General features: G+C 37.3%; 3 protein-coding genes and 2 long non-coding RNA genes across 8 annotated transcripts; 3 read left to right on the forward strand and 2 right to left on the reverse strand.

The window, feature by feature from the left end:
* The first annotated feature begins 24,853 nt into the window (after positions 1-24,853).
* Positions 24,854-26,961, forward strand: LOC130714157 (uncharacterized). Its single transcript, XR_009011181.1, has 2 exons — positions 24,854-25,318; positions 26,720-26,961. It is a non-coding gene; the product is annotated as an uncharacterized LOC130714157 (long non-coding RNA).
* A 6,771-nt stretch (positions 26,962-33,732) lies between these two features.
* LOC130711530 (uncharacterized) lies at positions 33,733-57,864 on the reverse strand. Of its 3 annotated transcripts, none has more exons than XM_057561200.1 (18): positions 57,701-57,864; positions 56,734-56,907; positions 56,171-56,352; positions 55,831-55,936; positions 55,038-55,114; positions 54,283-54,370; positions 52,484-52,670; positions 52,173-52,299; positions 51,265-51,345; positions 51,055-51,156; positions 50,790-50,885; positions 50,515-50,589; positions 42,141-42,260; positions 40,701-40,829; positions 34,782-34,859; positions 34,473-34,559; positions 34,239-34,325; positions 33,733-34,115 (listed from the first exon to the last, which is right to left on the reverse strand). In XM_057561200.1, the coding sequence occupies exons 1-18, from the start codon at positions 57,753-57,755 to the stop codon at positions 34,065-34,067; spliced, it is 1,902 nt and encodes a 633-aa protein (XP_057417183.1). In that variant the 5' UTR covers positions 57,756-57,864; the 3' UTR covers positions 33,733-34,064. The 3 variants fall into 3 exon arrangements, 2 of the variants coding, with proteins under 2 accessions (XP_057417183.1, XP_057417182.1); XM_057561199.1 differs by having other exon boundaries at positions 56,171-56,364; positions 57,701-57,858; XR_009010710.1 differs by lacking the exons at positions 33,733-34,115; positions 34,239-34,325; positions 34,473-34,559 and adding an exon at positions 41,805-41,938 and having other exon boundaries at positions 34,839-34,859; positions 56,171-56,364; positions 57,701-57,858.
* LOC130711531 (uncharacterized) lies at positions 48,848-50,179 on the forward strand. The gene is made up of 3 exons (XR_009010711.1): positions 48,848-48,974; positions 49,135-49,204; positions 50,081-50,179. It is a non-coding gene; the product is annotated as an uncharacterized LOC130711531 (long non-coding RNA).
* Positions 57,865-62,732: 4,868 nt separating the features above from the next.
* Positions 62,733-75,231, forward strand: LOC130714280 (autophagy-related protein 2). 2 transcript variants are annotated; one of them, XM_057564184.1, is made up of 15 exons: positions 62,733-63,145; positions 64,340-65,397; positions 66,000-66,148; positions 66,440-66,609; positions 66,762-69,911; positions 70,013-70,125; positions 70,549-70,756; positions 71,328-71,441; positions 71,961-72,068; positions 72,148-72,280; positions 73,251-73,453; positions 74,043-74,239; positions 74,370-74,445; positions 74,533-74,693; positions 74,990-75,231. In XM_057564184.1, exons 1-13 carry the CDS (start codon positions 62,948-62,950, stop codon positions 74,437-74,439), a joined length of 5,871 nt encoding a protein of 1,956 aa, XP_057420167.1. In that variant the 5' UTR covers positions 62,733-62,947; the 3' UTR covers positions 74,440-74,445; positions 74,533-74,693; positions 74,990-75,231. The 2 variants fall into 2 exon arrangements, with proteins under 2 accessions (XP_057420167.1, XP_057420166.1); XM_057564183.1 differs by having other exon boundaries at positions 74,533-74,626.
* Positions 75,232-93,673: 18,442 nt separating this feature from the next.
* On the reverse strand, positions 93,674-97,785 carry LOC130712246 (uncharacterized). The gene is made up of 3 exons (XM_057562079.1): positions 97,537-97,785; positions 96,931-97,467; positions 93,674-96,763 (listed from the first exon to the last, which is right to left on the reverse strand). The coding sequence occupies exons 1-3, from the start codon at positions 97,783-97,785 to the stop codon at positions 93,674-93,676; spliced, it is 3,876 nt and encodes a 1,291-aa protein (XP_057418062.1).
* Positions 97,786-129,814: the final 32,029 nt, after the last annotated feature.

Raw genomic sequence — 129,814 nt, forward strand, 5'->3', positions numbered from 1 at the left:
TATACATCAAGATGCATGGTTAGTATGACACTGTCTTAGATTCATTGTATGTAGATGACACTATACTTCAAGATAACCGACCTTAGCTTGAACAATTACTTCCTCAGTACAGAGGTAAGTCAGAGAAAAGATGAGATATTTATCTCGCAAAAGAAACACACAGAAGGTTCACTCAAGAAATTCAAGATGTATGGCTTCAAGCTTCTAAGTACTTCTATCATGACAAATGAGAAACCAATACTCTTCCTAGGGAACATTCAATATCATCTTGATTTCATTTCCCTCGTTCCTTGTAACATCCGCAGCCAATTCCATCTCTACTTCCATGTCTTTGGCCGTAGAAGAAGTTTCTCCCATATTACTAGGTTCACCTAGTTCCTGCGAGGAAAAAAAACAAATGACAACAACATTAACTCTAGCTACTTCCACATAGCACAAGGTTTACTTTTGAATATAGAGTATATACAATATATACTTCTTCTTTGAATGTTAAGTATAATGTATGGTCATCTTTAGAAACGTTTGCTGGAATATTTGTCCTTGTTTTTCGAGTAGCTCCATAAAGAACAAATTGAGTTACTTCGACCTTCGATCTCAACTTCTTTTTGGATGGCAAGTGTTCAAAGGTCTGCAAAAAAAATTATATATTTTAGTTGGCCACTTATGCCATCAAATTTATTCAACCGGTTGCCTGAATTACCCCATAGGTTTATAACTTCGTTCTATGAAGATAAGTTATTTAAGCAAAAATAGGACTATTTCTAATCCCATTTTTCTTAAACACTATTGGTTCACCTAAGATGAAGTTATTTAGCCTCATGGAATTTTGTAGATAACCTCTTGAATTTTTTGGACAAATAATTTTTTTATAAGAAATAACAAGACATTTCAAAAAAATATATATAAAAATTTCGACATTGATATTTTTTCCAGAAATCATTTAGAGTGATATCTTACAAAGTCTCCAGCTTTAGCTCCAACTTTAGCTCCAACTTTAGCTCCAGCTCCCCTCTTCCTGTATTCAACATTCCAATGTTGCGATCTTTCAATAAATGTAAATCTGTGAGCATAATTTTCCCCGGTAAATTCTTTCTTGATATGTGTTGATAGGGGTCTCTGCAAATTTACCACAATGTATCATATAGATGCTACATTATTAATCAGTAATGATACTTAAACACACAAACAATGTAAACATCCAATATACATTCTAGTTCTCACTCTAGATATATCTCGCTTCTATCATATATCACATGTTAAATGTTAGTTCATTTGTAATAAAGTGTTAGCATGGTTTAGTTAAATTTTGTTTATGTCCATTTATGTATTTCTTAGTGATTACTTAGAATAATGATGCTAGAGTTTAATGTCTTATGTAGATGTTTAACTTGCATATTTTCCTATTCTCTATTCATTACTACAAATAGAGAAGTTTGTAATTTTTGGTTCAAGAAAGATTGTAAAATAAAATGTTTAGGTTTCAAAAATAGTTTATTTCCTATATTTTCTACTACTACACTTCAGATGCTCCAACAAATTTGATACCAGAGCTCAAATTAAGTAACATGGATTCATCAAATTCAATATACTTTCTCATATACAACAAGCCAAATGGAGACCATCTTCCTTTTACAAAGATCTATGGGGTATGTTTGAGGAAGGATATGAAGAGTACCCACTAGTAAAAACCAACATACTAGATTGATGTCAAAGAAAAAGACAGCAAGGAGAATGTGAAGAAAAATGCTACAACATTGAGAATTGTCCATCAAGGAGTAAGCGAAGTCATTTAACCTAGAATCTTTGGCATAAAAAACCAAAGTGGCATGGGAACACTGAAGACAAAATTTCAAGGATCAGCAAATGTGAATACTAACAAGTTGCATTATTTGTGGAGTTAATTTTACAATCTCACAATGAAAGAAGGTGGTTGAAAAATCAATCAAATTAAAAGTCGTGGAGTAAATGTGTGTGAAAAGATTCTATTGAGTAATCCTAAAAAAATTGAACAAGTTGTTGTTATTGAAGAAACCAATTATCTCTCAAAGCTCACTCAATATGAAACCATGGGGTCTTTAGAAGCTCATGAATTTAGGGTGAAAAAATATAACAACCAGCCTTTGGAGTAGATATTTCGAGCAAGGAAAAACTTCAAAATTTTCAAAGCATAACAAGATGGAAGAGGGAGTCCATTTCATTGAAATCGTTCCAATAGAGGTCGGGTGTTAAAAAATTAAAAGCAATGGAAGAGGTAAATGAAGAAAAATATGCATAGCAGCAAAGACCTATCTGATAACTACAATTCTTCCTTCTTTATCTGTTATAAATCTGGTCAATGATCCAAGTTTGTTACTGTAGATGCACTAGGTGCAAAATTCCTAATCATTCTAATAGTGATTTTTAGCATACAGAAAAAGGGGAAGATGATGATAACAACAAAAAAACTCATTAATTATAATGCACAAGATGAAGCAAATAAGTGATTCCTGCCTATGTCTTATGATGTAAAATCTTGTGAGAAATGATATTTAGATAGTGGTTACAACTATCATGTAACTAGGACCATAATGTGTTTAAGATTTGGATGAAAATTTTTCATCTCAGGTTGCATATTGTTTATGTCCAATTATGTATTTCTCAATGGTTACAAGTATAATGATGTTATAGTTTCTTGTATTTTATGTATATGCTTAAATTGAGTCATTTCTTCTTCTCTATTCACTTCTATTACTAGAGATGTTTTAAGTTCTGGTTCAAGAAACATCAGAAAATAAGAAGTTCAGATTACAAAAATAGTGTATTTCCTATATTTTCCACTCTGACACTTTCGTTGCTCCAACATAACATCTGTGAATTCTCTCTAATCTTCTTTTCTCACTCTATATGTTTACACTACATGAATGTCTACAATTCACTGTCCATTATTAATTATTTTCACACTTTCAATCAAACAATGGAATAAGAAAGTAGCATAGAGAAGTGTAATCTCGAGATATGTTTAAGGACTAAATGCTAGCAACTCACCAAGTACATGTCGATGTCAAAGTTATCCTCATAACATATAGCCGGAAGTTCAAAGCATAATGAAAGTTCACCAGCAAACTCAGTGGTATGTGGTTTTCCTCTTTTTGGCGCACCCTGTTAACAGCTCCATTACATGTAACTCATATTGAAATGTTTTTTGGATAATGGTCAAATTAGTCCCTGAATTTATAAGTCAGTTTAATATTAGTCCTTCGGTAGAAAAATGGTGTTTTGTGGCGGCAAAAAACAGCAAGTAATTTTAAAAATGACCGTCACTAAACGTTGTTTTTCCACCGAGGGACTAAAATCAAATTTGCTTAAAAACAGAGACTAATTTCACCATTAACCCTACTTTTTTAAAGTTAAAAGATATATAAAAACATAGATAAAGTTGAGAATAACCCCTCTCAACATAGGTACAATAACCGAGCCAACAAAAAGCTACCAAAAACCTTTAAAATTATAAATATAATTAATTAAATAAGAAAAAAATACACATAATATTTGTCATCACTGATTTATATTCTCTATACAATGCACAATATTAAAATCAAAAGGAAAATAATTTGCAGACATTGGCATGGTGTAGACATATTCCAACAAATACCTAGATTGACAAATGGAAATAAGAGAAAGGTAATTTTCGTGATATATGTAAGAAGAGATAAATAGAAAATTAAGGTATATGCTAGGTGTCTGCATAGTTTGTATGTCCAAGTTTCAACAATGAGATTAAAATTACTCCCACACACCCGAGAATTTTGAGAATAGATATATTTACCTTGTTTTGTGCAGAATCAAGTAAAGCCTCATTGCCCTCATTCCATATCACCATAGCTAATGCATGCTTTGGATCTTTTTTGTCAGCTAATAGTTTGAGTTCTTTCATGGTGTCCTAGTTACAGAGATGAGTGAAATTTTATGAATTTAGACCCAATTCAAAGGTTATAGAATAATCTTAGGAAAATTTCGATTGCTTACCTTCAATTGTTGATTTAGGGCACGATCAATTTCCTGCAGCAAACTCAGATCTACTGCAAAATTCAATGGTTGTACTACTGATAGTGCTAGCCTCTCCATCTTACAGGGCTGGGTTTGATTTTTGAACTTTTGGGTTTGTAGTTTCCTCTACCACACTAACACTGATTCAGGTGCTTTATGTGAATTGGAATTCGCAATTTTATAACTCCTTTAGTTTTTTTAGAATTAATTTTCAATTTTGGAAATATTAAATATATTTCTTAATATTACATTTAATAATATAAAATATTTATTTTCTATATTCTAGTCAAACTTTATTTCCTTCAATTTTGAAAAAAAGAAAATACATCAATGGTAAAGTAAACTACTCATTTAATGTCTAGCTCAGAATTTATCTTTATGCCTATTATATTTTTCAAAAATTTAAAAATATAATTTTCATTTATTACATACATATCCACCTATTCAATCTTAAATTTATTAAATAAACGTTTTTTATTAGTTGTTTAATCAATGAAAATATATATTTTATGTAATATCACCAACTAATATTTTATTAAATAAACATTAGAATTATGAATATTTTTAGAAAATACTGATGAATTTTCGAAGGATTTAATTTATACGTACTAATAGTGTTAAGAGTTTTACACATGCATCTAATCACACTTTTCAAATTTTCTTTGAATATAATTTTAAATTCAAATATCACATGGCATATTGATGGATTCTGGTTGAATGAATTGTAATTAAACTCTACCTTTTAATCACTGGTGGACTAGGATTCAAATTATATGTATTTGATTTCCTTTAATAGAGTAAAGTAAAGATTATAATTGACCCTTCGAGAAAATATTTGTGCTCAAATGAAAAATAGTAATATTTTTCAGTTACCACTAAAACAATATTTTATTAAATAAGGTAATTACTCTTGTATTTTATAAATATTTAATTTCACATTTGGGAAAACTAAATGTTCCTTCATGAACATCGATATGAGGTATAGTACCTAAGGTGCAAGGAACGTGCTGTGAGATTCCTAGAGAGAATGAGAGTGTAACCGCTTAGAGAGGGAGTGTAACTAAATTTCAAGTTTGTTATTTCTCAAATGAGCTAAGAGTCCCTTACACTTAGTATCCCTCCCCTATTTATAGTTGGGGGGAGTTGGGCTTAGCGCCTCTAAATCTTTCTAATGGGCCAGTTGGGCCTCCTGGTGGAAGGTCCAAGTCCACAGCCTGCTCATCGCCCCAGGCCAGCGCTCCTGGGCGAGGGACCCTGGGTCTCGCCCAGTCCACAAGTCCACAAGAAACCGAGCTCGAAGCATGAGAGCTAAGTGTGTCTTTAAACAAGAAGAAACAAGGCGATGGCCATAAGAAGCTAACTAGTGCTAAAAAGTAAGGTACGGAAATTAAGAGCAATTGCCAACATGGCTTGGTAATTTAAAGCTTAAAAATATAAAATGTTGAACGCCTTGTCATGCTCCCTTGGCGGCTCGAGTCCACAAGCAAGCTTGTGGCAATGACGTTGGATCTGCTCGCCCCGCCATAGTTACGCACGTGCCCTGAATGGTGATTTTCTGACATGTGACGGGCCTGCGCCACACGTTGCGCCCTGAGGTGACGCAAAGGTCAGCAAATCCATGGAATCTCAACCACTACCTTTGAAACGTCTCTTCGAATCATAGTAAAGCCTGACAATTTGAATTCAAACCAATAAGCTTCAACCGTTGTAACTTTTCATTTAAAGCGCTACTTTCGTGTCCCGAAATCCGCGCCGCACTCCCTTAAGTGAACATTCCACCTTTGCCATGATGAGGTACGATTCCGCAACTGCTGCTTATCCCAACTTTTAAAATATCCTTCCCTCACTCATTCACCACTTCTGTAATTCCTACAATCTGCTGAAATTGACAAACTAGCACCCTCTTCCTTCTAGCAAAAATGACTCCCCAACGCCGAACCAAAGGAACCTCTCGATCCCGCAGCGCCGCTCCCGCATCTCCTTCTCCAGTTAATCATCCCCCCTCCGGGGGATTTCCCCTTACTGAAGATGAAAAGAACGCTTTCTTGCACCAAATTTTCGCGACCTTACCCTAGTCCATAACTCAAGACCCCACTCAGGAGGCCATCTGCCAACCTTCTGAGCAGTCCACTGACAAGTCTATTGCCGAGACAGTCCGCCAGGCCGGCGGACTTTTCTACGAGAAGTCCCTCGAAGATGTCCTCATCACCGGTCGGGGCTTGGAAATCCGCCGCCCCTGGCAGCACCGCACAAGGCGTGAAGCAACCCCACTTCTTTTATGTTTACGAGTACCTCTTCCTCGACCTGGGGATCAAACTATTCTTCTCCCCTTTCCTCTGCCAGGTTATGAGGGAAATCAATATAACCCCAAGCCAACTTCATTTGAACGCTTGGGCCTTCATTCAGTGCTTTGAGATTCTCTGCGACGCCATTGGTCTTGAAGCAAAAACCTCCCATTTTTTCTACTTCTACGGCGTGGAGCCAAAATCCTTGAAGACCCCGACTCCTGGGTGGGTCTCTCTGAAATCTCGTACGGGCCGGCAGCGCCTCTACCCTTACAAGAGCAACATCAAGAAGGGACCCGGGCGCCGGTACTTCCGCATACTCGTACATCCTACATACCCTGAAGCTTTCACCTGCAGGGTCGGGACCGCTCTGTTCCCTTTCTACTGGACCGAGAGTCCTCGCGATGTCCCGCAACCATCTGATACATCGCTGAGTGCTGAAGATAAAGCCATCCTTGGCTTTTTCGCTGGGCTCCCCATCCTTGAGTGCTCACAGTTGCTTAAAGCCGCTCGCAAAAACACCCTCCGCTCATTTCTAGGAGGAATGAACTTCACAGAAGTCGCGCTCAAGCGCGCCCTAGCTGTTAACTTACCTGAGTTTCCTCACGTTTTTAATACTAACGGGGTTAAGAGGAAACGTGCTGTCGCGGATGCTAATGTCGAGGTCGCTGCTTCCCCTCAAAAGAAACGGGCCAGAAGATCCGGTGCTGCCCCTTCTAAAACTACCGTGGCGGCCTCAAGCGTCGTTGCTTTAGGGTCTGGCGATTCAATACCAGACCCCATCCTTCCGCTGGAGATTGACGAGCCGACTCCGATGTCTACCGGCGATGTTGTCCAACCTTCTCCAACTAGAAAATCCAGAAAATGCAAAAGGGTCGCCCCTGGCACAAATGAAGAATCGAGGGTCGTGACCCCCTCGCCTCAAAAGTCAAAAAAGAAGAAGAAGTAAACCAAGAGACCCAGGGCTGGTGAAACATATGCCCCTCGCCAAGACCTGGTGGGTGGGGAAAAGCCAGACCCCATGGGCGATGCGGGGTCATCGCCCTTTCCTGAGAAAGTCACCGCTGATCAACATGCTTCAGAAGACGCTCCCTCTGGTGCTCCCCGAACGACCTTCTCTCCTGACCGTTCATGTCATCAAGCTGAGGCAAGCCCACCTAGGGTCTCCCCCGTTCCCACCATGAGTGACGACAATGAAGATCAAACTCCTACTGCCTCGCTTCCGCTTCGCCATTCTTCCCTCGTCGCTAGTCATTCGATTGTTTATGAGCATACATGCTTTGTTTCAAATCAGCAGCCCTCCCCTGTTGACTTTATGCTAACTGACCCATTTCTTGGCAGCATGAGAGGAACTGAGACTCCTGACCTTGATGATATGGCGCGAGAAGCCATCTCGTGCCTTTTGCGTTCAGGGTGTCTCTTTTCCAGGTTGTCGCAGGATTCAGCCACAGCCGCTGAAAATGAAGAGCTCCGCCAGAGGGCTGAGGGTTACCGCCACGCCACACTCGAAGCGCATGGCGAGCTTGACAAGTTGCTGACCCAGGTAGCGGTCCAAATGACTAAGCTGAACAATTTGGGTATCGAGATGAGCTGTCGCGAGGAGGGCTTGTCCGCTTGTGAAGAGAGAACGGAGGAGCTGGAGAGCGAGCGGGATGATTTGCAGCAGGAATTGAAGGCCAAGGCTGAGGCGATTGCCGCCGGCAGGGCTGCCTGCCTCGTCAAAGACAAAGAGATCGCATTCCTTCAAAGTGAGTTGGGGTCGACGAACGAATCTCTCGCCGAGTCGTCGAACGAATCTCTCGCCGAGGTGAGATCTGAATTAGAAACAAAGGCCAAAGCTGTTGCGGACGCGGAATACCGTGCGGATTCTGAGGTCAGAACTCTCCTGGCAAGGCTGGCGGCCAGGGCTGCTGCTGAGGCCGTGGAAGAACGTGGTCGCGGTTTCTTCCTCTCCAAAGCTCAAGTTCAATATCTTTATGAGGGAATTGACCTCAGCGGGTGATAAGTGTCAATTTTACGTGTTTTTAAATATAATTTTAAGCACTTATTTGACCTATATGCTTGCATTGTTGATTATTTTATCCCCATAAGTAGTTGATTTAGTAAATACTTAATTTTAGTATAGAAATAGAGTAAATATTATATTTTTCACATTTAATCTTTTGTTTTCAATGATAGGTGAAAATCTATGAAGATCTGTGCCATAAGATGTCAAAAGGCCAAGAAATGAAGAATTTCGCTTAAGCCAAATGTTTACTTGCTTAAGCAAAATTATATGGCAGAGGGTATCAATTCTGGAAGACAATCTCGCTTAAGCCGAATTCTTTCTCGCTTAAGCGTACCATTCAGTGGCATGGAAGGAAAGTGAACCCTCGCTTAAGTGATGACCATATTTTAGTAGTGTTTTTAGGGTCATTTCTTTGAGTGTTTTGAGTCTTTTTCTTTGTCTCATGTAGTGTTTCATGCATTCTCATGCATTTTTGTGTTTATTTGAGTTTGAGTTAAGTTTTGGTAATTTTATGGTTTTATGAGGGTTGTTTTTGCATTTTTATAGAGTTTAGGACTTGCATGAGTTTTGCCATGATTTTGTGGGGACTAAGGTGGTTAAAAGCCCTTTGAATTTCTTGATTTTACTCCTTGTCTTGGTCCTTTAGTGCTGCAGCAGGTAACTTATGGAAAAGGAAGACCAAGATGCAAAGGAATTGAAGAAAGCATTCAAAGGGGGGTTACAAAAAGCCGAAAAGTCACCAAGTTCGTGAAGCTGGCGCTCAAGCGCCCTCACCTGGTGCTCAAGCGCCAGCACTCCAGAAGCTGGAGCCTTGCATCTGCCACATGGGCGCTCAAGCGCCCCAAGGCAGCGCTTGAGCACCCCAGCTCGACTTTTTTGCCTATAAATAAGGCTTTAGGCCATTTTGTTCAGAACTTCTGATTTTTCCTTAGACTTTTACCAAGTATTGAAGCTTAGGAAGTGCTTTTGGGGCTTGTGTGAGGCTTCCACCTTGTATTTTTTAGGTTTTCTTTACATTTCTTTTATGGATTCACTAGCCATGAGTGGCTAGACTCTTCTTTTGCTTTGGGTTCAATGTAATTTCATGAATTTCTAGACTTAATTCCTATCTCTATGCTCTTGTCCTTGAATCTACCTTATATTTCAATTCTTTTATGCATGATAAGCTTGGGTGCACCTTTGCTTAAGGCTAAATTGCAATCATATTGGAAGATTGTTGTAATTTGGGGACTTGGGTTGGAATTGACCTCTCTTTGCTTGCTTCTAGGAATAGAGTGAGGGATTGGTTTTGTTGGCCTGAAAATTGCATGCTTATAAACCTCATATAAATGACTAAGTACACAAGGAATTGGGCTTAGCTTTTAGTATGGGAGAATTGCTCATGTGAGGAATCAATGAGTGAATATCTAGGCTATAACAATAAGGGAATGATTCAAGGTTTCAATTGCATAGGGTAGGTTGTCTAGGAAGGATTGGATGAACATTAACCCAGAGCATTTTCATCAATTGATATTTTCATTTTCTTTGCTATTGCTTATTTTGCAAACTGTTGTCACAAACAAACAAATCCAAGAACTGAATTTTATTTGCTTTCAAACTCATAAGCTTTGAGCTTAAACCACAATTCTCACTCACGGTCCCTGTGGATTCGATATTAAAACCCGGAGATATCTGTGCACTTGCAGATTGAACCAACATTAAGAGAGAATTATTCTCGCTTAAGCGAGAAGAGTACTTCAGTGTTAAGAAAAAGCTCTCGCTTAAGCGAATCTGAAGCTCGCTTAAGCGAGCCAAACCGCCTTGAGCCCTTATATAAGGCCAGAACACGATTTTTCTCGGGATCTCTTCCATTCTTCACCATTTTTCCTCCCTAAAACATTCAGAGGAGACTGGGCTTCATGGAGGAAGGGTCCCTGGGCTAGGAATTGATGGAGTGGAGCTTTGGAGCATGGTGACAACCTCTTAGTGGCTATGGAAAGCTTGAGAAAGTTTCCATCACCGTGGATTCGTCTCCGTTCTTCGGGTTTCATCTCTGAAGGTGTGAAAAACGACTAGAAGGGGGGGGGGGTTGAATAGCGTTTTCAATATAAAAACTTTCCCTTTAAGATTTAAAGTAAATCTTTTCGGTTTCTCTAAGATAGATGGTGCAGCGGATAAAGATAGAGAGAAGAGAAAAGCACACAAGTATTTTATCCTGGTTCACTTGATAAATCCCTCAAGCTAATCCAGTCCACCCGTTAAGGTGATTTCTTCCTTCTTAGAATGAAGGCAATCCACTAATCAGATAATTGTTACAACTGCACTTGAAACCTACAAGTGACTAACAATACACTGACTTAGCTATCACTAAGATTCACTCTCTTAGTCTTCTCTAGGATCCGATCAACCTTGATCTCCTAAAGGAATCACCACTAAGATTCACTCTCTTAGTCTTCTCTAGGATCCGATCAACCTTGATCTCCTAAAGGAATCACCACTAAGATTCACTCTCTTAGTCTTCTTAAGGATACTGACCTACCCGGTCCCTTAAGGAAAATCAAACAACTGTTTGAGGTTGGTGTTTACAAAGGTTTGCTTCTAAATAAGCTGAGTGTAAACCAAATAAGAATAGATGAAGAAAGTAGAGGCTTGAATCTTCTCTTGTATTGCAGCTCTTTGTTTTCTCTCGCTCTTCTCGCTCTCTTAGTCTTTCTTCTTTTCTTCAGCCTTTTATAGTCCAAGGTGCAAAGGATATTTCTGTTGAGAGAATATGACCGTTGGAGGGCATTTCTGGAACTTCCAGAACCTGCTGTGGCTGAACCTTGGTAGGTAGGCATTTCAGAATAGTACACTGCTCTTGTACTTCTCGATAGAGACCTTTGCCTTTAACCATTGACCTCTGATCAGAGTTATGCTTCGTGTTGGAACTTGTGAAGCTTGGTGATCAGAGTCAGAGGGATGCTTGGATCCTCTGACCTTCGTAACTTCTGCTTCTGGACCTTCAGAGCTTCTGAACCTTCAGAGCCTCTGGTCCCTCAGAGCTTCTGGTCTTCAGATCTTCTGATCCTCAGATCTTCTGATCCTCTGATCTTCTGATCCTCTGATCCTCAGATCCTCTGATCTTCAGATCTTCTGATCTTCTGATCTTCAGAACTTCTGACGAATATATCTTCTGGTGTCAGAATCAGAATCTGTTTGTCAAAACACTCAAGACAAACATTAGAGTATCATAGTTGTTCATCCACAAATAAATACTTGTTATCATCAAAACATAGAGTTGTACCACATGACCAAATCTTGATCTTACAATCTCTTCCTTTCTTATCTATTGTATATGTTCTTTTCTATTTTTGTATCTAGAATGTTATAGCTTAGTTCTTTGATTGTTGTAAACTCAATTATTGATGTAAATGGAAATCTTTCATGTATAGTGTTTCTCTTTGTACTTCATGCTTTTAACCAATCAATTGATAATCAAAAGAGCTTCACTAATTTATAAATAGATCGAGAGGTTGATATGAGTTGGTGTATGCTTAGATCAATGAAAGTAGAATGCATATGTGTTGGTAAATCCGCAAGTGTACGAATCCACCCGGTTTTAAATATCGAACCACAGGGATTGTGAGTGAATAGAATCGGTTCAAGCTTTGAGTTTGAAGGTTGGTTTTATTGAATAAGAGATATGTTGAAGTAGTAATAAGGAAAAGGAAAAATAAAAAGACAATTCATAAAATAACATGCTTTGGGTTCTTGTTCAACTAGTCAATTCAAGTACATCATTCTAAGCACATGTTCTCATGGATCTCTCCTTGATGATATAGCCTAGTTACTCACTTATTGATTCCTCACATAAGCAATTCTCTCATACTAAAAGCTAAGCCCAATTCCTTGTGTACTTAGTCATTTATATGAGGTTTTAGATCATGCAAATTCAGGCCATCAAACCCCAACCCTTCCTCTATTCCTAGTAGCAAGCATAGAAGGGGTAATCCCAAATCGGTTCCCTAATCTATAACAAACTTCTGTTCTGATTATAGAAAAGCAAAAAGCAAGCATGCATACAAGCTTAGATTGATGTTCAGAAAATGGGATTCAAGGAAAGAAGAAGAACATGTGGGAAAGAACTTAAGATTATAACTTAAAGATGAAAAGTCTTACATGAAAACCAAAGCATAAGAAGAGAGATTAGCCAAGCATGGCAAGAGAGCCATGCTTGGCTAAAAACCTGAATTACAAGCTTAGAAGCCCTCTCACACTCCCCTAGATGCTCCTCTACCTCTGAGTTTATGTGAAAATGAAAGTAGTATCCAAGATTACAAAACAAAATGACTAAAATCCTATTTGTAGGCAAAAATCACGAGTTTGGGCTGTTCCGGGCGCTCAGGCGCCAATTCAGAGCGCCTGAGCGCCAATTCCATGCTGAAACTGAGCCTCTGGAAGGTAATTGGCGCCTAGGCGCCAATTCAGAGCGCCTGAGCGCCAATTCAGAGCGCCTAGGCGCCAATTCCAATTTCTGGAACAGGGCAATTGGCGCCTAGGCGCCAATGGAGCATGCCTAGGCGCTCAGACTCGCTGGAAAGTCCCTTGATCTTCATTTTAACTCATCTTTATGCCTCTTAAAGCCTCCCTTCACTTCACCAAGCTTCTTGACCTTCCTTCTTCTTCAGTTTCAGACCTGATTACTCTCATCAAAGCTCAAGGAAAAATATCAAGAATACCAACCATTTAATTGCACAAGGGACTCAAAACTAATGACAATTAACAAAAGACTCAAACTATACTAAAATGCAACTAAAGCCCTTATAAAACTACAAAATTACTAAACTAATGCAAATGCACAAATAAAAGTTAAAATGCATGAGAATGCATGAAACACTATATGAGACATAAGAAAAAGACTCAAAACTAACAAAGAAAAACCCTAAAAACATCATATAAACCTGGGTCATCACACCACTATACTCAACGACAGCTCGCCCTCGAGCGTCACTGAGATTAGCTTGCCCTCAAGCACAAAGAATTGCTCCCAACACACATGCCAAAAGAGGGATACTGTTTTAGAAAACCGGGGGATCAAGTGAATGTAGTTAGTTCCAAGAGAAAAATTCAACAATCAACTTCATGCTACTCTTAGATAAAGAAGAATTAGAGTCCACTATGAGAAGCATTTAGAACTAGCATCCTAGCATGAGACAATTGTTAAGTGCACTGAGCACACAAGCAAGTTCATAGGTTCTGAGAATCATTCCCTCAAGAGCAACTAAAGTTGACAATGCATTATTCATTGAGACTTTAAAAGGGTTGTAATGTTGGCTAGGTAAAGCACATGGTAGGTGGTCCCTAAGGAAGACTAAGGTTGCACAAGATTTTGAGTGTGGTCCTTCATGAAAACCGGAGCTTAAAGCAATTGATACTTAGCAAACAAGTCTCTTAACCCCCTTTTGTTTCAAAATTTTTTCTTTTTTTTTGGAACTCCACCCATTCCATGGAGCTCATTTTTTTCTTTTGACTTTTTTCAATTTTTTTCTTTGGGGCAAGAGACAATTGCATTTTTTTTATAAACTAGCTCCATTAAGAGTTAAGAACCACAACTCCCCATTGAATCCAACCAATCATCCAGCCCAATAAACAAGGTAACAATAGAATCTCCATAAGGCTCAAAAGGGTCAACTAGGGACAAAGATGTTATAAAAACAATTTCTGAAGTACAAGAAAACCTACCAGTCTCAAGAATGCAAGTCTCCTAAAGCTACACTCAAGGAGGCATAAAATGAAACACAGAACCAAGAAGTGCAAGTGAGTCAGGATCCTCCAGGGAAATTATATAGTGAAGGGTCAAAGATGGACCCTTGTGGACTCACATCAACTCTATCCTCAAGACAACACTTAGAAGACCGAAGTCTCTCCCTCTTTTTCCCAAACATACAATCACTCCCCAAAAGAAAGCACAAAGTATCCACTTAAAAACATTTTCAAAACCAGCATCATGTGAGTGAGCAAGACTTGGGAACATGTCATTTGAGTATAAGGAATAAAGACCAAGGTATAAAAGACTCTATATAACAATGCATGATAAAATTGGATAAACAAAATCTATAAAAGAAAAATATGCAAAAATGCATGGACTAAAACTGAGAGTAAGAAAAGAATCTCCTTCCAAGTGATTGAGTGCTTCCAAGTGTTCTCCTTTGGTATTTCAAATGCTGGAAAACAAGGTGCTCAAGTGCTAATTGCCACCGCTCGAGCGCCATTGTATCCTTTTTTTTTCCTGAAAAAAAAACAAAAGAAACAAAACGTAAAACAGAAAAAAGAAACATGGGTTGTCTCCCATTCAGCCCTAAGTTATAGTCTTAGGTAGACTAAACTTCAAACTCGTAACTCAAACCAAAAATCACAAACAATCCCCGGCAGCGGCGCCAAAAACTTGTTGGTAAATCCGCAAGTGTACGAATCCACCCGGTTTTAAATATCGGACCACAGGGATTGTGAGTGAATAAAATCGGTTCAAGCTTTGAGTTTGAAGGTTGGTTTTATTGAATAAGAGATATGTTGAAGTAGTAATAAGGAAAAGGAAAAATAAAAAGACAATTCATAAAATAACATGCTTTGGGTTCTTGTTCAACTAGTCAATTCAAGTACATCATTCTAAGCACATGTTCTCATGGATCTCTCCTTGATGATATAGCCTAGTTACTCACTTATTGATTCCTCACATAAGCAATTCTCTCATACTAAAAGCTAAGCCCAATTCCTTGTGTACTTAGTCATTTATATGAGGTTTTAGATCATGCAAATTCAGGCCATCAAACCCCAACCCTTCCTCTATTCCTAGTAGCAAGCATAGAAGGGGTAATCCCAAATCGGTTCCCTAATCTATAACAAACTTCCGTTCTGATTATAGAAAAGCAAAAAGCAAGCATGCATACAAGCTTAGATTGATGTTCAGAAAATGGGATTCAAGGAAAGAAGAAGAACATGTGGGAAAGAACTTAAGATTATAACTTAAAGATGAAAAGTCTTACATGAAAACCAAAGCATAAGAAGAGAGATTAGCCAAGCATGGCAAGAGAGCCATGCTTGGCTAAAAACCTGAATTACAAGCTTAGAAGCCCTCTCACACTCCCCTAGATGCTCCTCTACCTCTGAGTTTATGTGAAAATGAAAGTAGTATCCAAGATTACAAAACAAAATGACTAAAATCCTATTTATAGGCAAAAATCACGAGTTTGGGCTGTTCCGGGCGCTCAGGCGCCAATTCAGAGCGCCTGAGCGCCAATTCCATGCTGAAACTGAGCCTCTGGAAGGTAATTGGCGCCTAGGCGCCAATTCAGAGCGCCTGAGCGCCTGAGCGCCAATTTAGAGCGCCTAGGCGCCAATTCCAATTTCTGGAACAGGGCAATTGGCGCCTAGGCGCCAATGGAGCATGCCTAGGCGCTCAGACTCGCTGGAAAGTCTCTTGATCTTCATTTTAACTCATCTTTATGCCTCTTAAAGCCTCCCTTCACTTCACCAAGCTTCTTGACCTTCCTTCTTCTTCAGTTTCAGACCTGATTACTCTCATCAAAGCTCAAGGAAAAATATCAAGAATACCAACCATTTAATTTCACAAGGGACTCAAAACTAATGACAATTAACAAAAGACTCAAACTATACTAAAATGCAACTAAAGCCCTTATAAAACTACAAAATTACTAAACTAATGCAAATGCACAAATAAAAGTTAAAATGCATGAGAATGCATGAAACACTATATGAGACATAAGAAAAAGACTCAAAACTAACAAAGAAAAACCCTAAAAACATCATATAAACTCGGGTCATCAATATGTCTTAGGTCACGCCGTGTGTTAAAGTTTTGCTTTCTACACTTCAAGTATCGATTGATTTGTGTTAGATTTTTATGGACTAGCATGAGATAGGGAGATAATTGCGGGTCCGGTTCAAGAGAGAAACCACTCAATGAACTAGTTGTCTTATGGTGAGATTATCTTAGGTAGGAACAATAGTGGGCTTCCACGTGACAGGTGGGGTTTTGAGTTCTAACAGGAGTTTCCGGGGTGATAACGAAGATTTGCAAGCCTAAGGTACCTTGTCTTAGGATAAATTTGTTATTGTGAATGTCTTTGAGAGAGAATTTGAGTTTTAATGTTCCTTTTGGTTTTCTAGATGGTAAGGGATTACGTCTAGGAATTCCAACTGATAGATTCACCTAGGCTAGAGATAGTTAGGTGGATAGCTCTCGACATCGTAAGTGAAATGAACCTTTACATAAGTGTTTGTGTTCAAAGCAATCAAAGGATTATGTGAATGCATTTCTTAATACGTGTTCTTTTTTGTTATCTCTGTAAACCTTCTTTTACCGCTTTCCTTATATTGAAAATCACAAAAACAATTTATCAAACATCTTTTTATCCGCTCAAATCAATGTTTAACTGGTGGAACTGATGTTCACACAATCCCTGAGGACGATTAACCCGTATCTGCTTTGCTATGATTGAAGCATAAAGGTTTAGCCAAAAGCAGTACAAACAATGAGGAAAAAACCTTTATCAGCGGGACGGGAGCTTTCAAAAAGGTCACCCCCCAGGGATTGGTCGGCCCGGACGATCCCCCGGGCTTCAATGCTGCATATTTTGCGGATGCTGAAAACGCAGGAGAAGCAGAAAACGTTAATGTAGTGTGAATACTTTGTATTGATTTTTCTTACCTCTTTTTTTTTGTAATTAATATCACCCCACGTTATTTAATGAAAATTTGCTGCGATTTCGTTTGTCCATTTTTCTCCTCGTTCGCGCCCTTGTGCCCTTCGGGCTTTGCATTTTGTGCTCGTGTAGCGATTTTGAATGTGTGCTAGCGAAACTAGGACTTTAGCTCAGTCTTGGACTGAGGCTTTCTCCTTCACACCAATATTCCCCGTAAGAGCAGGTGCGGCCTCGCCGGTTTTATCCCGGCGAGGGCTTACGGTGCTAAGGACCCAATGGCCATATAGGTTTACCCAGACTTATGCCTAGATTTTGTTCTCGCCCATATTTCGGGGAGGTCTCGTTTGCCCATATTTCGGGGAGACTTTTGGGATAAACTGCTTGTCCTCGGACAAGGAGCCTACCCGCACACATCGCCAACGAGAGGTCAACGATTCGCGCCAGACTTTCCGGAGCAATCCCCAGACATCAAGGTTGTGTTGGGATTGCCACCTTCAGGGAATTTTTCCCACCGGGCGAACGTGACATGTTAGTTGAGTTGCTATCTGGGTAGCAGCAGTTCGCGTCGGACTTTCCCGGAGCGATCCCCAGTCATCAAGGTCGTGTTGGGATCGCCACCTTCGGAGAATTTTTCCCACCGAGCGACCGTCGTATGGTAGTCCAGCTAGGAGTATTACTTGAGAATATCCTTTTGTATTTGATTTGTAAAAGTTTTACATGGGAGGGATGCCTCATTAAAAAACTCTCGTGTTGGAGAAAAAAAGTGCATCTTTATTTTTTGTCCTAATTTTTGGTTTTGTTGTTGTGTCCTCGTTCCTGCTTCATTTGCTGCGTCCTCGGCCCTGCTTTCCACACGCTTTCGCTTCCAGCCCCTCGGGTCAAAGTATCATCCCTATCACCACATCTTTCGAGCCCGACGTGCTCGCTATCCACTCATCGTTATTTTTGGGCTGACTTCCTTCCATGCCCGCCTTGTGACAATGAGGAACTTCTCCTATCTTGCCCTTCTTCTTGTCGCGCTTGGACGTCCCTGGCTTGAAAACTGCCGAACCCACAGGCTTCCAATATTTTGACTCTCTTTTTGCTTTACCCGGGCGACGACTCACTGGGCTCCTTTTCCTCGCCTTCCTCATGTCCTTAGACCGCTCGCGCGCCCTGTTATCTCTTTTCTCGCCGCTGCCCTGCTTGACGATTCTCTGACCCATTCCTTGAACCGTGATTCCTTTTCCCTTTTGCTCATCTCGCCCTGAATTCAAGAGATTCGGTTTCCTGAACATTGGCAGCTCCCAGAGTTCTAGGTCCTTTGAGCTCCAGCTGAAGAGGTCAAAGTTGTCCTCTACTAGCTTCTCTAGGCGTCTCTCTTGACTAACCGTGAGTCTGGGCTCGATCGCCAACACCCCCTGCTGAATTTATACGTCTCTAAATCTGCGATCACACTCGCCCAACGTTCCTTTGTGTGAGCATCCGTGAACTGTCCGTCCCTGCCCGTCCTGCCATCTATCCTGACCTGTCCTTGGGATCTCCCTGATCTTGCTATCTTCCTGTCAACCCCCTGCTTCGATCCTCCTTGCCTGCCCTGATTACCTTGGACGACCTTAACCTCATGACACCAGTGTCCCTCGCTAGCTCATTTCTTTCCATACAGGCTGAGATAGTTGTTGTAACATTCTCCCGCCCTCCTTTGATCAACTACAATCTTTCCCACTTTTCCACTCATCAGCGGATATTTCACCGACAGGTATGTCGTCGAAATTACTGCACAGAGGCGATTGAGTGTGTTCCGTCCAATGATGACGTTGTAGGATGCCACAACCTGCAACACAAGATACCTTACGCGGAGTAGCTTGGCGTTATCGTCGATACCAAAGACTGTGTCCAGATCTACATATCCGCGTACCCAGACTTGCTCGCCCGAGAAGCCTACCAACGTTCCTGTATAGGGCATCAAATCTTTGTTCGTCAATCCTAATTGATCAAAAGCATCGTCGTAGATGATATCAGCGGAGCTTCCTTGGTCCAAAAGAACCCGCCGCACATTAAAACTGTTAATCCTTATCATCACAACCACGAGATCGTCTTTGTGTGTCTTGATCCCTTCGAAATCTGCCGACGATATCACAATGTCTGGATGCTGGAAATCGAATGCAGTTTCATACTGTTGCACTGATGTCACTGCTCTCACGTGCCTTCGCCTTGTCGACGTTGTGTCTCCGCCCCCGCCGAAGCCACCCGCGATTGTGTTTATTGTCCAAACTGGCGGCTCAAGGTCTTTATTAAAGGTTTCTTCCGCCCCCTTCTTCCTTTTTGCCAGTGTTTCCTTTTTGTCAGCGGTTGGCGTACGTCGGCGTTTGTCTCGCCTGCGGTCATCCTACTAACGTCCCCCTTTTGTACCGGTTCCCTTGCTGTCGTTCTCCGTTCCACCGATCGCCACGGTCGTTCATCTGCGATCGTCCCGCTCGAATGAGCCTCTCAATCTCTTTCTTCAGGGTAAAGCAATCTCCCGTGTCATGGCCCGCCGAGCGGTGATACTCGCACCACTTTGTTTTATCCAACGTCGTTCGGGGCTGGTCGGCATCTTTCTCGCCTTCCTCAACCGCGTGGGTTTCCTTGACCTCTCAAAGCAACTCCGTCAAATGTGCATTTAGACTCATCCCTGACTTTTCTCGCCGGCGAGGGTCAGCTTGATGCCACGGTCTGCGGCGCTCAAAATTTTCCCTACAAAATAATATATTTTAAAAGGGAATAAATTTGGTTTTTATTTTCTAATCAAAGTTTCTTTTTAAATAAACACACATGCATTAAATGTCTTAGTCCTCAATACATTTTAACTAGAAATTAAACCCCACGGGTAACGCACGGGTTTGTATTAAGTTATGTGTCTATTATTTGTAACAATAATATATGTAATATAAAAAAATTATTCAATAGTAGATAATTAAGAATATGATAAATGTAATGAAATGCACACTAATTTTTTAGTATATTAAAGCACATGTTTTATGTTGTGCTTTAATAGAAATTGTTTTAAGTTTATTTGGTGATAATATGTGTCAATAGTAATGCACTCTCAATAATAAGCAAAAGTATGAAAATATATAATTAGAGTTGAATAATTTATTCTGTGTATGTGTAAAATCTTTTATAAAAGAAAAAGACTTTTATAAAGTGGTATTTATCTTTTTCTTTCATGTTTTGGCCTTGAAAATAGTACTTTCAGTTGAAACTTTATGAACAGTGTGCTAATGGAAGTTTAATGTTGAAATATTTTTGTCTCTTTCTTCCCAAAATTATTTGTTAATAAATATTATTTTCTTATAGAATTTATTTTTAATATTTGTGAAATACAAAACTCAAGTAAATTTTAAGTTTATGGATGTTGTTATTTAATGTAAGTAGTTGAATAGTTTTTAACAATATATATATATATATATTCAATTTTTAAGTTTATTATTGTTTAACATATTTATTACAAAGTTTTTTGTTTGTTTAGATGGTTTTAATACAATGCAACACTTGAGTTTTGCTTTTGTATTTAATGCAAAAACTCAAGTGTGATTTACATGTATATATAGAAGATGTGTTACCAATTTTTATTTTTATTTTCATTTATTGTATGTATCTACCTTTCGAAGTCTTTTATAAGGAGTTTATGACAGTCAATATTTTTAATATCACATAAATTTTTTAATTTAATAATTTATTTTCTAATGTGAAAATTAATAATTGGATATGTGTTTAAAGAAGTTTATGAGTCTCACTTGTGAAACATATTTCATAAACTAAATTTTAAATAGATTAATGTATTTTGGCTTGCTAATTATTTAATTAGAATTTCTATTTTACATAATATCTTTACATAATTTTTCATTTAATCAACAATAGACTATGAAATATTTTTCAAATGTCTGCTAAAACAAAGTTTTCAAAACTTTCAAAAGAGCGAATGCATTTGACGAGGTCGTTCTAAATCACACCACAACAAGGTCTCATCATTTCAAATAAGCCATGAACTTATATTCTTACATGAAACACACAAGGCACAATAATCACATCAACTTATACTTAATAGCATTTATCACGCTTAAACAGATAACATAACTCATTAATTAATCGCATAAAATATCAATGATTTCCATAATTAAATTTTTTTAATTTCTGATTTTCTGTCATTTCTTTCTCCCACATACTTTCTTGAGGAATTTCACGATTATCACTTTATATTCATTAGTAGGCGATTTTGTTTCGGGATTTTGTTTTAAGACTTGTTTTTGGCATGTATTTTGAGACTAAAATATGACCTAAAAGTTAACATACACAAACTAGAAATCATCAAGTGAGTACTTTGGTCTTGATAAACAAGTACCTTTTTTCCCCAAGATAATGCCCACAACTGACAACCATGACACTATCCCTAAGGCCTAGAAATCACATTAAATATCTCTTACAAAAAAACATTCTCTATAAGCACCGCACAAGAATCGAATGTCAATGGCGGTAAAGAGGAGAAAATTGAAATCTCTTGGAGATTTTGGTAAAAATGAGAAGGCATTATTATTTTTATAACTCAAATGGAGGACAAAAATTTATGCATCTCACTGGGCAATAGAGAAAAAATTAATATCTATTATCATAAGAGAAACATCCTAATATGGCTTCACATAAAACTTGAAGAAATGGAACAAAAAATAAGACGAGTCTACTACATTTGATTAAACAATAACAATATAGTACCACTTCATCAGGATTAAAGGCAACTAAAGAGATCCAGCTCAAGTATTACAGGACGGAAGATCAAATTGCAAGTATATTCGCGTTTGTAAAACGATTCACTAAATATCCAACTTTTTCAAATACAAACATTATTTGATAAGTTTTAAGGTGACCTCTAATATGCACCATTTTAGAGTGATGTAATTTTACACCACTTTTTTTAACCTGTTATAACAGGTCAACACATCTTTTTTTAAACAAATTTAATATATAACAAAGTTTTAATAATACTTTTTCAAAAAAAAATAATGTGTAGACCTGCTATAACCGGTCAAAGTAAGTGGTGTAAAATCGCACCACTCTAAAAGTGGTGCATATTAGGGGAACCTAAGTTTTAAAATATGACTTTCTAAATTTTTATCCTTTCTTCTTTATTATTATTTGTGGAATACAATTCATGGAAAATGAGGAGTGCCTAAGATGATATGTTTTAAATATTATCCCACAATAACAATAATAATGTTGTACATGTCTAATCTTAAATAAATTTACAAGTGAAGTATTTTGGTCATTTCTTAATGCTTAATGTGTGTTTTTCTTTTTAGTTTTATTGCTTCAAAGTTAACTAAAATTGGCGACATTTTATTAATGAAAATAGTAGTATAAAACACTTAGCGACAAAACTCACTAGTACATTTAGAAAAACACACAATCTAAAATACGTGTATCTCCTTGTAATGTATCCGACAATAATGGATTGTACTCATAATATATGATTTTTACTTGTAATATAAATTCTTTTTTTAAAGAAAATAAAAGCGACACACGTAAAACTATCACACGATTACATGATAAAGTAATACTTAGGTAAATAAACTAAAGGACTAAGGATTTGGGTTCAAGCATGCAGAAACCTTCATTTTTTTATATATATAAAGGCTTGTTCAACCTGTATTTCTTATGATTTTTTTGCTATACTCTTACCATGGAACATTCAATATCATTTTTATCTCATTTTTCTCTTCTCTTGGAACATTCATGATCATTTTCATCTTTATTTCCATGTCTCTAGCCGAACAAGAAGTTTCACCCATCATACTAGGTTCACCTATGTCTTGCGAGGAAAACAAAAACAAAGAACGACAACATTAACTTTAGCTACATTCCACATAGCACAAGGTTTTCTTTTGAATATAGAGTATAGAAAATATATACTTCTTCTTTGAATGTTAAGTATAATGTATGGTCATCTTTAGAAACGTTTTCTCGAATATTTGTCCTTGTTTTTCAAGTAGTTCCATAAAGAACAAATTGAATTACTTCAACCATCGATCTCAATTTCTTTTTAGATGGAAAGTGCTCAAAGGCATACAAAAAAAGTATATATTTTAGTTGACAACTTATGTTATCAAAGTTATTCAACTGGTTGCCTAAATTACCCCATAGGGTTATCATAACCTCTTTCTACTGGGATAAGTTGTTTAAACGAAAAATAGGTATATTTCTGAATACATTTTTCTTAAACACTATCGGTTGAGCTAAGATGGAGTTATTTAACCTCATGGGTTATTTTAGACAACATCTTGAATTTCTTGAACATATAAATTTTTTATAGGCAATAATAAGACAATTCATACATGATATATAAACAAAATTACATAGATAATTTTTTGGAAATCATTTAGAATTTTATCTTACAAAGTCTCGAGTTATGGTTCCTCTCTTCCTGAATTCAACATTTCAATGTTATGATCTTTCAACCAATGTAAATCTGTGAGCATAATTTGTCCCACTAAATCATTTCTTGATATGTCTGATAAGAGTCTCTGCAAATTCACCACAATTTATCATATAGATGCTAAATTATTAATCAATAATGAAACTTAAACATACAAACAGTGTAAGCATTCATTAGAAACTCCAATTCTCACTCTAGATATCTCCCGCTTCTATCATATATAACATGTTAAATGTTAGTTAATTTGTAATAAAGAGTTATCATGGTTTAGTTACAATTTGTTTATGTCCATTTATGCATTTCTTCGTGTTTACAACTTACAAGAATAATGATGCCAAAGTTTAATATGTAGATGTCTAACTTACATCTTTTCCTCTTCTCTATTCACTTCTATTAATAGCGAAGTTTGTAAGTTCTTGTTCATGAAACATCATAATTATAAAAAGTTCAGATTACAAAATTAGTTTATTTCTTTTATTTTATACTTCTACACTTAAGCTACTCCAAAAAATTTGATACTAGCACTCAAATTAAGTAACATGGATGCATCAAATTCAAATTTTATTTTCTAATATACAACAAGCCAAATTTTGGTTTTTAATGGTGAGCACTATAATTACTGGAATTCACAAATGAAGACCACCTCCTCTTCGCAAGATTTATGGGGCATGGTTGGAGAAGGATATGAAGAGCACCCACAACCAAAAATAACATAGTGGTATGATGTCAAATTCAAAGACAGCAAGGAGATTGTGAAGAAGAATGTTACAACATTGAGAATCGTTCATCAAGGACTAAGCAAAGTAATTTAACCTGGAATATTTGGCATAAAAAGCCAAAGAGGCACGGGAACCTTGAAGACATAATTTCAAGGATCATCAAAGGTGATTGCTAGCCCGTTGCATTATTTGTGGAGTTAATTTAACAATATCATAAGGCAAGAAGGTGGCTAAAAAATCAATCAAATTAAAAGTTGTGGAGAAGATGTATCTGAAAATAAAGTAGTTGAAAAGATACCATGGAGTATTTCTCAAAAATTTGAAAACATTGTCAAAAGATCTCTCAAAGCTCACTCAATATGAAACCATGGGTCCTTAGAAGCTCATTGTAAGGCCCTAAGTTCAATTTGGAACAATTTTATGAAAGTTTGAATAAAATTGAAGTTTTAGCTAATGTTTGATAACTGGCAGATTAGAACTGTCAACTTGTGTGAATTTTTAGAGGGTCTTAACGACTTCATTTGGGAAAACGTCCTTCATGAGAGTTGTAGCCCTTCAAATCTAGAAAATTCTCCAAGTGGTTTCGAGTCAATCCGATATCGGTAGCTTCAGATATCCCCGTTTTAGTGAGAAAAGGTCCAGCTGCCCAGACCTTACGAGCTCTAACTTAAAACTTTGGGCTTAAGCCTTGGTTAATGCGTTATTTGGGTCGGTTAGTGAACTTATGAGGTCATGATCAGGAGATTAAGAAGAGGCTAAGTGGGCCAAGTGACTTGGATGAGAAGGAAGGAGCTAGGGTTATGAAAATCCTAGCCCATTAGTGGTGATGCCGCAGCCTTGCAAAGGGAAAAGGGAGGAAGATTCTGACTTTTTTCTGAAGTAAAGAGTGATTAGTACCAATTAAACCCTTCCCCTTGCTCCTAAGAGGCCTCCACTCGTCACCCTTGCACCACCAGCAACCACCGCCCACCAAGGAGGAGGAGGAGACACGAGAAAGAGAGAAAAACCGCAAGGAAGGAGAGGAAACGCGAGAAGGAGAGGAAGCACGTGGAGGAAGGAGAATTTTGGACAGCAGAGGAAGCTCTTTCTATTCTTCACTTCTCTCCATCAAAATCCTGCTTCTTTTCATCTAAATTCATTCAAAACCCGAGGTAAGGGCTGGTTCTAGGAATGGGTAGGTTCTTTAGGGAATATGCCATGAATTGCCATGAGAAACAACTTGAGTTTTGGACTGTTTTTGCATGATTTCCTGTACATGCTTGCTTGCTGGAATTTTTCTCTTGAAAAGCCATGAATATGATCCTCAAACGTTGTTTATGATCTGAATCTATGATTTTATGCGAGTTGCCATGGTATTTGTTAAGTTTTGTGCTATTTTGCACTTGTTATAACATGATCCTTGCTAAATGTTTGGTTCTGAAATTTTGAGTGGATATTTTGGTTGTTGGGGGCTGTACCAAGATTGCCATGATCAAAGGGGAAGGAAGGAAAATTATTTTTGAAAACCATAGAGGCATGGGAGTTTCGCTGCCAGTTTCCTGTACTGGACAGCGGACTTCAGAGCCCCTTTTTACCTGTTTATGGTCATCAAATGAAAAAGTGATTAAAATGAAAGTTGTAGATTTTCGAAATATCTTTCCAGAAATATAAAAATCATAATTTTTGGTTTAGTAATGTGATCTGGGGGTCGTGTTTAGTAACTGTCACACCTGCTGTTTTTCCTGTTCCGGACAGTTAGCTTTAAGGCCTAATATCACCTAATTCTGGGACTCAAATGAACAAGTGTGTCACTAGAGAGTTGTAGATATTTAAAATATCTTTCTAGAAAGGTATCATACGTGATTTTTGGTTGAAAGATGCATTCTGTGGCTCTATTTTTGTGAAAGTTGTTTCTGCTGTCAATATGTTGAAGTTGCGATGATATATTATGTATGAGTGAATGTTCTTGCGTACCTTTACGTGAATTATATTTATTTTCTCAGTTAATGGTTCAAGGGTCGCTCACCTAGCCGTAATTCCCTTGTAACCCGTGAATGTTGTGTTGTGAAGGTTGTTGTATAAAGAGTATGATAAGACTCTAGGATTGACTTTAGAGACTTAACAAAGAGAAAAGTGTAATAAACTCGCTTGCAAGTAAATGTGAATAATTTGGACATAGGTCAGGTAGACTATGGTCCATGAGAACGATGGTACCTTGCACGCGAGGGAGTTATTTGGGTTGACTGCGGTCTCCCGTGAACCTTGTGGGCCGGTGTGGCTTCACGTGATTTGGTTGACTGCGGTCACCGTGAACTTTTGTGGATCATTGCGGCTCCACGTGATTTGGTTGACTGCGGTCACCGTGATAACCGTGCCTCTGCGGAAGCACGAAGATGGCCATGGAAGTTTTGGTGGGTTGTGTGAAGTGAGATTCCGTTAGTAACTGACTCCTTCCCATAAAAGACATATAATGTACTTATATTATATATGTTGTTGTTGATTTTGTCATTATCATTCTTTTTGTTGGACCTGACCCTGCTGGTTTGCTATGTGTTTATTTGGGGGGGGGGTAGATGGTCGTGAAGATAATGGCGATGACTCCTTCTTGGGAGTTGATGCTACGTGACGTGCAAATACCGGAGGACGACTACACTTCAGAGGAAGAGGCTAAGGAATAGGGTTTGGGTTGAGAGTCTTTTGTTTTCTGTTGGGGTTGAGAGTTTCCGAAGTGTTGGTATCGAACAATTTTATTGCTTAAATTCGAATGAACAAGTTTTGATGTAATCTTTATTTTCATTCAGGCCTTTGATTCGTACTCTTTACAGTTGGTTATTTAAAAAGTTTTACGATGTTGGTTACTTCCGCGTGTTTTTTGAAAGGTTATGTTTCAAGAGTTTTCGTAAAATGAAAGGTTTGTCATTAATTGAAGATTAATAAGTGAATCGACGAAAACTCTTTACGAAAATTGGTTAATTAGTTACTGTGTAACACTCGAGAAATCGGGGCGTTACACTCATAAATTGAGGTGAAAAAAAATATAACAACCCCCTTTGGAGTAGATTTTTCAAGCAAGGAAGATCTTCAAAATTTTCAAATCACAACAAGGAGGAAGAGGGGTTCCATTTTAGAGACATCCTTCCAATAGAGGTCGGGGTGGAAAAAATTTAAAAGCAATGGAAGAGTTAAAGGAAGAAGAATATGCATGGCAGCAAATACCTTATGGTAACAATAATCTTCCTTCTTTATCTATGATAAATCCAACCATGGACCCAAGATTGTCACTATAGATGCACTAGATAAAAAATTGCTAATCATTCTGATAGAGATTGGCATAAACTAGAATCATTTTCTCATCTCTATTCACTACAATTACTATAGAAGTTTTGAGTTCTGGTTCAAGAAACATCATAAAATAAAAAGTTCATATCACAAAAATAGTTTATTTCCTATATTTTCCCCCATGAAACTTTCGCTGCTCCAACATAACATCCGTTAATTCACTCTACTCTTCCTTTCTCATTCTTATGTCTACACTACGCGTATATCTACAATTCATTTTCCATTATTAATTATTTTCACGCTTTCAATCAAACAATGGAACAAGAAAGTAGCATAGAGAAGTGTAAAACCGAGATATGTTTAAGGACTAAAAGCTAGCAACTCACCATGTACATGTCAATGTGAAAGTTATTATCATGACATATAGCTGGAATTTCAGTGTGTGGTTTTCCTCTTTTTGGCGCACCCTGTGAACAACTTCTTTACATGTAAAATCAAGAGTTAATAAACATAAAATTGAAAACTGAGAAAAGAATCATTTCAAATCAAATCTAGTTTATAACATCGTACCTATTTCTAAATCCAAGAAGAGCATAGTACACAGATAGTAGTTATTCATTACAATTTACAAGATTGTATAAACTTATATATTAACTTGATATATATGAAGCATATCAAGTGAGGAAAATTTTTTATATGAAAGTGAGAAAGAACATTTTTAGCTTTTGAATTAATTGTAATGGTCGAGATTAGAAGACTCCTAAAAAAACCACGTGCCCGCTCCCTCATTTAATTTCCAAATCCTTAATTTCTTTGGTGTACCATGGCTTCTATTCACATTACCTTGGTTGCATCAGAGTCACGACTTTCCCTCTATCATGTGTTTTTGGCATCAAATTTTAACAATGTTAACTTTTCAAACTCACCCAAATATGAATTCCGAAATACATCTTCAGTCTTCATATTTTTTTTCTATTGGATGTGTATTTCCAAAGAGATAAATAACATTTAACTAAATTTTGTTTCCCTTTGGACCAAAAAAAAGGTTGAAGTAACTGGAAATACTCATGATCGTATCCCAACGAGAGATAACCTTCCAAAGAGGAATGTTATCACTAATGACGCAGATGCAATGTGTTCTTTCTGTTTGCAGGTTGAGGAATCAAGTTCACACCTGTTCTTTCAGTGCCCAGCTGTTGTCCGAATATGGTATGCGATATATGCTTGGAGACGGATATCTGTTGCTCCTCCGTCTACTGCAAGGGAGCATTTTTCACAATTTCCATTACTTGGCACATCCAGCTCACAGCAAGCAGGGGATTTAACAATCTGGATGGCTACTCTTTGATGCTTATGGCCAGTGGCGGAACCAGAAATTTTATGGAGCCTGAGCAAAGTTTACCCTAAACTTAACGACCCACATCTGACGTCTGATCCATGGTTTAAATTGCGGTTGTCGTCGCGGTTGCGGGCATTACGTTGTTACCGCGTGAATAGCCTGTTGTAGTGGTAAATATGTCTCATTCTCAATTAAACACTCAACCCAAACATATAGTTACAATCCATAGTTACCAGGTTCACCATATGCTCCGGTACATGGTACGCGGTAAGCGATTTGTAAAGATGTTGTACGAAGGGTATACAGAGTCGGTTTTATATATAATTTAACTTAAACTTAAATTTTACTTTAAAAATTTAAAGATGTTGTGCAATAGAGGAATGTTAGTGAGAGCAGTGGCGGATCCAAGACCTCGAGGTCAGGGGGTTCAAATTTTTCAAATGAACATATCGGTAAAAATATAATTAAAAACAACTTTAATATGTTTATACATGAGAAATTATACAAATCATAGTTGTGTAAATAGGTGGGTCTTTGATGCAATTAGGTGTAAAATTTAGTCTACTAGTATAATTTAAAATTTTCAGGGGGTTCAAAAATAAATTATATAGGAAATTAAGTGCAATTTTTTTTTTGTTCAGGGGGTTCAGTTGAACCCTCTCAATCCTACATAGGTCCGCCCCTGAGTGAGAGTTTTATCACATTACAAAATTATATATTATATACTTTTTTTTGAAACTATATATTATATACTTGAGATAAGAATGATGCAGATTTAGTAAAAGGTTAACGAGAGTTTAATCATTTAGTATTTTTATTGCATTTACTCATTTAGGCCTTTAGTATGCTAATCACTAGCTGTCCAAGACTACTTTTAAGGCTTGCACGTGTCTGGAGAGTAAACAATGAAGTAATAAATAATAGAAAAGATGAAAATATCTACTCTAGAATGTTCATCTCACATGCTCACCACACTACTATGTGGGAACATCATATCTAAACTAAGAGAGAAACAAAAAGTAGAGAAAGAAGATGAGGAAGAATGGAGAATGGGGAAGATGACGACGATATCTACAAGTTCTCGGTGGGGGGTTTTCACAGCTGTAGAAAAGAGGGCCTCTGGTCATGCATGAAAGAGGAGCGGGTGTGGGAGAAGTGGAGAATTGAGATTAGTGGGGTTGAGGGGAGGAAGATGAATTTGCTACAAGCAAAGAGGCTCACACAATCCCTTCCACTGCAAAGTGACAATTAGTGTGTCTTTAGCTTTCTTCCCCTACCATTTGGACAATTGAAGATAAAAAAAAAAGAGAAAAAGTTTGATGCACCGATGGTGTAAAGTTTTTTTACACCATCAACCAATCAGATTTCAAGGATGTGATAAAATCTCTCTTTTCATTTAATTTCTTTAATTGACATGTCACATCTTTGAAATCTGATTGGTTGACGGTGTAAAAAAACTTTACACCGTCGGTGCATCAAAATTAAACTAAAAAAAAATCACTGTCTTCATTTATTTTCTGCCCAGGTTGAACCTAGGGGTGAGCAGCGGTCGGTTTCGGGCTCATTTTGGCCCAACCGACCAAAACCGAGATGTCCATAACTTGGACCGCCACCGACCGTTGTTCATAGCGGTTTTGTCGGGTTCGGGCCATGTCGGGTGGCGGGTTTTGCGGGCGGTTTAGGCTGGTTTTAGCTTCACCAACATCAGATCAATGGAAAAAATTGAGAATAATTACTGAACATGAAAATACAAAGAAGGTGAACCAAAAACACAAAAAAGGAGAAGAGTTATTGATAAAATATCACAGAGAAGAAGATCCAAGAAAACAAGAAGAGTCCTTGCTCTCAGTCACCATCGGAGATAAAAAGCTTTCATCTTGCATGCAAAGTTTGTAGATCTCGCAAGTTGCAACAGAGGAAGATCCAAGACAAAGTCTCAGATTTTTGATGAATTGAATGACCTCTGATCTAAGATGAAGAGCAACCAAACCTCTAAATGAGCGGCAAGACTTTGAGAAGATGAAGAACTTCGTGAAGAGTAAAGCAATGGAAGAGAAGAAGGGGGCGGCAACGACGGCGGCACTTTGCTTCCTTCAGCCGCCTGTCTTTTTATTTTTGCTGCTAGGGTGAGTTTGAGAGAAAAGAGAGGGGTTAGAAAGGGGGTGAGTCTGATGTTGTGTGTATAATATAATATTTGTCATTAAAACACTAAAAAAATTATTCTAATATTTTATGTCTTAGGGCTCTGCATCATATTGCTAGTTGCTAGCATAGGGGATAGTAAAATATAATTAAACACTGACAAAGGTTGAATATGAGAGCTAGTTGCAGGAGAGCTAGCTAGCTTTTGAAGTTCAAAAGTAATCACACTGCCCAAAGTGAAGTCTAGTGTGTGAACTGTGAAGTAGCGTGAAGGTCACACCTTCATTTAAATATTATTCGGGTAGCTTCGGGTACCGAGCATAAAAAAACTGAGCCTGCACCCGCCCGGTTTAAGCCGTTACAAACTGTATTTTTTAACCCGTGGACCCGGTAACCCGCCCAAATCCGCCCGTTTCACTTTTGAGCTTACCGGGTAAGTCGGGTCCGGGTCGGTGGCGGGTTGGTGCTCACCCCTAGTTGAACCAACAATAAACCCATTTTTTCCCTCTGCAACCCAAATAAATAAAAAATTATTTTTTGCCACGGAGCCTGGGCAAGTGCCCAGGCAAGCCGGGCGCTAAATCCGCCCATGCTTATGGCTGACAAGGAATAGATACATTTTCAATGGGGTCACTATGGACTTAGAACAAATGGTGGAGAGGATTCAGCTTTTGATGTGGCAGTGGTTGAAGACCAAGATGAAAGACTTTAATTATTCTTGGTTTGAATGGTATTCCAATCCTGGTATGTGTTTACAATCGTTTTAAAGGTCTGGGGTGTTGATTGATGCGCGCGAGATTCTGTTATGGGTTGGTATTGGCACTATCACATGGTGCCATGGTGAAAATTTTGTCCTTTTGGTGGCTCATAATGCAGAGGCCGGTTCTGTAGGACAGTTGAAGGGTGGTCATATTGTGGTTTCCTGCCTTTGAAGAAGCACGTGTTCTGTCAGTTGTGGAATGGGCAAAGTTTGGCTCTCTTAGATGGTGAATACATTCCTGCCTAGTTTGATATTTGGGACCGGGGGTGGCTCTTAAGTTGGGTTTATTTGTCTTTTTGTAAATCTCCTTGGAAATTCTCTCTTGGCTTTATAAGATTGATACTCTTTTCTCTTGTCTAGGTTTTCCTAAGGGGGTTTTATCCTAGAAAAGTTTTAATGAGGCCTCTCTTATAAAGCCCATTTCCTTGGAGGTAAGGGATGGGGTAGATGTTGGCATTAGTAGTATTCTTTGTCTATGTACATTCTTTTCTTTTCTTTTTGGTTCCGATCCTTTATTCATCTTTCTTATTGTATTGGGTTGAAGTACCTCTTGTACTTCTCTTTAATATATTTCTTATTACCTATAAAAAAAAAACTGGAAATACTCAAATAAAACTAGACCAAAGCAACCTAAGCATGTGAAACGTAGCAATAGAAAACGAGGAGAGGAGGCACATGAGTATTTTTTAAGAGTCTTATAATCCTAACTGACAATTTTGATCCGAAGATTAAAAGTGATCTGATCCCTTCATATAATATATATATATATATATAATAATAATAATAATAATAATAATAATAATAATAATAATAATAATAATAATAATAATATTACGCAAGATATCGTCCATTAGGTAATATATTCTATCTTTAATCAAACAACATGTCATTCAATTTAAGCACACATATAATCATATGATTAGCAATCAATATTCAATAGCAAACAACCACGGACAAACCAATCAACAAATAAATCCAGGGTAAGCATTCTGACAAAACTCTTGGTATTTACCATGACGTAACTCATCCCCCTAACATGGTCATCCCGTGCAAACCACTAGAGATCACTTGTACTCGTCGTATTAAGCCTCATTTAAATTTTCTGAGAGTGGCATTGACTTCAAAAGTCTTTCCGAATGTGTCTCTAATTAAGTTTGTAAAGATCATTTGACTGAGTTGCCTATAGCCCCGGTTGGGACGTATGGTCATGTTCCTGCTATTAGAATTGTTGGTAGCTCACTCCCTTTTCGTTATGCACCGAAGCTATGAGTTATAGTAGCTATCAGTGAGGTTTTAGGACTCAGGGTCATATGCATATTTACATCCAAATGGTTGAGTTTAAATAAATTGAAATTTGGAATAAGGATGTGCCTTAATAATACTTTGTAAAATAAACTAGGAACAGTTTTTATTGCCTTTTTCAGTGTTAACTAGGTATCTTTATAGCCAATAGTCGTGAGACTAAACCCCCGCCCCACTGTAGCACACTAAATAGTAGGAGGATGAATGAATTTTTTTATTGCCTTGGTCCCATGACTTTTTGAACTTTAGTCGATTATTTTCAAAAAATTGGTCCATAAAAGTGGTGTTAGACACCAGTTAGCGTTAGAGATTTGTAAAGATTGGTGACTTCATAGCAGTAATACTAGTTGGCATCTAGGTGGGATATCAGAGTTCCTTTGGAAAGATGGTGTTTCAAGTCATGTATGTATGAATATAGAATTTGATGCAATAGAAAAAAACGACAAAAACGTATGAGTATTAAGAACAACAAAGAATGAAAATAAGGAAATGAAAGACGTGTTTTTAACTTTGAATTTTCCTCTTCTAAAGTAAACTTATTTCAAAAAAGTAAGGAATGCCAATTATCGATAAGAAAGTCACTTGCTAATATTACATGCATAAAGCATGAATTTGTTAAATTTACTCTTTAGATTTTATTTTATTAATGATTGATATGCCGCATGTTTTCTTTTAGAAAATGAATTACTCAACCAAATCCATTTTAAAATTAGAACCAAATTAGCAATCATTTAATCAAGTGATTCCAAGTTCCAGCTTCAAAGTTTCAATAAAGTAAACAAATGATAGACTGAAGTTTTCACCAATAGCCAAAAGTAGAGAGTTATCTACTATATAGTTCATGGACATGGAATCTGATCTGAAGTGTAAATACAAACTTGGTACACCTAATTCCATTTTTCTTATTCTTAACACTCACAATAGCACAAATAACCAAAAATGAAGTATTGGAAATATTTTCAGCAATTTTATTGAGTTTGCAGCTATTTTTCAGTAACATTGGACGACAATCTCTAGACAAGAGCTGCAAGGTTAACTTCTCCTTTCTGTATATGAAACTGATGGAATATCATGAGGTAATTTGACATGTATTGACTCATAATTTGGCCACTTGAGGAAGGAAGGCCGGGTCCACGCCGACAACAACCTAGAGAAGTTATATCATTAGATTGTTACAGACAACATCAAAAGCCTTATCCTACTAAGTGAGGTATGTTCCAGATAAGTAACGAAAGCAAAATAGCACCGGGCTTATTTAGAAAGTAAATACCTTCCCAACACTTTTTCCTGAATGGAGATGCTCAACAGCATCTGCAACTGAATGGAGGCCTATAAATTTCTTTGGATCAACAACAACCTGTATGAAGTATGAACAAACAAGAAAAGTTAAGGAATACAAACTTTAAAAGCATCGCAACTGCGAAGGATAACAACTAGCAAACCACAGATGAATATACTGTAAAATTCTTTTGTTGATCCTTAGATATGGAATACATAAAATTACCTTTAGCTTTCCCATGGAGTAAAGATTAAATAGTCTGTCAAGATGTTCTTGCCACAGGTGACCATATTGCACCAGGAAAAAGCCAGCCTGAAAATTTAAAATTTATATGACCATAAGAAAACAAATTTACAGGAAGAAAAAAAAAATCAAACTTTACACAGGAGACTAATCTTCGGATAAAACTAGTTCAGGAAATCAAGCTACCTATGTAACAAGAATAAGTGAAATTCAAGAATGGAATCAGGCATCAGAAACAACAAAAAGCACTGGCTGCCTACAATTGCATAATTCCATCATATTGCTACATACCACAGTTTGGCTCTTCGCCAAGAGCTTCTCGCACAGACCAGGATATTTTAATGGCGTCCAACCATTTTCTCCTTGATACTGATATAAATGAAGACAACAAATATGAAATCAATATTATTCATTAATCAATATATTTCTAATAAGGACAGAAACAGCTAAGCAAAATTTATAATCCAGCTCCATACACTACTCTAGGAGAGGAGTAATACTATTTAGACTTCACAGTATAAATGGGATAGATTCTAACATCAGGGGAATATATACAAATATATTATGGTAATATAAGTCAAATTTTCATCCAAGATGATAGAAACTCAAATATTCAAGGGAACTTGGGCCTTGGTAAGCCCACAATATGGAAAGTCTACACGAGAAAGAAAGGGAAAGCTGCTGAGCTGTCCAAAGGCCAGGAGAGAAGAATGAGTTAGTTAGGGAGTGAGTATAAGGAATGATGAGGTGTGGTTGACAGGGGGCATCGAGGACTGCAATTCTGTTATAGTGAGAGAGAGAGGAATCTCTTTAGAGAGAGAAAGCCATTCGAGCTTCTCTTTGGGTTGTTAGAGTTTTCTAGCAATACACTACTATCCTAATCTGTATTTTCCTTTTCTTCATCAATACAAACTTCGTTTCAGTCTCTTAATTCATCTATAGTTCCTGTTAGTCTCTAATTACCTTCATCAATTGGTCCGACCTGCCGGATCATCAACACCATCTTCTGAACCAGTGTTGGTAGATGCCACCCAAAATGACTGATCGAATGGAAGCTCTGGAAACTCAGATGGGTACAGTGACTGCGACGCTGCAGGAACTAGCACTCCAGATGCAGCAGCAGAGTCTAGTGCTTACTGAGCTCAGTAAGCAAGTGGGGAAAAAGGTGGTCTACGAAGGGGAAGCCTCGACAGGGGACTCCAATCTGGGTGAGTCGCGCCTCGCCGGGAAGAAGGTGAAGCTACCCATGTTCGAAGGAGATGACCCAGTGGCCTGGATTACGCGAGCGGAAATCTATTTCGATGTGCAGGGCACACCAGATGAGTTACGAGTGAAGCTGGCACGTTTGAGCATGGAAGGATCGACGATCCATTGGTTCAATTTGTTGATGGAAACAGAAGATGAGTTATCTTGGGAAAAGCTCAAACGAGCATTGATCGCTCGTTACGGAGGACGTCGGTTGGAAAACCCATTTGAGGAGCTGTCGACGCTTCGACAACGCGGAAGCGTGGAGGAGTTCGTGGAGGCATTCGAGCTTCTCTCATCTCAGGTGGGAAGGTTACCGGAGGACCAATACCTGGGTTACTTCATGAGCGGGTTGAAACCGACGATTCGTCGACGCGTGCGAACTCTAAATCCAAGCACTCGCATGGAGATGATGCGCATCGCAAAGGACGTAGAGGATGAACTCAAGGAAGAAGATGAGGATGAAGGTAAACGGGTTGTAAAACGACTTGGGTACGAGCGTTCGGGTCAGGGAAATTGGGCCGGGTCGTTTGCTAACAAGAGTGGGCTGGGAAGTAAAGATGTGGCCCGCTTTTCTAAACCCGGTGGGTCAAACCAGACCCGATCTTTCAGTTCCGCTGGGTCCAACGCGAGTGTTTCCTCGCCGCCGGGCTTGACAGCGCGCAAGAGCGACGGCGACCACCGCTCAGGGTCGTCGGAGCGATGGAAGGGGGTCAGAAGTTTCCAGGTGGACAAAATCACCGAGAGGCGGGCCAAGGGGTTGTGCTTCAAGTGTGGAGGGAAATATCACCCCACCTTGCATAAGTGCCCAGAACGATCCCTGCGAGTCTTGATTCTTGGTGAGGGAGAAACCATTGATGAAGATGGTGAAATCGTAATGCTTGAGGAGGGTGAACCTGAAGTGTGCGAAGAAGAGGAAACTGTGGAGTGTAAACTCATGGGAGTATTGGGGTGTTTGGGTGAGCATCAAACCATGAAAATATTGGGTCAAGTAGGTAGTGTGGAATTGCTGATCTTAGTGGATAGTGGAGCAAGCCATAATTTCATTTCACCCAAGGTCGTCGCTGCACTGGGTTTGATAATCACTCCTTTGTCAAAGAGCATCAAGCTCGGAGATGGGCATAGGGTGATGTCAATTGGGATCTGCAAGGGAATCAAAGCACGACTGGGAAAGATTGAGATTGTTATTGATGCATTGGTTTTGGAGCTGGGGGGACTGGACATGGTGCTAGGTGTGGCTTGGCTTAGCACTTTGGGAGAGGTGATAATGGATTGGAAGTTCTTGACTATGCAGTTTGTGTATGGGAATGAAGTGGTAAAATTGCAGGGTATGAGGATCAAGGATAGCAAGCAAAGCAACCTTCACGCATTTCTCAGCAACACTCAGGGCAGAATACAATTAGAATATTGGGGACCTCAACTGCAAACCTCAGAGATGGCTAAAGCAGTACTCGAAGTACCTTTGATGATCAAGAATGTGCTGGAGGAATTCCAAGCAGTTTTCTCCAAGAAAATTCAATTGCCTCCTGTCAGAACCAAGGTGCACCAAATCAATTTGATTCCAGGTCATGGAACTATCAATGTTAGGCCCTATAGATACCCACACCATCAAAAGGAGGAAATTGAGAGACAAGTGGCAGAGCTGATGGAAGCTGGAATCATTAGGCCAAGTATGAGTGCCTATTCAAGTCCTGTAATCCTAGTGAAGAAGAAAGATAAAAGCTGGAGAATGTGTGTGGATTATTGAGCTTTGAACAAAGCTACAATCCCAGATAAGTATCCTATTCCCATTGTAGATGAGCTTTTAGATGAATTAAATGGTGCTGCTATTTTTTCCAAGATTGACTTAAAGTCTGGTTACCATCAAATTAGAGTCCATGAAGAGGACATTCCTAAAACTGCTTTTAGGACTCATAATGGTCATTATGAATACTTGGTAATGCCATTTGGGTTGATGAATGCACCAGCAACTTTTCAAGCTATAATGAACGACATTTTTAGGCCCTACTTGAGAAAATTTGTCTTGGTCTTCTTTGATGATATTCTAATCTATAGTAAGACTATGTTAGAGCATCAAGATCACCTTAGAACTGTTTTGACAGTGTTACTGGATAATTGTTTTGTAGCAAACCAGACTAAGTGTAAATTTGGATGTGCACAAATAGACTACTTGGGCCACATCATTTCAGGAGCTGGAGTTGCAGTGGACCCAGAGAAGATCCAGTGTATTGTGGATTGGCCAACACCCAAAAATGTCAAAGGAGTGAGAGGGTTCTTGGGCTTAACTGGCTACTATAGGAAGTTTATCAAAGACTATGGCAAAATGGCAAGACCACTCACTGAGCTGACCAAGAAAGACAATTTTTCTTGGGGACTTGAGGCACAGAAGGCTTTCCAACAATTGAAAGTAGTCATGACAAGCCCTCCTGTGCTAGCTTTGCCCAACTTTGATGAGCCTTTTGAGGTGGAATGTGATGCAGCAGGGAGGGGCATTGGAGCTGTGTTAATGCAAAAGAGACAGCCCATAGCTTTTTTCAGTAAGGCCCTGTCTATGGGGAATTTGGCAAAATCTGTGTATGAAAAGGAGCTGATGGCACTGGTTTTGTGCATCCAACACTGGAGGCACTACTTGTTGGGAAAGGTTTTTGTGGTGTATACTGATCACAGGAGTTTGAAACACTTTTTGCAGCAGAAGATAACTTCTCCAGATCAGCAGTGTTGGTTGGCAAAGCTTCTGGGTTACCAGTTTGAGGTAAAATACAAGCCAGGGCAAGAAAACAAGGCAGCTGATGCTCTTTCAAGGTGCTTTGATGAGGAGGAGCTCAAAACTCTGTTGTCTTTTCCTGTGTGGGAGGATAGGAAGAAACTTTTGGAGGAGATAGCCAATGATCCTTACATTCAGAAGTTCCTTCAAGAAGTTCAGAGTAACCCTCAGTCCAAACCTGGGTTTGTTGTTCAGCAAGGGGTTCTCTTGTATCATGGCAGATTGGTACTCTCCCCCACATCTCCCTCAATTCCTTGGCTGTTGCAAGAATACCATAGTTCTCCTTCTGGGGGACATTCAGGGTTTTTTAGAACCTATAGACGACTGGCAGATTCACTCTATTGGGTAGGCATGCAGAAGACAGTTAGAGACTTTGTGAGATCTTGTGATGTCTGCCAAAGGCAGAAATACAGTTCCACATCTCCTGGGGGTCTACTACAACCTCTTCCGATTCCTAATGCAGTATGGGAGGATCTCTCTCTAGACTTCATTACAGGGCTTCCTAAGTCAAAGGGTTATGAAGCAATTCTGGTAGTGGTGGATAGATTATCCAAATACAGTCACTTCATCTTACTCAAGCATCCTTACACTGCCAAATCTATTGCTGAGGTGTTTACCAGAGAGATTGTAAGGCTACATGGGGTGCCAAGCACTGTCATCAGTGATAGAGATCCCATTTTTGTTAGTCACTTTTGGGCAGAGCTATTCAAACTGCAAGGGACCAAATTGAAAATGAGCTCAGCCTATCATCCTGAGACTGATGGTCAGACTGAGGTCATCAATAGATGTTTGGAGAGTTACCTCAGGTGCTTTGCTTCAGATCATCCTAAGTCATGGTCCTATTGGGTCCCTTGGGCTGAATTTTGGTACAATTCTACCTTCCATAGCTCTACGGGTTTGACTCCATTTGAAGTGGTCTATGGAAGGAAAGCTCCCCCCTTGGTAAGGTTTCTCTCCAATGAAACTAAAGTAGCAGCTGTTGCTTTAGAACTAAGTGAAAGAGATGAAGCTCTAAGGCAACTAAGGGCACACTTGAAGAAAGCTCAGGAACAAATGGCCAGTTAAGCAAACAAGAAGAGAAGGGACTTAAATTTTGGAGTAGGGGAATGGGTGTTTCTTAAGCTCAGACCCCATAGGCAACATTCAGTAGTTAAGAGAATTAACCAGAAGCTGGCTGCTAGGTTCTATGGCCCATTTCAGATTGAAGCTCAAATAGGGGCTGTGGCTTACAAACTCAAATTACCAGAAGACTCCAGAATCCACCCTGTTTTCCATGTGTCCCTCCTGAAACGAGCAGTGGGAAACTATCAGGTGCAAGGAGAATTGCCTAGAGACTTAGGCATTGATGAAGCTGCTGATGTGTATCCTGAGTCAATACTGGGCTCCAGGACTATCAGGCAAGGAGACAGAGAGGTCCATCAAAGTTTAATCAAGTGGAAGCACAAGTCCTTAGATGATGTAACCTGGGAAGATGATGAGGTTCTTGCAGGACAGTTTCCTGAATTCTGCCTTGAGGACAAGGCTGTTCCTAAGGAGGCAGGAGTTGATAGAAACTCAAATATTCAAGGGAACTTGGGCCTTGGTAAGCCCACAATATGGAAAGTCTACACGAGAAAGAAAGGGAAAGCTGCTGAGCTGTCCAAAGGCCAGGAGAGAAGAATGAGTTAGTTAGGGAGTGAGTATAAGGAATGATGAGGTGTGGTTGACAGGGGGCATCGAGGACTGCAATTCTGTTATAGTGAGAGAGAGAGGAATCTCTTTAGAGAGAGAAAGCCATTCGAGCTTCTCTTTGGGTTGTTAGAGTTTTCTAGCAATACACTACTATCCTAATCTGTATTTTCCTTTTCTTCATCAATACAAACTTCGTTTCAGTCTCTTAATTCATCTATAGTTCCTGTTAGTCTCTAATTACCTTCATCACAAGACATCTGAGATGGGTTACAGATCAAGAATACTATGATCCATATAACTTGTGGATTTGATAATGAAGGCCACAATAATTAAAATGCAATTTTCGTTATACTTAAATGAGGAAAATCCAATGTATTACTCGAAATATAGAATCACAAAATGAATCAGCAGCACCACTACCTCTTTAAAAAGGGGTAGTTGTGCAGAACTTTACAGAGGCAGTGAAACTTTCAGAAGTGCAGCCGGGTAAAAAATTGTGGAATGAGATGAAAAATAAAATAAAGGAAAACCTGAGAAATCATGCCAATAACAATGAGTCGTCCATGGACTGCCAAAGCATTCAAGCATAAGTTGAACATGTCACCACCAACGGACTCATAGATGATGTCAACACCTTTGGGGAACTCTTTCCTTAGAACCTGCAAAATTAGTCAGAAATTTAACATGTTGATAGGAAGTAGTTTACATGATTTATTCCAATAAAGTCGAGAACCAAACCAGAAGCGAAACAGAACAATTATTACTTCATCAATCTGGATGAAATCTTGTACATCTTAAAGAAAGATTTTTCCAGGGAAAAGAAATCCATAGGATGCCCTTTTTCACTTAAACTGGAGCCCTGATTTGAGGATTGGTTATGCATTGAAAATGTAAATTATGATGTTTACTTGGTTTTCAGTATGTAAAATATTAGAACAGTGTATCATCTTCTCCTCCACTTTCCTGTCCTTTCAGCTATGAATTATTGTTCTTGGGCATTTAGAACCAGTTAGGCTACGTGGAGTAAGTTTTACTGCTTTTGCCAGCAAATGTAGTAAGTCGAGAATGAAAGCTGTTTGACAAAGCCTATTTGCATAAAACGAGGCAAATTTCTCAACAGAGATGATGTACCACTACTTCATGCAAAGTTTTAAGATGGATTTCTAATTGCCTTCAATTCAGTGAAAGGTTAATATTCTCTGGAATTCGTGGATTGTCGTTTATTTAATTTTTGTTTTTAGGCTCACTGGGATGTTGCTCCTTCCTTTATACAGCTAATGTACAAGAGTTTCACTCCCTTGGTGCCGTTGCTCCATGAAATTTTAGTTGTGTGATGAAAAAAAACAAAGGACAAACAAAAGAAAGAAGCTTTGTTGATGTCTATCAATAGTATCAGTGACATATTCTGGAAACTTCGTCTCAAAATTCATTTGACATAGCACAAGAGATAGTATAAGCAGCTCCTATCATGAATATCATTAGCATTATTTGTAGGAAACACAAGAGCCATTTGTTCAATGTTTCAGCGAGCCATGTAAATCAAGTATCCAAAAACATGTGAATGTCATAATATGCTTGTGTTGATTCAATGAATGTGCTCTTATAGGATCTTAACTATATGCACACATGCATACCTTAATATGCCAAAAAAGTTGTAGACCAGACCACAGATACCATAAAAAGGAGAACTAGAGCCACGACGTATAGGACCAGAGGACTTATTTACATAGATGGACCCATTCATCATCATGTTACAAAGTAGTTCTTTCTGTAAATTGAGAGAACCCACTTATCTATTTTAATAAAACCAAAAATGAAAGCAGTTATGATTAGCAAACAAACAATAATAAAACCAGTTCCCCACCTCGTAAGTCAGCTACAAAGATAAACAGATAACGTAATATGCTATCGTACTCACAGTTATGGTTCACAGAACACTAAAAAAGTTAATAGGATTGAAAATGATATACCGTTTTTACATCTTCACTATGATAGTCTATGACTCTGTCAACTCCCAACTCTTTCAGAAGCTTGGCCTTTGCCGCACCTCCACAAGTTGCAACCACTGTATTACCTGCTAATTTTGCAAGCTGCATAAATAATCCAAATTACTAGACCAGGCAAAGAAACTTCTGCACAAAAATATCAAGTAAATTTTAGACTAGGGAGAAACGGCCACCAAATTATCTATCTATTAATTGATTTGAGCGAACTTCATAATTTTCCTAACTATTTTTCACTTGTTTATTTTGCACAAACTAATACCTTGCTATTACAATCCACCTGTGAAGTCTTAAACTGTTTGAAGTCAACATATAGTCTATCGTAACTACTATTTTTCCTTTCTTTATTTCATATACAGAGGACAGCTTATTAGAGTCCAAGAATCGAAAATGAAATGACAAGAAATTACACACCATGTCTCATATAATAATTACAAAAAGTCAAAAACCCAGCTTGCAAAAGAGCCCCACTATACAGCAAGATAGGCTAATGCATGAACTAGACGAGAGAAGAAATAAAGCAATCAGTGATAGTGGAGAATACATCAAAGGAGAGAAAAACAGCTATCCAGTCTAGCAAAACACCATGTTATTCTTGCTTTTGTTAAAAGATTAGTAGTGCTATGTAGTATTTTCCTTAAAATAGTGGTTAGTTATCTTTGGTCTCAAGGAATCAAGTGAAAATATGCAAGAGTTTTTGTGTCATCTCAAGAAGTAATATCAGTGATAAATGTCTGCCGACATATTAAGAGCATGACAAAAATAGAAAAAATGATAGACACAATAATCTGCCAAATTATGTCAGAAACATTACGTTTAGTTAGCTGTGGCTCTGCCTATAAACGAAGAATATAGAATCCAATTTGTTCAAACATATAATTCCCAGATACATGCATATGCATATGGTTGATATTAGAGAGTATAGGTATATTGTTGATATGAAAATATCGGTTTCAATGTGTAAGTGTGTGCCAGCTGGAATGCCAGCTGGACACAACTGAAATTTCTGTTAGTAACAGCTGTATACAGCTGTCAAGTTTGTTAGAGTCAGTTATCTTTCTGTTAGAGGAAGTTACTGTTCAGTTAGCTTATTCAACAAGCCACTGCATCCTATATAAGGATTCAATCTCTCATTGTACAATTCAGTTTTATCATAGTGAAATATTCAGATGCAAATTCTTTTTCTTTTCTCTGATTCTTCTATCATGGTATCAAGAGCCTAAGATCCATGGCTATGGATTCTTCATCACCTTCTATGCCTTCTTCTTCTTCCTCAAGCTCTCTCTCTCAAGCTTTCTCGCACAAGCTCAGCATCAAACTTGATGATTCCAATTTCTATTCATGGAAACAACAAGTGGAAGGAGTCATCAGATCACACAAACTTCAGAAATTTGTGCAAGATCCACCGATGATTCCTGAGAAATTCTTGACTGAAGAAGACAAAATCACAGAAAATGTGAATCCTCTGTTTGCAGATTGGGAGCAACAGGATTCTCTTCTCTTTACCTGGCTTCTTTCTACTCTTTCGCCTGCAATTCTTCCAAATGTGATTCAATGTGTGCATTCCTATCAAGTTTGGGAAGAAATCCACTCGTTTTTCAATGCCAAATCAAGAGCTCAGTCAACACAGTTGCGGAATGAACTGAAGAACATCACAAAAGGTACAAAAACTGCTTCTGAATTTCTGCAACGAATCAAGACGATTGTGAATACTCTTGCTTCGATTGGAGAACCTGTTACCTTTCGTGATCATCTAGAAGCAATTTTTGATGGACTCTCTGAAGAATACAGTGCTTTGATGACGGTTATCTACAACCAAACAACCTACTTCACGATCTCAGAAGTGGAAGCTATGGTGATTTCGCATGAAGCGCGATTCGACAGGATGAGGAAGAAACAACTCGCAGACACTACTTCTGCGGTGTTTCTTGCACAGGCGCAGAATTCACCTTCTTCTTCCACTGCTCCGGCGCCGCCACCGCCACAAGCTATGTGGACTCAGCCCGCTCCGGCACCATCGTCAACGATGGCGCAACCTCCTGCTACCAGTGTCGCTCCCTCTCAGCCAGTCGATACTGCGGTTGACTCAGGATATGGAAATCGCGATGAACAAAATCGCAATTCTGGTGGTTATGGCAGAGGGCGTGGTCGCGGGAGAGGACGCAATGTCCAATGCACCTACTGCAGTAAATGGGGCCATGACGCTGCATCTTGTTGGTCGCGTCCCTCAGGAGTTAGTTCCAATGCTAATTCCAGTGCTAATTCTGCACAATCTGGGAATTCTGGTTCCAATTTCTCTGTTCCTGGAGTCAATTTAGGGTTTTCCCCAATGCAATTTGGGGGTTTTCCCTCTATGGCCAATTTTGGGTTTCCACCTTATGCTCCATACAATTCAATGCTTCCTCAGTATGGTTCTAGTGTTCTTTCACCGTCTAGCATGCCTCCATGGTCACCTTGGTGTATTCCACCAACTCCTTATTCACATGCTACTGATATGCAAGGTATGCAAGCTGCTGGCATGTCCTTTGTTCGACCTTGGCTTCCTCAGGGGCAGTTTCCAGCACCTACTGCTCAAACTCCTCAGTTTCCTAGACCACCACAGCAGCAGGTCTCTACTGGAATGCATCCTCAAGCTATGTTAGCTACTGTTCCTGCACACCACTCTTCACCTGTGACTTGGTGCCCTGATTCTGGAGCTACACACCATGTGACTAATAATCCAGGCATTTTTGTGGATCATGTTCCATCTTCATCACAAGAACAGCTTTTGGTGGGCAATGGTCAGGGACTGCCAATTCAGTCTATAGGTTCAGCTCTTCTTCCTTCTTCTTTTAATCCTACAGCTAGTTTAATTCTTAAAAAGCTTCTTCTTGTGCCTTCTATAACTAAAAATCTTGTTAGTGTTAGTCGTTTCGCCCGTGATAACAATGTTTTCTTCTCTTTTCATGCCAATCATTGTTCTGTTCATCATCAGGACACTTATGAACTTCTTCTTACTGGTACTGTTGGAGATGATGGTCTATATTACTTTGATGGACCACTCACCAAGGCCAGCTCACAACCACAGTCTTCTTCTCCTTTGTCTTCTATCCAGGCTTGCTTAGCTTCCAAGTCTGCAGCAAATAAAGCATCTCCTGCTATTGATTTGCAATCTGCAACTGTTTCTCCTATAGTTCCTAGTCTAGTTCCATGTAATAATGCTGATTCTGTCAATGTTTCATCTACTGTTTCTGATCTAGTTTCTTGTAATAGTGGTAGTGGTATTTCAGTTTATGATTTGTGGCATTCAAGATTAGGTCATCCTCATCATGATGTACTTAAACAAACCCTTTCCTTGTGTAATATTTCTGTTCCAAGCAATAAAAGTGTGTTTTCATTTTGCAAAGCTTGTTGTTTAAGTAAGCTTCATAGATTACCTTCTTCTTCTTCCAATACAGTTTACAATACTCCCTTTGAGCTTGTTTTTGCTGATTTGTGGGGACCAGCTTCTTTGGAATCCTCTTGTGGTTTTTTATACTTTTTAACATGTGTTGATGCATGTACTAAGTATACTTGGGTTTTTCCCTTGAAGAAAAAGTCAGACACTTGTGCAACTTTTATAAATTTTCAAGCCATGGTTGAGTTGCAGTTTGGACACAAACTTAAAAGTGTCCAAACAGATGGGGGAGGGGAGTTTAAACCCTTGACCTCACACTTTCAGAAGTTAGGCATCATTCATAGACTAACCTGTCCACACACTCACCATCAAAATGGTAGTGTTGAGAGAAAGCATAGGCACATTGTTGAAACTGGCTTAGCCTTGTTATCTCATGCCTCAATGCCTTTGCAATTCTGGGATCATGCTTTTCTTGCTGCCACTTATCTCATAAACAGAATGTCTACTACTACATTGCAAGGTGCTAGTCCTTACTTCAAACTGTATGGTCAATATCCAGATTTTAAGAGTCTCAAGGTCTTTGGTTCAGCTTGCTTTCCTTTTCTAAGACCTTATAATTCCAATAAGTTGTCCTTACATTCAAAAGAGTGTGTGTTTATAGGGTATTCCATTAATCACAAGGGCTATAAGTGCTTGGACCAATCTGGGAGAATTTATATCTCCAAAGATGTCCTTTTTCATGAACATCGTTTTCCATATCCTATTCTTTTTCCTACTGATCATTCTTCTTCTTCCTCAGCTGAATTTTATCCTTTATCTACCATTCCAATAATTTCACACACTGCACCACCTAGTTCTCCTGTTTTGGCAGCTTCTGGTCATTCCTCACCAGGTCCACAAGATTCTCCTCAACAACAGCAGCCTCCAAGTGCTACACTCTCAGCTGATGACCCTTCTACTTCAACTCCAGCAGTTGTTTCACCACCTGTACCTTCATCCTCTGCACAGTCAGCTGATACCTCTGCTTCAGTGGTTGCTGCAGCTCCTCCAGTGATTGTCAACACTCATCCTATGCAAACAAGGGCTAAAAATGGGATAGTTAAACCCAGACTTCAACCCACACTGTTGCTCACTCACCTGGAACCTACTTCTGTCAAGCAAGCAATGAAGGATGCTAAATGGTATAAGGCTATGCAAGAAGAGTACACAGCTCTTATGAACAATGGCACTTGGACCCTTGTTCCTCTTCCAGCTAATAGAACACCAGTTGGTTGCAAATGGATTTACAGAATCAAGGAAAATCCAGATGGTTCCATAAACAAGTATAAGGCTCGGTTGGTGGCCAAAGGATATAGTCAGGTTCAAGGGTTTGACTATTCTGAAACTTTCTCACCAGTGGTGAAGCCTATCACAGTAAGACTCATTCTTTCTCTTGCCATTTCAAGGGGCTGGCCATTACAACAACTAGATGTCAATAATGCCTTTCTTAATGGAGTGTTAGAGGAGGAAGTGTACATGGTACAACCTCCTGGTTTTGAACACAAGGACAAGAATCTGGTTTGCAAGCTGCAAAAGGCCCTCTATGGTCTTAAGCAAGCTCCAAGGGCCTGGTTTCATAGACTAAAAGAGGTTCTCATCAGGTTTGGCTTCCAAGCTAGCAAGTGTGATCCTTCCTTGTTTACTTACTATTCTTCTCAAGGCTGTATCTATATGCTGGTGTATGTAGATGATATCATCATCACTGGGGCTTCTATGTCACTTATTCAACAATTAACAGCACAATTACATTCCATCTTTGCACTCAAACAATTGGGTCAGCTGGACTATTTTTTGGGTGTTCAAGTCACACATCTTTCCAATGGCAACTTGCTTCTCAATCAGACCAAGTATATTTCTGATCTCCTCACTAAGGTCAACATGCTTGATGCAGCTGCCATTTCCACTCCCATGCAATGTGGAGTCAAACTGTCCAAAAATGAAGGTTCTGCTCTCAAGGATCCTACTGAATACAGAAGTGTGGTTGGTGCCCTTCAGTATGCAACTATTACTAGGCCTGAAATCTCTTTTGCAGTAAACAAAGTGTGCCAATTCATGGCACAACCTCATGAGGAACACTGGAAGGCTGTTAAAAGAATTCTGAGGTACCTCAAAGGTACTCTAACTCATGGTATTCTTCTTCAACCTTGTTCCATGACCAGGCCTCTTCCTCTCATTGCCTACTGTGATGCTGATTGGGGATCTGACCCTGATGATAGGAGGTCTACATCAGGGTCCTGTGTTTTTCTAGGCTATAATCTCATTTCCTGGACAGCCAAGAAGCAATCCTTAGTTGCAAGATCAAGCACTGAAGCAGAGTATAGAAGCCTAGCCAATACTACTGCAGAACTGTTATGGGTTCAATCCTTACTGACAGAACTGAAAATTCCATTCACTATTCCTACAGTCTATTGTGATAACATGAGCACAGTGCTTTTGACACACAATCCGATATTGCATACTCGCACAAAGCATATGGAAATGGATATATTTTTTGTAAGGGAAAAGGTCCAAGATAAGAGTCTTCTAGTTCAACATGTACCCTCTGAACATCAAAAGGCAGACATATTCACTAAGGCCCTCTCCCCAACTAGGTTTCTACTGTTAAAGGACAAACTGAATGTAGTTGACAAGCAAGTGCTTTTGTCACCTCCTTCAGTTTGAGGGGGTGTATTAGAGAGTATAGGTATATTGTTGATATGAAAATATCGGTTTCAATGTGTAAGTGTGTGCCAGCTGGAATGCCAGCTGGACACAACTGAAATTTCTGTTAGTAACAGCTGTATACAGCTGTCAAGTTTGTTAGAGTCAGTTATCTTTCTGTTAGAGGAAGTTACTGTTCAGTTAGCTTGTTCAACAAGCCACTGCATCCTATATAAGGATTCAATCTCTCATTGTACAATTCAGTTTTATCATAGTGAAATATTCAGATGCAAATTCTTTTTCTTTTCTCTGATTCTTCTATCAGTTGAGAAAGGTGGCATTGGAGTGAAACGATCCGTACTAAAAATATATATATATATATATATATATATATGTATATATAAGGGGAAATAAAATATAAAAAAAAAAAGAAGAAACTAACCTACCAGGCATTTTAAAGCCAACGCAGCCCCCACCCCATTCTAAAATCAAAACCCACGATCTATATCCTTTTCTCTCCCTCGGTTTCGTCTGCGACAATGCCCCTCACCTATTCTCTTCTTCAATCTTCTTTTCTTCACCAAAAAATTACACCAAATACAACCATAAAAGTACCCATTCATGATGAGGAATTTGGGGTTTTGAGTGAAAGAGCTTCTGAGATAATTTTTTGGAGTCAAAGTTTGCGCTATGAGAAAATGGAGGAGTAACCACCTCTTCTGAATTGCTCTTTGGATGTTATTGAGGTATACCCACACCCTATAGATAATATTATAACACATTTTAGAATTAAGCAGAATTATTTTTAGGGCCTTAGTTACATATATGGGAATTTTATGGTTGCTCATGGGTAGTATGTCAAAAGGGTAATAAATACTGAAGGTTTGAAGTTGATTCTGTGTTCAGATTTGACGGCAAGTGGATCGTTCGGTGGTCGTAGGATTGCTGAAAGCAATCATGGATATTCTTCATAGTTGTGAGTGGTTTTCAATCATTGTGGCATAATTTTATTACTCTATAATTGCTATTTTTTATTACTTTGGATATATTACCTATTCATTTGAAAATTTGGGGAAACATGCATTTAAAGTTCTCCAATTATTCCATACTTGAGTTTTATTATTAAGAGGATTTTGAGTATGTTTTATGAACTGATATGAGAAGAGAATTACATTGGTTTAATTTTGAAACTATGTGAAATTGAGATTGTGAACTTGAAAAGCTTTGATGAGCATTGAAATTTGATGTTGAGATTGTTGATTAGATTTGATATGGTTTGAGAAAATGGTTTTGGGGATCCTTGATAGAACCCCGTAGCCGTTAGCGGAGGTAACAGCCTAGGTGCACCTAGCTAGTTTGATTCCGGGAGGAGAGGGCTATCCGTTAGATGGAGCCGCTAGTGCACGGAGAGGGCTATCAACGAGATGTAGCTTCCCCCGATGATATGATATGATACGACATGTGATATGAGAGAGGAAAGGGTTATCCGTTAGATGGAGCCGCCCCTATCGGAGAGGCCATCCCTTAGGAGGAGAGGGTTATCAACGAGATGGAGCCGCCTCACGGTTCTACATGTGTGACCCTATGATATTAAATTTCTGGTTTTATGTTTCATATCTGGACATGATTTTAACTGTATTTATTTGAAGTGGTTATTACTGAACTTTATGATTTTTTTGTCAAGTTCATGGTTGAAACGATTTAAACTGGTATTATTGATGATATAAACTGTTTGTACTGAGTTGAGAGAGGAAAACTCGTGCCTATTCTGTTTCCTCTTCCTGTTCATGGTGGTTGTTGACTGCTCACTAAGTCTTTGTGACTTACCTCATTCCTTATTTTCCCTCCACAGATTTTCAGGCAACTAAGTAGCAGACTGTTGTCAGTTTCAGATCATTCAGCTTATTTCCTTTGGCAGGTTGTCACATTGGTGTCTTTTATTTAATCTTGGTTATCTGCAGCTATAGGGAGTCCTAGGTGGATTTAAATTTGGGGTTGTTATTTTTTATTTTATTTTTAAGAGTTGGAACTTGAGTGCTCGAGTTGATTTTATATTTTACTTGAAATACTGGCTATGGAAGAGCTTATTGGCAGATGTTATTTGTAACTATTGAAAATATAAAAGAGATTCTGCTGAATTATTATAAAATATAGAGAAACATGTATATTTTTTTGAAAATAGTTTGGAAAATGATTTTGTGAGACTGAGGCTTGCCATACTAGGGTGTTAGACTGTGCGCCGGTTACGACTTAGAATTTTGGGTCGTGACAGAGTTATGAAGGTACCTGAACAGCAAATTGACCAGTTCCTCCTGCCGCAGCAGTAACAAGGACTACTTTTCCAGATTCCATCTGTCCTGCCTTTGCAGCGTAAAACAACTCCTATTAGTGAACTCAATCAAGTAACAATTAACTGAAAGTCTGGAACTAAATTTAAGCTTCGGAATGGTATTAAATCATTAAAAAGCTAGAACTACAATGATTTATGAGATAACTAAAGTTTCCAAAAATAATAAATTAGGATACATCAGAAGCAATGATGCGATCTGATATTAGTCAACCTTTTCTAGCGAAATTGACGCTGTTAATCCTGATGTAAGCATTGCAACAACTTCTGGATCAGGTCTAGGCACTGGAAGGGCATGTTTCGAAGGAACCTAACCCAAGTAACAAGACAACATCAATATTAACAACATAAAATAAGTATCACCTAAGTATCATCACATCAACTTGATAAAAATAACTCAGAAGCAGTAGATGGCAAGAACAGTGATTATGCCATTAATATGAAGGAAATATATTAACAATGTGGGAAGAACAGATCACCATCACAAACTCAGCATAGCTTCCGAAATTCATGAGCGCACAAGGCATGCCAATTTTCAAGTCAGTAACAGAATCCCCAACTGCTGCAATTATTCCTACAGACTAAATGTAACATGAAAATTAGGTACAGGTATAAGTAGAGTTGCTGCATCAAAATAGTAGACGTCATATCATATTGTTATCAAGATACACTAGAGGAAATATATTTACCTCAAATCCTGCATCAAATGGTAGACGAGAAGCAGTATCACTGTTGTTGCCACCAAAATAGCGGCCTGAACTAAAATTTACCTATCATTACAAATTCAAGTTAGAATTAATTGTTGATAAAATTACATGTTCAAGATAAAGTTAATTTTAGAATATCTCCTAGACCTAAGATCCTTCTGTGAACATTCACGTCAGCATTCAAAAAGCGGTGTATGGTAGGACCAAACTTAGTTAAATAAAAACTAAAAAGAGTGAATGGCTCAATTAATAAAACTAGACTTCGAAGTTAGCAGAATCAAATTGAGAATACATTGCTGGAAAATACTAGATTCTGCAGAAAAGCTAAGGTGTAGTAAACCAAGGATCTTAGGTTAGGTGTAAGGCTAACAAAACAAGCTTCTAATTTTCTCTTGTCGTCTTGATTTTCAACTCATAAAACACCTACTTACAAAGAAATGTCACAAAGTTTCAAAGAGTTGTAATAAACTTGAACCATAAATATACAATTCCTTATTTTAAAGGAGCAATTTCAAATTAGTTTAGTGTCTTACTTGTAAGGACTAGTGCTTGGATTGATGGAATAAAACATGTATGATTAATTTAGAAATTTCAGAATTAACTTATAATATAAATGTATACTAGCTTTCTCTCGAAATTATGGTCTTTCTAAATATACAGAAAAGTCATGACTCATGTGTATATACTAGTTTCTATCTAAACCATTTATTAAGGTAATGCATGATTCTTCTAGTCAGTTAATTTAACAACCAAACCAAGGTTTTATCCTTATGCCACAATAGAGACTAGTTTTCTGTCAGGAAGTTGCTTGGACATGTCTCTGAGACAGATAATTCAGAAAATAAATTAATATGCATACACAAGTCATCTAGAAGGATATAGAAACTTACATCACTAGCATTTACACCAGCATAAAGTATCTTCACAAGAATGTGGTTTGGTTTGACAGGTAATCTAAGTGGTGTTCTGACTATGCTGGTAGCGTTCCGAAAGTTGTGAGTCAAGGTCTGAACAACTCTGCAAACAGTAGACAGCTATCTAAAACCACAAAATAACCTATTTTTCAATAAATAAAATCATGAGAAGACAGGTCATTAGATCAGCCAACTTGAATATAGGACTTCACTCTTTCTAACACTATGGAAATAGAAAATAAACATCTTCCAGAGGCATATATAAGAGACAGCTTTCATATACACACATTTTCTCAAAACTCTCCGGGAGTTTAACTGATGGAGCTTTGAATTCAGATCTTCTCCTGAAACGTGCAGAACGTGTCAAATACTTTGCTTCTTCTGATGGGGTTGGCCAGTACTCCATACCTCGACGATTTGTAATCCATAGGCAATGGCCAGCTTTACTTTCATCCGTGATGAGCTCAAAAGCACCTTGAGAGGTTAAAAGACATTCATATCAAATTTATTTGTATACTAGAAAATTGATTAATCACTGATTATTAACTCAGTGACATCAAATATAATATGCTTAGAACATCACACTGGCCTCTTCTAAAAGTAAGGTCATATTGCCTATAAAAGGTCCGACCCGTCTTTTGACCATGCCACGGTGGGTTGCCCTTTATTATGAGAGAAATGCTAACAACAGTCATTTTGACACTTTCTTTTCAACACATTTTCTCTTATTAGTTATTAGTTGAAATCCATAAGGAATCCACTTAATCATATGATTTAGTGATAGGAACAAGTTATATAAAATATGAAACTCAAGAGTGCTTCTCTTCACATGATAATCCTCGATAAATCTGAAGTATTCCTTTGATGGAAATGTTACCAACACACTCTTCCGAACACACTCTTCAATATATTTCCTAGGATTGGTCTATATTTTAAAAAGCCAACACACTTTTCTAAAAATGGTCAATCCATGTTGACTTTTTTAAAAATAGACCAATCTTAGGAGGTGTGTAGAAGAGTGTGTTCAAAAGAGTGTGCTGCTAGCACTCCTCATTCCTTTAAAGCAAAATTCTCCACCAAGTCAAATATAGAAAACTCTTACTGAAGAAAAATGAATACCATATAATAACTAACGAGGAGTGCTAGCAAGGAGCAAAACTCTAAACAAACTCTCTAACGTACTCCAAATTTTTAGTTTATTTTTTAAGAATTCTAACACATTTTATTAAAAAAGAGACAAATGTGGTCACTTTTAAGGAAATCAATCAATCACTTGAAATGTGTGGAAAATGTGTTTAAAATCTTTGTGTTGCTAGTATTTCTCATAACTAGAACGTCTCAATGTTTACACTGAAGGTCCAGAGGCTCAATAAAATCAAACAGCCTAATACATAATTCCTATTATTCTAAGTTGGAATATGATAATCTAAAAATTGAAAAGAAGTGCCTTAAATATAAAATAACAAAAATTATTCCCAATTAAAGATATTAATCAAGGAACTGAAAATCAAATAAAATAATAAAACTAAATGATCCAATTTACGTCAATGGGTCATGAAAGATATTATTGCTTTAATAACGTGTTTTGAAGTTATAGGACTATAGGTAGAGAAGGTGAGAAAGAGGTACCAGAGTTATCAAATAGTATTCTCTTAGGTAAATTGACATGATACAAAATACAAAATACAAAACACTAGCCTCTAATTATATTAGTACTAGACTCATAATTCTAGTCCAACAAGAAAATATTAAGAAATATAATGTAATGTAGAATTTACTCTTAAAAGATCATGTAATATGCTCTAAAATATTCTACTATACATATGCTGATATAGTGAGATATTTACTTGATATTTGAATAGAAGACAATGCACTTCAAAAGATAAAAATTACTTTGGAAGATTGCATGCAATGCAAGAGGTGGTAACAGAAAACTAATCCACCACGCTTCCAAAACTTATGCAATATTCACCATATAAAGCAGAGCTTTAGAAAATGTAATTTACTAAGCTATCAAATACAAGTAGACACCCCCACACTCTATTTACCAAGCCACATGGCAGAACAAGGAACTATACTGACTTACCTTTCACCACCATTTCCATAGGTACGAAGCCCCCCATCAAACCGATGAGTTTAGAATCCACCTTTAAACCCATCTCAGTTTCAACAAACTGCACAAAACTTCCAATAAATTATACTAAATTGTAATGAATAATTATAGTAAATTTTGATATGTAAACCTGAACACAGTTATCAACCAACACATATTAGCCCTAGTTGCACAAAGCTCTATTCTTTGTAAATAAGGTCTCGAGGTTGAGTTTTACGAATGAAACAGAAAAATGCAACCCCCACTTCCAACAAATATGTTCACTTTTTCTTGAGGCTGACAAATAGGTTAACTAACTTGACTGGATGCCTATCAAAAAAAAAACAAAAAAAAAAAAAAAACTAACTTGACTGGAAGAGTTAATACATTTGAACTGACTTTCGCATACCAAGGTCTCGTACCAAAAGAACATTCAACTAATTTAAAACCGACACTAGTTAACTTCACAGCATTGGGGGGAAATTCCTGTAAAGTTCAACTAACTTTGAATCATTCACACTCACTTTCTCTTACGTCTCATTTCCACCCGCATTCTCTTCCTATCTCTCTCTTCTTTTTCTATCACATTAACCATCTATCTCTCACTTCTATCTCTTATATCTCTATCTCTCTCAGGGTGGAACTCAAATTGGAGTGTGAATGGATTATTTTCCAACTTCAAGAGAATTTAATATTTACACAGATTAAAGATTAATAAGATAACTCTGTTATTCTGATACAATCCTTACCTCAGGGCAAAGCACATTGACTCGAATTCCTTGGCGTTTGTACAAACGAAGTGATCTAGAAAACATAACAACACCACCTGCAGGAGTAATGTCTCAGGAAGCAATAGTAAATTAATTTATTCAAATAAAAGAGATGGAGATATAAAAACCAAAGTTAGTTGTTTTAACTTAATTTTCCCTTGGAAACAACTTTTCAGGTAAAATCTCTTCTCCCGGCATTTTGATCATAATTAGAAGTATTTTAACTATAAAATAACTTAATCCACATTGAAGGAGATGCCAACATCTGTGACCTGTTTTCTCTTCTTGTATTTTTTGGGCTAAGCAAGAAATTTATTAGAGAGAAAAGAGAAGAGATGCAACTCAGAGGACCACAAGATATCTCAAGGTTTAATGATTTTGATCACAGCAGCTACCATTCTCAAATTTAAATTTTGAATAGTGCCAGAATTTGCAGAAATTTTGGAAAATAACAATAAATGGAGTGTATACATAAAAACTTGTGGTATTTATCATAATTATATCATAAAAGCAAACACTGTATGGATAGCAGTGGTAAATTTTAGCACAGGGTAACAGCGGGTCTTTTGCTTCATCTACACTTCAAGCACAGTAGTCATCTGCAGAATGCTGTTATTAACAGCTTCAATTTTTTCTTTTTAAAAAAAAAGCTTCAATTTTTAAGTTGATTATTTGTTTAAGCTCTTGTGTGGCATATTTATTTTTAACTTCAACAGAAAGTTCAAGGATACACCTTAATCAAAGTTGAGTTGGTAAATGGTAAATGACAAACCTTTAGAGCCACTATAGATAGGGTCAGCATACATTGGATATAGACCAGAAGCAGAACCCAAATTGATGATCGCACCAGGCCTTTTGGCAGCTTCCATGGTTTTAATCTATTGAAATGAAGATAGCCAATGGTACAAATAATAAATGGTTTAAAACTTTTTTCCAAACAGAAAATGATGAACTAATATATGATTTATAATGTGATTATCATATCTAGGGAAGCAAATTACGATGTTTTCCTCTCTAAGGAAGTGAACCAACTTTCTTATGGCAGCATCAAGTAGAATATTTACTTAAACGATATTCAGAAAAACCAAAACCGTGTTACATTTCTTGCTTACCGCGAGGCGAGTGCAATCAATAACAGCAGTGAAATTCACATCAACAGTGTATCTCCACGAACGAGTTCCATCCGTTTGATCCTTATTGAATGGTATAGGATTACCAATCCCCGCACTGTTAATACAAATGTCTAGTCCTCCATATGTTAACAAGTGCTTTTCAAATGCAGCTGCTAGATCCCCTGTTGGTGACTCTGGATCAATACAATGTACACCAGCGAAAATAAAACTAACAAGCATATTTGCAATATTTATATGCATATATTATGCTTCCTCATGGTAGTTGGAACATGAGGAAGCAAAATACATTTTCTAAATCATGAAACCTTATTGTTTGCCTTCTACCATGTAAATCACTGTAAGCATAACTATCTTCCAGTTATATGGTGTCACTTCACTTCACATAATGGAAACACAATATTTGCAAAGGAAGAACAAAGTAAAGTTTGATTAGGAACATAAACAAGACCAATAAGCAGGCAATTCCAACCTCCAGAACTGTGGATCATGGGGTTTGTCTGCTATATTTCTTGCTAATAGACATTACACAATAACTCACTTACTTGAGTTAGACACATCGCATTTCACAAATATGGCAGACGGATGTTCTAACTTGGAGTGAAACTTGGAATTGATTTTTTCAACAAGGGTTGCGACTTCTCTTCCTCTTTCTTCAGAGAAATCGACAATTGTGATAAACACACCCTTCTCTGCAAGAGCCAGGGCAAGACCTTTGCCTGTACAAAAAAAACAAACAGAACCAGAGAACCAAATTTTAAACTCATTAACAGCATAAAAAATATTTTACGTGTTATAGATTAAATTGCATCAACCATAACTTTACAGATGTCTAAAAAAACAGAAATGGCTAATCAAACCTATCAAAGAACCAATTATCCCAAAAGCTTAAGTTGTTGGGTAAGGGTCACATGGATGGTTTTATATTACTATTTCTAACACGCTCCCTCACGCAAGAACCTGTTTAAGCTTGAAGCATGGATAATGCACAGGTCCACCTAGCATGTGCTGATATTAAACTTTTAATTGCGGCAATGATCGAACTCTAGACTGTTTAGTTATAGAGACTTTGATATCATGTCAAACAACCAATTATCTCAAAAGCTTGTTTCTTTTTGTGAAATTGTGACCAAAACTTCAATTAGCCGAATCCTCAGAACTAATATTTCATACAAATGCAGAGAGAAGAAGAATCAAACATTGGATGAATCTAAAAAAATTATATGTCCTTCTTTTTGTACTTTATGCTATACAGATTGATTATAGAAATGGAGAAAGTGCTTCCGCAAAATAGTGAAAGAATCATAATATGAAAGGTCACTGTGGATCAGAATTGAACTCGTGTTACGTTCAGAATTGAACTCAAATCACTGTATCATCGATTTTTGTATCACTTCCTACAATTCAAGCTTGTTACGATCGATTTTTGAATATCGAAAACAGGGTGTTGAATTGAAGCGTATAACTATAGATATGATCGGTGTTAAAGGAAAAGACGGAGGGGTAGCGTACCGATTCCGGAGGCACCTCCGGTGACTAGCGCTGATAAACCAGCTTTGATTTCCATTATCTCCGACGTTCTTCGTTTTCCGAGATTGGATAAAAGTGGTCAACTGGTCGCACAGTGGAGACACAAGACAATTTGTAGCTACGTATTAGACAGATGCGGACACGGAGTTATGTACACGTGAGAATAGGAAGTTATCATATTAATAAAGAGGTTAAATATGTTTTAGTCCTGTACAATGATGATAAATTGGATTTGGTCCCTCCAAAAAAATGTTCTTACCTTTTTTCCTCAACTTTAATGAAATAGTTAAAATTTGCATTTTATGGTGATTTAATTTGAAAGAAAAAGTTTATTGAATGCGAAAGAAGTCGAGATATAGATCATCTTGACAATGGATTAAATACAAAGCGACGTAAAATGAAAGCAACACAACAAAAGCAACAAACACCAATCTACAAGATACGAACACACAAAAAGACCGCAAAAACAAAATGCAAACCGAATCCACACAAACCAATCAACGCGCACTCCCAGACACTTCATACTTCTTCGGATGAGTAGCTCTGAGATGCACTACACAAGCCTGAAGAGTCTCCTCGTTAGTACCAGAAAAGACAAGTACGCAAAACTTCTCCATCTTCAGCATGCCCTGCACCCTCTCAAAAACTTCCCCATACCGTTGGGAGTCCCAAGTAGCTTCCTGGGCCATCCCATGCTGTCATTTTCAACGGTCCTGCCAAGTCTCTTTTCTAGGTTCACGGGAGAAATTTATTGCAGATGAATCTTGTTTCCCTGTGTTGATTCTTTGGCCAGAGGTCAAAGAATAAGTATTGAGGTTGTGTTAAAGGTGACAATATGGGTCCAATTTGTATGATGGTTCACTCCACTATCGTTTTGAGGCGGGTTGGGCTCGATATGAAACCTATTACACAATATAATGAGTATGTTTTTTGTACATCGGAAAGATAAGTTACAACCTTTAGAGATTGATCCTTGAAGTTCCCCTACCCAACTCATATATTCCCTAACTCTGATCATTCGAAGACATATAATGAGTATTTAATAGAAAGTAACATTTTCTATTTTTTATGTTATGCATTTTTCTAGTTCTTTTTATTTTATATATAATTTACATATTGAATATTGTCCTATAATAAATAATCTCGAATTTAAAATTTTATACAGTACGTTAAAATATTTTTCGTCAATTTTTTATATGAATATCTTCTATGTAGAGTATATATCTTAATATGTACCAAAAAAGAGTATATCTTATATGAAGAGTATCTTCAGTCTAATGAAGAAAAAAAAAACTTACAAGTATTTAATAAATTATTTATCGTTAATATCAGTGCCATTTGGGAAAGTGATATATTTTGGGAAAGTGATTGCTGCCGTCTTTCCATATTGTTTTTGCCGACACAATTTGTAAAGCGTGACTAGTATAAAATTTATACTACTCTGATTTTATTTATTAGGGTAAAGGTTCAAAGTTCGAACCATACGATGACTTATTTACTAATATTACTAACAATTAACATTTCTAATAAAAAAGAGTAAAAAAGCTATCACGCACAAAGAAATTAAAGTCGTTAAATGCAATAAGTTCATTCTAAATTAATGTTAAACTTCCAAAATTATCATTGTCATATTATGTGTAAGTGATATAGGAAAGTGTGATTAGACTTGATGAATGAGATGAGAGACAATGGTAGCGTTTGGTAGACAGGTGAGAAGGGAACGAAACAAGACATATGGGTTACGTTATGTGTTAGTTATGCTTTTAAATTGAAACGGAACAGGACAAAAGGCTACAGGAACAAAACATTTTGGTTCCGTGGAAAAGGGTGGAACAGAAGGGAACGGAACAGAACAGACTCTTAAAAGTTTTACACAGTCAAAAATACCCCTAATTTATATTTGAAATATTTTGTATTTAAACAGTTTAAAATCACTTCTTAAAGTGAAAAACACTTATTATATTTGTAGACAAAGTTAAATAATTTCTACTTAAAAAAAATCATTTAAAATAAAATCAATTATTTTTGTCAAAAGTAAAATTACTTTTTTTAAGCAGCGACAAACGAGCCAATTAGAGTGTGTTTGATTCAACTTATTTTTGAAAAATCACTTTTTAATAAAAAAAATCACTTATTTTAATCAAAAATGACTTTTTAAATCAAAAAATAATATTATGTTTGTTTCGTCTTTTTTTTTAAAGCTGAAAATAGATTATTTGAAAAAGCTACTTTAACTTATCATAAAATTCTATTTTGATAGACGAGAGGAGATTAAAAAAATTGATTTTAATTAGAGTAGTCAAACGCGAATCAACTTATGCTTTTCTCAAAATCTCTAAAAATTAATCTAACAAACACACTTAAAATAGTTTAAAGAAATAATCAAATTTGTATTTTTTTTCAAAAACACAATAAAACAAATTAATATAATATATAAGTGATTATTTTAAAGAAATAAGTGATTATTTTATTAAATACGCAATAACAAACGGTTTCTATGCATGTTCAATTTTTTATCCTCAATCAAATATTAAACATGCAGGGTTATATATGTAATTAAAATTATAGTTATGTTCTAATGACTTGGAGTTACCAAACACAACACACAAAACATTATTGTCCTGTTCCATCCAGTTCTGTCACGTTCCGTTCTGTTCTGTCATGTCCTTTCCGCCACCAAACGCTACCAATATATTAATGAGTTGCATATTTTACTAGTTCAGAATTATTAAGAGCAATAATGTCAAAAAAAAAAAATTAATATGACACAAACTTCAATTTGGTTCTTCTAAAAGGGATCAAGATAAACACCTCGTTTGGTTCTTATAACTAGGATCAGACGTAGTATTTACAGTTCAAATCCTCCCTATCAACATTACAACAGATACAAAATGCAGTCGCACTCAGATGGTTGCGATGTCGTTTAGCGTTCGTAGGCAGCGCTTCCTTTGCAATCGGCCAAGGGTGGAATTAATCTAATCTTCTCAGGAACCTTGCACTTCCAAAATTGCCTCCAATTTCATGTGTGTCGGTGAAGTTCCAAGCTACCATTCCATAAGAAGAGCTAGTAGTGTAACAACCATCATGAGTCTCTTCCAACGAATTTTATGGGGACCTGTTTTTTTTTTTGATAGGCAAATGCTATTTGTTAATAATGTTAGTAAATTAGTTCCTTCATCGGGGTTTAAACCCTGATCCTTCATCCTTCAATACCTTTCATTCCCTTAGCTCATCAAGTGAGCTACCCACTAATACGAATTTCGTGGGGACCTGTGGTATGGGTTGGTTCAGAATTTGTATGGCCCGAATTTCCTGCAAACTAGTTGCAGCAGCAACATGTTTAAGCGAGTCAAGTTCCACTCTTCGTTTTCCCACACATCTGCTACAATAAAGGTTGTATAAAAAATATTAACATAAGACGGTTAATAATATAATTGTCCGAATCTCCAACCAATTATCATAACAAAATGATGATGAACCAGCTCCAAGTTTGGCCCCAAAACCAATCGTGATGCTATTCTTAGCCTGAATGATTCCTTTTCATATGTAAGAGAACTTATATTTATGAGCAACAAACACATAATTTTTTACATTAAAAATATAAAATACTGTCATTTAAAGTATCAATATATATTATAATTATTCTCAACTAATTTTTAGATTTTAGAAATAATAATTTTCGATTTTCAATAGTAAAATATCTCTCTATAATCACTTAACCATTTATCTATTGTACAGTTTCACTTTTGTCTCCCACTTATATCCTTTGTGTAGTTTTGATCCCTAAAATTTAAAAATTGCATTTTTCATCCCACATGTTTACCTTCGTTAGTAATTTTGGAGATCCGTCCAATTCCATCCATAAACTAATGTGTTATTTCTTAGAAAACTAATTAAAAATAAAAAAGTAAAAAACTTCATATGGAAAACCCAAATATCCATCATCTCCATCCCATTTTACCATCAGCTACATATAACCCGAGTAAACTCTAGCAAGTTCAGAGCATTTCTTTAACTTAATTCCTCGTCTCCCTTCTACCTTTCCAACCTAGCAACCACCATACCCTTTTCTCCTCTTCCCTTTTAAACATCCTAGACGATTATGAGCAACTGCCCATTTATTTGGGAAAGCTCTCTCTAAGTTTGAGTGCATAGTAGTTATATTGGAGTTGATGGAATGTTGTTGTTAATCAACACTTTTGAATTTTTTTTGGAACATCAGAAAGACAAACTGCACTCTACATAGATCGATTTCTGGATGTCCCCTATCTAATCCATATATTATCTAGCTCTTACCACTCTTGAGCTATAATTTGGGGACACTTTTAAATCAATTAGACTAATTTTGAAATTTTTAAAATAAATTCCAAGTACCTATATTTTTATTATTAAAATAGATTATATGAATTTGATTAATCTCTTTTAAGATATTTTATAATAGAATTGATTATTTCATAAAAATGCACATGCCTGTAGAAGAGCCATCAGATGAATATTTTATTGTTTTTTCCCTCTTGTAAAAAAAGATGAATATTATTTTTGGGTTTATTGTTTAAAATAACATTTATATATATCAAAATGTTTTTTTTGTTACATATATCAAAATGTTTAGCTATATATATTGAAATCATTTAACAAAATATAATAATATTACTTGTTAATTATTGGCAATCAATTTGATGACACGTTAATGAAAATAGATTAATGTCTTGTTCACAATTTCTATTATATATATCATTATACTTACATTTAATGAAGAAAATACTGTTTCAAAAAAATAACGAAAATACCATAAAAAAAAAAGAAAGAAATACGTGAGATATCATTAATGACGTGACAAGAAAAGAAAGCAAAAATAAAATGGAATGATATGATCCAAATCCAAATAATCAAAACTAATAAAAGTAATTAAAAAATAATTAATTGATAAGGTCATGAGTCACAAGACGACACGAATACGGAAAACCGAACCAAAAAGCAGAATATTAGAAAAGGAACATGATAGAGTTAAGTCAAGTTGATATTGAGATTTTAAAAACCTTATAAAACATCTTCATCAATTTCTTCGTTGTTGCGTATGGAGGAGGAGCTTTCTCGTAGTTGGTCGCCGCCACCGCAAAACATCGCAACCCACCGTCATCCTCCTTCTTCTCCGATTTCACGGTTTCAGCCGGAACCCTAATTCCTCAATTTCCCCCAATTTCGAAGAAACCACCACCCACCATCACCATGTGGAACATTGCGAAATCAGCGGAAGCCATGTTCTCCCGCTGGGCACTCAAGAGGGTTTTCAAATTCTTCCTCAAGAAGAAATTGGGGCAGTTCATTCTCGGTGACATCGACCTTGACCAGCTCGATGTTCAGCTCTCTCAGGGTACCATTCAGCTCACCGATCTCGCTCTCAATCTCGACTTCATCAACGCCAAGGTAATGCACTGATGCTTCTGTTTATCATGTTTTATAAGTTTCTTTTTGTTTCCCTCAATTTTCGTCGGTTGTTGATGTTGATGAGTGTAGTAATATATTGCATATATTTGCTTGAGATTATTGATGCTTCTTTGACATGAGTTGTCCTAGGGATTAATTATTAGATTAAGCCAAATGCTAACTAGTTCCCGACAGTTAGGATCGTAATATAACTACGCCCAATTATACGATCGAACGTAGCTTTGATACCATTTATTAGGTTTATAAGTGTTAGACAATTGATATACTGGAAGAGTATTGGATCAACTAGAAGAAGGGTGTAGTGTTATTGGCTTTGGTTCTTTGTAGTAGAAGCTAGCAAATAAACCAAGTAACCAACGCTAGCTAAGGTTTCAAAAATAGCAAGTTTTTATTCTCTCAATTGGTTAAGGGCTTAAGGGATCTGGTTAGTAGGACCCTGAGATTAATTATACTGGTAGAAACTATGGGGATGGGAATACGTGGAATTACAGTATGTGATAGTGCATTGCAATTAATTGTTTGTAGACGCAAATGTTAGCTTGAGAACAAAATCGTTGCCATTGGATCAGGTGTGTAAAGTCAATATTAGAATGTTAGATCATATGGCGTTTAAGTCACTTATTATTTTGGCCATCCCAGTTTTGTCAAATAGCCGATATGGCGTAGCGCTCTGAGGGATCACCGCTATCCACTATTTGCCACTATTTGTCGCTATTTTCCACTCTGAGGGCTTGACATAGCGGACTTTTGGCTTTCGCTATTTTCCGCGATCCGTGATGAACAACACTGGGCATCCAGGTGAGATTGGATGGTCAAGTTCGTCTTCTCCAACCTCCCTGAATAAGAAGGTGCCCTCCCCTCAGTTGATATGCTCTCATTGATGCACGCACATGCACCCATCACATCTTACAGAGTCTAAGTGCATCAAATGGTGCTTGTCATAGGAATAATGTGAATTCTTAATGTAGGGTCTTAATTTTCATACTTCTCAAGAAGACTAAGTGCATCAAGTGGTGTTTGTCTTGGGAATAATGTGAATCTTAATATAGGGTCCTAGTTTTCATTGTTATGTAGCGCTAAGGTTTTTTTATTGAAAGTATTCTCTGTTAAAAATTGTCAATGGTATTTATTTTTTAGTTAGCTCATTGTTTTCTTATGCTTGTGTTTTAACAGTTGAGCAAGACAGCATCTGTTATGGTCAAAGAAGGATCAATTGGCTACCTGTTGGTTAAAATGCCTTGGAGTGGTAAAGGTTGTGAGGTTGAACTCAATGAGCTCGAACTAGTAGTTGCTCCATGCACAGATAGAATCTCAACTACTGAGGATGAAACTTGTGGCTCTGTCGATAATGATAATTGTCACTTCAGATATAACTCAACTAGGACTGAGCATGAAATAGCAGATGATGCTCTCAAATCAACTTTGGTAGACGTTCACGAAGGTGTGAAAACTATTGCAAAGATGGTAAAGTGGTTGCTTACAAGCTTCCATGTGAAAATAACAAACATAATTGTTGCATTTGATCCATCTTTAGACAATGAAGAGAAGAAAGCAAATTGTCATCATACCTTAGTTCTACGAATTTCTGAAATTCAATGCGGAACAAGTCTTTCTGAAGATGTTGGTTCAAGTGTTGATGTCCTTGGAATAAGCCAGTTAACAAACTTTGTAAAGTTTCATGGGGCAGTGCTTGAACTTCTCAAAATAGATAATGATGATAACCAGTTATCCTTTCAACATGTATCAAAAGTAGGGTGTGGTGAACCTGTTTTGGGATCAAATAGAACCACATGTCCAGTCATAACCGGGAAGCAAGACGGATTTGGTGGAAATATAAAATTAAGTATTCCTTGGAAGAATGGATCTTTGGACATACGCAAGGTGGATGCAGATATTTGTGTTGATCCTGTAGTGTTAAGATTTCAACCTAGCACAATTAAATGGTTATTGCAGTCATGGGAAACTCTTAAAAAGCTGAATAATGATGGCAAAGGTTGCAGGAGTAACAACTTAAGAGGACCTGCCCAATTGAATTCTACATTATGTCCTTCAACTTTAGATTCTGTTAACAATGTCACCAGTGGAACAATAACTGGTCATGGTAGTTTGCCCACTGAGGGTGTTTCTTTGACCCATCCAGAACCCCTTACTCATCTCATATCAGATTGGGTGCCATTCTCTACCCATCTAAGTCATAAAGATGGGATTCAAGAACTTGATTTTGGGGCAAGGTAGGTCCTAATTTTGCGCATTTTTAATGTCATCATTGTTAAAGAAGAATTTAGTAGAAGATAAATTGCAGTTGGCAATCCTTCTAGAGACTTTGACAGTTATGGAATCTTATGAAGTTTGACCAATTCACTTTTTCTGACAATATCATAATTAAGATTTTTCTTTTTGTGTCATCTTGTTGAATAGTAGATTTTCCTCCGCTGCTTCTGAAGTAAAACATATGCTTCTCCCCTCCCAAAGGAGGAAAAATAACTCTCCACCTGAACTTTTTTGAAATTTCTCTAGTATTCAAAATCTCTACTAGTTGTATGTATTACAGCGGAGTCTAAAAACTTTTACACGTCTGTATAATTAAACTTCACTGTATTCTTAAGTAAACACTTTTGTTTTGTTAATTTCACTTATATGTGTATGTTGTGCAATTTTACTTGATGTTTACAATGTCCCTGGAATTCTTCTTTCTCATGATAGCTATTATCTACATGAGAGAGAAATCAAAATCATATCTGTAATTTTAGCATTTATCAGTGTCCTCTACATTTATTGACTCATTTGTTAGCGTTTGGATGCTGTTGCTAATCTGTGATGTGAACTCCTGCAGTGTGGATCAGTTTTTTGAATGTTTTGATGGTATGAGAAATTCTCAATCGGCTTTAGGGAGCAGTGGAATGTGGAATTGGACATGTTCAGTTTTTAGTGCAATTACTGCTGCATCTAGCCTTGCTTCTGGATCTTTACATATTCCTTCTGGTACTTGACTACTCATGGCGTTTCTTACAGTAGTGATCATTGAAACTTTATATCTTCAATTTTGTTTGCACTGTGCTTTTTCATTATTTTCAGAGTCTGGTTTAGAACTTTATACATACAGTTAATTCATACAAACACCATTCTTTCTTGCCTCAATGCATGCAATATATGGTAGATATCTGTTTCTATTGTTTTTTGCCAAACAAATAAGCATTGCAGAATATATAATTATAATATTTCCTTTTGATACTTTGTTTGTACTAATTCATTTTTATGACATTGATCAAACAGAACAGCAACATGTGGAAACCAATCTCAGGACGACTTCTGCTGGAATATCTGTTGTTTTGTCATTCTTTGATGAAGAGAATAATTTTTATGACCTTAAAATTTGGAACACAGCTGGATTACAAATTGATTATCTTGCTGCAGAGTGCCATGAAATTGATGTTGCTTTAAGGGTAATTTTTTCTTTCATGAGAACCCCCTTGCATTCTCACTAGTTATTAACCATGGCTTCATGCTTGCTTTCTGAGACCTACCTTTATCTTCTTTCTGCTATCTCATTTTGAATAAACCTCACATTAACTTTATTGTATTGTAATCTCAACAGGTATCTCCTCAAGGTATGACTCTTGATGGAAGGGTGAAAGAACTAGAAGTTGCTAATTTCATGAACATTGGAATTGATGCTAAAAATCGAAATGCTTTAGTTTATCACCTACAAGCTAAGGTCCTTGATGCTCTCCCTTTGTGTAGCGCTTACAATATAGATTCAGATTCATTAATTGGGGAAGCTGCAACAGATTTACCCTTTGGGAATAAGGATTGCTTACTGAAAGTTATGTTGTTTAAAACTTCTGGTGTGACCAATTGCAAATTTACCTTGCAATCAAGTTCATCAGATGGTAGTTTGACTGGGATGTCATCATTCTCACTGAACTTGCCCCCATTTATTCTCTGGGTAATATTTCCTGTAATAAATGTGATCACTAACCTGCTTGAGGAAATTGGAAAATCACTTGAAGTAAATAACAAGGCAAAGGGAGTTCTGTCTGAAGCCTCAGATGAGAAGTGCGGATCATCTCGTAGTGATTTGAAGGAAGGTTTTAGTCCCTCTGTGACATCCTTCTCCACAACAGAATGTTCGCATGGTGATATATCAATTTCAAGTGCAAGAGTTGTGCTATGTTTTCCTTTCGAAAGGGTTGGAGATGATGCTTCTTCATTTTTCTGGGAAAAGTTTATTGCTTTTGATTTTACTTCATCATCACCTTCCAACAAGGGTTGCACCCCAGATGGTAGTCAAGCTTCAAATGCAAGTTCAAAGGAAAGAGTTCCTTCAGCAGCCGCTCGTTCTCTTCAGTTGAATTTTTGTGATCTGGATATCTACTTGATCACATCAACAAGTAATGACTGTGGGAAAATCAACTATGATGTTCCGAATGAGAAATTTTCTGCAAGCTGCTTTCTTTCTATTGCTCGTAAAAGGGGTTGTTTCTCTGTTGTTCGTGTAGTTTGGCAGGGAGGCCAAGTGACTGGTCCTTGGATTGCGAAGAAAGCTAGATTATTTGCTAATTCAGAACAATCAAGGGGAAAAGATGATATTGCAGGAAGAGGGTACGAGTTTGCATCAGTATCAACAGTGAAAGATCTGGAAGATTGGAAATCTCAAACTCAACAAGAGTTGATTCTAAGCTCGTCATGTCTCGTGCATGTCCATCTATTTCAAGCTTTGATTAACGTCAATGATTCTCAATATAAAGACATACATCACCTTTTACTTCAGTTGCTGAATGCATTGACATGTGTGCCCTCTCAGGAAGCCATTGTTGAGAAAGAACCCTCTGTCCCACAATCATCAATATTTATGGAATGTGATTCTGTAGAGATTGTTATTAGTAAGGATACATCTGAGATCATCAGAAGCTCAATCAAGAGTGAACTTCCTGGACAGTGGCATCAATTCAAGCTGAAGGTTCAAAAGTTTGAGTTACTGTCTGTCACTAATACTGGTGGTATTAAGGCAGCTAGTTTCTTCCGATTAACCCACGGTGAAGGAAAGTTGTCTGGGTTCATCACTGGAGTTCCTGATCATGAGTTCCTTCTGATTACTTGTAATAACTCCTCTGTGAAGCGAGGTAATGGTGGAGGTTCCAATGCATTATCTTCTAGATGTGCTGGTTGTGATATCATGTATCTGTCTGATCCAGAGAATTCCCATAATATTACATCTATAGCTGTTAGTTGTGGCACAGTTATTGCTGTTGGCGGCCGATTGGATTGGTTTGATGTAATATCATCTTTTTTCATATTGCCGGCTCCTAATACTAAAGATGCAGGTGATACTAGTGTTTCAGCGAAAGAACAAAATCTCTCTTACACAACTTCTTTTGTTCTCAGCTTGATTGATATTGCTTTTAGTTATGAGCCCTACATGAAAAATCTGGTGGTGGTTCAGACTGAAGTTCTCATTTCAGAGCCTGGCTTTTCTTGTGTCAAAGAAGATATGGGTGGACAAAGTGTTTCTTGTCTGTTGGCTGCTTCCAGCTTGACGCTTTCAAATTCATCTTTGGCGGATTCAGCTGAAAGTGTTTTCCAAATTCGAGTGCAAGACCTAGGGTTTTTGCTTCATTTGATATCAGATCTGAATTCTCTCCCTAGCACTTATAGTGTAGAAAGTCTTCAAAAGACTGGTTATGTTAAAGTTGCTCAGGAGGCTTTTTTGGAGGCAATTTTGAAACTGAACTGTGCTAATGGTCTTCTTTGGGAACTAGAATTATCTAAATCACACCTTAATGTGGAAACTTGCTATGATACAACTGCTACTCTGATTCGTTTGGCTTCTCAACTTCAGCAATTATTTGCCCCTGATGTTGAGGAATCCATTGTGCATTTGCAGAATAGGTGGGATACTGTTCAACAGGCACAGCAAAGGAGTGAATTTAATAATGAAAGTAAGAATCTCACACGTGATATGCTGGCTTCAACTTCTGAACAATCCTCTCCAAAACAATTTTCAAAGGATGGGTCTAGTATAGCTGGCTTGATGGATGAAATATGTGAAGATGTATTTCAAGTAAATGACAACAATACACGACAATCTTGTTATTTTGACCCAGGATCTTGCATGCCGCTTGATGGAAGCATGATTGAGGTTGGTAATATGAATTTGGATGGGCCTGAAGTTCTCTCTCCTGAATTAACTTTGTCTGAGTCAGTGCCTTTAATAGGACAAGAAGGTAATCACGCTTCATTTCTGCAAGATGGTTGCTTTCCAGAGATTATAGAAAGCTATTGTTTGTCTGACTTACGCCCTCTGTCTGAGCTATCTTCAAACAAACTAAGGAATGTAGAACATAGAAATATTGATAGAGGAAGTGGCGGATGGTATGGAGGCTCCTCTTTAAAAGTTCTAGAAAACCACATTTCAGAGGAAAATGAAAAAACTGGATTAAAGGCTGCAGATCAGGGCATGCTTCTATCTAATGATAGTCCATCCCACAAAGAGATTTGTGGACGTGTGATTCTTAATAAAATTGACATAAGATGGAAAATGTATGGTGGTTCTGATTGGCTTTATTTAGGGAAAAAAGGGCAACATTGTGGGAGGAACACATCTGTTTGCTTGGAACTTGCATTGTCTGGGATGAAATTTCAGTATGATATATTTCCAGTTGGTGGACTACATGTATCTAAGATGTCTGTGTCTGTTCAAGATTTTTATCTGTTTGACAGAAGCCAAGATGCACCTTGGATACTGGTAATTTTGAAAGTTTTGCTGCTTTAAATTTCAGGACTTTATGTCAAATATATTGGAATTGCGATTTCTAGGTTTTTATAACTCTTTTTTTGAATTGTAAGGTGCTCGGATATTATCACTCAAAAGGTCATCCTAGGGAATCTTATTCAAAATCATTTAAGTTGGACTTGGAGGCTGTTAGACCAGATCCTCTAACTCCCCTTGAGGAGTACAGGTAAGAGTGTTATAATACAAGTTTAAACTGTCTTTGTAGATGATAGGAATAATAATTTTTCTTTTTGATAAACCTCATCTTTAGTTGCAACTGAAAGTAAGCTGAGTGATATGGGAATTGCTTCAATTTTCTTCAAGTATTTCTATACTTATAGCTATGTCTTTTTGGCTAAAATGTAACATCCTCATTGCTTGTAAATTTTTGCTGCCTCGTTCCATATAGCTTTACATGGTGATTGGTTGTTTTCGGGTTGTGACTTGGGATCTATTTGTGTTATTATATATTCAGAGATAGTCGATATTGCAGTGTTTCTTTGCTACTTGAGTCCACTGGATGATGTATACTATCAAATTTAAAATAAAATATAGGATAAATAAGCAAAAAGTGCTGTATACATTACTTGTTTGTTTTTATCCTTTTCAGATTAAATGTTGCTGTTCTACCTATGCTATTACATCTACATCAGCGCCAGCTTGATTTTCTTATTGATTTCTTTGGGAGAAAAAACACATTGAATGATCAGTTTCCCAATAATTGTCAAGATTTGGAGGGTTCAAAATCTGTGCCCGAGAATAGTAAAGATCCTGCTTGTCATTCAATTGCACAAGAGGCATTGCTTCCTTACTTCCAGGCAAGTGGTGTTCTAGAACATGATTATATTTTTAATTTCTTGTTTAGCTTGAACTAGACCTCTTGAATGTACATTCTATAGTTTGCCGTGATGTTTGTGAAGAAAGGATTTGTCTTCTTTGCAGTGAAGGGTGCATTTAAAGGGTAAAAAGTGTTGGCTTATTATCATTAATTAGGAAATCAACGGTTGAGATGTTAACAACAACTTGTCTGTTGAACATGTGAATATTTTATCACAACCTCAACTACTGATTTTTTCAATCAGCATTTATAATTTTGTGCTTCTCCAACTCCATTCTAATCACTTTATAGTCAAATCTGTAAAGAAATGTGGAAATCCAATCAAATAATATGCCAATAAATCTAGTTTCTGAGCTTAGCTGAAGAAATGTTATCCCCTGATCAATTCAACACTACTCCCCTTTATATTTTAATTGTGCTTTGGCGAGTTTTAAGTTCAAGATACACATAAATCTAATTCGCACCCTAGACCTGATATTAGGACATGTTAATTTGATTAGCTTTTCTTCTAGCTGATCATATTAATGTATTTGTATATTGATTTGTTCCAGATGCTTGATATATGGCCTATTCTTGTTCGGGTGGATTACAGTCCCAATCATGTAGATCTAGCAGCGTTAAGGCGTGGGAAGTATGTAGAACTTGTAAATCTCATTCCTTGGAAGGTAGACTTTGCTCTTTAGTTGTTTATTTAAGAAACTCTTTCTTGTTACTTTTAATTTTTCTAATTACCCATATTTTCATCTAATAGACTCAGTGTTATAATAGTAGCATCAGTTTTTGATATATCAGCGAAATTGCCTATACTATTACTTGGTGGGGAGAGTTCAAGCGATAGATAGTTTTGTGTGCTTATATAGTATAGAAAAGTGCAAGATACCTTGGTACATTTGTCAGTATCAAGATTCTGTTAAAGCCATTCTTTTTTAAATTAACCTGGATTTCTGTCTAACCAGATAAATGATTTTGTTATGTATATGCTGCTGCAACATTGCTCCTGGTTGTGTACTCTGAAAATTACATATCAACTATCAAGAATTTTTTACCTTTGTATTTATGATAATATTATTGTTAAATAACACATTGCTCTGATGTTACTGAAAATGAAGCTTGCATAATAGTAAAAATAGTTTCTTGTCAGGATATGTTATTGGAATTGATAATATGTTTGCAAATTGTCCCAGGGGGTTGAGCTTAACCTGAAACATGTTCATTCTTCTGGCATCTATGGTTGGGGCAGTGTTTGTGAAACAACTATAGGGGAGTGGCTGGAAGATATATCTCAGAATCAGGTATGGTATCTTGGATTATATTGCTTGAGGATGTGAGTATTACTTTTAGTCCTCTTAATTTTTAATTTTCATTATGTAGATTCATAAAGTACTGCGGGGGCTTCCTACTGTACGGTCATTAATTGCAGTTGGGGCTGGTGCTGCTAAGCTGGTTTCGTCCCCAGTAGAAAACTACAAGAAGGAGCGGAGAGTGCTCAAGGGTATGCAAAGAGGTAGGTTAGATTGATTGATATTTCTTCACTTGTTTGGTTACCTGTATAATTTGGCTATATATCGGAGCAAAATAATAATCAGCAATGTCAATTTAAGTTCATGAAAATGTTTGAGATATATGTCAGTACTTGGAAGTGCTAACGTGTCTGGAAGTCAGTCCCATAAGGCATAAGCATATATTTAGAAATTGCGACGCTTAAGGTTTCATTATGTGTAAGATTGGCTATATCTAAATTTTGATATTAAGCAAAACATTTTCTTTCTTGATGAAAAAATGGAGCTGCCACCGTCATTTTTTATGACTGCAAAACTCTTCTGCTATCACTGGATTTCATATACTATTACTTCTTATATTTCAGCTATATGTGGGGACTGGGGAATGATGTAGCTGAATGGAGCTGAGCATCTTGGTCTTAGTTTTGAATAATAATCTCTGCCAATCTTCTAGTATCAGGATTAGGGATTAATTGTTTATTTGGAGTTCGTTATTTAGCTAGAGCTAGCTTTTTATTATTTTTTAAAACTTACGTTATAAGATTGCGGTGGACATTGTTAAATTACATTGAAGATTTTCAGGTTGCTTGAGTTGGACCGAAAACAGGTTTTGATATACATTGGAAGCAATTTAAAAATTTGAGGTTTAAACTTTTGATTAATAAGTGAGAATTACCCATTAACTAGTTTATTGGTTAACTAGTTAATTAACTATAATTTTTTTTTTTTAAACTAGTGGCAGCTAAAGAGTCTTTTCCCTTGTGAATTAGTACTAGTTGCAACAACTTGTACAAAGTCAGTTTTGATTTTCTGTTAGTGGGACTTTTAAAGATTCCATAGCTGAATTTGATAAAATATACATTACATAATTTTAAGTTTGATTAGTATTTTCTCAACCAAGGAATTCGATCATTAATTTGTCATACTCGTTACCAGTTTTCAATTTCATAGTAATGCTTAATTTTTTTTTTATAGGTACAATTGCATTTCTTCGAAGCATTTCTCTTGAAGCTGTTGGACTTGGAGTTCATCTAGCTGCTGGTGCGCATGATATTCTTCTCCAAGCAGAATATATTCTTGCAAGCATACCTTCGCCAGTTCCTCTGCCTGTAAAAGATAAATCAAAGATCGATGTTCGATCTAATCAACCTAAGGATGCCCAACAAGGAATTCAACAGGTAGAATTTCAAACATATTGAGAATTGTAAAATTAGTAGATACCGAGACAACGTTAGATTTAATCCGTGTGTCTAAACTCTAAACTACACAACGGGGGGTCAACATATATAATAGACCCCATAAAAGCACATACAAAATTTCCTAGAAATATCATATTTACCTATTTACATGATTACTTTCCTATTTACAGGATTAGGTTACCTAATAACCATAAATAAAATATATCCTACTTATTTACAAGATATCTAACAAGAATGATGTAGTGCTTTATCTTGTCTCCTTTTCTTCATGTATTACTATTAAATGAAAGGCTAGAAAAAACATGCGTTGAGTAAATGAAAGCCAGATAAGTAACTTGCAGTAGCAATGTTTGTGGTGTTACGAAGTATCACTAGACCTATTGAAACCATTATGTTCATTGTTGGGTAAGTTTCTTGTAAATGTATGTTTATATTTCAAATACCCAATTTCATTTACATGGGGAGTAGGATGCTTGGATAATAACCTGATTTCGACGTGTTTGCAACTTTGCATTGTGTTTTTTAATTTCTCATCCTGACTGTATGAATGCCAATTTTCTTTTTACAGGCTTGTGAGAGTCTCAGTGATGGCTTTGGGAAATCTGCTGCTGTGTTAGTTCAGAACCCATTAAAAAAGTTCCAGCGTGGTTCAGGTGCAGGACCTGCCTTGGCTGCAGCTGTACGAGCAGTTCCTGCGGCTGCCATGGCTCCTGCTTCAGCTTGTGCAAGTGCTGTGCACTATGCTCTTCTTGGATTTAGAAATAGGTACGATGTTATAAACTACATTTGATTTGAAATGATTATTTTCTCAGTTTTCAATTTTCTGTTTATTAACTCCTGATTTTGCTTAAACTGGATACAACCAATGTTGTTTTATCCCCCTCCCTCTTTTCAGCCTTGATCCCGAACGTAAAAAGGAGTCCATGGAGAAATATTGTCCAGCACAACCCTGGGAAGAAGACTGATTAATGGTACCATTATTAACATATTACTTTGTATTTGTACTAAATTGGCATTACTATTGTTATTGTGACATTTTTTTCCAATTTGATATGCAGAATATGTGAGGATCGAGTAATACACGTGCTTCACTGACCAAGGATATTCAGAAGAGCATTTTTTTGTCCACAGGGCCTGTCTCTCGTTAATCATGTGAGTTGGGCTTCCATTCTTGGTAGAAGATAGCACAAAATGCACTTTATCAGCTAGGTTTTAGCGGGTGAGAAGAGAAATTTTTGGCTAGTTAGTTTGGAATGTCATTGCTAGCTATGATGGTTGCTATAAAGCTAATTTTTCATTATACGTACCTTCTCACCGTGAATCGATTTTTAGTAAACTTGATAATTTTTTATGATAACTATTGATCTTGAATGTTGTTCTTGGGGAGAGTACTGTTAGGTAATAAATTTATTTCGGAATACATGTGACGTCTGTCTGCATTGTAAATTGAGTTCTTATTTATGCTTCATGCTGTTTGTCCCATTTCCCTCTTCTGAACATGAGCATTGGCTGCAGATGTACAGTGACGGAGCCGGTCTGGTGATTCTTTTATATCAGAGTAATTGTATATACTGTAAATCCAGATGGTGCTTCTTAATCCTATTCTCATCCAAACGGATGTCATTGTAGGTTAAACGGCCCCATTTGTTTAGTTAGATGTACATAATAATGTAATATAATTCTTTGAAATCCTTGATATCAATGTATATTGGCTATCATTTTTGTAAATACAATGTTTATATTATTACTTGACAGTAGCTTCCAGTCATTTAAATTACTTCTTGTAAGTATAGGACTGTTAATAATGATAGGGCAGAGTCAATTATTAGGGATGTTTCTCCCATGATAATAAAGAGTAAATTATGCTCTACTGCCTAGAGAGATGCGTAAATTATTGTCCTCCATTTGAGTTATAAAAATTACAATGCCTTCTCACTTTTACCAAACTCTCCAAGAGATTTTCTTTTTCTCCTCCTTAACGCCATTGATATTCGATCATTGAGCGGTGCGTATGGAGAATGATTTTTCGGGAAAGACTAACTTAATGAGATTTCGAAGATCAGTGTCATGGTTGTCTGTTGTGGGCATTATCTTTAAGAAAAAGATTACTCTTTTTTTTTGTCAAGAAAAAAGTACTCACTTGATGATTGCTAGTTTATGTATGTTAACTTTTTGGTCCATTCCGAATCTTGAAACATAAGCCGAAAACAAGTCTTAAAACACAACCCCACACAAAATGGCCTACTAATAAACATAGATTGAGGACTGCAATTCCGCAAGAAAAGGTTTAAAATCAGAGACAAAAAAGATTAATTATGGAAATCGTTGACATTTTATCAGATTAATTAATTAGTTATGTTATTTGTTTAAGCGCGATAAACGCTATACAATATAAGTTGATGTGATTAGTGTGCCTTGTGTGTTTTATGTAAGAGTATATGTATTCATGACTCATCTAAAATGAGGATACCTTGCCATGGTGTGATTTAGAACGACCTTGTTAAATTCATGTGCTCTTTTGAAAAGTTCGAAAAGAACGCTTTGCTGTAGGAACGTCACAAAACCATAACTAGGGTTAGAGTGTGATTTTAACTTTTTCTATACCTTTATGGCGATGTATATATGTTTGATTTAGTGAAAAATGACTGTGATGGTGATATGCTTTCGTTTTGGAGCTCGCGAAAGAACCTCGACGTGAGGAAAGAGGGCTAATTGAGAACTTTTAGGGAATTTGAATGAGACATAATGTCTAGAGGAATTCATTTCTATGATTAAAGTATTTTCAACAAATGTGTTCTTAGGCCGGAAACGAGCCGGACCCCGGGGAAAATGTTGGAAATATTTTCATGACTGGGATTCGAGTTTAGAGAGCGATTGATTGAGATGAGCGAGTGACCGACGCATGTTTGAGTTTTTCCCTTGATGGCCTTAGAAAAGTGCTTCCTAGTATCTTGATCTTCAAGTTGATGGGTTTTGTTCTTGCAAACTTTTGGTTTTGGTTCTCTTTTTTTAAATGAAGTTTTGATCTCTTTAGGTTAAGCCCTTCACAAAAGTTGTTGTGGATGTCAAGAGCATTCCAAAAATGTATTTTTGAGTTTTGATGATAGATTTACCATAATCACCCTAGTCATTGCTTGTGAGCAAATTAGTTTTAGAAGAAAAGTTTTCCATGGTATTCAAAGAGAAGAGGTCGAGAACTATGCCAGTTTTTGGGTTTGAAAATCACATTTTAAACCTATATGCTAGGGTTTGCGTTTCTAGGAAAAAAACTTGGTTTTTGATGCGTTCTTGAGCTTTAAGCAATGGGAAAATAATTTCTAATTTAACCTTATTAATATGGCTTTTGAATGAGTAGAGGAAATGGTTTATGGCTCAAAAGAGTTGAAAGAAAACTTTGGTTATGTTTGGGTAAGTAAGGCCGAGACTTTGGAGGGTTTGAGAGAGAAATATTTTGTGTTTAAAAAATGATTTTGGGGTGAGCTTTGCCACAAAAGATTAATGCTGGTTTTTGAACATTAACAAAAAATAATAATTTATATGACTTACATGTAAAGAAGTTGTTCACAGGGTGCGCCAAAAAGAGGAAAACCACACACCACTGAGTCTGCTGGTCAACTTTCATTTTACTTTGAAATTCCAGCTATATGTCATGATAATAACTTTCACATTGACATGTACATGGTGAGTTGCTAGCTTTTAGTCCTTAAACATATCCCGGTTTTACACTTCTCTATGCTACTTTCTTGTTCCATTTTTGATTGAAAGCGTGAAAATAATTAATAATGGAAAATGAATTGTAGATATCCGCGTAGTGTAGACATAAGAATGAGAAAGAAAGAGTAGAGTGAATTAACATATGTTATGTTGGAGCAGCGAAAGTTTCATGGGGGAAAATATAGGAAATAAACTATTTTTGTGATATGAACTTTTTATTTTATGATGTTTCTTGAACCAGAACTCAAAACTTCTATAGTAATTGTAGTGAATAGAGAAGAGAAAATGATTCTAGTTTATGCCAATCTCTATTAGAATGATTAGCAATTTTTCATCTAGTGCATCTATAGTGACAATCTTGGGTCCATGGCCAGATTTATCATAGATAAAGAAGGAAGATTATTGTTACCAGAAGGTATTTGCTGCCATGCATATTCTTCTTCCTTTAACTCTTCCATTGCTTTTAAATTTTTGCCACCCCGACCTCTATGAAGGTATGAAAAACGGTAGAAAGGGGGGGGGGGTTTGAATAACGTTTTCAAGATAAAACTTCCACCTTAAAGATTTTAACAAATCTTTCGAGAACTAAGTGCTTAAGATAAGAGATAGAAAAGCACACAAGGATTTTTATCCTGGTTCACTTGATAAATCCCTTAAGCTAATCCAGTCCACCCGTTAAGGTGATTTCTTCCTTCTTAGAATGAAGGCAATCCACTAATCAGGTAAATGTTACAATTGCACTTGAGACCTACAAGTGACTAACAATTACACTGACTTAGCTTACACTAAGATTCACTCTCTTAGTCTTCTCTAGGATCCGATCAAACTTGATCTCCTAAAGGTAACTAAACAACTGTTTAAGAAAGAATGTTTACAAGGAATTTGCTTATGAAAAGCTAATAGTAAACACAATGAATTCAGATGAAATAATGCTTAGAAGATTTTGAATATAGCTTGCGCGTGTGTAATTCTTCCAACCGCATCTTTCACTCTTCAGCCTCTATTTATACTCCAAGGATTAGGGTTTGAACGCTGCATGGAAATGCTACCGTTGGAAGGCAGTTCTGGAAATTCCAGCTTCTGCTGTGGCTGAGAATGTTAGGTAGGTCGTCAGGATAGTACATTTGCTTTTGTACTTGGATAGTGACTTGACCTTTAAACCTAGTAGACTTCTGATCAGGGGAATGCTTCATGTTGGAACTTGTGAAGCCAGTTGATCAGAGTCAGAGGGAAAGCACAGATCCTCTGACCGTTGTATCTTCTGATTCTGAACTCAGAGGGAAGTACATGGTCTTCAGAGTCATCTTGCTTCAGGACATCAGAGTTTCCACTTTTCAACTTCTGGATCTTCAGAGTCTTCTACACCATCAGAACATCTGAACCTTCAGAGTTTCTTGGTTGTCAGAACGTCTGGATCTTCAGAACTTCAAGTGACTGAGTCCATATCAGAGCTTGTAAGACTTCAGATCTTCTGAAGCATTTCTACTGTTCAGAGTGAACATAGATGTTGCGAAAGCGTTGCTTGGGTCACTCTTTATGCACAGTGCTTTTGATTTGTGTGAGATTAAATTGAGGTCAGAGCCTGTAAATAGCACACTCAGAAAAACACGTTAGAGTACCATAAATGTGATCTTATAAATGTTGTTCTTCCTCTTGTTGTTAAACCGAACAGAGCCATCGATCTGACTTACAGCCCGGCAAGACTTTTGATTAAAGATAACATCATAACCCTTGTCAGCTAATTGACTTATAGACAATAAGTTATGAGTTAAGCCGTCTACCAATAAAACATTGTCAATACATGGACTATTATCTACACAAATAGTACCAGTACCAACAATTTTACCCTTTTCGTTGCCACCAAAGCCAACTTCGCCTCCAGGCTTAAGTTTTAGCTCTTGGAACATATGCCTTTCTCCCGTCATGTGACGCGAGCATCCACTGTCCAGATACCATGATTGGTGTTTCAGTGGAGCTATCAAGGATATCTGCAACATAGATAATTTTATCCTTAGGTACCCACTTTCTGGGTCCTCTCTTGTTAGTTACTCCAGAGGTTCTGATCACCTTGGGTTTTCTCAACATGGTAATGTAAAGGAATTTTTGCATGATATTTAGACATGGAGAAGGATCCCTTTTTAAGAGGAGGTTTAGCAACTTCAGCAGGTAAAGGATCAGGTAAAATGGTACCAGAGGGAACAAAGCATTCATACAAAGATTTAGCTTTAGGCATAGAAGGCTCATTTCTAATTGGTTTAAAATAGCCAATGCCATGCATTCCATTTCTGCTTACGCCATAGATCATTGAAGCCATTAAGCTTCTATCTACGCTTTTAGCCAGGAATCTTTGAAAAGATTTTTTCATACTTAGATTCATGCTTACTATCAGAGGCATCGCAGGCATTAACTTCTTCTAACTTAGCAATTTGATTCTTAGGCACAGAGTTAGAATTCACTAAAGCATGGTTATCATTTTTTAAATCAGAAATGATTTTCTCATGTTCAGAAGGAGTCTTAGAAACAACAGATAATTTCTTTTTCAGTTTCTTATGCTTAGACAATAAAGAGTTATACTTATCCATGATATCAGACAAAGCATGTTTCAGTTCAGAGGTTGAGAAAGAAGCGAATACCTCATTTTCATCGTCTGAGTTAGGATCTCCTTCTGATTCTGAGTCAGAGTCAACAACATCCTTTGACTTTGCTCCTTTGTCTTTGACAATGGCCATGAGTCCTTGGACTTCTCCATCAGAGTCAACATCCTCTGACTCTGATTCATCAAAAGTCACCATCAGACTTTTCTTGGTCTTGAAGTGCTTCTTTGGCCTCTTGTCCTTCTTCAATTTTGGACAGTCACTTTTGTAGTGCCCTGATTCTTTGCACTCAAAGCATGTGACTTCCTTAATTGATGACTTCTTCTGACCTGAGGATTCAGACTTTCCTTTGGCCTTTCCAGAGCCTTTGTACTTGCTCTGCCTGTGCTTCCAGATACGGTTGAGTCTTTTAGAGATCAGAGTCAGCTCATCTTCATCAGAATCTTCTGATGCTTCTTCAGATTCTTCTGCTTCAGCTTGAAGGGCTTTTGACTTTTCTGCTTTAGCCTTCTCAGATTTGGATTTCAAGGCTATTGACTTCTTCCTCAGATCTTGCATCTCTGAGCGCTTCAGCTCATGGCACTTCAGTATGCTGATGAGTTCTTCTAAACTCATACGCTCAACATCTCTCGTAAGCTCTATTGAAGTCACCAAGGGCATCCAGCTTTCAGGAAGACTTTTGATGACCCTTATGACATGATCTTTTGTCGTGTAGCTCTTGTTGAGAGGTCGTATTCCAGCTACAAGCAACTGAAATCTGGATAACATTTCTTCAATGGACTCGTTTGGCTCCATGATGAAGGATTCATACTTTTGGATCAAGGACAATGCCTTTGATTCTTTGACTTTCTTGTTTCCTTCATGAGACATCTTCAGGGATTCAAAGATGCCTTTTGCATACTCACGATCTGTAATCTTCTGGTACTCTTCATAAGAGATAACACTTAGAAGAATTGCTCTAGCTTTGTGATGTTGTGAGTAAAGCTTCTTTTGATCTGCAGTCATCTCTGACCTTGGGATCTTCTTGCCTTCTTCATCAACTGGACGCTCATAGCCGTCCACAATAATATCCCAGAGATCTGCATCAAAACCCAGAAAGAAACTTTCAAGTCTATCTTTCCAATATTCGAACCTTTGACCGTCGAACATGGGAGGCTTTGCATTGTAACCATCTTTTTGCGTTTCACTGGTGGTAGCCATTGTTTTTCACACCGGCCCGGATCATTGAACACTGTTAGGTGTGGTAATCAGAACCCGCGCTCTGATACCAATTGAAGGTGTGAAAAACGGTAGAAAGGGGGGGGTTTGAATAACGTTTTCAAGATAAAACTTCCACCTTAAAGATTTTAACAAATCTTTCGAGAACTAAGTGCTTAAGATAAGAGATAGAAAAGCACACAAGGATTTTTATCCTGGTTCACTTGATAAATCCCTCAAGCTAATCCAGTCCACCCGTTAAGGTGATTTCTTCCTTCTTAGAATGAAGGCAATCCACTAATCAGGTAAATGTTACAACTGCACTTGAGACCTACAAGTGACTAACAATTACACTGACTTAGCTCACACTAAGATTCACTCTCTTAGTCTTCTCTAGGATCCGATCAAACTTGATCTCCTAAAGGTAACTAAACAACTGTTTAAGAAAGAATGTTTACAAGGAATTTGCTTCTGAAAAGCTAATAGTAAACACAATGAATTCAGATGAAATAATGCTTAGAAGATTTTGAATATAGCTTGCGCGTGTGTAATTCTTCCAACCGCATCTTTCACTCTTCAGCCTCTATTTATACTCCAAGGATTAGGGTTTGAACGCTGCATGGAAATGCTACCGTTGGAGGGCAGTTCTGGAAATTCCAGCTTCTGCTGTGGCTGAGAATGTTAGGTAGGTCGTCAGGATAGTACATTTGCTTTTGTACTTGGATAGTGACTTGACCTTTAAACCTAGTAGACTTCTGATCAGGGGAATGCTTCATGTTGGAACTTGTGAAGCCAGTTGATCAGAGTCAGATGGAAAGCACAGATCCTCTGACCGTTGTATCTTCTGATTCTGAACTCAGAGGGAAGTACATGGTTTTCAGAGTCATCTTGCTTCAGGACATCAGAGTTTCCACTTTTCAGCTTCTGGATCTTCAGAGTCTTCTACACCATCAGAACATCTGAACCTTCAGAGTTTCTTGGTTGTCAGAACGTCTGGATCTTCAGAACTTCAAGTGACTGAGTCCATATCAGAGCTTGTAAGACTTCAGATCTTCTGAAGCATTTCTACTGTTCAGAGTGAACATAGATGTTGCGAAAGCGTTGCTTGGGTCACTCTTTATGCACAGTGCTTCTGATTTGTGTGAGATTAAATTGAGGTCAGAGCCTGTAAATAGCACACTCAGAAAAACACGTTAGAGTACCATAAATGTCCATATCACAGATTTACATTGGTTGAAAGATCATAACATTGAAATGTTGAATTCAGAAAGAGGGGAACCAGAACTCGAGACTTTGTAAGATAAAATTCTAAATGATTTCTAAAAAAATATCTATGTATTTTTTTTATATATAATGTATGAATTGTCTTATTACTGACTATACAAATTTATATGTTCAAGAAATTCAAGATGTTGTCTAAAATAACCCATAAGGTTAAATAACTCCATCTTAGCTCAACCAATAGTGTTTAAGAAAAATGTATTTAGAAATATACCTATTTTTCGTTTAAACAACTTATCCCAGTAGAACGAGGTTATAATAACCCTATGGGGTAATTCAGGCAACCAGTTGAATAACTTTGATAACATAAGTTGTCAACTAAAGTATATACTTTTTTGGTATGCTTTTGAGCACTTTCCATCCAAAAAGAAATTGAGATCAATGGTTGAAGTAATTCAATTTGTTCTTTATGGAACTACTCGAAAAACAAGGACAAATATTCCAGAAAACGTTTCTAAAGATGACCATACATTATACTTAACATTCAAAGAAGAAGTATATATTTTCTATACTCTATATTCAAAAGAAAACCTTGTGCTATGTGGAATGTAGCTAAAATTAATGTCTTCGTTCTTTGTTTTTGTTTTCCTCGTAGGACATAGGTGAACCTAGTATGATGGGAGAAACTTCTTGTTCGGCTAGAGACATGGAAATAAAGATGAAAATGATCATGAATGTTCCAAGAGAAGAGAAAAATGGGATAAAAATGATATTGAATGTTCCATGGTAAGAGTATAGCAAAAAAATAATAAGAAATGCAGGTTGAACAAGCCTTTATATATATAAAAAAATGTAGGTTTCTGCATGCTTGAACCCAAATCCTTAGTTCGTTAGTTTATTTACCTAAGTACTACTTTATCATGTAATCGTATGATAGTTTTACGTGTGTCGCTTTTATTTTCTTTTAGAAAGGAATTTATATTACAAGTAAAAATCATATATTATGAGTACAATCCATTCTTATCGGATACATTACAAGGAGATACACGTATTTAGATTGTGTGTTTTTCTAAATGTACTAGTGAGTTTTTTCGCAAAGTGTTTTATACTACTATTTTCATTAATAAAATGTCGCCAATTTTAGTTAACTTTGAAGCAATAAAACTAAAAATAAAAGCACACATTAAGCATTAAGAAATGACCAAAATACTTCACTTGTAAATTTATTTAAGATTAGACATGCACAACATTATTATTGTTATTGTGGGATAACGTTTAAAACATATCATCTTAGGCACTCCTCATTTTCCATGAATTGTATTCCACAAATAATAATAAAGAAGAAAGGATAAAAATTTAGAAAGTAATATTTTAAAACTTATCAAATAATGTTTGTATTTGAAAAATTTGGATATTTAGTGAATCGTTTTACAAACGCGAAAATGCTTGCAATTTGATCTTCCGTCCTGTAATACTTGAACTGGATCCCTTTTTGGTTGCCTTTAATCCTGATGAAGTGGTACTATATTGCTATTGTTTAATCAAATGTAGTAGACTCATCTTATTTTTTGTTCCATTTCTTCAAGTTTTATGTGAAGCCATATTATGATGTTTCTCTGATGATAATAAATATTAATTTTTTCTCTATTGCCCAGTGAGATGCATAAATTTTTGTCCTCCATTTGAGTTATAAAAATAATAATGCCTTCTCATTTTTACCAAAATCTCCAAGAGATTTTAATTTTCTCCTCTTTACCACCATTGACATTCGATTCTTATGCGATGCTTATAGAGAATGATTTTTTTGTGAGAGACATATTTAATGTGATTTCTAAGCCTTAGGGATAGTGTCATGGTTTTCTGTTGTGGGTATTATCTAGGGAAAAAAGGTACTTGTTTATCAAGACAAAAGTACTCACTTGATGATTGCTAGTTTGTGTACGTTAACTTTTAGGTCATTTTTGAGTCTCAAAATACATGCAAAAAACAAGTCTTAAAACAAAATCCCAAAACAAAATCGCCTACTAATGAATATAAATTGATAATCGTGAAATTCCTCAAGAAAGTATGTGGGAGAAAGAAACGACTGAAAATCAGAAATTTAAAAATTTTAATTATGGAAATCGTTGATATTTTATGAGATTAATTAATGAGTTATGTTATCTGTTTAAGCGTGATAAATGCTATTAAGTATAAGTTGATGTGATTCGCTCTTTTGAAAGTTTTGAAAAAATTGTTTTAGCAGACATTTGAAAAATATTTCATAGTCTAATCTTCATTAAATGAAAAATTATGTAAAGATATTATGTAAAATAGAAATTCTAATTAAATAAATAGCAAGCCAAAATACATTAATCTATTTAGTTTATGAAATATGTTTCACAAGTGAGACTCCTAAACTTCTTTAAACACATATCCAATTATTAATTTTCACATTAGAAAATAAACCATTTAATTAAAATATTTATGTGATATTAAAAATACTGACTGTCATAAACTCCTTATAAAAGACTTCGAAAGGTAGATACATACAATAAATGAAAATAAAAATAAAAATTGGTAACACATAAAAATGTATTGAGGGCTAAGACATTTAATGCATGTGTATTTATTTAAAAAGAAACTTTGACTAGAAAATAAAAACCAAATTTATTCCCTTTTTAAAATATATTATTTTGTAGTAAATTTAGTTTTCCCAAATGTGAAATTAAATATTTATAAAATACAAGAGTAAATGATGACCTTATTTAATAAAATATTGTTTTAGTGGTAACTGAAAAATATTATTATTTTTCATTTGACCACAAATATTTTCTAGAAGGGTCAATTATAATCTTTACTTTACTCTATTAAAGGAAATCAAATACATATAATTTCAATCCTAGTCTACCAGTGATTAAAAGGTAGAGTTTAATTTTTTGAAAAGAGAAAGGATAATTCATTGATAAAATAGCCTTGGGAACAAACTCTCCCAAGTAAGATAGAAAAGACAACAAAACAAGGAAAAAGAAAGGAGGAAACTACATAACAGTTAAAGGGAAATGACTACAGAGAAAAGATACAAGAAAGCTAGCAATAGTGAGCATGAGCAACTAGGTACCACACGCTCCAAGATTGCACTCCATAGAAGAAAATGAAGCAAGCCAGCAACTAGGAGTAACACCTCTTGCAACTCAGTACCTGTGCAGCACAGTAGGCAACTCGTACCATGATCCACTTCATTAGAATTAGTTTAATTAGAATTCATTCAACCAGAATCCATCAATATGCCATGTGATATTTGAATTTAAAATTATATTCAAAGAAAATTTGAAAAGTGTGATTAGATGCATGTGTAAAACACTTAACACTATTAGTACGTATAAATTAAATCCTTCGAAAATTGATCAGTATTTTCTAAAAAATTTCATAATTCTAATGTTTATTTAATAAAATTATAGTTAGTGATATTACATAAAATATATATTTTCAGTGATTAAACAACTAATAAAAAAACGTTTATTTAATAAATTTAAGATTGAATAGGTGGATTTGTATGTAATAAATAAAAATTAAATTTTTGAAATGGGTAGACATTAAATGGGTAGTTTACTTTACCATTGATGAATTTTCTTTTTTTCAAAATTGAAGGAAATAAAGTTTGACTAGAATATAGAAAATAAATATTTTTATATTATTAAATGTAATATTAAGAAATATATTTAATATTTCCAAAATTGAAAATTAATTCTAAAAAAACTAAAGGAGTTATAAAATTGCGAATTCCAATACGCATAAAGCACCTGAATCAGTGTTAGTGTGGTAGAGGAAACTACAAACCCAAAAGTTCAAGAATCAAACCCAGCCCTGTAAGATGGAGAGGCTAGCACTATCAGTAGTACAACCATTGAATTTTGCAGTAGATCTGAGTTTGCTGCAGGAAATTGATCGTGCCCTAAATCAACAATTGAAGGTAAGCAATCGAAATTTTCCTAAGATTATTCTATAACCTTTGAATTGGGTCTGAAATCATAAAATTTCACTCATCTCTTTAACTAGGACACCATGAAAGAACTTAGACTATTAGCTGACAAAAAAGATCCAAAGCATGCATTAGCTATGGTGATATGGAATGAGGGCAATGATGCTTCACTTGATTCTGCACAAAACAAGGAAAATATATCTATTCTCAAAATTCTCGAGTGTGTGAGAGTAATTTTAGTCTCATTATTGAAACTCGGACATACAAACTGTGCAAACACCTAGCATATACCTTAATTTTCTATTTATCTCTTCTTACATATATCACGAAAATTACTTTTCTCTTCTTTCCATTTGTCAATCTGGGTATTTGTTGGAATATGTCTACACCATGCCAATGTCTGCAAATTATTTTCCTTTTGATTTTAATATTGTGCATTGTATAGAGAATATAAATCAATGATGACAAAAATTAAGTGTATTTTTTTCTCATTTAATTAATTATATTTATAATTTTAAAGGTTTTTGCTAGCTTTTTGTTGGCTCGGTTATTGTATCTATGTTGAGAGGGGTTATTCTCAACTTTATCTATATTTTTATATATCTTTTAGCTTTCAAAAAAGTAGGGTTAATGGTGAAATTAGTCTCTATTTTTAAGCGAATTTGATTTTAGTCCCTCGGTGGAAAAACAACGTTTAGTGACAGCCATTTTTATAATTACTAGCTGTTTTTTACCGCCACAAAACACCATTCTTCTACTGAAGGACTAATATCAAACTGACTTATAAAATTAGGGAATAATTTGACCATTATCCAAAAAACATTTCTATATGAGTTACATGCAATGGAGCTGTTAACAGGGTGCGCCAAAAAGAGGAAAACCACATACCACTGAGTTTGCTGGTGAACTTTCATTATGCTTTGAACTTCCGGCTATATGTTATGAGGATAACTTTGACATTGACATGTACTTGGTGAGTTGCTTTAGTCCTTAAACATATCTCGAGATTACACTTCTCTATGCTACTTTCTTATTCCATTGTTTGATTGAAAGTGTGAAAATAATTAATAATGGACAATGAATTGTAGACATTCATGTAGTGTAGACATACAGAGTGAGAAAATAAGAGTAGAGACAATTCACAGATGTTATGTTGGAGCAACGAAAGTGTCAGAGTGGAAAATATAGGAAAGACACTATTTTTGAAATCTTAACTTCTTATTTTCTGATGTTTCTTGAACCAGAACTTAAAACTTCTCTTGTAATAGAAGTGAATAGAAAAGAAGAAAGGACTCAATTTAAGCATCTACATAACATACAAGAAACTATAACATCATTATACTTGTAACCGGTGAGAAATACATAAATGGACATAGACAATATGCAACCTGAGATGAAAAAATTTCATCCAAATCTTCAAACACATTATGGTCCTAGTTACATGATAGTTGTAACCACTATCTAAATATCATTTCTCACAAGATTTTACATCATAAGACATAGGCAGGAATCACTTATTTGCTTCATCTTGTGCATTATAATTAATGAGTTTTTTTGTTGTTGTCATCATCTTCCCTTTTTTCTGTATGCTAAGAATCACTATTAGAATGATTAGGAATTTTGCACCTAGTGCATCTACAGTGACAACCTTGGATCACTGACCAGATTTATAATAGATAAAGAAGGAAGAATTATAGTTACCCGAAGGTCTTTGCTGCTATGCATATTTTTCTTCATTTACCTCTTCCACTGCTTTTAATTTTTTACCACCCGACCTCTATTGGAACGATTTCAATAAAATGGACTCCCTCTTCCGTCTTGTTATGCTTTGAAATTTTTTAAGTTTTTCCTTACTCGAAATATCTACTCCAAATGCTGGTTGTTATATTTTTTCACCCTCAATTCATGAACTTCTAAAGACCCCATGGTTTCATATTGAGTGAGCTTTGAGTGATAATTGGTTTCTTCAATAACAACAACTTGTTCAAATTTTTTAGGAGTACTCAATAGAATCTTTTCAGATACATTTACTCCGCGAATTTTAATTTGATTGATTTTTCAACCACCTTCTTTCATTGTGAGATTGTAAAACTAACTCCACAAGTAATGCAACTTGATAGTAATCACATTTGCTGATCCTTGAAATTTTGTCTTCAGTGTTCCCATGCCACTTTGGTTTTTTATGCCAAAGATTCTAGGTTAAATGACTTCGCTTACTCCTTGATGGACAATTCTCAATGTTGTAGCATTTTTCTTCACATTCTCCTTGGTGTCTTTTTCTTTGACATCAATCTAGTATGTTGGTTTTTACTGTGGGTTCTTTGGAAAAGGAAAATGGTCTCCATTTGGCTTGTTGTATATGAGTAAGTATATTGAATTTGATGAATCCATGTTACTGAATTTGAGCTCTGATATCAAATTTGTTGGAGTATCTGAAGTGCAGTAGTATAAAATATAGGAAATCAACTATTTTTGAAACCTAAACATTTTATTTTATGATCTTTCTTGAACCAGAACTAAAAAACTTCTCTATTTGTAGTAATGAATAGAGAAGAGGAAAATATGCAAGTTAAAAATCTACATTAGACATTAAACTCTAGCATCACTATTCTAAGTAATCACTAAGAAATACATAAATGGACATAAACAAAATTTAACTAAACCATGCTAACACTTTATTACAAATGAACTAACATTTAACATGTGATATATGATAGAAGTGAGATATATCTAGAGTGTGAACCGGAATGTCTATTGGATGTTTACACTGTTTGGGTGTTTAAGTATCATTACTGATTAATAATTTAGCATCTATCTGATACATTGTGGTGAATTTGTAGAGACCCCAATCAGCACATATCAAGAAAGACTTTACCGGGGAAAATTATGCTCACAGTTTTACATTTATTGAAAGATCGCAACATTGGAATATTGAATATAGGAAGAGGGAATCTGGATCTAGAGCTGGAGACTTTGTAAGATATCACTCTAAATGATTTCTGGAAAAAATATCAATGTAGAAATCTATATATATATTTTTTGAAATGTCTTGTTATTTCTTATAAAAAATTTATTTGTCCAAAAAAATTCAAGAGGTTATCTACAAAATCCCATGAGGCTAAATAACTTCATCTGGATCTAGTCCTATTTTTGCTTGAATAACTTATCTTCATAGAACGAAGTTATAAGCCTATGGGGTAATTCAGACAACCGGTTGAATAAATTTGATGGCATAAGTGGCCAACTAAAATATATAATTTTTTTTTGCAGACCTTTGAACACTTGCCATCCAAAAAGAAGTTGAGATCGAAGGTCGAAGTAACTCAATTTGTTCTTTATGGAGCTACTCGAAAAACAAATACAAATATTCCAGCAAACGTTTCTAAAGATGACCATACATTATACTTAACATTCAAAGAAGAAGTATATATTGTATATACTCTATATTCAAAAGTAAACCTTGTGCTATGTGGTAGTAGCTAGAGTTAATGGTGTTGTCCTTTGTTTTCTTTTTCCTCGCAGGAACTAGGTGAACCTAGTAAGGTGGGAGAAACTTCTTCTACGGCGAAAGACATGGAAGTAGAGATGGAATTGACTGCGAATGTTACAAGGAACGAGGGAAATGAAATCAAGATGATATTGAATGTTCCCTGGGAAGAGTATAGCAAAAAGGTCTAATTTTAGAACTTATCAAATAATGTTAGTATTTGGAAAAGCTGGATAATTAGTGAATGGTTTTATAAACATGAATATACTAGCAATTTGATCTTCAGTTCTATAATAGTTGAGCTGAGTCTATTTTGTTGCCTCAGCTTCTAATGAAGTGGTACTTCATTGCTATGTGTTTTGTTCTTCAATGACGTACTGGATTCTTCATCATTGTGATATGTATTTTTTAACAAAAAGATCATAGTAGACTCATCTTGTTTTTCTCCTATTTCTTCGATTTCTATGTGAAGCCGTAAAGCTTGACTTTTTTCTTTCGCAACTGCCACATGCTCTTCTTCTGTTGTTGATTGTGCAACTATAGCTTGCTTCTTTGACGCCCAAAAGATTATTTATGGTCCTAGTAATAAAGCACACTAAAGGTTCACTTCATTCCATTCATCGAATATAGATATCTCAAAATTATTTTTCATGCTCCATAGTGTATTTGACTTGGGATTTTCATGAATCTTGATACAATACTTGTATTGTACATGATGTCTGGTCATGTAACTGTGAGATATAACACACTACCAATTAGACTCATATATCTGAATGCATAAGCTTATGGTGCTCCATTGTCCTTGTGTAGTTTCTCATTTGTCATGATTGAAGTACTTAAAAGCTTGAAGTCGTACATCTTGAATTTCTTGAGTGAACCTTCTGTGTGTTTCTTTTGCGAGATAAATATCCCATATTTTCTCTGACTTACCTCTGTACTGAGGAAGTAATTGTTCAAACTAAGGTCGCTTATCTTGAAGGTTTTCATCATATCTTCTTTGATCACCATCATCATCTTTTTATTATTTCTCATGTAGATAAGATCATCTACATACAATGAAACTAAGACAGTGTCATACTAACCATGCATCTTGATGTATAGTGTAGGCTCACGCTTGCTCCTCCTGAATCCTCGATCGATGAAATATTGTTCAATTCGGCTATAATGCTTGAGAAGCTTGCTTTCATTTCCTTCGCAAACGAATCCTTGTGGTTGCTCCGCATAGATCTCTTCAAGTACCTATTAATCCTTTCAATGGTGCCCAAGCACCTTTCTCTATAAACTCTCGCGCCCATTCCTCTCATTAGAACACTTCTTCATATTACCGCTATTTTTCTCTCAAGATCACATTCTATCTCTAAACCATCTCCACTTCTCCATCTTCCTCCCATTATCACAAAGCCAAACATGACTTCTCCTTGTCATGGTGGAAGAAACCACCCGTCTCTTCACCATGGTCATCACCATGAGAACCACAAGCTCCTCTTCTCTTCCTCATGCCACCAAGGAGCTCGTCATCGCACCATCATTACCATGGAGAAGGTGGAAGGGTCGTGAGCACCACCACCATACTGTATCCTTATTTTTGTGGTAAAAATATATTTTCCTTGTCATTTGATCGGTTAATTGCATCATGTATGTTGTTGTCTAGCCGAGTTTGGTAACCAATCAAGGATACAAGCTTCCATTTTTAATTAGATCACCATTTTGTCACTAAAAGTTGGATTCGTAGCCTTGGATCAAATTTTAATCGGTGAAAAATTGTTCTTTTGGTATTTAACAAAAAATCATTTTTAGAATGTATTTTTAATTGGTTGAGATACTTTATTTTGGAATGTAGAAGTTTCGATCATCATATGCAAGTAGAGAAAATGTATTTTCTCCATCATCTCACATCTACAGATTAGGGAGTCCTAGACCCCTAACCCCAAATCATTCACTTCAATGTGCATATTCATGTTAGGGATGTATTTTTAAATGTTAGAAAATCAAGTTTTTTAGAATAGAGCACATTTTCAATTAGTAGGATGTTGTCATCTTAGCTCAAAATGCATTTTCAATTGATGAAAAATTATTAGTTGGCTGAAATGACATTGTCTAATATTACTGCTCTACTGAGTTCCCTCATGCTTTTGGGTTCAAGAGCCATAGGATCGAACCCCACCGTTTTACTATTTCATAGTACAATGATCATGTAGAGATCGAGAACCGTTATTTAGTATTTCATTCGGTAAATATGAACTTACAACACATAGGCAATGTAGTTGTAAAGTTGAAACACCGCCTAATTAATAGCTTTGTTAACCAAAAATCTCTATGGTCGAGCCTTAACCATAGGATTTTCCTCACAGTTTTAATTTATAAATGTGTTCTAGGATGTTCTCTAATATATTGGGTTGTTAGAGACGCATTCGGAAAGAATTTTGAAGTCAATGCCACTCTCAGAAAATTTAAATGAGGCTCAATACGACGAGTACAAGTGATCTCTAGTGGTTTGCACGGGATGACCAGGTTAGGGGGATGAGTTACGTCATAGTAAATACCAAGGGTTTTGTCAGAATGCTTACCCTGGATTTATTTGTTGATTGGTTTAATTTGCCTGTGGTTGTTTGCTATGGAATATTGATTGCTAATCATATGATTATATGTGTGATTAAATTGAATGAAATGTTGTTTGATTAAAGATAGAATATATTACCTGATGGACGATATCTTGCGTAATATGATTATATATATATATATATATATATATATATATATGAAGGGACCGAATCACTTTTAATCTTCGGATCAAAATTGTCAGTTAGGATTATAAGACTCTTAAAAAATACTCATGTGCCTCCTCTCCTCGTTTTCTATTGCTACGTTTCACATGCTTAGGTTGCTTTGGTCTAGTTTTGTTTGAGTATTTCCAGTTACTTCAACTTTTTTTTTTGTCCAAAGGGAAACAAAATTTAGTTAAATGTTATTTATCTCTTTGGAAATACACATCCAATAGAAAAAAATATGAAGACTGAAGATGTATTTCGAAATTCATATTTGGGTGAGTTTGAAAAGTTAACATTGTTAAAATTTGATGCCAAAAACACATGATAGAGGGAAAGTCGTGACTATGATGCAACCAAGGTAATGTGAATAGAAGCCATGGTACACCAAAAAAATTAAGGGTTTGGAAATTAAATGAGGGAGGGGGCACGTGATTTTTTTAGGAGCCTTCTAATCTTGACCATTACAATTAATTCAAAAGCTAAAAACGTTCTTTCTCACTTTTTTTTTGTTTTTGTTTGGGTAAGCAAAATTGTATTGATGAGGTACTATGGGTACCTCAACCCATGGTATATACAAAGAAATCAGAAAAAACAAGAAAAGAAATAAGCCAAGGTGACCGAGGCTCAATTAGCTACCACCTATCCAACACTAGGATCCTACGGCGGAGGACTAGCCAGAGCAGAACAAGAGGCGCAGCACACAAAAAGAAGCAAAGTCTAACACATACACTAGATAACCTTGTTTTTCTAATCTACAACTATATGCTAGTTTCCCCAACAGATTCTCTCAACTACATAAACCAATGTGCTGCTTCTGACTGTGTTCCCATTTAATTCCTTGCTGCAACAGTAAGTCTCCTAAACTGGATAAACTTCCACAAAACGAAGAGCAAACACTTGTGGGCTGCAACTGAAACTGAAATCAGACCTCAGAGATTACCCAGGCAATATCTTGGATTTATACTCCAATCATAAAAAGAGTAAATGAAACATTTACTCTTAGCCCTCAACCATCTCCATGCCCTTAGTTTTACCAATTCCAGCACCTTTTCGAGGTCCTTCACTCCATCTCTAAAAATCATGTGACGTCTGTCTGCATTGTAAATTGAGTTCTTATTTATGCTTCATGCTGTTTGTCCCATTTCCCTCTTCTGAACATGAGCATTGGCTGCAGATGTACAGTGACGGAGCCGGTCCGGTGATTCTTTTATATCAGAGTAATTTTTTTTTTTTTTTTTTGAAAAATGATTCATTCAATTACGAAGAAACAGAGGGCTCAGAGGCCATTACATCAGATTGGACTAAGCCATAAAAGTCTTGAGGGATCTCCTCAATCCAAACCCAAACACCCAAAATAAAAGAACGCTTAGCTAAAGCATCAGCGACACTATTGCCAGTACGACGAATAAAACTGAAATCAAAAGCATCAAAACCAGAAGACAAACGACGACAGTCTAATATCAAAGAGTCTAAAATAGAGCAACCACCCCGGCGCTTCCACGCCTCATAAAGAAGGAGACAGTCGGTCTCGAACACGACGCGCCGGAAACCAAGATCCATAGCCAAACCGAGCGCCCAACGGAAAGAGAGCCCCTCCGCTAACAAAGAAGATGCTGCTGGACCATGCGAGGAGCACGCTGCTGCCAACACTTCCCCACGAGAATTCCTAGCAACAAGACCGAAGCCTGCGTCGCCGGTAGGAGCCATCGCCGCATCAAAATTGATCTTGAACGTGCCCGGATGTGGACGGGACCAAGTGTTGGGACGGTGAACTTGCGGAACCATAGGACCCTCCAAAGGTGGCAGCGGTGTGAGTGAAGCTGCATGGGTCAAAATCTGCTCCAATGTTGAAGCCTTCTCCTTGAAACATAGCTCATTTCTGGCCATCCAAATCGCATACAGCAAGGTGAGAAAAGCTCCAAGGCTGGACATGTCTGCAACCTGCATAAAATCAGAAACAAACTCGTGCACTCGGCACTCATGAGCTAGGCGGAAACCAAGAGAGCTGGCAAACCAAATTGGCTGCACCATCGGGCAAAAGAGCAACGCATGTTGGACAGTCTCCGGAGCTACCAAACAACACGGGCACGTCGGGTCCGTGACCAAACCGCGCGCATGAAGGTAGGCTCGCACCGGAAGGACCTCAAGGCACGCCCGCCACCCCGTCTCACGGCATCGAGGGAGCGCATCAGCTTTCCAAAGCTTCCTCCAATTCGCACGCGGAAGAGAGGGAACCTGGGAAGAGGACGCAACAACAGCTTCAGCGCCGTGGCGTAGGAATTGGTAACCTGACTTGGTCGAGTAATGACCATCTGAAGAGAAGGGCCAATACAGAACATCATCATGAGGGACAAGAGGCAAAGGAATTGCCATAATCGCTTGCGCCGTCGGCGGACAACAAATAAAATTGATAAGCTCCCTATTCCATGCCAGCAAGCCCGGCAGCATAAGGTCAGACACAAGAGTGACTCCAAAATGTTGAGCAAGCTCCACACTATACACCAGTGTATCCGTCCCTGGAACCCACTTGTCTGACCAAGCCTTAACACTTTTGCCATTACCAATATTCCACATACCCCCAGTTGCAAAGATCTCACCAGATCGCATAATACTAGACCAAGCATAACTCGGGCGATAGCCACGTTTAGCCCCACGGATCGTGCCTCGCGGGAAATAAACCGCTCTATAAACCTTCCCCATAAGTGATTCAGGATTGGATTTGATACGCCACCAATTTTTGGCTACTAAAGCAGAATTAAACATTTTAAAATCTCTGAACCCAAGTCCGCCATTATCCTTGGCCTTGCACAAATCCGTCCAACTAAGACAATGCATGCCACGTCTCGTTACATCCCCGCCCCAATAGAACCGGCTAATCATTCCCTCAATCTGGTTACATAACCCATCAGGGAGTAAAAAACAAGACATGACATAGGACGGAATCGCCTGTGCCACCGCTTTTACAAGCACCTCTCTCCCTGCTCTAGAGAGTGACCTCTCTTTCCAGCCCTTAAGCTTCTTCCAAACACGCTCCTTGACAAAATTAAAAATCTGAGTCTTCGACTTACCAATGATGGTAGGAAGCCCCAGGTATTTGTCATAGCTCTCCACCGCCTTTACAGTCAACAGCTGTCTAAGCTCATGAAAACAATCATCTGGCACATTTCGGCTACAAGAGAGCATCGATTTATCAAGGTTAATGACTTGACCCGAAGCTTGTTCGTAACTGGCAAGAATTGCCTTAATGGACAGAGCCTCCTGTACTGTAGCACGGGCAAAAATGACACTGTCATCTGCAAACAACAAATGGGAAATTACAGGGGCAGTTCTAGCAATTTTTATACCATGAAGGGAAGACGCTAATACAGCCTTATTGATCAGTGCAGAAAACACCTCACCACACAGAATAAAAAGATAAGGAGATAGGGGATCCCCTTGTCGAAGACCTCGATGAGGTTGAAAAGGTTCCTGAGGTGCACCATTTAACATAATAGAAAAGTCCACAGTGGACACACAAGTCATGATGAGGCTCACCCATGAAGCAGGGAACCCCATCTGCTGTAATACACTCGCCAAAAAAGGCCATTCCACTCTATCGTACGCTTTTGACATATCTAATTTTAAAGCCATTACGCCATTACGGCCACTTATCTTTTTCTTCATATAGTGAAAACACTCAAACGCCACCAAGGCATTATCCGTGATCAGACGACCAGGAACAAAGGCAGTTTGAGACTCGCAAATAAGATCAGGCAAAATTATTTTTAGCCTATTCGCCAAGGTCTTAGTAATAATTTTAAAAATCACATTACATAGACTTATGGGCCTAAATTGATTTGCATGCATAGGTTTCTTTACCTTAGGTATTAAAACAAGAAGAGTTTTATTGATAATACCTGGTGAGATGTCTCCATGAAGGACCTGCAGGCAGAAATGTGAAACATCGTCGCCGATAATATGCCAAAATTTTTGGTAAAACAAAGCAGGCAAACCATCACACCCCGGTGCTTTAGTTTGGTGCATTTGGAACAGGGCCTCTTCCACATCCTCTTTAGTAAAAGGAGTGGACAAGATCTGGTAGTGATGTGGTGAGATTCTTCCTGACACTAGCGATGTGACTGACTCAATGTCGACAGGACCATTGGAAGTGAAGAGGTTCGTAAAGTAACCTGCTAGAACCCGGTAAATATCCTTATCCTCCTCCACTTTGCGCCCCCTGTCATCCTTCAGCTCCTCAATCGTATTTCTTTTGCGTCGCTGCGTGGCCTTTGTGTGGAAAAAATGTGTATTCCTATCACCATGATGGAGCCAATTGGCTCGTGATCGCTGGCACCAAACCACCTCCTCCTGTTCAAGGAGAACATCAAGTTTGCTCTCAATCTCAGCTGTTTCATCAACAACCGGTGTGGACTGGTTTGACCCTGCAGAACCTGAAGTCTGGACTTCAAATCCGAAACCTGTTTGGCCACATCTCCGTATTTCTCACGTCCTCAGCTGTCAAGAGAACTTCCAACCTCGGATAATTTAGAAACAATATCCGGTCCAGTACGGTTCCAGGTCTCCGCTATCACCTCTGCACACTCCGCCCCGCTTTGGAGCCATAATTCCTCAAATCTGAACATGTGGACCCTCGGCCTAAAAACAGATGACCTACGAGTACCACAAGCGAACAGAATGGGGTTGTGATCAGAACGGTACCGAGGTAGATGAGAAACATTATTCACAGGCCACAACTCTAACCAGCTGTCATTAAGAAGTGCAAAATCCAACCTCTCCTCAATTGTGTCAGGAGACTTCCTCTTATTAGACCAAGTATAACGGTACCCAGAATAGTCAACATCTCGGAGACCACACTCAAAAATAGTGTCTAAAGCCAAGTGAATGTGAGACACATTCACTGGGTTACCTCCAATTTTGTTCATAGGACTCAGGATATCATTAAAATCGCCAATACATAGCCAAGGGACGATATCAGCCGGCTTATAATCATTTATCATTCGCCAAGTGCGCCATTTATTCTGGTCATCAGGCCACCCATAAACTGCCAGAACCTGCATAAGAATATTAGAGTCATGGTGTTTAATCATAAATAAAATATGGTTAAGTGAAGAATGAACTACCGTAATTTCAGTTCCTTCTCCCCACCATAAACACAAGCCACCAGCTCTTGAACGGCCAGAACCTGTGCAAGACACTGGAAAGATGTTCCCAAAGCCACCAAAACCACGCAAAGATGCCATCTCACTATCTGAACGACGAGTCTCCATGGCGAAGACCACGTCAGGATCTTTTGAACGGATGAGCCTTCGCAAGGCTCGAACTGCACGTGGGTTCCCAAGCCCCCGACAGTTCCAAGATAGGATCCTCATTGAGGTGGGCGGAGCTGATCAACAGACTCCGCCTTTCCCAATCCAGAAATGTTGTTTTGTCTCTTTAAAGGGGGAGACACCCCAGAACCACTACTCATATGAGAAGCACCATTGTCGGAAGTCCCAACTGCACGCTTGCGCGGGTTTGTGTCGGAAAACATGGCAGATTGCATAGGCTTGGTAGCTCCCCCACCACCTCCATTCTCATCTCCTCCCGCCGGTAAACCAACGCTTGGAAAGGTGAAAGAAGAGTCCTCATGACTCTTATCCTGTGTCCCACTAGAGGAGCTGCCCATAAGGAGGGTCTCCGTGGCCATGGAGGTGTTGTTATCCTCTTCCTGCACCCTTGACCCATGCCCAGACCTTGAGGTAGTGTCTCGGTTTTCTTCCTCAAGTTTCTCCAACTCAGCATCGACATCCAAGTCATCTTCCTGCCCTACGCCAACCCCGGCCACATTCTCACCGTTTCCATCGTTGCCAACAGCTACCCCTCGGCGTCGATCATCTCTTCCAACCCCATCGCGGTTACGCCAGTAATCATTGGCTCCATCCCCGGCCCTAAGCCATGGGCCATACGGCACGTTTGCTTGTGTTTCATCCGCCGGCGGGGGAACATCGCAGTCACGGATCACATGGTCAATCAGACCACAGCGGTAACAAAAGTTGCGAAGCCGCTCATATTTGAAAAAAACCTCAAAAGGTTGTCCGCCCTCAGTGGTTAGTGCTTGGCCTCGCCGGAGAGGGACGGTTACGTTCACCCAAACTCTGATTCTGAAAAACTCCCCAAACCGGTTGGAATCCGATTTGTCCCATGCAATGAATCCCGCAAACCCCCTGCCCAAAGATTGAGCAGTCGATTGCTTTCTGAGCCAAACTGGAAGGTCATGGACCTGCACCCAGTACGGTGTCTGCACCAACGGTACCTGAGCAGGAATCTCATGTACCCGGAACGGCTGGAGGATGACATTGAAGCGATTGAAGAGCCAAGGTCCCCCACGCACAGCAAAATTCCTTTCTCTGGTATTAGAGAACTTGAAAAGGAATAAGTTCTGGTTTATCTCTCTGAACTTAACATGGTGGGAAGGTCCCCACGCTCGCAGTAATACGCTCCTCAGAGCCCTCGGTTGGAACTCTCCCCGGCATAGCAGCTTGCCCACGGCCCAGACATCTTGGGCTAGGTCCGGATTGACCTGTACTCTCCCCAGATTCAAAACCTCTCTCTCAGCACCAGCTAGTCGAACGTTTCTATTCCCAGCCATGGAAGCAGAAGCGGAAACCAACAGAAGCTCGAAGGTATTGATGGAGAAACAGAAATAGAATGGCTATCGTGCAGCCAAGAAGAAAGAATCGGAATCACCACGATGCACAGTACAGAAACAGCACCATGCAACGTACCTCGGGAAAAGCAAGAAAACGGTTGTGGCGGCTGTGGGTCAACAGAGTGGCGGCTGTGGGTCAGATGGAGACCGTGGTAAAAACCCTAGCAGAGACATATCTTTTTCCCTAGATATATCAGAGTAATTGTATATACTGTAAATCCAGATGGTGCTTCTTAATCCTATTCTCATCCAAACGGATGTCGTTGTAGGCAGTGGCGGACCCACATACAGTTCAGGGGGTTCAGTTGAACCCCCTGGAAAAAAAAAATTCCTACCTATCCCCTATAGTAATTTTTTTTGAACCCCGTGAAATTAAAAAATTGCACCCAGGTCCCATGGTCACTCCTCTCTCTCACGCATTCATTCTCACTCAGTCTCTCTCTCACCACACTCACGATTCTCTCACTCACGCACACCTCTTCTCCTGAGTTCTGATCACCACCGATCCAGTCCACCACCACCAGCCGACGCACCACCGCCACCGGCCACCAGCCCACCACAATCCTTCTCTGCTCACTACCTTCTCTCTCTCTCACGCTGTCACTCAAGGCACCACCCACTCTCTCTCTCAAGCACAAGCTGCACAACACACACTAATGACACCACGCCACCAGTCCACCACCACCGGCGGCCACAACGCCACCACCCACTCAGCCACTCTCTCTCTCTGTTGAAGCTTGAAGGTTGGTTGGAATTGAAAACCCCCAAATTGAAAAACCCCAAATTGAAAACCTAAACCCCAAATTGAAAACCCTAACTGCTATTATTTTGATTTGCTTTCCCTTTTGCTGAGTTTGAAAGTAGTTAAGTAGAGTATGTTGTCAATTGTTGAATTTGCTTTAATCAATTTGTCAATTGTTGTGATTGAGAGTGATTCAATGCTCAGGGTGTGATAGAGCTGTTATGTTGTGGAGGAAAACTCTTGATATGTGAGACCAAGCAATTTGTGTGGATAACATCTATGTACAAAATTTCAAATTATAATATGTAATCAATGAAAGTTCAACAATATTTATTTCAAAGGAATACAAAAGCAATATCACATACGTAAGCAACCCAGTCGAGTAGTTTGAGATCCATCCCCCTCCTCCAAAACAGCTTGGCATTGGCAGCATTTAGGGGGCCAAACATTATTATTTGTGCAGGGACAAACCACAGAACATTACTAATGTTTAAATATCATATAAGATCAAGACTCATAGTCAATATCATATACTTGTGCAGGTGCTGTTTTTTTGCTGCATAATTTGCTGCATAAGGATGTCATTGGTTTTTATGGATGGTTGATATTGGTGGCTGATTTTGGATGTTTTTGTGGCAGTGGAGTGTACCAGAATTTGGGAGATTCATTTTTGCTGGCTTTGGGATATCTTGTGCTCCTTGAGAAGCCGTTATTGCTGTGTTTTAATTTACATTTGGTATGCTGAGTGTTTTAATTTACAGTTATTTTTAATTATATTTTTATCGATGTGCTCATTTGAAAAATTTGACCCCCCTGACCCCGGGTCCTGGATCCGCCACTGGTTGTAGGTTAAATGACCCCATTTGTTTAGTTAGATGTACATAATAATGTAATATCATTCTTTGAAATCCTTGATATCAATGTATATTGGCTATCATTTTTGTAAATACAATGTTTATATTATTACTTGACAGTAGCTTCCGGTCATTTAAATTACTTCTTGTAAGTATAGGACTGTTAATAATGATAGGGCAGAGTCTATTAGGGATGTTTCTCCCATGATAACAAAGAGTAAATTATGCTCTACTGCCTAGAGAGATGCGTAAATTATTGTCCTCCATTTGAGTTATAAAAATTACAATGCCTTCTCACTTTTACCAAACTCTCCAAGAGATTTTCTTTTTCTCCTCTTTAACGCCGTTGATATTCGATCATTGAGCGGTGCGTATGGTGAATGATTTGTCGGAAAAGACTAGCTTAATGTGATTTTGAAGCCTCGGGGATCAGTGTCATGATTGTCTGTTGTGGGCATTATCTTGAAGAAAAAGATTACCCTTTTTTTTGTCAAGAAAGAAGTACTCACTTGATGATTGCTAGTTTGTGTATGTTAACTTTTTGGTCCATTCCGAGTCTTAAAACACAAGCCGAAAACAAGTCTTAAAACACAATCCCACACAAAATCGCCTACTAATAAACATAGATTGAGGACTGAAATTCCGCAAGAAAAGGTTGAAAATCAGAGATAAAAAAAGATTATGGAAATCGTTGACATTTATGGTTAGGGTGAATTTAATTTTTTCTATACCTTTATGGTGATGTATATATGTTTGATTTGGTGAAGAATGACTGTGATGGTGATATGCTTTCGTTTTGGAGCTCGCGAAAGAACCTCGACGTGATAGCTAATTGAGACCTTTTAGGTAATTTGAACGAGACATAGTGTCTAGAGGAATTCATTTCTATGATTAAAGTATTTTCAACAAATGTGTTCTTAGGCCGGAGTCGAACCCCGGGAAAAACGTTAGAAATATTTTCATGACTGGGACTCGAGATTAGAGAGTGATTGATTTGAGATGAGTTAGTGACAGACGCAAGTTTGAGTTTTTTCCTTGATGCCCTTAGAAAAGTGCTTTCTAATATTTTGATCTTCAAGCAGTTTTGGTTTTGGTTTTTTTTGGGTCCCGCGCTAATATGGAGCCTTATTTTTCGGGCTCCAATTTTAGATCCCTATTTTTGACATGTCATCCCCCTCCACTTTTTTTCTTAAAAAAAGATTTAATTAGCAAATTTTAATAAACGGTTTAAGTTAATAACAATCTTATTTGAAAAAAAAAAAGTTAATAACAATCTCATCTTCTTCCTCTTCCACCTCCATCTTCTTCCCCACAACTCAAACCCAGAAATCCAGATGTAAAACACTATATGCATACCAATTTCCCTTCACTTTAAAGCCAACAAATCATACAAATTCAGAATCAGATCTGGCCATTAGCACCCAGAGTAAGATCGAAAAGCAGTGGAATCTACAACTGCAAACCATATCTGTAGCTCGTGTTTCCCTGCAAAATTAACTGCACACACAACACAATAGAGAATCGAGGTGCCAAAACACAGAGAAAAATGAAATTGAGGTTACTCTTGATCTCGCAAGGAGGGGAATCTGGTAAGGGAGGGAGAAGAAGAAGAGGAGGCGACAGGCTTTTCTCCTTCCTCTGCTCCCCCTCTCCCTCGCGGCCGCTGTCCACGCCGCCGTCTCCATCGCCAGATCCATTCCTCTCTCGCCCCCTTTCTTCCTCCCCTCCTTCAACTTATTTGTTTCTCTCTTTCTTTCTCAATAAACCAGATTTACATGTCTGATGTTGGATCCATTACAACTGATGATTTTTTTTTTTCAATAAACAGGGGTGCAAAACCGGGTTTTAACCCCAACCCAGAAAAAAAATCGGGATTTAGAATTCGCACTCCAACCATAGAATCTGGCACCCCAACCATTTTAAAAAATGTCAAAAGTGCCCTTAGTTCGAGATTTTAAGTTTTGAATCAGTTCGTTTAAGTATCGAATCAGTTCAAGAGTTTAATTTGAGAGTTTCAAATGAGAGTTTGGTCAGAGATTCTGACTCCCTTAGTTTGAGATTTTAAATTTTGAATCAGTTTCAAAGTTTAAGTATCGAATCAGTTCGAGAATTTAATTTGAGAGTTTCAAAATAAAAGTGAAGGTGGTGAACCCCGTGTTCTGTTCTAATAATAAATCGATCCAGAAAATTAACTTTCGGAGCGGTCCAACATTGTATATCCCGGAGAAAAACACGGAGGGGCATTTAAGTATTTCCCCACTATTAAGTGGGGTGGCATATCTAGTGCTTGGGGTGCGAATTCTAAGTACCAAAAAATCTGATTTTTCCCACTTCCTTCTTGTTTACGAATCTGAAAAGTTGGCTTTGCAAAATGGAAGAAAGTTACAAGCTTTGAAGGCTTTTTGTTATGAGTGTGGGGATTAGAGGAAGAGATTGGGTTGATTATATAGATAAGGAAGAGGAAGATGAAATGTGGGAGTGAAATTGTACTAAGGGTGGTTACTGGTTAACGAATGGTGAGGAAGGAAGTAACACGGTTGTTGTTCATGATGAAGTAAAAGAGGGATTAATTTTGACCGGTCAATCTAATCTAATTAAATTGGAATTTGTTTATTAATTAAGTTTTAATCTAAATTAATGAATTTGAGATAAAAAAAATTAAAAATTAAAATTACAGGTGATCACCAGTCAAACACAGACTCTTTTCTTTTTATATTTTAATTTGAAGTTTTGATCTTTTTAGGTTAAGCCTTTCACAAAAGTTGTTGTGGATGTAAGAGCATTCCAAAAATGTATTTTTCAGTTTTGATGACAGATTTACCATAAACACCCTAGTCATTGCTTGTGTGCTGATTATTTTTAGAAGAAAAGTTTTCCATGGTATTCAAAGAGAAGAGGTCGAGAACTATGCCAGTTTTTGGGTTTGAAAATCACATTTTAAAGCTATATGCTAGGGCTTGAGTTTCTAGGGAAAAACTTGGTTTTTGATGCGTTCTTGAGCTTAAAGCAATGGGAAAGTAATTTCTAAATTAACCTTATTAAGATGGCTTTTGAATGAGTAGAGGAAATGGTTTATGGCTCAAAAGAGTTGAAAGAAAACTTTAGTTATGTTTGGGTAAGTAAGGCCGAGACTTTGGAGGGTTTGAGAGAGAAATATTGTGTTTAAAAAATGATTTGGGGTGAGCTTTGCCACAAAAGATTAATGCTGGTTTTTGAACATTAACAAAAAAAATTCTACATGACTTACATGTAAAGAAGTTGTTCACGAGGTGCGCCAAAAAGAGGAAAACCACACACCACTGAGTTTGTTGGTCAACTTTCATTTTGCTTTGAAATTCCAGCTATATGTCATGAGAATAACTTTGACATTGACATGTACATGGTGAGTTGCTAGCTTTTAGTCCTTAAACATATCCCGGTTTTACACTTCTCTATGCTACTTTCTTGTTCCATTGTTTGATTGAGAGCGTGAAAATAATTAATAATGGAAAATGAATTGTAGACATCTGCGTAGTGTAGATATAAGAATGAGAAAGGAAGAGTAGAGAGAATTAACAGATGTTATGTTGGAGCAGTGAAAGTGTCATAGGGGAAAATATAGGAAATAAACTATTTTTGTGATATGAACTTTTTATTTTATGAAGTTTATTGAACCAAAACTCAACAATTCTATAGTAATTGTAGTGAATAGAGAAGAGAAAAGGATTCTAGTTTATGCCAATCTCTATTAGAATGATTAGGAATTTTTCATCTAGTGCATCTATGGTGACAATCTTGGGTCCATGGCCAGATTTACAATAGATAAAGAAGGAAAATTATTGTTACCAGAAGGTCTTTGCTGCCATGCATATTCTTCTTCCTTTAAATCTTCCATTGCTTTTAAATTTTTGCCACCCCAACCTCTATTGGAAGGATGTCCCTGAAATGGAACTCATCTTCCTTTTTGTCGTGATTTGAAAATTTTGAAGTTCTTCCTTGCTTGAAAATCTACTCCGAAGGGGGTTGTTATATTTTTTTCACCCTCAATTTATGAGCTTCTAAAGACCCATGGTTTCATATTGAATGAGCTTTGAGAGATCTTTTGTTTCTTCAATAACAACAATAATGTTTTCAATATTTTGAGAAATACTCCATAGGGTCTTTTCAACTACTTTATTTTCAGATACATCTTCTCCACAACTTTTAATTTAATTGAATTTTTAGCCACTTCTTCAATTATTATATTGTTAAATTATCTCCACAAGTAATGCAACTTGCTAGCAATCACATTTTATGATCCTTGAAATTATGTCTTCAAGGTTTCCGTGCCACTTTGGCTTTTTATGCCAAATATTCCATATGGACGATTCTTAATGTTGTAACATTCTTCTTCACATTCTCCTTGCTGTCTTTGAATTTGACATCATACCAGTATGTCATTTTTTGTTGTGGGTGATCTTCATGTCCTTCTTCAACCATGCCCCATAAATCTTGCGAAGAGAAGGTGGTCTTCATTGTGAATTCTTGTAACTATAATGCTCACAATTAAAAACCAAAATTTGGTTTGTTGTATATTAGAAAATAAAATTTGAATTTGATGCATCCATATTACTAAATTTGAGTTCTAGTATCAAATTTGTTGGAGCAGCTTAAGTGTACGTAGAAGTATAAAATATAGGAAATAAACAAATTTTGTAATCTGAACTTTTTATAATTCTGATGTTTCATGAACAAGAACTTACAAAATTCGCTATTAATAGAAGTGACTAGAAAAGAGGAAAATATGTAAGTTATACATCTACATATTAAACTCTAGCATCATTATTCTAGTAACCACAAATTAATGCATAAATGAACATAAACAAAATGTACTAAACCATGATAACACTTTATTACAAATAAACTAACATTTAACATGTTATATATGATAGAAGCGGGAGATATCTAGAGTGAGAATTGGAGTATCTATTGAATGCATATATTGTTTTTATGTTTAGATTTCATTATTGATTAATGATTTAGCATCTATATGATAAATTGTGGTGAATTTGCATACACTCTTATCAGCACATATCAGGAAATGATTTAGCGGAAAAAATTATGCTCACATATTTACATTGGTTGAAAGATCATAACATTGAAATGTTGAATTCAGGAAGAGGGGAACAAAACTCGAGACTTTGTAAGATAGCATTCTAAATGATTTCTAAAAAAATATCTATGTAGAAATTTGTATATATCTTGTATGAATTGTCTTCTTATTGCTTATAAAAAATTTATATGTTCAAGAAATTCAAGATGTTGGCTAAAATAACCCATGAGGTTAAATAACTCCATCTTAGCTCAACCAATAATATTTAAGAAAAATGTATTCAGAAATATACCTATTTTTCGTTTAAACAACTTACCCGGTAGAACGAGGTTATCATAACCCTATGGGGTAATTCAGGCAGCCGGTTGAATAAATTTGATAACATAAGTTGCCAACTAAAATATATACTTTTTTTCTAGACCTTTGAACACTTTCCATCCAAAAAGAAATTGAGATTGATAGTTGAAGTAATTCAATTTGTTCTTTATCCTACTCGAAAAACAAGGACAAATATTCAAGAAAACGTTTCTAAAGATGACCATACATTGTATTTAACATTCAAATAAGAAGTATATATTGTCTATACTCTATATTCAAAAGAAAACCATGTGCTATGTGGAATGTAGCTAAAGTTAATGTTGTAGTTCTTTGTTTTTGTTTTCCTCACAGGACATTGGTGAACCTAGTATGATGGGAGAAACTTCTTCTTTGGCTAGAGACATGGAAATAGAGATGAAAATGATCACGAATGTTCCAAGAGAAGATAAAAATGAGATAAAAATGATATTGAATATTCCATGGTAAGAGTATAGCAAAAAATCATAAGAAATGCAGGTTGAACAAGCCTCTATATATAAAAAAAATGAAGGTTTCTGCATGCTTGAACCTAAATCCTTAGTTCGTTAGTTTATTTACCTAAGTATTACTTTATCATGTAATCGTGTGATAGTTTTACATGTGTTGCTTTTATTTTCTTTTAGAAAATAATTTATATTACATGTAAAAATCATATATTATGAGTACAATCTATTCTTGTCGGATACATTACAAGGAGATACATGTATTTTAGATTGTGTGTTTTTCTAAATGTACTAGTGAGTTTTGTCGCAAAGTGTTTTATACTACTTTTTTCTTGTGAAATTCCTCAAGAAAGTATGTGGGAGAAAGAAACGACTGAAAATCAGAAATTAAAAAAAATTAATTATGGATATCGTTAATATTTTATGAGATTAATTAATGAGTTATGTTATCTATTTAAGCGTGATAAATGTTATTAAGTATAAGTTGATGTGATTATTATTCATTGTGTGTTTAATGTAAGAATATAAGTTCATGACTCATCTGAAATGATGACACCTTGCCATGGTGCGATTTATAACGACCTCGTCAGATTCATTCGCTCTTTTGAAAGTTTTGAAAACTTTGTTTTAGCACACATTTGAAAAAGATTTCATATGTCTAATGCTAATTAAAAGAAAAATTATGTAAAGATATTATGTAAAATGAAAGTTCTAATTAAATAAATAGCAAGCCAAAATACATTATAAATCTATTTAAAATTTAGTTTATGAAATATGTTTCACAAGTGAGACTCATAAACTTCTTTAAACACATACCCAATTATTAATTTTCAAATTAGAAAATAAATCATTTAATTTAAAAAATTATGTGATATTAAAAATATTGACTGTCATAAACTCCTTATAAAATTGGCTCAGGCTCTCGTATTAGTTATTATTAATATATCTGTCATTTACAAAAAAATTAAAAAAAATAAACTCCTTATAAAATAAGACTTTGAAAGATAAACACATATAATAAATGAAAATAAAAATTGGTAAAAAAACACATAAAAAAGGTATTGAGGACTACACATTTTATGCATGCGTATTTATTTAAAAAAAAACTTTGACTAGAAAATAAAAACCAAATTTATTCCCTTTTTAAAATATATTATTTTGTAGTAAATTTAGTTTTCCCAAATGTCAAATTAAATATTTATAAAATACAAGAGTAAATGATTACCTAATTTAATAAAATATTGTTTTAGTGGTAACTGAAAAATATTACTATTTTTCATTTGACTACAAATATTTTCTAGAAGGGTCAATTATAATCTTTACTTTACTCTATTAAAGGAAATCAAATACATATAATTTGAATCCTAGTCTACCCGTGATTAAAAGGTAGAGTTTAATTACAATTCATTCAACCAGAATCCATCAATATGCCATGTGATATTTGAATTTAAAATTATATTTAAAGAAAATTTGAAAAGTGTGATTAGATGCATGTGTAAAACTCTTAACACTATTATTACGTATAAATTAAATCCTTCGAAAATTCATAAGTCTTTTCTAAAAATATTCATAATTCTAATGTTTATTTAATAAAATATTAGTTAGTGATATTACATAAAATATATATTTTCATTGATTAAACAACTAATATTAGTTAGCATTCTTATGTTTGCGAGCTTTCATTTTGGGTCACTAGTTCTTTAGTTGGCTTATGGGCTTTCTTGGTGGGTGGTTTTTTGGTTTTATTTTCGCTGGTTTCGCCTTAGGTTGATTTTCGGTGCGGTGTTGCGGGTTCCTTTTCTTTGTGCCCTCCTTGTAGGGGTTGTACTTTGCTTTTCTTATTCAATAAAATCTTTTGCTCTCTAAAAAAAAAAGTTTATTTAATAAATTTAAGATTGAATAGGTGGATATGTATGTAATAAATGAAAATTAAATTTTTAAATTTTTGAAAAATATAATAGGCATAAAGATAAATTATGAGCTAGACATTAAATGGGTAGTTTTTTTTTGGTACAGCGACTAAAAGAAACAAAACTAAGGCCTCACAAAGGAGACACCCGCTGCATCCGCAAGGAGAAGCAAACCCAAGGCTGCCACTGGCTGCTCAACCAACACCATGGCTTCATTCTGACTCGCGCCATGCTTAGCTAGAAAATCTGCGCACGCATTCCCTTCACGCAAAGTATGACGGAGCTTCACCATCCAAGTCCTAGATATGAGATCCTTAATATCCCAAATCAAAGACGCATAAAGATGTCTGGAAGGAGGCACAGACAAAATAAGGTTCACAGCATCTAAAGAGTCAGATTGACACTCAACAACTCGATACCCTCGCTCCCACGCAAGAGTTAAGCCCTGATGGATTCCCAGTAATTCAAGATGAAGAATACACGCATCATCTCGATAGCCAAAGAAACCACCCATCCACTGCCCCTCAATACTGCGGAAACAACCACCTAATCCACCACGACTAGGCACATCCCGGACGCTGCCATCCACATTAAGAACGACACTACCCGGAAGCGTTGGCAACCACTGAACCAATCTAGGCGATCCCTGGTGACCTGTCTCCAGCCCTGTAAACGCGCTTACCAACTCCATGGCCAAGCTAGAGATGTTCGAATCAAGGACCCGACAAGGAAGCCACTGCATTTCCATACACCAGGTGTTGCGTCTCCTCCAAATCCACCAAAGAGTAGCCACCGCCGTAGGATCCGAGTTCTGCAACAAGGTACGAAGCCACACCTTGGAATCCATAACCGAGAACACGTTCCCCACCGTATCAAAGCCCAAACGCCTCCAAACGTCTTGAACCCGAGAGCAGTCTCTAAGACAGTGCAGCACTGTCTCATCCCCGGTATTACACAGCCGACACACCGCATCAGGCGACATTCCCCGCCGGAATCTGCACTCATTCGTAGGTAAAGCATTATGACACGCTAACCAGATGACGATAATACACTTAAGCGGAGCTTTGAGACGCCAAATCCAACCCCAACTCGACCCTGAAGCCAAGGAGCCATGCCCTAGAATACCTCTGCTCTCTAGAAGCCAGTTATAGCCCGAGCTGGTAGAGTAATTCCCCGAGATGTGGCCCTTCCACCGCACCCCATCACACACACGCGCGGTGAGCCTAGCCGGAAACTGATGGATTAAGCTCCCTACGTGACCCGGAACCTGAGTCCACAACCACTCAAGCCTCCAAACCCCATTATCCCAGATATCCCTGATTCGAAGCTCGATATCATGAATATCCACAAACGGGACTAATTGACACAGCGGAACAGGGGAACACCAGGGACGGTACCAAAGCGATGACTGGCCATCCCCAACTTGGAACTCAAAACCCGAGTGGAATATATCGCGCGTCTTCAAGAAAGCACGCCACACCGGGGACCCTGGTTTAGCCTCGGAAGATAAGAAACACCCTCCTGGAAAATACTTTGCTTTCATCAGACTCACCCACGGTTTCTCACAATCAGACACCAACTGCCACACCTGCTTCCCCAAGAGCGCAACATTGTGATCCCTCGCCTTCCTGAGACCAAGACCCCCACACTTCTTTGGCTGAGCAATTCGATCCCAACCCACCAAGTTTATCCCACGACCATGCCTATCCTTCCACACAAAATTCTTCACCACAGCATCCAATCTATCACAAATACCTTGCGGCACCCACACTTGGCTCATGCAATAGGCCGGCATAGCGGACACTACCGATTGCGCAAGGGTTAAGCGCCCCGCTCTATTCAGAAGCTTACTCTTCCAACTAGCAAGTCTGCCATTTATCCTATCAAAAATATACTCAAAGTCCCTAGCGGTAACCCGACGTTGGAAGATGGGGAAGCCAAGGTACCGACCAATATCCGACGTAAACTGGATACCGGCAATGGCAGCTATACGGTTCTTCTTTTGCAAGCTCATGCCATTACAACCCAGAATTTTGGACTTAGCCTCATTCACCTTCATTCCAGAAGCACGACAAAAGGTGTCTAAGAGGGTCTTCAAGAATCTCACTTGATTATTCCTAGCTTTCACGAAGAGGAGAACGTCATCCGCAAAAAATAAATGGGATAATCCTGGACCATTCCGCACAGTACAGATAGGATCCCATCTCCCCTGAAGGACTGCGGAAGATATTGCCGAGCTCAGCCTCTCCATACAAAGGACAAACAGGTAGGGAGACAACGGGTCACCTTGCCTCAGACCCTCTTGGCGGCGAAAGTCTCACTACGCTCCCCATTCCAGAGAATAGACAATTGAGAAGCTGACACACACCTCATAATCAAATTAATACAAGCCTCAGGGAAACCAAAAGCCACCAAAGTCGCCTCAAGAAACCGCCAGTCAACCCGGTCATAAGCCTTCTCAAGATCAAGTTTAAAAACCAAATTACCCCTTTTTTCCTAGCTTTCCGCTGATGATAGACAATCTCCTGAAGGGCAATCGCATTATCACTAGTGCTCCTCCCTGGGATAAAGCTACTCTGCATGGGGCTAATGATATCATTAAGAATGGGTCGGATCCTGTTCACCAGAATTTTAGTAATCAACTTGTAGAGGACATTGCACAAGCTGATGGGCCTAAAATCCTTATACGAAGCCGGACAGTCACACTTAGGGATAAGAACCACAAGAGTCTCCCCTAGCGCCGGATCCACCTGCTGCGTTTCAAACACCTTTTTGATGTACAAGAAGACATCGTCCCCGACGACATCCCAATAAGACTTATAGAAAGCAGCATGAAACCCATCGGGACCAGGAGCTTTATAGGAGCCCATTTGCTGCAGCGCCGCAAAGACCTCATCCTTAGAAACCTCCTGAACAAGAAGAGGGACATGCTCAGACGGAATGACTGGCAAATCCGGTGTGGGAAGACAAGTAGCGTCCACATCTACAGTACCTGCAAAAAGAGATTTAAAAAGTCAATAGCTCCTTGTTGGAGCCTATCAGCATCATCACACCGCGACCCATCTGGAAGGATGAGACTTGTGATACGGTTCCTCTTCCTTCTGATAACAGTTTGAGCATGGAAGAAAGCTGTGTTTCTATCACCATATTTGACCCACTTCTCCCGGGATTTTTGGAACCAAAGCATCTCTTCCTGGGCTAGAATGTCACTATGCTCCTTCTTTAACCCCTCAAGCTGGAGAAAAAGAGCAACAGAGTCTACGGTCTCAAGCTTAGTTTGAACAGTAGCAATGCAATTCTCCACATGCTTTTTCCTCCGATAAATATTCCCAAACGTTTTCCGATTGAAGTCCACAGAATCTTCTCGGACCTCATGGAGAGCAGTAGGAACACACGGCCTTCCCTTAGCCCAGGCATCAACCACTACTTTTTTGTACTGAGGGTGCATCATCCAAGCCGCTTCAAATCTGAAAGGACGCTGGCCACGACTCTCCACTTTCTTCCCACAACGAAGAATAATAGGGCTGTGATCCGAGTGAAGCCTAGGCAGGACTTCCAACCCCCCCCTCAGGAAAGGTAGTCCGCCACGGCAAGGACGCCAAAGCCCTATCAAGACGCTTGTGAATGGGCAACCTTCCCGCACACCGTCTGAACCAAGAGAACTGAAGACCCGACGCACCTATGTCCACTAAATCGCAGCTGTTAATGTTGTCCAAGAACATCCGAGCCCGAGAAGACGAGAATACCCCACCTCTTTGCTCAGAAGCACCAGTTGTGTCATTAAAATCCCCAAGAAGAGCCCACGACTCCTGGATACTCCCCGCGATAGCACGAAGGTGATCCCACAATAACCGCCGCTGGAGAGGAATAGGACTAGCGTAAACCCCCGAACAAACCCAGCTAGAGTGACCAGAAGCAATCTTAAGGGAAATAACCTGTGGATGGGAGCTAAGGATAGAAATAGAGTCTTTCACGTCAGAGCGAGCAAGAGCCCAAATCCCCCCTGCTTGACCATTAGCTTCCTCTATCCCAATCGGGCAGTAACCCAACTTGAGCCAAAAGGATTGCAGCCGGTGAAACTGTACATGCGTTTCCAAAATGAAACAAACCTCCGGATTATGTTTCTTCAACATCTCCTTCATATATCTCTTGGATACTGCATTAGCAGCCCCGCGAACATTCCAAGAAAAAACAGCAAAATCTGGTTGTATTAACATTGAAAAAGTCGATAGAGAGGGGAACCAGAGAGACGCACAACAGCTAACCCGTTGACCCATCCAGACCAGCACTCCTAGTAGTGCCCTTGTCCAGCACCACGTCCATAGATGAGGACGTCCCCGGCTGACCACCAACACCCTGAACGCCAGGTGGTCTAGCCTCCCTTGCACTTGCCATGCTCTCGGCTTTAAACACGACATCGGAGTCCCCCTTTGTCATGAGGGGAGCTTGCTCAGCAATCTGAGGCTTGACACCATGCAACCTCAAATATTCCCTCACCTTAGCCGCAGTATCTTTTTCAGGAAGATCCACGTTACTTGTTTTTCCCATATGAAAATTTGCAACTAGTTCCACAAAGTTGGAGTTTTGAGTCTTTGCTTTCCCATTGGCTTCCATGGTGGGCCCTTCCTTCCTTTTTTTAATCCACATCTTCTCTCCAAAATTCTTTTCCAAGTGGTGGACCCCACTAAGGTTTGAATTTTCACCTACTTTCACGTGCATCTCCTCTTTCTTCTTCATAATTGGTGTGGGCCCCGACGGCTTTGTCTTTTTTAAAGCCTTGTCTCCTCCAAGTGATGCACCAGCTTTGGGATCCGTTAATTCCTTCTTCAAACCTTTTTCCTCAATCATTAATTTCCCATGATTTTTAGGATTCCGTTTTTTCTTGGTCACCACCAACCAATCACCAAGAATTTCGTGATCTCCCTCCTTGGTAACGGCATCAACACTGATTGCGGAGCCCACATTTAAATTGCCTTGAATTTTCCCTGCGGACTCTTCGCCCATGTTCCCCACGGAATCTTCTCCCATGATCACGTCCGTTTTAGAAACCTCCGCGGCAGCACGTTCTCTCTCCTCCATCCCCGTAACAGTCACCCCGTTGGCCACAGGATTCTGAATCTGACCTACTTGCGTAGTAGCCACCACCGGCTGTGGCGGCATGAAGGCCAATGGTGCCGCCTTACACTCCCTGGCTCGGTGGCCATAGCACCCACAGCTCGTGCAGATAACATGTAATCCCTCATACTCGATCCTATGCCAATGACCTTCGATACAAACTTTGCCAATAACTGGAAGGGTGAGGTCAAGCTCCACACAGATTCGAGCAAACTTTCCTCTCTCTGCCCGAAGAGTATTAGAATCAACTCTAACAGGCCTCCCAACTGCAGAAGCCACACCAAGGAGGTAACTCTCATCATAGAAAACAACGTTCAACCCAAGGATACGAATCCACGCTAGCGTCTTCGTAACCCTAGCCAAAGGGGAGAGAAACTCTTTGCTCCATGTAGCTACTGCCAGATAGTGATCAAAGATCATCCATGGACCTCCCTCCATAACCTTGGCTCTGTCAGCAGCAATGTCAAATTTGACCATATAGAACCCATTATCGATATCCAGTAAATCAAAATCTCCAACCAGCCTCCATACCGACGCAAGCCGGGCTTTCATGGTCCTAAAACCCAAGCGTTTTCCTAGAAGGGAAATCACCAAGGCCTCTCGCCACGGTGAGCACATCTCCTGAATAACGGCAGGGTCTGTAACAACCTTTGGCAGCATTCTATTTCCATTCTCGTGCTCTATTCTCATCTTCCCCTGGTCAATGAGGCTGACCACTTCTTTCACCGGCGGAGCCGTCTTCCCACCCATCAACTTGTCACGGAAAGAGATCTGAGCACCCCCCTCAGGGCCGCCTCCCCAAGGGGATGGGTGCCGCCGTGAGTGCTCTCCATCACCCTCAGAGAAAACCTCCATCTTTAAAATGGACCATTAAATGGGTAGTTTACTTTATCATTGATGGATTTTCTTTTTTTCAAAATTGAAGGAAATAAAGTTTGACTAGAATATAGAAAATAAATATTTTTATATTATTAAATGTAATATTAAGAAATATATTTAATATTTCCAAAATTGAAAATTAATTCTGAAAAAAAAAAGGAGTTATAAAATTGTGAATTCCAATCGCATAAAGCACCTGAATCAGTGTTAGTGTGGTAGAGGAAACTACAAACCCAAAATTTCAAGAATCAAACTCGGCCCTGTAAGATGGAGAGGCTAGCACTATCAGTAGTACAACCATTGAATTTTGCAGTAGATCTGAGTTTGATGCAGGAAATTGATCGTGCCCTAAATCAACAATTGAAGGTAAGCAATCGAAATTTTCCTAAGATTATTCTATAACCTTTGAATTGGGTCTAAATTCATAAAATTTCACTCATCTCTGTAACTAGGACACCATGAAAGAACTCAGACTATTAGCTGACAAAAAAGATCCAAAGCATGCATTAGCTATGGTGATATGGAATGAGGGCAATGAGGCTTCACTTGATTCTGCACAAAACAAGGTAAATATATCTATTCTCAAAATTCTCGGGAGTGTGAGAGTAATTTTAGTCTCATTATTGAAACTTGGACATACAAACTGTGCAGACACCTAGCATATACCTTAATTTTCTATTTATCTCTTCTTACATATATCACGAAAATTACCTTTCTCTTCTTTCCATTTGTCAATCTGGGTATTTGTTGGAATATGTACACCATGCCAATGTCTGCAAATTATTTTCCTTTTGATTTTAATATTGTGCATTGTATAGAGAATATAAATCAATGATGACAAATATTAAGTGTATTTTTTTCTCATTTAATTAATTGTATTTATAATTTTAAAGGTTTTTGCTAGCTTTTTGTTGGCTCGGTTATTGTACCTATGTTGAGAGGGGTTATTCTCAACTTTATCTATATTTTTATATATTTTTTAGCTTTCAAAAAAGTAGGGTTAATGGTGAAATTAGTCTCTGTTTTTAAGCGAATTTGATTTTAGTCCCTCGGTGGAAAAACAACGTTTAGTGACGGCCATTTTTATAATTACTAGCTGTTTTTGACCGCCACAAAACACCATTTTTCTACTGAAGGACTAATATCAAACTGACTTATAAAACCAGGGACTAATTTGACCATAATCCAAAAAAAATCTATATGACTTACATGTAATTGAGTTGTTCACAGGGTGCGCCAAAAAGAGGAAAACCACATACCACTGAATTTGCTGGTGAACTTTCATTATGCTTTGAACTTCCAGCTATATGTTATGAGGATAACTTTGACATTGACATGTACTTTGTGAGTTGCTAGCTTTTAGTCCTTAAACATATCTCGATATTACACTTCTCTATGCTACTTTCTTGTTCCATTGTTTGATTGAAAGTGTGAAACTAATTAATAATGGAAAATGAATTGTAGACACTCACGTAGTGTAGATATACATAGTGAGAAAAGAAGTGTTTTGCTCTCAAGCCTTTATCTAATATATCTTTTGCTTTCTAAAAAAAACCATAGTGAGAAAAAAAGAGTAGAGAGAATTAACAGATGTTATGTTGACGAAAGTGTCAGAGTGGAAAAGATAGGAAATAAACTATTTTTGTAATCTGAACTTCTTTCTTTATGCTAAGAATCACTATTAGAATGATTAGGAATTTTGCACCTAGTGCATCTACGGTGACAACCTTGGATCAATGACCAGATTTATAACAGATAAAGAAGAAAAAATTATAGTTACAAGAAGGTCTTTGCTGCTACCCATATTTTTCTTCATTTACCTCTTCCATTGCTTTCAATATTTTGCCACCTGACCTCTATTGAAACGATTTCAATGATATGGACTCTCGATTCCGTCTTCTTATGATTTGAAAATTTTGAAGTTTTTCCTTGCTTGAAATATCTACTCCAAAGGCTGGTTGTTATATTTGTTCATCCTCAATTCATGAGCTTCTAAAGACCCCATGGTTTCATATTGAGTGAGCTTTGAGAGATAATTTGTTTATTAAATAACAACTTGTTCAAATTTTTTAGGAGTACTCAATAGAATCTTTTCAGATACATTTACTCCACAACTTTTAATTTGATTGATTTTTCAACCACCTTCTTTCATTGTGAGATTGTAAAATTAACTCCACAAGTAATGCAACTTGTTAGTAATCACATTTGCTGAACCTTGAAATTTTGTCTTTAGTGTTCCCATGCCACTTTGGCTTTTTATGCCAAAGATTCTAGGTTAAATGACTTTGCTTACACCTTGATAGACAATTCTCAATGTTGTAGCATTTTTCTTCACATTCTCCTTGCTGTCTTTCTCTTTGACATCAATCCAGTATGTTGGTTTTTACTGTGGGTGCTCTTCATATCCTTCCTTGAACATACCCTATAGATCTTTGGAAAATAAAGATGGTCTCCATTTGGCTTGTTGTATATGAGAAAGTATAATTTGAATTTGATGCATCCATGTTATTGAATTTGAGCTCTGGTATCAAATTTGTTGAAGCATCTGAAGTGCAGTAGTAGAAAATATAGGAAATAAACTATTTTTGAAACCTAAACATTTTATTTTATGATGTTTCTTGAACCAAAACTTATAAACATATCTATTAGTAGTAATAAATAGAGAAGAGGAAAAGATGCAAGTTAAACATCTACATAAGACATTAAACTCTAGCATCATTATTCTAAGTAATCACTAAGAAATACATAAATGCGCATAAACAAAATTTAACTAAACCATGCTAATACTTTATTACAAATGAACAAACATTTAACATGTGATATATGATAGAAGCGAGAGATGTCTAGAGTAAGAACTAAGTGTTTATTGGATGTTTACATTATTTGTGCGTTTAAGTATCATTATTGGTTAATAATTTAGCATCTATATGATACATTGTGGTGAATTTGCAGAGACCCCTATCAACACATATCAAGAAAGATTTTACCGGGGAAAATTATGCTCACAGATTTACATTTATTGAAAGATCGCAACATTGGAATGTTGAATACAGGAAGAGAGGAACTGGAGCTAAAGCTGGAGCTAAAGCTGGAGACTTTGTAAGATATCAGTCTAAATGATTTCTGGAAAAAATATCAATGTCGAAATTTTTATATATTTTGTTTGAAATGTCTTGTTGTTTCTCATAAAAAATTTATAAGAGGTTGTCTAGAAAATCCCATGAGGCTAAATAACTTCATCTTAGGTGAACCAGTAATGTTTAAGAAAAATGAGATTAGAAATAGACCTATTTTTTGCTCAAATAACTTCTCAACATAGAACGAAGTTATAAGCCTATGGGGTAATTCAGGCAACCGGTTGAATAAATTTTATGGCATAAGTGGCCAACTAAAATATATAATTTTTTTTGCAGACCTTTGAACACTTGCCATCCAAAAAGAAATTGAGATCTAAGGTCGAAGTAACTCAATTTGTTCTTTATGGAGCTACTCGAAAAACAAGGACAAATATTCCAGCAAACGTTTCTAAAGATGACCATACATTATACTTAACATTCAAAGAAGAAGTATATATTGTATATACTCTATATTCAAAAGTAAACCTTGTGCTATGTGGAAGTAGCTAGAGTTAATGTTGTTGTCCTTTGTTTTTTTTCCTCGCAGGAACTAGGTGAACCTAGTAAGGTGGGAGAAACTTTTTCTACGGCTAAAGACATGGAAGTAGAGATGGAATTGACTGCGAATGTTACAAGGAACGAGGGAAATGAAATCAAGATGATATTGAATGTTCCCTGGGAAGAGTTCAGCAAAAAATCAGAACAAATGCAGGTTGATCAAACCAGCTCTATATAAAAAAAATGAAGGTTTCTGCATGTTTGAACCAAAATTCTTAGTTTGTTAGTTTATTTACCTAAGTATTACTTTATCATTTAATCGTGTGATAGTTTTACATGTGTCGCTTTTATTTTCTATTAGAAAAGAACTTATATTACAAGTAAAAGCCATATATTATGAGTACAATTTGTTCTTGTAAAATACATTACAAGGAGATACATGTATGCTAAATTGTGTGTTTTTCTAAATGTACTAGTAACAAAGCATAGTGAAGGTTCTCTTCATTCCATTCAAAGAGCTATTTTCTTCCTTATAGATATCTCAAAATTATTTTTCATGTTCAAGAGTGTATTTGACTTGGGATTTTCATGAATCTTGATACAATACTTGTATTGTACATGATGTCTGGTCATGTAACTGTGAGATATAACACACTACCAATTAGACTCATATATCTGAATGCATAAGCTTATGGTGCTCCGTCATTCTTATGTAGTTTCTCATTTGTCACGATTAAAGTGCTTAGAAGCTTGAAGCCATACATCTTGAATTTTATGAGTGAACCTTCTGTGTGTTTCTTTTGCGAGATAAATATCTCATCTTTTCATCATATCTTCTTTGATCACCATCATCATCTTTTTATTATTTCTCATGTAGATAAGATCATCTACATACAATGAAACTAAGACAGTGTCATACTAACCATGCATCTTGATGTATAGTGTAGGCTCACGATTGTTCCTCCTGAATCCTCGATCGATGAAATATTGTTCAATTCGGCTATAATGCTTGAGAAGCTTGCTTTCATTTCCTTCGCAAACGAATCCTTGTGGTTGCTCCGCATAGATCTCTTCAAGTACCTATTAATCCTTTCAATGGTGCCCAAGCACCTTTCACTATATAAACTCCTGCGCCCATTCCTCTCATCAGAACACTTCTTCATATTACCGCTCTCTTTCTCTCTAGATCACCTTATATCTCTAAACCATCTCCACTTCTCCATCTTCCTCCCATTATCACAAAGCCAAACATGACTTCTGCTTGTCATGGTGGAAGCAACCACCTGTCTCTTCACCATGGTCATCACCATGAGAACCACAAGCTCCTCTTCTCTTCCTCATGCCACCAAGGAGCTCGTCATCGCGCCATCATTACCGTGGATAAGGTGGAAGGGTCGTGAGCACCACCACCATATTGTATCCTTATTTTTATGGTAAAAATATATTTTCCTTGTCATTTGATCGGTTATTTGCATCATGTATATTGTTATCTAGCCGAGTTTGGTAACCAATCAAGGATACAAGCTTCCATTTTTAATTAGATCACCATTTTGTCACTAAAAGTTGTTGTCGTAGCCTTGGATCAAATTTTAATCGGTGAAAAATTGTTCTTTTGGTATTTAACACAAAATCATTGTTAGAATGTATTTTTAATCGATTGAGATACTCTATTTTGGAATGTAGAGGTTTCGATCATCATATGCAAGTAGAGAAAATGTATGTTCTCCATCATCTCACATCTACGGATTAGGCAGTCCTAGACCCCTAACCCCAAATCATTCACTTTGATGTGCATATTCATGTTAGGGATGTATTTTTAACTGTTAGAAAATCATCTTTTTAGAATATAACACATTTTCAATTAGTAGGATGTTGTCATATTAGCTCAAAATGCATTTTCAATTGATGAAAAGTTATTAGTTGGCTGAAATGACATTGTCTAATATTACTGCTCTACTGAGTTCCCTCGTGCTTGTGGCTTCAAGAGCCATAGGATCGAACCCCACCGTTTTACTATTTCATAGTACAATGATTATGTAGAGAACCGTCATTTAGTATTTCATTCGGTAAAAATAAACTTACAACACATAGACAATGTAGTTGTAAAGTTGAAACACGGCCTAAATAGCTTTGTGAACCAAAAATCACTATGATCGAGCCTTTGCTGGATTTCTCTATTTTTTCCTAAGTCCAGCGAATGTCTTTGCTGGCACCTGTAGGTCTTTGTTTCATGCTTCCTGCTTCCTTTTTCTTTTCCATTCTGTTGCTCTCTGTACACCAGGATTGGTAGCATCCTTTAATGCTATCCATTATTTATTCATTCATTTTGTTGTTAAAAAAAAACTATGGTCAAGCCGTAACCATGGGATTTTCTTCACGGTTTTAATTTATAAATGTGTACTAGGACGTTCTCTAATATATTGGGTTGTTAGAGACACATTTAGAAAGACTTTTGAAGTCAATGCCACTCTCAGAAAATTTAAATGAGACTCAATTCGACGAGTACAAATAATCCCTAGTGGTTTACACTGGATGACCAGGTTAGGGGGGATGAGTTACGTCATAGTAAATACCAAGAGTTTTGTCATAATGTTTACGCTGGATTTATTTGCTGATTGGTTTGTCTGTTGTTGTTTGCTATTGAATATTGATTGCTAATCATATGATTAATTATATGAGTTCTTAAATTGAATGACCACTTTTAATCTTCGAATCAAAATTGACAGTTTGGATTATAAGACTCTTAAAAAATACTTGTGTGCCTCCTCTCCTCCCTCGTTTTCTATTGCTACTTTTCACATGCTTAGGCTGCTTCGGACTAGTTTTGTTTGAGTATTTCCAGTTACTTCAACCTTTTTTTGGGTCCAAAGGGAAACAAAATTTAGTTAAACGTTTTTTTATCTCTCTTTAGAAATAATACACATCCAATAGAAAAAAAAATATGAAGATTGAAGATGTATTTCGGAATTCATATTTGAGTGAGTTTGAAAAGTTGACATTGTTAAAATTTGATGCCAGAAACACATGATAAAGGAAAAGTCGTGACAATGATGCAACCAAGGTAATGTGAATAGAAGCCATGGTACACCCTAGAAATCAAGGGCTTGGAAATGAGGGCGGGGGCACGTGGTTTTTTTAGCAGCCTTCTAATCTCGACCATTAAAATTAATTCAAAGGCTAAAAACAGTCTCTCTCACTCTCATATAAAAATTTCTCCTCACTTGATATGCTTCATATATATCAAGTTTATATATAAGTTTTTATAATCTTGTAATGAATTACTACTATCCATGCATAGTAACTAAATTAGATATATTAGAATGCCAATATGACATGGTAGAATGTTCCTGGAGGCTGGAACAATATCATGCAGCATGATACTAGTGGGGGAGAGCTAGCAAGCAGTGGCATGAAAATATGTGGCTATCGATTGCGGCAGGGGGATTCTAGAACAAACAAAGGAATATAAGTTTATGAATGTTAGTAAGCAGTAGTGAAAGGAACTTGTTTTTTATTTTATTTTTTAAATGCTAGCCATTAATTTCAATCCAAAGGTCAGAAGTTAGTCCTCTCACTCTCACATATATACGAAGTATACCAAGTGAGGAGAGTTTTTTATATGAGAGTGAGATGAACTGTCTTTAGCCTTTGGATTAATTTTAATGGCCGAGATTAGAAGCGCCTAAAAATCACGTGCCTCCTCCTTCTAATTATGACGGAGATTTGCCCACCTAGTGTGACGTCCAAACTTACAACACAAACTAAAGTTTACTGTTGTACTATTTTGTTAGGAATTTAAAACTTTTTTCTTTAATATCCAAGCTTTCACCCTTATATCACCACATCAAGACTTAAGACCTTTTAATCTTACAATTTCATTTAGAAAATTTCTAAATTCATTACATATAAAATTAAAAATTAAATCCTAGTAGATCCCATAATGTATGATCCTATGTGCTAAACTCTTACCCACTACTAGCTATCGTGGCTTAATAGCTTCGACGCATAGCACATAATACTTGATATACTCTCATAGTCTTGCCACGCGTCTCACAACATCACAATCTCCATCTTTAGTGATAAAAGAGGAAATATAGACAACAATAACAATCGAGGGGTGAGAAGAAGTTCAACATAATCACGCAGAGAATAGTATAATATAAATGAGCTTCACACCAAAAAAATATCATCATAAGCAATGCATTAAATTGATATTATGAAGACACCGACTACTCCTCAAGAATGCTATGCATGTGGGCTCGTATGCAGAGACACTCAACTTGTCACCTCAGAAAGGCGTTGGGAACGGAGTTCAGATTCCCCCATAAAACACCTCTTTTCCAACCATGATGATAATTAGGGAGCCTGCAGAATAATTATGCTCGCAATGGGGAAAACATCACGTAATCGTCTAAGTGTCCCACCAAGTCAAAACCAATGGACCAACTTACCACTCCTCGATACTCTTAGATTTCGCAGGTTCACCCAAAGGAGCAGGTCTTAGCCTCGACAGTCCAAGTTGGGGTCCACTGGCTTTCCTACTACCACCTCGTCCTTCTGATCGAGGAAACTCCAAATGATGCATGATTTTACCTCCGAAATACCACAACCTCTTTATCACAAGTCTTGTATCCATCAAAACCACGACCGAGATTTCATCATGTCAAACAACATTTGAGACTCCATCCTGGACTCCATCTCTGGGCTCCATCTGTAGGACTCTATCCCATAAGGCTATGCCTAAGACTCCATCCCATCTTGCAACTAAACATCTTTTCTTGAAAGCAGTCATCCTTCCTCAAATTCGGTTCCATAATCACCTTCAACATAAGGGTATTCCTTCACACCATCACTCCAATTCATCATAGTACATCATGAATGAGTACATCATCAATATCACAACTCTATAATCAACTTAATTCAACATTATAATTATATAGCTCATTCAGCATCAATAAATCTCATCATGCATCATCAATCATCACATATCATCAACACCATATATCAGTAACATCATATATCATTAACGTCATATATCATCAATCTCATACATCATCAACATCACACGCCAAACATCCAGCTAGTCTCATAATTCATATAACTAGCCAATCATCAAAGCATATCTATTCAATAAAAAACATGAGACATGTGACTCAAGTAAACATCATCATCGTATCATATATCTATTCAAACAGCAAACAAGGGACCTATGGAGGATCCAACACTCATTTATTCATACTATTGTACTATCCTTAGTTGATGACCTCTCTCTCTTACACAGAGTCGTAGAAAATTATTGCCTCATTCGATCCTCATCCGCTTCACTGTATTGATTTATGTTCATCATTTACCCCCAATTCAATCAATATATAATTTTTATCGAAAACACGCAAGAATCTTTTTTCAATTGTTTTCTTCTACTAATTTGATTTCTTTATTATCTACTTTTTCAATTCACTATTTAATTTACTAATTTTCTCAATAAATTTGATTAAGCATTTTACTAATCCTTCAATCAATTCTTTCTTCTTCATCTAGTTCCTTCCCTTACATTACTTAATCATCTGTTACCAACTTTGCATTATCATTATGTTAACAATTTTATTGTTTAATCCTTCATAATTAATTTAATCAGACTTCATTAATCTCTGTTCTATCCATGAACATTGAGATGAGGTATAGTACCTAAAGTGTAAGGAACAAGATGTGAGATTCCTAGAGAGAATGAGAGCGTAACCGCTTTAGAGAGAAAATAGCTGAATTTCAATCTTGTTATTTCTCAAATAAGCCAAGACTCCTTTAAAATTGGTATTCATCCCCTATTTATAGATGTGGAGTTGGGCTTGGCGCCTCTAACCCTTCCTAATGGCCGGTTGGGCCTTTGGGAGGAGGCCCAAGTCCCGGGTCCGCTCGTCGCCTTAAGCTGGCGCTCCTGGGCGAGGGACCCAGGGGTCTCGCCCAGTCCACAAGTCCACAAGACACCGAGCTCGAAGCATGAGAGCTAAGTGTTTCTTTAAGTAGAAAAACTAAGGCGACGACCATGAGAAGCCAATTAATGCTAAAACTTAGGGTCTAATAACAAAGAACAATGGCCAACATGGTTTGGTAATGAAAGCTTAAAAATTAACATTTTGAACTTCTTGCTATGTTCCCCTAGCGGCTCGAGTCCACAAGTGGGCTTGTGGCGATGGCGCTTGGTTTGCTTGCCTTGTCACAGTTACGTGCGTACTCTGACGTGTGATATTCTAATGCGCATAGAGCCTATGACACGTGGCAGTAGAGGTCTGCAAAATCTCAACTGTCCTCCCAAAACGTCCCCTCGAATCCCCATAAAGCCTGTCAGTTTGGATACTGGACCAATTATCTTCAACCGCTGCAATTTCCTCTTACTGTGTCATTCTCACTTCCCGAAATCTCGCAACTGCAATCATTTTTCCTCCGTTATGGGACACGATCTCCCACCTTTCCTCCGCATTTCCCAACAACTGCCCCCAGCTTCCCTTCACACGTTTCTCCTCAATCATCACTCCCTGCTTATAAAGACGCTGCTCCCCTCACCCTTTAATCCTTTCATGACCACGACCTCTTGCCTCCTTTTTCACGCGTGAGCCCCCTTTCATAGATCATTGCCTCAGCCTTCACAGCTTTCTATGAGTCTGAGGAGACTCCCGAGGAAAAATTAGTCCTTGTATGTTTCCAAGAAATTAGTTCTGTATATTTTTATAAGTGATGATTTTAGGATTAGTTTTTGTATGTTTTCAATTATCTAGGTAGTGAAATACTCATATGACACTTTTATGCACTTCATGTCAGCTTTCACTGATCATCTTATAATGATGCTTGTTTGTAAGTACTGCATTCGGGTATGACAATTAACAATAAGTTAAGAGTGAGTTAATTAATATAAAAAAGTATAATTCTCATAATTGTTAACTATGATTAGCATATATAATAGCGGGGTAGATGATCCAATATCATTGCAATCTTGAGGACTTCTTTATAATGCTCTCTAATCTCTATTTATTTTCTTGCATGCGTACAACTCAATCAACCTTCCTATATACTCTAATAATTACAAATAGTATTAGTTACGATTTATAATTTGGTCACTGTTGCGAATAATATTAGTGGCGATATATAATTTGGTCACAGTTACCACGGTTATAAACGGAACCGTGGCAAAAAGGGGACAATATTTTATTATTTTTTTTAGAACCGTGGCAATAGACGCAATAGACAAATTTTTTAGGAACAAACAATCTGGCTCGTACTCTCGCTCTCGCGTTTTCCCCTCCCACTCTCCAATTTTTTCTGAGAAGAACCCTAACCCTCTCGATCTGTTCTCTCCTTTCCCTCTCTGTTCACGGCATCACTCCTCCTCTCCCTCTTGTTCTCACTGCAAGTAGCTCTCTTCTCCTTCTCGCTTCTCAATCGCTCTCTCTCTCTCTCTCTCCTGCTCCCTCTCGTTCGTCGTCACGCCGTTCGCCGTCAGTTAGAAGAGAAAAGACGGTAATATTCCATCTATAGCGGTAATTAGAGATGAAATTTGTGTTCTTACTTCAAGCCGTGCTTGACCTTTTTGCTTTCCCTTTAGAATCGTTCACCCGTGATTTTCGTCTTGCTCACTCTTTCACTATGGTGCTCTCTACCTTCGTTCAGCTTTTGGACTCGATCTCGCCCTAGATCTTTGTCTCGCTCACTCTTTTGCTATGGTTCTCTCTACTTTCGTTCAGCTTTCTCTCACTGGAAGGTAAGGTTAACATGCTTTTGTTGTTAATCCTTGTAATCATGAAATTAATGGTAACTTTGTGAAATCTATTGATACATGATTCAGTTCTGCATTGTGATTTTGGTTATCAGTTGATTTTGTTGTTAAATTCTTCGCAGCTTTCCATTTCGATTCCTCCTAGTTGATCCAAGTTTGAATTGGTGATTTATTGAGAATTTTTTATGCTTTGGTTCTTCTAAATCTTGTTTCTGTGCTTAGCTTCGTCATCATTGCATTCATTTCAAGAAAACCCTAATCGCATCCCTTTTTCAATCTTCCATACTTTCTGAGATGTTAAATGTATGATTTCTCTTGGCATTAGGCTTTTTTGGTTTTGGTCTAATCTCTTTTACGAATAACCTTGATCCTCTGTTCAAAATATTGATGGAGAAGGATGAAGTTATTGATTAGTTATATGCAGGATACTAAATTTTGTTTCTGAATGAGTTGTTTTGGTTGTATGCATATAGGTACTCATATTGTCTCAGTGATGAAATTAGTTTTTATGTGCAATTTATACAGGTTTTAGATGCAGTGCTAGCTGTAAAGATGACCAATTTATACAGGTTTTGATCTGGCCCTATCTTTCTTGCACTATAGTTTTCAGGGAGACTAACAACAATGTCGCAATTATTTAAACTGTAAGCACCATGCCAAACATATTATCTTCAATTCAAAACTTATATGTCATTAACAATAAATTCCTGTTTTTTCAAGCAAGTATTTGTGCACATTGAAGCTAGCTAGCATTGTTTTATTATATTAACTTATGATAATATAATAGTTCTATACATTGTTTTCTTATGATAGTTTGTGTTGTACATGTTCATGAATGTATTGACAAGCTAGCGTAGGCATGGGTTTTGACTGGTAATAAAATGGAGACAACAATTAATATTTGGTAAGTTTAAATATTATCTATAAATTTTGAAATCATGGGTGCAAATAATAAGATCATGTCACTGATTTGGTAATTTTTGTGACTGCAGATCTGCTTGTTCAGACAAGGAATGAAACAAATTATAATTAATTTGATACTCCAAAAAACAAATCACCGGAGAAAATGGAGGACAAGTCTGCTGCTGAAGCTGTAAACCTACTTTGACCCTTAATTTCTGTCTTGCTTCCCATTATCATGATTTTGGCTGAACTTTGCGAATTCTCCAGGCAATTAAGGCAAGCATTTTTCAACAATTAAGGGAAACAAAGGCATTAATTTCTACCTCAGATGAAAACTGAGGCATTAGCTCTGCTTATTGATGGGAAGTCTCTTATGCACAAGAAGATGATGTGAAGGACTTGTTTCTGGAACTTGCAATTGGATGTGCATCTGTTATATGCTATTGTTCATTTCCCAAGCAAAAAAGCACTAGTATGTTTTCCTTGATCTTTTATTGTGCATAGCCTGTGTATTTTAGTGAAGATGATAAAATGATCAAGTTTTGCTTCTACCTAATTCAAAGTGGCATTTGTTTAAGTTTATTCACAATTTAGAAATCCCTAGCATGGGTTTATGTTTTTAGTGAGGTAATAACCCTTTCAAGCGTTATTACATCCATCTATCATGTGAATATTCACAATGTCTTAGACCTTCCACAGCTCATTCTTACAAAACAATAGTTATCGGTGGTGATCTTCTCTGCCTTATCACAATTGGAAATTTTATCTGATCTGAATAACAATCCATTCAAAGTATTGAATTTTTTATTTTACATTTTCTTCAGGGATCTATCTAGTAATAATTTCTGGATATGTGCCAGGATGTGTTGGTTAGCGTATTGGTAGTTCTAAAAAGGAGCGGCAAAGAGTTGGTATAAGAATCTCAAAGAGTTTTCCTCTTCCCTGGATCAGTCTCGCATCTTTGGAGTCTTTGTCCTTGCCACTAATATGGGTCATTTGTTCTATTTTTAGTTGAGTTGAATATAGAGTGCTGCCTCATCCTTACGTTCTTTTGCCAAAAATAGGTGCAGGAGAAGAATATCATTAGGATCTTAGGACAGAATAGATAGCTTTGACATTTCACTTGAAAAGCATAAGGGAGATGTACGTCTTCCATATAGGTGCTTAACTGCTTATGGTAATGGGATTAAGTCTCTGCTATATTAATATAGTTTCTTTTTTGTTTAATTGTTTGGTTTCATTGTAATATATTCCTGTGTCTTTCTCTTTACAGTATGCTCTATGAAAATTGTACCATGAAAGTTCATTGCAATTGCACAGACCAGGTGTACAACATATTGCCACTCTTTTATAACCGTGGCAATAGGGTCCGCAACTTGACCGTGGCAATAGAGGTCACATATTGCCACGGTTACACGCTTGACCGTGGCCATATGTGGACTCTATTGCCACGGTTAAGTGTGTAACCGTGGCAATATGCGGACTTTATTGCCACGGTTACCCTTTACAAACTGTGGTAATAGGCGAATCAATTGCCACGGTTCGCCCTTGAACCGTGGCAATAGAGCAATTGCCACGCACGCTATCGCCACGGTTTAACCGTGGCTAAAGGGCGTGCGGAACCGTGGCGAAAAGCCTTTTCTGTAGTAGTGAATTTAGTCACTATTGCAAATGATATTAGTAACGATTTATAATTTTGTCACTATTGCAGATAGTATTAGTGGCGATAAATAATTTGGTCACTCTTACGAATAGTACTAGTGACGATTTATAATTTGGTCACTTTCGCGAATAGTACTAGTGACGATTTATAATTTGGTCATTATTGCAGAGAGCATTAGTGACGATTAATACTTTAGCCACTATTGCGAATAACATTAGTGACGATTTATAATTATGTCACTATTGCGAATAGTATTAGTGGTGATTTATAATTTGGTCACTATTATGAATGGTATTAGTGACGATTTATAATTTGGTCACAGTTACAAACAGTTTTAGTGACGAAATTGAAAATAGCCACAAATAATATACATTTAGTGACAAAATTAATAATCGTCACTTATATTATGTCACTAAAAACATTATTTCTTATAGTGACTGGCGCTCCTGGGCGAGGGACCCTGGGGTCTCGCCCAGTCCAATCTCTAATTGTAAAAATTCATTCAAAGCAAACTAAGCTTATTTACAACAACAATTTGCTTCCTTAATTAGGGGCTAACCAAAGCTTGTACAACAACTTATATCATTTCTCATCACACTCTAAGTCATCATCCTCATGGAAATCACCACTCCTTTAAGTTTTCCAAGCCTATTTACAACAATCCTAAGATCACAAAACTAGACATGCTTGGTGCAACTAAACTTTCATTCGAAATTCATATACCCAACCTCTAAAATTATGTTTTTCATGTAATAAGTCATTAATCTAAGCTTAGAAATGAATTATGGAAGGTTAGGTACCTTTGAAACGCAATTCTGAAACTTTTTCTGAATAGAGCTGCCAGAGAAGATGAAGACTTAGTGGTGGACTTCATCGGCGATGAACAAGTGGTTGTACAACAATCTACTCACTTCTAGAAGAACAACAGTGGGCAAATCGTTATGATCAGAGTCTAGAAGTTATGGCTGCCTTCAAGAATATAAAACCAAAATCCTTCAAAAGGCACTCAGGATCTTTCCAAAATCTTCAAATTCACTCCACTCACTTCCAGAAACACGTTTCAATAAGAAATTTTGAGAGGAAATTTTGAAGGACAGGAAGGACAATTTAAGAGCAAGGTTGGGTTTGTAGAGACTTCTCTCTCTAAACTAGTGGCTGCATAACTTGAAAATAAAGTGTGGTGATGTTGTAGAACAGAATGTATATCTTAAGGGAGTTGAGGAAGAGAAGGGTGACACATGTGTATTGTTTTGCCTCTTCGGCCACATGACAAGTGCAAAACATAGTCACCTCTTGGTGGTGATCTTAACTCTGCCCTCTAATCCATCATTAGAAGCTGATTAACCTCAATTAATCAAGAAATACTCATTCTCTTCTCTTAATTTTTTTTATGA

Source organism: Lotus japonicus, chromosome 4, assembly GCF_012489685.1.
Source record: "Lotus japonicus ecotype B-129 chromosome 4, LjGifu_v1.2".
Lineage (NCBI taxonomy): Eukaryota > Viridiplantae > Streptophyta > Magnoliopsida > Fabales > Fabaceae > Lotus > Lotus japonicus.

Coding starts and splice junctions, on each gene's coding strand:
- LOC130711530 (XM_057561199.1), bottom strand. CDS start 57,755: ATGGAAATCAAAGCTGGTTTATCAGCGCTAGTCACCGGAGGTGCCTCC. Junction 55,937..56,170: donor TTGATTGCACTCGCCTCGCG/GTAAGCAAGAAA, acceptor TCATTTCAATAG/ATTAAAACCATGGAAGCTGC. Junction 34,860..40,700: donor TTATTGGCATGATTTCTCAG/GTTTTCCTTTAT, acceptor CATTTATATCAG/TATCAAGGAGAAAATGGTTG.
- LOC130714280 (XM_057564184.1), top strand. CDS start 62,948: ATGTGGAACATTGCGAAATCAGCGGAAGCCATGTTCTCCCGCTGGGCA. Junction 65,398..65,999: donor GAACTTGATTTTGGGGCAAG/GTAGGTCCTAAT, acceptor GAACTCCTGCAG/TGTGGATCAGTTTTTTGAAT. Junction 69,912..70,012: donor AAGATGCACCTTGGATACTG/GTAATTTTGAAA, acceptor TTGAATTGTAAG/GTGCTCGGATATTATCACTC.
- LOC130712246 (XM_057562079.1), bottom strand. CDS start 97,785: ATGAGGATCCTATCTTGGAACTGTCGGGGGCTTGGGAACCCACGTGCA. Junction 97,468..97,536: donor GAGAAGGAACTGAAATTACG/GTAGTTCATTCT, acceptor ATTCTTATGCAG/GTTCTGGCAGTTTATGGGTG. Junction 96,764..96,930: donor TTGTTTCTAAATTATCCGAG/GTTGGAAGTTCT, acceptor CTCCTTGAACAG/GAGGAGGTGGTTTGGTGCCA.